We start from the raw sequence: 141,733 nt of genomic DNA, 5'->3' as shown, positions 1-141,733 counted from the left end.
TTCTGCACAAAATTCATAAAATTCATAATTCAACTTGGTGAGATAAGCAGTTTTTGACCACATGGCTATATCTTTTAAACCTGTGGCTGCATTTGAGTGATTTTGACATATTTTGTGCAGAATAGTGTCCCATTCAACATAATTCAGCAGCAACAAGCAACTTGAAGGAATTCATAATTTTTTTTACAATTTATAACATAAATGCTCCAACTCGGTGAGCTCAGTATTTTTTGACCACATGGCTATAGTTTTTGAACCTGGAGTAGGATTTGAGTGGCTTTGACATATTTTGTACAGAATCATGTCCCATTCGACATATTTCAGAGGCAACAAGCAGCTTGAAGGAATTCATAAGTTTTTACAATTTGTATCATAAATGCTTCAACTCATTGAGATAAGTACTTTTTCACAAAATGGCTGTATCTTTTAACCTGTGGCTGCATTTGAGTGATCTTGATATACATTGTGCAGAATCGTGTCCCATTCAACATATTTCAGCAGCAACAAGCAGCTTGAAGGAATTCAACATTTTTTTAACATTTTGTAAAATAAATGCTTCAACTCGGCATGAGAAGTACTTCTTTATTCACATGGCTTTATCAGTTAAACATATGGCTGCATTTGAGTGATTTTGACATGGAATTTATAGAATATTCTCTGTTAATACAACTTTTGAATAGTGTACTGATAGTAATTGCTAAGTACTGCTACTAGACTAATACAGTGATAATAATAGGCCCAGCTTTTACAAATACTTTAAAGTAAAATAAAATACAATTAACAAACAAATAAACTATGATTTAGAATTTTTATTACATAATACACCATGTTATTTCATTTCCTAGAGAATAAAAAAGTTGCAAGTGCATTTTGTAATAATCTTCTCAATATGTAATAACGTATTACATAATGCGGCAAAATTTATCACAAAATGCGTTGGGGCAGTTTATTACAAAATCCGGCAGTTTATTTCAAAATGCGTCTTTATTACAAAATGAAAAGAAAAAGTTATTAAATTTTGAACCTTTAGTACAAAATGCACTGTTATTACAAAATTTGGCTTAACATACCTCCACCTCTCTAGATTTTCCTCTACCTGATCACAACATACTTCTCTGCAACTCCAGACTTCCTCATACAGTACCAGAGCTCCTCTCTTGGCACCCTGTCATATGCTTTTTCTAGGTCTACAAAATCGCAATGCAACTCCCTCTGACCTTTGTACTTTTCTATTAGCATTCTCTACGCAAATACTGCATCTGTAGTACTCTTCCCAGCAAGAAGCCATACTGCTGTTCACAAATGCTGACTTCTGCTCTCAGTCTAGTTTCCACTACTCTTTCCCATAACTTCATTGTATGGCTCATCAACTTTATCCCTCTATAGTTGCCACAATTCTGCACATCCCCTTTATTCTTAAAAAATAGGCACCATCACACTTTGTCTCCATTCTTCAGGCATCTTCTCACTCTCTAAGATCCTGTTGAATAATCTAGGTAGAAAATCTACCGCTGCCTCTCCTAGACACTTCCACACCTCCACAGGTATATCATCAGGACCAACTGCTTTTCCACTCTTCATCCTCTTCAATTCCTTCCTTACTTCACTTTTACTAATTTGTGCTACTTTGTGGTCTACAATAGTCACCTCTTCTACCCTTCCCTCTCTTTCATTTTCCACATTCATCAGCTCTTCAAAGTACTCTTTCCATCTTCCCATCACTCTTCTAGCGTCTGTCAATACATTTCCCTCTCTGTCCTTAATCGCCCGGACCGGTTGTACATCCTTTCCATCTTTATCTCTCTGTTTCGCCAACCTGTACACATCATTCTCACCCTCCTTACTATCCAACCGAGCATACAAGGCATCGTACGCTCTTTGTTTTGCCTTTGGTACCTCTATCTTTACCTTTCGCCACATCTCCCTGAACTCCTGTCTGTTCTCTTCAGTCCTCTCAGTATCCCACTTCTTCTTTGCTGACCGCTTTCTCTTTATATACTCCTGCACTTCCTCATTCCACCACCAAGTCTCCTTATCTACTTTCCTTCCAGATGACACACCAAGTACTCTTCTACCTGTCTCCCTGATAACACTAGCTGTAGTTGTCCAATCATCTGGAAGCTCACCCTGACCACCCAGATCCTTTCTCAACTCCTCCCTGAAAACCATGCAACACTCCTCCCTTTTCAGTTTCTACCACTTTGTCCTCTGCTCTGCCTTTGTCCTCTTCATCTTCCTTGTCACCAGAGTCATCCTACAAACCACCATCCTATGTTGTCTAGCTACACTCTCACCTACAACTACTTTGCAGTCACTGATCTCTTTCAGGTTACCTCGTATAGACGAGGTAACTACATCTTGTATAGACTTTAAGACGACATCTTGTATAGACAAGATGTAGTCTACCTGCGTGCTCCTACCTCCGCTCTTATAAGTTACCCTATGTTCCTGTTTTTTCTGGAAAAAGGTGTTCACTACAGCCATTTCCATCCTTTTTGCAAAATCTACCACCATCTGTCCCTCTGCATTCCTATTGTCAGGATCTCCTCTCGGCTGCCGAGAGGAGACACGGCTGGGATTAATTTGCAATTGGCGCCAGCTGCTGCAGCTGCCGCTAATCAAGATCCCTATAAAGGGCAGCGGCACACCCTGCCTGGTGCTGGAGGATTGTGGATGTCCCTGACCCCTGTCACGCTGAACCCCTGTTACACTGGACCCTGACCCAGCCTGAGGTCTGTCCTGTTGAGACCCAGTCCTTCCTGCCTGGGGCCTGTCCTGCCTGGGGCCCGTCCTGGTGAGACCCAGCCCTGTGCAACTCTGTCTCAGGGCCAGGGGCTTACCAGCGACACCCTACCTGCCGTTCAATCCAAATAAAGTGCTTTCAACCCAGATTCCTGCTCTGAGGTGTGGTTCCCTGCCAGAGTCCACCCAATCCATGACACCTATCCTGTATACTAAATCTGCCCATCACTTCTTCATCCCCTCTATTGCCTTCACCAGCATGTCCATTGAAGTCTGCACCAATTACCTCTCTCTCATGTCTGGGAAAATTCTGCATCACTTCATCTAACTCATTCCAGAACTTCTCCTTCTCTTCAGATTCACATCCCACCTGCGGGGCATAGCCACTAACAACATTGAGCATCACACCTTCGATTTCCAGTTTCAGACTCAAAAGTCTGACATTCTTTTCACCTCTAGGACATTCCTAACAAACTCTTCAAGATAACTTCTACTCCATTTCTCTTCTTTTCAGTACCATTATAGTATAACTTTAAGCCTGCTCCTAAGCTTCTAGCCTTACTACCTTTCCACCGGGTCTCCTGGACACACAGTATATCCACCTTCCTTCTCTGCATCATGTCGACCAACTCTCTACCTTTTCCTGTCATAGTCCCTACTCTCAGTCCCAGGCTCTTTCCTTTCCTTTCTCTGCTTCCGATCACGCACTCTTCTTGTTCTTCGACCCACAGTAGCCCAAGTTCCATTAGTACCCTGTAGGTCATCAGTACCAATGGCGGTCATTGTTAACCCGGTCCGCAACCGATCCGGTATGGTATAGTTTTGGTTGTCTCGCATGTTTAGTTTTGGCAAAAGTTTTACGCCGGATGCCCTTCCTAACGCAACCCTCTGTATTTATCTTTGGACCGGCACAGGGAGACACTGCTCCGTGCCCCCCCTAGGCAGGCTTGGAGAGACACGGGCCAGTGCCGCCCTAAGGCTGCATTTGAAGCACGTTACAAATTGTAAAAAACTTATGAATTCCTTCAAGCTGGTGGCTGCTGCTGAAATATGTTGAATGGGACATGATTCTTCACGATATATGTTAAAGTCACTGAAATCCACCCAAAGGTTTAAAAGATAAAACCATTTGGTCAAAAAAGTGCTTATCTCACCGAGTTGAAGCATTTATGTTCCAAAAGGAAAAAAAAAGTATGAATTCCTTCAAGCTGCTTGTTTCTGCTGAAATATGTTGAATGGGACATGATTCTGTACAATATATGTCAAAATCACTCAAATGCAGCCACAGGTTTAAAAGATATAGCCATTTGGTCGAAAAGTGCTTATCTCACCGAGTTGAAGCATTTATGTTAGAAATTGTAAGAAAAAACCTCTTGAATTTCTTCAAGCTGGTGTTTGCTGCTATAATATGTTGAATTGGAAATGATTCTGCACAGTACTGCAGACGCAGTATTTACGTTGAGAATGCTAATAAAGAAGTACAGTGAAAGCCAGAGGGAGCTGCATTGTGTTTTTGTAGACATAGAAAAAGCATATGACAGGGTGCCAAGAGAGGAGCTCTGGTATTGTATGAAGAAGTCTGGAGTGGTAGAGAAGTATGTTAAACTGGTGCAGGACATGTATGCTAGCTGTGAAGCATTGGTACGGTGCGCTTTAAGGGTAACAGAGAAGTTCAAGGTGGAGGTGGGACTCCATCAGGGATCAGCTCTGAGCCCCTTCTTGTTCCCAATGGTGATGGACAGGCTGACAGATGAGGTGAGACAGGAATCCCCATGGACCATGATGTTTGCAGATGTCATTGTGATTTGTAGTGAGGGCAGACAACAGGTAGAGGAAAATCTAGAGCTGGAGGTATGCTCTGGAAAGGAGAGGAATGAAATTTGGTCGCTGCAAGACGGAGTATATGTGTGTGAGTGAGATAAACTCGGGTGGAATGGTGAGGCTGCAGGAGGTGGAGATCAAGAAGCTGGAGGATTTCAGGTACTTGGGGTCAACAGTCCAGAGTAACGAAGAGTGTGGAAAAGAGGTGAAGAGACGGGTCCAAGCAGGTTGGAATGGGTGGAGAAAAGTGTCAGGGGTATTATGTGATAGGAGACTATTGGCCAGAATGAAAGGAAAGGTGCACAAGACAGTGGTGAGACCAGTGATGCTGTATGGCCTAGAAACTGTAACAATGACCAAAAGACAGCAGGCAGAACTAGAGGTTGCAGAGATGAAGATGTTGAGGTTCTCTTTGGGAGTTACCAGGTACGATAAGATCAGAAATGAGTCTGTCAGAGGAACAGCACATGGTGGTTGTTTGGAGAGAAGGTCAGAGAAGCCAGACTGAGATGGTTCAGTCATGTACAGAGGAGGGATAGAGAATATATTGGTAGACGGAGGCTTGAATTGGAGCTGCCAGGCAAGAGGTCTCGAGGAAGACCAAAGAGAAGATTTATGGACGTAGTGAGAGAGGATATGAAGGTAGTTGGTGTGAGAGAGGAGGATACAGAGAATAGGGTTGGATGGAGAAAGTTGACTCGCTGTGGCGACCCCTGAAGGGAAAAGCCAAAAGAAGAAGAAGAAGAAGAAGTAACATAAATGCTTCAACTTGGTGAGATAAGGAGTTTTTGACCACATGGCTATATCTTTAAAAACCTGTGGCTGGATTTGAGCGATTCGACATGTATTGTGCAGAATCATGTCCTGTTCAACATATTTCAGTAGCATCCAGCAGCTTGACAGAATTCATGAGATTTTTCAATTTGTGCAAGTGCTTCAGCTCAGTGAGATAAGCACTTTTTGACCACATGGCTATATCTTCTAAACCTGTGCCTATGGTTAAAAAGTGCTTATCTCACCGAGTCGAAGCATTTATGATACAAATTGTAGAAACTTATGAATTCTTTCAAGCTGATGGCTGCTGCTGAAATATGTTTAATTGGACATGTTTCTGCACAATGTACATCAAAATTACTCAAATCCAGCCCCAGGTTTAAAAGATACGGCCATGTGGTCAAAAAATGCTTATCTAACCGAGTTGAAGCATTTTTTGTTCCTTATTGTAAAAAAAAATAATGAATTCCTTCAAGCTGGTGGTTGCTGCTGAAAAATGTTTAATGGGACACGATTCTGCACAACATATGTCAAAATCACTCAAATCCAGCCACAAGCTTAAAAGATATAGCCATTTGGTCAAAATATGCTTATCACACTGAGTTGAAGCATTTATTTTACAAATTGTAAAAAACTTATGAATTCCTTCAAGCTGCTTGTTGCTGCTGAAATATATTGAATGGGACATGATTCTGCACAATATATGTAAAAATCACTGAAATCCAGCCACAGGTTTAAAAGATATAGCCATGTTGTCAAAAAGTGCTTCTCTCACAGAGTAGAAGCTTTTATGTTACAAATTATGAAAAAACTTATAAATTCTTTCAAGCCGGTAGCTGCTGCTGACATATGTTGAATAGGACATGATTTTGCACAATGTATGTCAAAATTACTCAAATCCAGGCCAAGGTTTAAAATATATAGCCTTGTGGTCAAAAATTGCTTATCTCACATCAGCATTGTATCAGCATCAGCATTTCTGACACAAATTAGAAATAACTTATTATCAATGTCAGCAGGCAGTATCCAACAATCATTGGGTGTTTCAAACACTGCAACACCCTCCTAATTGGTTTTTCAGCATTAGTTGCCAAAATCCCTGCCCATCAACTCCTTCTGGGCCATCGCTAAACTCTTTTCTCCTGCTCCATGACCAACAGGAGGCTCTGTCTGCTGTCTCCCGACTTATTGCGAGCAGCTGTCTTTCTCCCCTTCCCATCCCCCCAATTGCTGTCCACAGTCTCCACGCTGGCTTGCCAGGGAATCATCTTACATCCAACCTCGACTGGGAAGAGCCATGCCTGCTATCCTTTCCCCCTGCAGTCATGCAAGAGATTGTGGCATTTGGCATTCTTTCTCTCAATTCCTTTTCTGCCCATGCGGCTGTCAGTTCAATGACGATGAGGATGATTTCCTTTTCCTCTTCAGACCACATTACTGCGTTTGGCCTCATGTTTGTGGCTGGTGTCCCCCCCTTACAAACTTGATTGATGGTATTGCTCTCCCATGGCATTTCTTTTGTCTCTCCTGCTCCAGGGTGTCAGCAAGTGTCATGAGCACCTTGTCATGGCGCAACCTGGAGAAGAAAGCAGAAGTAGACACAATTTCTTAAGTATTCCAAAATCATTTTCAATATGGTCCAAATCGCTTCAACTTGTTGAGAGTAACACTTTTGGCACAGCATGGCTATATTTGTTAAACCTGTGGCTGAATTTCACTGATTTTGACATATATTGTGTAGAATCATGTTCTATTAAACATATTTCAACACCAGAAACCAGCTCTTAAAAATTCCAAAGTAATGTATAATTTGGTCCAAGACACTTCACCTTGGTGAGATAAACATTTTTGAAAACCATGACTATATCTTTTAACCCTGGGACTGAGTATCGGGGATTTTGACATGTATCGTGTACAATCACTTCCCATCCAACATATTTAAGCACCAGAAAAACGGCACCATATCTTAAAATTCCGGAGTTGTTTACAACTTGGTCCAAAACGCTTCAACTTGTTGAGACAAACACTTTTGGCTCACCATGGCTAAATGTTTTAACCTGCTGGATATCAGGCTGGATATCCGGGATTTTGGTATATATTGTGTAGAAGCAGATCCTAACCAAAATATTTCAGGACGAGAAACCAGCTCTCAAGAATGCCATAGTTAATTGCAATTAAATGCCTCACCTTGGTCAGATAAACATGTATGGACAACCATGGCTATGCTGACCCAGAGATATGTGCTGACCCAGAGATAGTGGAGAAAGAACTGGGGGAAAGTGGAAAGAAAACGTACGGGTAGAAAACAACGCAAACGTGTAAGACCCTGTCACGCCTCATAGGAATATTCATGTAACAACTGTATGTAACAGCCGGGCAGGATAAGAAGGGTGCTTTTTGCTGAGTGTTCCAAGCATAAGACCTGTTTACTGCAGGCGCTAGGGAAATAGCATAAGCCCGGGATACTAAATGATTTTGTATCAGGGACTTTTGAAGAAGCTTTGCTTAATATATACGTGTATATGAATTGATTGATCTTGTTGCGAATTGTCTTACTCCAGTCAGATTCCCACAACTTCAGTTTGGCACCCAACGTAAGGCTGGAGGGGCGTAGACGAGACGAGGACAACAACCGGGAAAAAGACCAAGAAAACAACGAGGCTTTGAAGGAATCGGGACCTGCACGAGGGGAGAATGGTGCCCTTCTGTGTCTGCAGCTGCATGACTGAAAGGTAAGGAGAAAAAACCTGTTGTTCATATTGAACCGAATTTAGCAAAATTGAATATATCAAATAGAGACACAGAATCATACTATTCCCTGACTGTGTACAATTTGAATTAAGAGAAAGCAGTGTATGAGGTTAAATCCCAGGATTGGGTCAGAGGCCCGTATTAACCCGTTGTAGACTGACGTTGGTGTTGGACGCAGCCCCACATTGTAAGGTTTCCGTAAACCTAAGGGAGAAAGAGTTTACCCTAAAACGGAAATAAATAAATAATATAGGCATGAAGCCATACTGCTGTTCACAAATGCTGACTTCTGCTCTCCGTCTAGTTTCCACTACTCTTTCCCATACCTTTATTGAATGGCTCATCAACTTTATCCCTCTATAGTTGCCACAATTCTGCACATCCCCTTTATTCTTAAAAATAGGCACCATCACACTTTGTCTCCATTCTTCAGGCATCTTCTCACTCTCTAAGATCCTGTTGAATAATCGAGTCAGAAAATCTACCGCTGCCTCTCCTGTTGTACATCCTTTCCATCTTTATCTCTCTGTTTCGCCAACCTGTATAGATCATTCTCACCCTCCTTACTGTCCAACCGGGCACACAAGTCATCGTACGCTCTTTGTTTTGCCTTTGTTACCTCTATCTTTACCTTTCGCCACATCTCCCTGAACTCCTGTCTGTTCTCTTCAGTCCTCTCAGTATCCCACTTCTTCTCTGCTAACCGCTTTCTCTGTATATACTCCTGCACTTCCTCATTCCACCACCAAGTCTCCTTATCTACTTTCCTTCCAGAGGACACACCAAGTACTCTTCTTCCTGTCTCCCTGATAACACTAGCTGTTGTTGTCCAATCATCTGGAAGCTCACCCTGACCACCCAGATCCTTTCTCAACTCCTCCCTGAAAACCATGCAACACTCCTCCCTTTTCAGTTTCCACCACTTTGTCCTCTGCTCTGCCTTTGTCTTCTTCATCTTCCTTGTCACCAGAGTCATCCTACAAACCACCATCCTATGCTGTCTGGCTACACTCTCACCTACAACTACTTTGCAGTCACTGATCTCTTTCAGGTTACCTCGTCTATACAAGATGTAGTCTACCTGCGTGCTCCTACCTCCGCTCTTTTAAGTTACCCTATGTTCCTGTTTTTTCTGGAAAAAGGTGTTCACTACAGCCATTTCCATCCTTTTCGCAAAATCTACCACCATCTGTCCCTCTGCATTCCTATCCGGGATACTAAATCTGCCCATCACTTCTTCATCCCCTCTATTGCTTTCACCAGCATGTCCATTGAAGTCCGCACCAATTACCACTCTCTCATTTCTGGGAATATTCTGCATCACTTCATCTAACTCATTACAGAACCTCTCCTACTCTTCAGATTCACATCCCACCTGTGGTACATAGCCACTAACAACATTGAGCATCACACCTTCAATTTCCAGTTTCAGACTCAAAAGTCTATCTGACATTCTTTTCACCTCTAGGACATTCCTAACAAACTCCTCCTTCAAGATAACCTCTACGCCATTTCTCCTCTTGTCAGTACCATAATAGTACAACTTAAAGCCTGCTTCTAGCCTTACTTTCTTTCCACCTGGTCTCCTGGACACACAGTATATCCACCCTCTTTCTCTGCATCATGTCGACCAACTCTTTACCTTTTCCTGTCATAGTCCCAATATTCAAAGTCCCTACTCTCAGTCCTAGGCTCTTTCCTTTCCTCCTCTCTCTCTGCTTCCAACACGCACTCCTCCTCTTCTTCTTGTTCTAGTTCTTCGACCTACAGTAGCCCAATTTCCATTAGTACCCTGTAGGTCATCAGTACCAATGGCGGTCGTTGTTAACGACCACAACCGATCCGGTATGATATGGTAATGGTTGACTTGCATGTTTGGTTTTGGCAAAAGTTTTACGCCGGATACCCTTCCTGACGCAACCCTCAGCATTTATGCGGGCTTTGGACCGGCACAGGCAGACACTGCTCCGTGCCTCCCCAAGGCAGGCTTGGGGAGACACGGGCCAGTGCCGCCCTGAGGCTGCATTAAATGAATAATATACATATATATATATATATATATATGTATATACATATAATACATAGAATAAATAATAAAAATAGTCACGGAATCAGGTTAGAGTCCTGCAATAAATAGACAGGTTCGAGTCCCGCACTCAATAAACGGGTTAGAGTTCCGAAAGGATTGATTATTAGCGAACGTGAATAAAATAATAGGAAATAAAATAATACAAGATGAATAAATAAATGATTAATATATGATATGTAATTACAAAAAAAAGTTATACATATATATCAAACACTGAAGAAGGGCGAATTTGAAAAATAGTGTGAGGAGTACGGTAGTTGTGGTGGTTTAACATTAGAACAGATGCGAGACACGTAAGAGACAATGGAAGAACAGATATTGTCATCTGTCCATTTTAGTGGCCTCCACCACAGGACTGGACTTTGTTGTCCCGGTGTGTTGTTTGGATGGGGTCCGGGAGGGACATCAGGGCTGTAGGGAGCTGATTGAGCGGTGGGTGTTTTGTTGGAGGTCGGGAAATGCACTTGCGAGTGTTCCCGACCCGGATAGATGACGCTCTGGGGGTGTTGTTCGCCCTCCCTAGACATCCGCTGAGGCCCGTCCCGTCGTAAGTGCAGATGAGGAAGATTCTGCCCCGCTCTGAGGGACAATGGGCGATTTTTGCCACTATCTCGATGGTCAAGGTAACTTCCCAAAGAGGTGTTGTTTTTCACAATCTTTGGAAGTGGCCCAAGGCCCATCTTGGACTGGGCCTTAGGACACATCATCGATAGTGCGTGGGGTTTGTTAGTGGAAAAATACAGAGTTGGGTGTACTTTTGTTATCACATGATGCGTTCCCGCACATCCGAATTTTGACAGTTTTTGCAAGTACACTTGGTAACACAAGAATCCTGAATAAAATTAAGGAGCTGCTGAAAAGGGGGGCAAACAAGAGCGAAGATAATGTGACAACATCTACCCTGCCCTCCTACTGGGGGGGGAAGGAAGACTACCTCTTCACCCTTTGCTCCGCCTCCCCTGTATGGGGGTAGGGAAGAGGGAGCGGCATTCAAGGCACCAGTACTGCGGGTAGCAGGCGAACTAGCCATGGATGTTTAAGACCCTGAAGGACGAATGGAAGAAAAACAACTGAGAATGATAAGAGCACTCCTCCAAGCAGGAACCAAGGAACGCCGTGATCAAGTGGGGGAATATCACCTGAGCAAGCATGAATACTTCAACCACTAGAGGCGGGCGTAGGGACATTGGAACCCCAATGGGGGCAGTGGCGAGTATTCGAGAACTGGAACAGAAAGCAGGAGAGCTGAAGAGATTGAGTGTGCAGGCAGTGGAACTTGTGAAGCAACTTGATGATCAAGAAGAGGAGGACGAGGAACCAGTAAGGGAATGTGCCGATTGGAAATGGAAAGACGACTATGGGAAGAAGGGGAGAATATACGTCGGGAGAATAAACAACAAAGGAAATTAGAAGATGAACGACGCAGATGAACAAAAGAGGGAACCAGTAGAAGGGATAAGGGAGCCAGAGGAGGATGGCCTGGTTTCCAAAATATCAACACCGAGCGACAGCAGCACAGCTCCAGAAAGTGAGGAGGGAGGTGACACTGATTGTGACACTGAAACACTGATAAGTTTCGCTGGACAAAACACCCAAGAAATAGCACAGGCATTGCAACCTCAGAGGGGGAAATCAGCCAAAACAACAGGTGTCTGCCAGGAGGCAGTGGTGACCAGAAGCAAGACAGCCTTTGGGAGCGGGCAGTACCCCTTAAGGGAAACCCTTGCTGGACAGCTGGTAGGATGTCACCCCCTACTGGTGAGGGACCTGGAACTGATAACTGACAAGCGACCCCCTCTATCGGGGGGTGGTTGAGTGTGGTTGAGTAGATATAACGCTCTAATGTCTGTACAAAACTCGGCCCAAGGAGATTTTACGTCAGACCCTCGGGCAGTGCTGCTCTGCAGGAGAAGCACAAACCATAGAGGTGGCAGCGCGGACAAGCAGGCTCCTGTCCGGCGCACGTCTGGGACAGGTGTGCCAGCAGTTATTCAGAGTCATAAGGGACACCCAAATACGTGAGATGGCGCACCGGCGTTTGACCCATGGACTGATGAAGTCGACCCTGGCAAATTCATCTTGACCTGTGAGCAGGCCTGGATGGACAGAACTGGCCGACACCAAGCGAGAGACGAAGGATCTGAGCTGTTGTTGAAAACTACAATAGTGGCAGCACTCCCAAAAGAAGTACAGGAGGCCCTGGCCAACAACCCTGACCAGTATACGGGAACGGGGTCGCACTTCAAAAGACACATAATGCATCACCTCAAGAAACACATATTGAAGAAAAACAAAGAACAAGGAGATACCAAGGACTTGACACTTCAGCTCCTTAAACTGCTGAGGCCCTAGCCAAAAAGATTAATAATAAACAAGAAAAGAAGAAAAAAGGAGAAGGGTGTATAATGTGACAGGGACCGGTTACCAAGGGGACCTCGGAATGGGGGCAGAGAGCGTACAGCAGTTATCCTGGACCCCCAGGAAGAGGAGGATTCAGTGCTCCACGCTGAAGAGGATGGCTGCCAGGAGCGTGTTTCACATGTGGAGATTAGACACACTGGTCAAGAGAGTTCCCACTTAACCCGATGGGACAAGCCCAGCATCAAGGACCACCTGAGCCCCCGAAGGAACACTCTGGCGGACGAACAGGCAAGAAATGGAGGGAAAACCCCACCCCCATGGCAGTCCCACCCCCAAGGTCAATACTGGCAAGCTGACTGGGAGGAACAGGAATCGCATCCAGAGTGACCATCTTATGTTCCCCTGATGGGTTAAAAGAGATTTTCCCAAACGAACATTCAGTGCCCTGTGGACAAACATTGAGGATACACGGGCCGTACCTGATGTCCCCAGTAAACCCCCCAACGGCTGACATCAACTGGATGAAATTTGAACTTGGAGGAGGAGTGAAAGCAGTCTTCCAATTATGGAGGGAGTAGCTCAAAACTCTGCCCCCCTACTGCGCTCCAGTCGACCCCCTTCACTGTACACTCTATTATGAATGGGAAGGCAATGATGTCCATCGGACGAGTTCCAATGAACAGAAGGTGAGGAATGGAATTTACCATCCAAAAACATATATGTACGACAGGAAGGCGTAGCAGCTATCTGCAGGTTAACGAGCGACTAGCTCCCATGGTACATGAGTGACTCCTCCCTTCCTCATGTGTCTTTGGCCTTGGCCCCTGGTCATGAAGCATGTGAACTTGGACCAGTGGTAAAGAAACTCCAAAATACCACAGATTGGGAAAATGCCGAAATCCCCAACATCCATTATTCGCCATCTACCAAAACATATCGTATTCTGACGGAACTAATTACCAACCGAGCTGTGTTAGAGCATCTCACATTGACACGAGAACATGGTAGAGAACAGACTGACCACGACAAAGCTGGTGAAATTTTGGCAACGGTCCTGGAGGGGCTGTGGTCGATGGGACCCTTTGCGTTGGGTTCTGCGCAGATGTAGACCCAATCAGGTTACAAGTGGATGAATCGCATCCAATCTATCGTAAGCAATACCCATGGCCAACAGCCGCCGACTAAGGAACAGAAGAGACATTGCTCTCTTTATGGGACGCAGGCGTTAACGAACCGTCCACTCTTGCCCCAAGGACACAAATGCAGCCCAGGTATTTTTAACATTATACTGAGAAAACAATTGGAATCCCTCTCTCTACCCCCAGATTGCACTTTAGTTCAATACGTAGAGGATCTGCTCATAGCAATCGTGACTGCTCTGCCCTGCTCGCAGTCAGGCAAGCTGTGTCCGCTAGGACAGGTTTCTCCCCCAATGAGTTGTTGACAGGTCGGCTAATGCCCTCCCTTGTACCGACCTCTGAAGTACCAATCCCCAATCTGTTATATTAAACATACTGGACACCACTACACTCACTAGTTTCTTGTGTGCCCCAACAGGTTGCTGATCGAGCTGCACCAACGGAAGCCAAAGGCCCTCCAACTTGGGACCAAGTGTTCCTTAAATCACTGTCCAGGAAGTGGCAGGAACAGGCCCGTTCACCGTCACAGCTCGAACCGACAGGGCTATCCAGCTCAAAGAGAAAGGAGCATTGAAGTGGTATCATTCGTCCCCATCTCCCATGGCCTTTTGTGGAAGATTGGGGTTCCCACAATTCAAGAGGGGGAGGTGTGTTACAGGCTGTATCATAGGCTATGCAATAGTATGTGAATCCCCCACAGACAACAGGTACAACGACCACAAATCTTGTCCACACGTGGAGGAGTACAATAACCGTCACCTGTCAACAAGAAAAAGCCAATGCGGGCACAGGAGTAGTGTTTTGTATCCCTGTAGGAAGTCAGAGCAACTCAGCATGCATACATTACTCGACGTTTAGCTCCATGGGGTTATGGGGAGTCGGGAAGTAGCTACGGGAGCGGGTATGCTTGGTATGCTACTATAGGCAACTTGTATGCTCAGTTCGATAGTAAGGAGGGTGAGAATGATCTATACAGGTTGGCGAAACAGAGATAATGATGGAAAGGATGTACAACAGGTCCGGGTGATTAAGGACAGAGAGGGAAATGTATTGGCAGACGCTAGAAGAGTGATGGGAAGCTGGAAAGAGTACTTTGAAGAGCTGATGAATGGGGAAAATGGAAGAGAGGCAGAGGTGACTATTGTAGACCACAAAGAAGCACAAATTAGTAAAAGTGAAGTAAGGAAGGCATTGAAGAGGATGAAGAGTGGAAAAGCAGTTGGTCCTGATGATATACCTGTGGAAGTGTGGAAGTGTCTAGGAGAGGCAGCCGTAGATTTTCTCACTCGATTATTCAACAGGATCTTAGAGAGTGAGAAGATGCCTGAAGAATGGAGATGAAGCATGATGGTGCTCATTTTTAAGAATAATTGGGATGTGCCGAATTGCGGCAAGTATAGAGGGATAAAGTTGATGAGCCATACAATGAAGTTATGGGAAAGAGTACTGGAAACTAGACGGAGAGTAGAAGTCAGCACTTGTGAACAGTTGGCTTCATACCTTGAGAGAGTACTACAGATGCCGTATTTGCGTTGAGAATGCTAATAGAGAAGTACAGAGAAGGCTAGAGGGAGCTGCATTGTGTTTTTGTAGACCTAGAAAAAGCATGTGAGAGGGGCTCTGGTAATATATGAGGAAGTCTGGAGTGGCAGAGAAGTATGTTTAACTGGTGCAGGACATGTATGCTAGCTGTGAGACAGTGGTGCGGTGTGCTGTAGGGGTAAAAGAAGTTCAAGGTGGAGGTGGGACTCCATCAGGGATTAGCTCTGAGCCCCTTCTTGTTGCAATGGTGATGGACAGGCTGACAGATGAGGTTAGCCAGGAATCTCCATGGAGCATGATGTTTGCAGATGACATTGTGATCTATAGTGTGATCGGAAAACAGGTAGAGGAAATTCTCGAGAGGTGGGGAAGGGGGAACGGTGAGGCTACAGGGAGTGGAGGTCAAGAAGCTGGAGGATTTCAGGTACTTGGGGTCAACAATCCAGAGCAACGGAGGGTGTGGAAAAGAGGTGAAGAGACAGGTCCAAGCAGGTTAGAATGGGTGAAGAAAAGTGTCAGGGGTACTATGTGGTAGAAGACTATTGGCCAGAATAAAAGGAAAAGTGTACAAGACAATGGTGAGACCAGCAATGATGTATGGACTAGAAACTGTTACAATGACCAAAAGACAGGAGGCTAAACTAGAGGTTACAGAGATGAAGATGTTGAGGTGCTCTTTGGGAGTGACCAGGATGGATAGGATCAGAAATGAGTCTATCAGAGGAACAGCACATGTTAGATGTTTTGGAGAGGAGGTCAGAGAAGCCAGACTGAGATGGTTTGGTCATGTACAAAGGAGGAATAGAGAATATATTGGTAGACAGATGATGAAATTGGAGCTGCCAGGCAAGAGGTCTCGAGGAAGACCAAAGAGAAGATTTATGGACAGAGTGAGAGAGGATATGAAGGTAGTTGGTGTGAGAGAGGAGGATACAGAGAATAGGGTTAGATGAAGAAAGTTGATTCATTGTGGTGACCCCTGACGGAAAAAGCTGAAACAAGAAGAAGAAGAAGTATTAATATATACATTACTACATACAGAAGTTGGGCAACCGAGGCTGGATTTGCGGCCATACATGAGCAACTTAAGGCCACGTCCCAAATGGCTTTTCAGAATCGCATTGCATTCAACATGTTATTGGCAGAAAAGTCAGGAGTATGCAGTATATTTGGTGACCAATGCTGTACATTCATTCCAAACAACACGGCAGCTGGTGGGAAACTGTTGGTGGCTTTGGACGGCTTGCGTATGCTCAATAAAAAGAGGAAGGACCACTCTGGAGTAGATACCAGTATGTGGGATGCGTGGCTTCACATTTTTGGAGAATACAGGCTCTGGTGGCCTCTATTCTAATTTCTCTAGCTATGTTACTTCATTGCTTACTTGCTGCGGATGCTGCTTTATTCTTTGCGCTCGCCAATTAATTGTTCACTTAATCAACAACGCTATAGAATCAGATTCCAAAGGGACAATATATGTTAATCCAAAGGGAAGGCAGCACTTACGAACCACAGCAAGAGGGGGTGATCCTGAACAGATATTCATGTACCACAGCTTAAAATGCGATGATTGTTATGGGACTGATGGGACTTGGCCTCTTTTGAGAGGCCAAGAGGGGGAATGAAGAAATCAATATACTTGCTTTGCTCATGAAGTAGTCGCAATTGTAAGGGCCTCCTTCTCCCAGGTCATCGCTGTAAGGGAGGGCAGGTTGCCTTCTTCTTTTTACAGATATCTGTGTGAGACGGGATGTGCTGACCCAGAGATAGTGGAGAAAGAACTGGGGGAAAGTGGAAAGAAGACGTACAAGTAGAAAACAACGTACACGTGGAAGACTTTGTCACGTCTCCTATGAATATTCATGTAACAACTGTATGTAACAGGGAAAGAAGGATGCTTTATGCTGGGTGTTCCAAGCATAATACCCGTTTACTGCAGGCGCTAGGGAAACAGCATAAGCCCAGGTACATGTATTAGATGATTTTGTATTAGTTGTCACAGTCTGCTCTCCCTCTCCCTTGCTCTGTTGCTCAGCCACACCCCTCATCAGCTTCACTGCTTTCACCTGCTGTTGTCACCTGCTCACCATCTCCAATCAAGCCAGCTTATATGCAGCCTCACTCCACTCACTCTTTGCCAGATGGTCTTCGCTCTCATGCCTGACTCTCCAGCGCTTATTTCCGGATTGCTCCCCTGGTATTGACTCGCCCCCAACCTCTGCTTCTCGTCTCATCCCTGACCTACTGCGTCAGCTTCACCCTGTCAGCTCCTCACCGCTGGTACTGTCAGCCTACCCGATCCAACTGCAGTCTTGTGGTACCATTCCTGCCTGCCACACGGGAGACCTGGGTTCAAATCCAGCCATACCCACTGACGCATCTGTGTGCCTGCTGAAATAAAACTGTTTCACTGCAAACCTGATTCATTTGTGCTGCAATTGGGTTCATCCTACACCCGTTGCAGTACAATCTGGTCAGCTATGGACCCAGCACACAATCCCACACCACTTAGTCACCTCGAGACTATTGAGGGCGTCCTGCAGCAACATGAAGCCATGATGACTGCTTCTGCTGCTGAGGCGCAGGGACAGGCGCTAGCAGCATTAGCGAGCAGCTCAACTTTCCCAGCTTTCCTTTTCCACTGGATCTGCCTCCTCCTCTGAAGCATCAGCTCCTGCACCTATACCAGCCTCTTCTCCGCCCAGAGACGCTCCTGTAACCCGGAGCGTTAGAAGGGCGATCGAGAGACTTGTGGGCCCTTCATCACCAACTGCTCTCTTCTGTTCACCCAGCAACCCCACACCTTTGCCACTGAACCAAAGAAGGTTGCTTTTGTCATCAACCACCTGACGGGCAGAGCTCGGCTATGGGGAACAGCTGAGTGGGGGAGGCAGTCTCCAGCCTGTGCTTCCTTCAACCTGTTTGCTGCTGAGCTTTGCAAGGTTTTCGGCTTTGAGAAGTGGGGTTCTGTGTCTGCAAGGGGACTGATGGGACTGAGACAAGGGGAAAGAACAGTAGCAGATTACTCCATTGAGTTCCGCACGAGGGCCAGCCATAGCAGTTGGAACAGCTCACCCCTCTGTGATGCCTTCCTCCATGGCTTGGCTGACTACATTAAAGATGAGCTGGTTTCACATGACACCCCCATCACCTTGGACGGGGTGATTGATTTAGCCATCCGAATCGATCTTCGAATCCAGGCTCGTCGATGAGAGAAGCAGCAAGGGGGAACCCAACGTTTTCTTCCACCCCACTCCCATGGGGGTGTTTCTACAAGCAACTCCACCTCAATGGGTCAGTAGTCTGGGGATCCCGAACCCATGCAGCTGGGTCGCACCTCCCTCTCACTGGAAGAGAAGGAGCGCCGCCCTAAGTCCAACCTCTGCCTCTATTGTGGGGTAGCTGGACACTATATCTGCAGCTGTCCAGCAAAAGCCAGAGCTCACCAGTAGCCGGGGAGACCCAGGTGAGCTCAACTGCCCTGCCACCTCCCCAAAGCTTGAGACCTTCATTCCAAGGCCGCCTCCTCCTTCCAGATGGGCCCCACACCTTGGCCATCTTCATTGACTCTGGGGCTGATGCCTGTATCATTGATGAGGAGGTGGTCCTGCAGCTGGGGCTCGAGCAGGTTCCTTTGCCTCACCCGGTTCCTGCTAGAGCCTTAGATGGACACATCTTGGGCACCGTCACACATCAGACCTCTCCTGTTCACCTGCTGCTCTCTGGTAATCATCACGAAACAGTCCAGTTTCACATTCTGAGCTCCTCCTGTCAGCCTCTAATCCTGGGATATCCATGGCTACGTCTTCACAACCCTCACACTGACTGGGCCACTGGGGCCATTCTGGAATGGAGCTCCTCCTGTCATCAGAGGTGCCTACAGCAAGCCTCAGCTCCGCTTCACTCCTCCAGCTCCAGCCTTTCGCCTGACCTCATCGGGGTGCCACCAGTGTACCATGATTTCCGCCAGGTCTTCAGCAAGGCCAGAGCTACGTCTCTTCCCCCAAACCGCCCCGACGATTGCGCCATAGATCTCCTGCCTGGTACGTCACCTCCCAAGGGGCGCCTGTACTCCCTGTCAGAGCCCAAGAGAAGAGCCATGGAAATGTACATCAATGACTCTCTGGCTGCAGGCATCATTCGTCCGTCTTCGTCTCCTGCAGGAGCAGGGTTTTTCTTTGTTGAGAAGAAGGACAAGACATTGAGACCCTGCATAGACTACCGAGGACTAAATGAGATCACAGTAAAGAACCGTTACCCACTGCCACTCATCTCCACTGCCTTCGAACTGCTCCAGGGGGCCACCATTTTCTCCAAGCTTGACCTGCGCAACGCCTACCACCTCGTCCGAATCAGAGAAGGCGATGAGTGGAAGACGGCATTCAACACCCCTACCGGACATTATGAGTATCTCGTAATGCCATTTGGCCTCACCAATGCCCCTGCCATCTTCCAAGCATTGATAAACGATGTGCTCCGCGACATGCTCAACCGATATGTCTTTGTGTATCTAGATGATATACTCATCTTGTCCCGGTCCAAAGAGCAACACGGTCACCATGTTCAGTCTGTCCTCCAGCGCCTCCTAGAGAACTCCCTATATGTAAAAGCTGAAAAGTGCGAGTTCCATGTCTCTTCAGTGTCTTTTCTGGGTAACATTGTGGCACAAGGCAACATCCAGATGGACCCAGCCAAGGTCTCAGCTGTCACCTCCTGGCCCGTTCCTGAAAACCGCAAACAGCTTCAGCGTTTCTTGGGGTTCGCCAATTTCTACCTGCGCTTCATCCGTAATTACAGTTCTGTGGCAGCCCCTCTCACCGCCCTGACCTCCTCCAAGGTGCCTTTCCAGTGGTCACCTCCGGCTGTAGCGGCCTTCCAGACCCTCAAGGGTCAATTCACCTCGTCACCCATCCTCCAGGTGCCTGACTCTGAACGACAGTTTGTGGTCAAGGTGGATGCCTCAGATGTTGGGGTAGGGGCCGTTTTGTCTCAGCGCTCTGGCACTGACCAAAAACTCCATCCCTGTGCCTTCTTCTCTCGACCCCTGTCCTCTGCTGAGAAGAATTACGACATTGGTAACAGAGAACTGTTGGCAGTCAAGATGGCCCTAGAAGAGTGGCGCCATTGGTTGGAGGGCACCAAGGAGCCCTTTCTTGTGTGGACTGACCACAAGAATTTGGAGTATATACGCTACGCAAAGAGACTGAACTCTCGCCAGGGCCGCTGGTCCCTATCCTTAGCCCATTTTAACTTCGTCCTCTCTTACCGTCCTGGATCCCGCAGTGCTAAGCCTGACACCCTTTCCCGTCAGTTCCTGAGGACAGAGGATTCTGGTTACTGACCTGAGCCCATCCTCCCCACATCCTGCCTTGTTGCCACGTTGATCTGGGACATAGAGGAAAGGGTGAGAGCAGCCACAGATCGACAGCCGGGTCCCAGCTCCTGCCCGTCGAACTGCCTTTTCGTCCCTCCAGCCTTGAGATCGGAGGTGCTACAGTGGGCCCACTCCTCCAAGCTCTCCTGCATTCGGCATATCAACCCCCACTGTTCCCTGCCCAAGAGAAGGAGATTTCCTGCCCATCTGTCCAAACCTTCATCTGTCGCTGCCGCAGAACATGGCTCCAAGCTCGCTCCACCCTCCTTCGTTCTGTGGGTCCCTATGCTGCCACTGCCAACCGCCGCCGTACTGCTGCACCTACCTACCGAGCTGGTCAGCAAGTGTGGCTCTCCGGCCGAGACTTACCTCTCCGAGTGGAGTCCAACAAGATGGCACCCAAGTTCATTGGGCCTTTCGCCATCCAGAAGGTCATCAATCCAGTGGCTGTCCGTTTGAAGCTCCCGCGTTCCATGAGAGTTCACCCTACCTTCCATGTGTCCAAGATTAAGCCGGTCCACAACAGTCCATTGGTTCTTGCGGCACCACCACCTTTCCCTCCACAAATGGTCGATGGTGGGCCAGTGTATAGAGTGCGTCGTCTGATTCGCTCCTGTCGGCGGGGTAGAGGTCTCCATTACCTTGTGGACTGGCAGGGGTACGGTCCTGAAGAGAGGTCCTGGGTTCCTGCTCGCCATATTTTGGACCCCAGTCTCATGGCCGAATTTCATCGGCAACACCCCGACCAGCCAGCCAATGGGTCTGCTCGTCAGGGACCCGCATCTTGCCCCATCTTGCCCGCCTGTCCAGGATGATGAGGCCCATTCCGTTGGGGAGATGTCGGACATCACCAACTTGGTGAGATAAACACTTTTGGACAACTATGTCTATATATTTAAAATCTTAACAAGAATTCAGTGATTTTGACATATATTGTGAGGAATTACGCTCTATCCAACATATTTCAGCACCAGACAACAGCTCTTAAGAATTCCAAAGTAATTTATAACTTTGTCCAAAATGCTTCAACTAGTTAAGATAAACACTTTTGGATCTCCATGGCAGTGTCTTTTAAACCTGTGAAATCCTCACCCTGTATCTGAGGGAGAGTCCAGCCACCCTGCGGAGGAAACTGATTTCGGCCACTTTATCCATGATTTCGTCACAACCCAGAGCTCCTTACCATAATTGAGGCTGGGAATGTCGATCAATAATTTAGAGCTTCCCCCTCTGGCTCAGCTCCCTCTTCACAACTACCTCCCCGAGATATTTGAACTCCTCCACCTGGGGCAGGACCTCTTCCCCAACCCGGAATGGGCATTCCATTTGTTTCCAGTTGAGCACCATGGTCTCGGATTTGGAGGTGCTGATCCTCATCCGCTTCACACTCAGCTGTGAACTGCCCTATAGAGAGCTGGACATCATGGCTTGATGAAGCCATGAATCCTGCGGCTGCCAAACTGAATCCCCTCGACACCCTGGCTGTGTCAAGAAATTCTGTCCATAAAAGTTTTGAACAGAATTGGTGACAAAGGGCAGCCCTGGCGGAGTCCAACTGTCATTGGGAACGGGTCCGTCTTACAACCGGCAATGCAGACCAAGGTCTGACATCAATCATACAGGGCCCATATGACAGGGTTTGTTTGTACCCCAATCATAGTCCCAGAGCACCCCCCACAAACGATTTCCCACGGGACACTGTTGAATGCCTTCTACAGATCCACAAAACCAGGTAGACTGGACCTCTCCGGGAGTGCATCATACACTGACCTTAGCATGAATGATATGTGGAAAAGCTCCAGTCTTCATAGATCCCCCCATGTGATCTTCCACTTGGGTAGGGTCCCATTTAGTGCATGGTCCGTGGGATGCTAGCTCCACGGCCCTTGCACTTCATCCTTCCTCCTCCAAGTTTTGTATTTCCTCCTGAATCATGTCCCTTTTCTCCTTAGATCCTGCCTTCCCCCATTGCTGGGCATGGGAAGTTCAAGATCATGACATATATTGTGTAGAATCACGTCCTATTCAACATATTTCAGCACCAGGCACCAGCTCTCAAGAATTCCAACGTTATTTACAAGTTGGTCCAAAATGTTTCAACTTGATGAGATAAACACATCTGGCCCTCCATGGCTGTATCTTCTAAACTTGAAGTGGATTCCAGTGAATTTGATATATATCGTGTAGAATCACATCCTATTCAACATGTTTCAGCATCAGACATAAGCTCTTAAGAATTCAAACGTTATTTACAAGTTGGTCCATACTGCTTCAACTTGCCGAGATAAACACTTTTGGCCCAACACGGCTATATCTTCTAAACTTGCAGCTGGATTTCGGTGATTTCGACATATTCTGTAGAATCACATTCTACCCCTTACCCTAAACCCCTACCAGTTTACATTCCAGACCAAACACACCACAGACGATGAAATCTGCTCAGCTCTCAACCCAGTCCTCATCCACCTGGACACCAAAGACACTTATGTTTAATACTATAATCTTGCAACAGCTGATCACCAAACTAGAATAGCTGGCGCTCAGTACCCCCCTCTGCAACTGGCTGCTGGACTTCCTCTGTGAGCGGCCACAAGTAGTACAAGTCGGCAACTACATCTTGAGCATCATCACACTGAGCACAGGGGGTCCCCAGGGCTGCGTGGTCAATCCTCTGCCCTGGTGACTCACGACTGCAAACCTACCCACAGCACTTATCACATAGTGAGGTTTGCAAACGACACAACTCTGGTGTGTCTCCTCACTGAGGATGACGAGACCCAGTAAAGGAAGGAGGTCAACCTTCTAACAATGTGGCGCAGAGACAATGACCTCCTGCTGAACGCCAGCAAAATTCAGGAGATTGTCAACTTCTGGAGAGGCCACACCAAGTATCCCCCGCTGACCATTAGAGGCGATTCCATGGAGAGAGTGAGCAGCACCAAATTTCTAGGGTTGCACATCAGTGAGGACCTCTACTGGAGGTCCACCAACACCATATAATTGGTGAGGAAGGTACATCGGCATCTCTACTTCCTTCTCAAACTTAAGCAAGCAAAAGCCCCCACATCCATCATGCACACCTTCTACTGAGGCACCACCGCGAGCATCCTGACTAGCTGTATCAATGTATGAGGCAGGAGCTGCACAGACTACAACAGAAAAGCTCTGCAGCACATTGTGAGCAAAGCTCGAACGATCATCTTTGCCCCACTCCCTCCGGAAAAGACATACACACAACCTGCTTTACCCGTAAACCATCCTCGATTGTGAGCGACACTGGCCACCTCGCACACAGCCTGTTCAGGTTCCTGCCTTCAGGGAGGAGGTACCAGAGCCTCTGTGCCCGCTCCACCAAACTCACCAAAAGCTTCATACACCTGGTTGTCAGGATGCTGAACTCTCTTCCCACTATCCCACTCCCTACAGTCTACCCGGCCCTAATATGCTGAACTCTGTCTCTCTTCATTCTTCACCCCCACGCCCCCTGAACTGCCCTCACACACCCCAGATACAGATTTCTCACCCCACTCTGTACTGGACTGAGATAACATATCGAAACATTGCCACTTCTTTCCTCTTTTTTTTCACTACTGCTACTTTGCACTGAGAAACCCATTATGCTGCTATTGCACAATATTCCATTACGGTACCACGTACTGACCTTTGGACCAAACTGCAAAAAAAACCTCTGCTGTTACTCTTTCATGCCATCAAATATCATTCTGTATCTGCATGTTATACTTCATACCTCAGTTTGTTTACTGTTCAATGTAACATTGCACTTTACTACTAACTTGCACTCAATTATTATTATTATATTTAATTTCACATCCCTGCAGGATTATGAGAAATGTATTCTTGATTCCTCTGTATGTCCAGTACCTGCAGAGAAACTGATAATAATGCTGACTTGATGTTCTATCACATCCTATTCCACATATTTCAGCACCAAACACCATCTCTTGAGCTTTCTTGAGAACAAAAACTGTGACTCCTCTGTGAGCTCCAAACAATCTATTCAATGGTCACTCAGCCTCGTCAGCCCCTCTGCCAGAGAAATGACAAAGATTTATGGATCAGCCTGGAGCTTTTTAATTCATAGAAACCCAATCAGGCATCTTAGCTTCTTTACATCAACTACTTTTTAACAGATATTCATACATATCTGTCTGAAATGTCCTGTTTGGACTGTAAACATATACTGTGGGGAGAACAAGTATTTGATACACTGCTGATTTTTCAGCTTTTCCCAGTTGCAAGCATGTAGAGGTCTTTATTTTTTTATCCTAGGTACTCTTCAACTGTGAGTGACAGAGTCTAAAAAAAATCCAGAAAAACACAATGTATGGTTTTTAAGTAATTGACTTGTATTTTACTGCATGACATAAGTATTTGATACATCAGAAAAACAGAACTTAATATTTGGGTCAGGAACTTTTTTTTCAATTGCAGACATCAGACGTTTCCTGCAGTTCTTGACCAGGCTTGCAAACACCGCAGCGGGGCCACTCTTCTGTACAGATCTTCTCCAGATCTTTCAGATTTCAGGGCAGTCACTGGACAATATTGACTTTCAACTCCCTCCTAAGATTTGTTTTTGGGTCCAAGTCTGGAGACTGGCTAGCCCACTCCAGGACCTTGAAATGCTTCTACAGAGCCATAGTTGCCCTGGCTGTGTGTTTTGGGTTGTGGTCATGCTGGAAGACCCAGCCACGATCCGTCTTCAAAGTTCTTACTGAGGGAAGGAGGTTGCTGGCAAAAATCTTGTGATACATGGCCCCATCCATCCTCCCCTCAATACGGTGAAGTCGTCCTGTCCCCTTTGTAGAAAGGCATCCCCAAAGAATGATGTTTCCACCTCCAAGCTTTACGGTTGGGATGGTGCTCTTAGGGTTGTACTCATCCCTCTTCTTCCACCAAACACAGCAAGTGGTAGACCAAAAAGCTCTATTTTTGTCTATTTTTGCTACATGACTTTCTTCCATTCCTCCTCTGGATCATTCAGATAGTCATTGGCAAACTTCAGACGGGCCTGGATATGTGCTGTGTCGTGCAAGGGGACGTTGCGTACTGTTAGAGAGTAATTCTAATTCGGGCTAGTCTAAGTTGAAGCCTGTAAAGAGGAGACCGAGGTTATCACAAGAAATAACACAGACAAGTGACTATTCTTTTGAGCTCTGCAGAGGGGGAGACTCAGCGCGCACTTTGGAGGCAAGATCCAGAGAATCCCACAGAGTTCCTCCTTGCTCGGCCTTTTATTGTGTGAAAGTGTATTTGTGTTGTTGACAAGATCATATAGCGAGAAAACTCTAACACATTCACTGCAGGATTTTAATCCATTACATTGTGGTGTGTTACTAATGGTTTTCTTTAAGGCTGTGGTCCCAGCTCTCTTCAGGTCATTGACCATGTCCAGCCGAGTAGGTCTGGGCTGATCCCTCACCTTCTCATGATCATTGATTCCCCACAATGTGATATCTTGAATGGAGCCCCAGACCGAGGGAGATTGACATCATCTTGAACCTCTTCCTTTTTCTAATAATTGTGCCAACAGTTGTTGCCTTCTCACCAAGCTGCTTGTGTATTGCTCTGTAGTCCATCCCTGCCTTTGGCATGTCAACAATTGGGCGCCCAGCCTTGGACAGGTCTCCTGTCAGGAGATCAGGAATAAAAATTGTGACCATTGTGGAGAGGTTGAAGTTTGTTTGATTTGATCGTGTGGACAGGTGTCTTTTATATGGATAACAAGTTCAAACTGGTGCAGTTGATACAAGTAATGAGTAGAGAACAGGAGGGCTTCCTAAAGAAGAACTAATAGGTCTGTGAGAGCTGCAAGTGTTACTGGTTGGTAGGTGATTAAATGCTTATGCCATGCAATAAAAAGCAAATTAATTACTTAAAACTCACATAATGTGTTTTTCTGGATTTTTTTCTGGGTTTTTGTGGATTTTTTACTTTAGATTCCACTCTCCTGGCGGTTATGCAGACAAGATGCCCCCCCCCATCTCCGCCCACCTGTGAACTTTTTCTCTGTATCAGAACTCTCTGAGGTTGTCTCCACAGCAACGACCGTGGCAGTAAAGGCAGTAAAGAATATTGGGTGGGACTGAATGAAGATTGGCTCCTAAAGACCTTCCACCAGACTATGATAGCAAGTGTGCTCTTCTTTGCTTGTTGTGTTCTGTTGGGGCGGTGCCAAGACTCACTAGGTCAACTGACTCAACAGGCTGGTGAAGAAAGCCTGCTCTGTGGTGGGACTAAACTTGGACAGCCTGGAAATGGTGGCTAAGGGGAGGGTAAAGGACAAACTGCGCAATCCTGGACAATCCGTCTTACTCCTTGCACAACGTGTTGTAGATGATGGGCAGGTAATTGAACGAGTGGATCATCCCACTCCAGTGCAGAACCAAACACTTCAGATGCTCCTTTGAGCCCACGACTATCAGACTGTACAACAGCACTCCGGACAGCACACAACTCTGACAAAGTTGTGTCCTTTTTAATGTCTGTATTTATTATCGATATTGTTTAATGTCTTTTGATGCCTGCCCTGCAGCTGCGACACCCAAATCTTCCCGATGGGGATCAATAGAACATTATCTTATCTCAGGGGTCAGGAACCTTTATGACAGGAGAGCCATAAAAGCCAAATATTTCCAAATATATATCATTGAGAGCCATGTAGTATTTTTAACATATCATAAATTAAATATGTCTTACTTTTAATGCGACCTCTGGTGCTGCATAGATTTATTCGAAGTGCCACTTCATATTTGACCGTTTCATCAGTGCAATTTTATTATTGCATATTAGTCATACCACAGATCCAAATACAAATTCCTCTGTCCAGGCAGCCTGGAATGCACGGTAATCATCGTTTTATTTTTATTTTCGCCATCTTTTCCGTTACAAGGGTTGGAGCGGACAAACTAGTTGTCCATCTGATAAAAATCAATTTCTTCGCCTTTACAATCACCCCGACGTGCTCGGAAGCTTTTGGTTCCCGGCCCTGACCGACGGGTGACCCGTGGAATCTATCTTCAAAACTAATTTTCGTTTACTTTAAAATGACACAGTATTATGAAGAAATATCACAAGTATTTTAAAATCAGTTCCAAACTGATTTTTGTCTTTTAACTCAAAATTGTCTGGGAGCCATATGCCGTCAGCGGAAGAGCCATACATGGCTCGCCAGCCATAGGTTCCCGACTGCTGTCTTATTTTATCTCAAAAGGTTGGCAGGCATTGCTGTTCCAAGTCCAGGTAGGAGGCAGATGGTTCCCTGCACAATCAGTGAGGAAATTGCACTCAGCCGTTGGAATGCCAGGAAGGAGAGAAAGACAGCGGCTTGCAGGATGAGGGAGGCAGTAGAGCAAACATTTTGTTGGTTATGGAGCAGGAGAAAGGACTTAAGATGGAAGCCAGGAGGATAATATGGGCATTTATTTGGCCACAACAGCTGACCCATCATTGAGAGAGTGTTGGAGCTTGGGGTCAAAATGCCCAATGCTAAGGCACCATTAACTAACAGTGGATGAAGAAGAGGAGGCATCTTTAAACTGCAATTATATCCATGGTTTCTGCTCATAATGGAGGTCCAAGTGTGCCATCTGCCCTTCAATGGGAAATTCAACTGTCAATTTTCCTGGAATTTTGGTCAGGCACCTTCTCCAATCCGTTTGTAATTTTAGGGCAGTGAATCCACCTATTGTTATTTGATTTGTATTGAGAGCCTACCAATACTACCAAGGAGTCACTCAAAATACGGACAGCGTCTTTTTTAAGTAGTCCTATTAAACAGCAAGAATATTACAGACTAAAGGACAGACTCTGTGACTGGGCCATTGTCGGCGAAGCTGGCATAGGCCCAGTTCCTCTGGTCATCCAGGTCAGGTTTGGTAAGTTGAAAGAGAGGGTGAGTAGGAGTACCTTTCTTTTGATGACACAACGTTTCTCCTGAGCCTTAGTCCAATTGAACCATAAGGATTTTTTGTTTAACATAAGCTGTACACGTAGGTGTTCAGATTTTAACCCAGGTATGTCCCCAGAGGTTCTGCCTGTGTTCCATCTAGCAACACCTAAATTAACACATTGCACTGCAAAACACCTCTCTCATTAACATGAGCCAATTCAAGGTAGACAGGCCCCCAAAGCCTAGGCAGTTATATACTGGAAATACCCCACAGTCCTCTCAGATGAGAGGTGTAATGTCTAGTCCAGTTGCCACAATAAGATTTGACAAGGATTAACCATGACCTGGATGACTGAGGACCTCAATGGACAAAATGCAAATCCTTTCAGCAATATACAATGGAGTAGACTACAAAGGTCATAATGAGTTCATACTGAGTTTTTTGCAAGTATGTTAACTTGTTGAGTTCGATGCCAACATGTTCAAAAACAATCCTGGATGGGGACATGTTTACCACTGGTTACATCACCTTTCCGTCTCACATTCAATTAATTTTTGTCAACAAAGGAGACTAATTTTCCAAGCTTTGTAGGTGTAATACTTTTCCATTCTTGCTTTATGAAAGACTTGGTTATTCAAAATTCCCAAGCCTAGATTATATCTGAATTTCACAGGGTCTCACACATTTTCAAATGTCGACAGGTCAGGACCGCAGCCAGGCCATTCTCGTACCTGCTAGAAGTGATCAGGGAGGATGTGGCTCAGCCTGGTCTTGCTGAAACATACAGGGATGTCCCTGAATAAGTTGTTGCTTGGATGGCAGCGTGTACCCCTCAGCATTAATGTCGCCATCACAGATGTGCAAATAATCTATACCATGGGCCCAAATAAAAAACCCCACATGGCATTAGAGATAATGGTTTTCAAACTTGGTGCTTATCAGACCACAGCTCTTTCCACTTTGCATCGGCCCATCTTGGATGGGCTTGGTCCCAGCTATTGAGAATTGTTGACATGGTAGTTTTAATTTGAACTGGTAGATGTCACAACTGTGTTAACGTACTGTTTTGCAGTTCCTTGGCCCACCTGGCCAGATTCTTTACAGAATGTTGGTATGTAGTGAAGTTAAGGGCTCAGAGGTCATAAGTGTTCAAATATTAGTGTTCAGCCTTGCCACATAAATGTAGATTCCTCCAGTTTCATTGAATCTTTTGATAATACGGACTTTAGTTTACAAAATCACTTGTTACTTTCAATAATGTATTGAAATGGATCATACCCAATCATGCCACTTCAGTATTCCTCTTCCCAAATATAAAGCCACATTCAGTGCCATTTATATACATATTTATACATACAGACATTATTTCTCTCTTGCCAGGTTAAGTCGTTCAGGAGTAACATCTCCCTCAGCACAAGGCCTAAATGTATCTAGCTGATGCCCCTCCCGAGCGTCATGCACAAGATGCTTCAGTACAACAAAATGACTAGGACTCCCTTGTGAACCTTTCTGTATTTGAGCCATCTTTTTCTGAAGTGGAACAAAGTTCGTGTTAGAAGAGCAAGTGATGGTGGATGAAGACATAAAAATTGTTGAACCTTTGATAGTGAGAAGGATGTTTTAAATGAAAATACCAATGGCATTGCCTTGTAGACTTTTGATGGTAAAGCCAACATGTAAACAGAGATATTTAAAGCAACTCTGACAAACTTTGGTAAAGCAACTATAGTCTGTTTGATGTAATTCTGCAAACTCAAACAAGGGAAACCCTACACCTAACGTTAACATACATCGAGGGAATGAGTTAACATCTGACCAGGAAATTGCCAACGTAACAGGATCTAAATGGACACCTGCCAGAGTTGAAACTAGAAACTGCAGTCAGGCTAATTAAATGTAACCATTGAACTAATTAAAAAAAAAAAATTAAAAAGGTTCTGTCATATTTTTATGTAAAAATGTGAACAATTCCACATGAAAAAGAAAAATAAGGTTTAACCTTTAAAATTATATTTCAGCGGGATCTGTTCGAAAGCATCCTTTCAAAAAGACAAACATCTTAGGCAACCCTATAAAAGGCTTCAAATGGAAAACAGTCTGGGTGAACATAGGTCTTGACTCTTCAGAGTTCCACTAGCTTTATTGGTCAGCAACGGACACTGACCATCACATGGCTAGGTCTGAAGTAGGGAATCCATACAGTCAAACGGGACACATCAAGATGTCCATGCACAAAAACAAAAAAAAAAATGAACGTCTTCACATAAAGTGGGGGGGGGGGTCAGATGACATCACTCAAGTTCTTTAAACCGGGCAAACATGGCCTTCCGTACTGCTTGTTTGTAGGTGGTATGGTCCCATACCACATGCTCCTTTTTCTGCCGTTTCTGCTGAAAAACGTGGAATGAAAGCTTCAGTTTACCTTCAATAACCAATACAACGGATAGGTTGAGACACTGGGACATTTCACCTACCTGGACAGGCTCTGCACCTAAACCCGGCCTCTCGTTGCTGCTCTCCCTGAAAAAAAGGAGAACCTGGTATAATCCAAAGCATTACACAAAAACTACCTTTACATCCTACTTTTGTTTCTAATATTACCATTCAGTAACTTACCTGGAACACCCAGCCCAGGTGTGATGATGCTGCGGCTGCTGATGGTGGTGCTTCCTCCTTTTTTGTTCAGGTGACTTGGACACTTCTCTGACATTCAGCTGTGTGAGAACAGAAGCTACCTTTAGGATATTAGCTGAGAAAACAGACAATGCCCAGTGTTTTTGCTGCACTTTTCACTTACTTCTTTCTCCTGGTTCTCTAATGCCTCCAGTTCCTTCTTTGATCTCTTAATCTTCAAGTGAATCTCCATGTTTTGCTGTTGAGACAGGAATTGAATATTAGAGAACGTTGGAGTAGAATCACTTTACACTTCTGCTCACTGCAGTTACTTTGTGCAGGTCGGACAGTTGTTGGTGGCGGATCAGAGCGTCTTTGTTGGGAAATTGTCTTCTGCAGAGCAGACAGGCCATTTTCTTCCAGTCTGTCAGCTTGTCATCCTTGTCCACCACATGGCTGCCCTGGTTACTTTTTATCACTTCCTCCTTGTCCTCTTCGACCTCTTCGTCACTTCCTGCTGCATAGTCAGATGCCAGCAGACCCAGGGACCCCATTGGACGCTGGTGGAGCCAAACGGGCAAATGTTAAAAGAACAGAACCAGTAAATCAGGTATTGAAAATGAGAGTCCCTACCTTTGACTTTTCCTCCTTCTTCGGCGGAGCCAGGGGCTTCTTAAAGAGATCATCACCACCTGAATTCTGTGGGACAAAATGCATATTGGACAGGATGCCTTTTAAAAGATGCAAAGGCAAAAATTAGGAAGTTGGACTGATCAGGGGTCACTAACCTTCCTTTCAAAAATAGCAAAACCAGCATCAGCTGACTTTGACTGTCTCTTCTCATCATCCCCACCACTCTTCAGGAAAGGCGACGGGGAACGTACACTTTCTTTCTGGCGGTTCTGGATCTTCGCCCAGCGTTCCATATCTTTCATAATCTGCATGCAGCAACAACATTTCAGAACAACATTCATGGGTCATGTGTTTTTTGCAAGTGCTCCTGTAGAACCACAAATGAGGGGCTACCTTCACAGCAGCAAGACTTTTTGGCTTTTCATCTTTGTCTCTCTCTTTTTTAGCAAGGTCCTCATCTTCTCTCTTCTCAGAAGACATAGCAGAACTCTGGATAGAGTCCAAATTAGAGCTAGCAATAGGAACAGATGACTGTGCAGAATCTGTTGTGGTTAAAGGAGCTGATGGTTTCTTCATCTCCAGAGGAGCATCTGCAGCTGGGTTGGAAAGGATGGCTTGGTCTTCAGCAGTCATGTTCACAGCCTGGGTCTCTGCGGAGGTTCCTCCCGGTACTGGAATGTAAGTCTTTGACACAACATCCCAGTACATGTACTCCTGGTTTTGAGCATTGTAAAAGTACTGGAAGCAAAAATCATGGAAAACCAAAATGAAGATCTCAAAATGAAATGCAGGCAGTGAGTTTAGGATTTTCATTTGAGGAAAGAAAATCAAACGGAGTGCCAGTGATATTTTAGTGAATACAATGTTTATTACATCCAACTCCCCAGACAGGAAGAAAACGTAGAACTTTTCTCACAAAATGAAAACACACAGTCATCCATACTCACTCTAGAGTTGGGATCGTAGTACAGCGTTGTTTCAGGATCGTAGTAGAAGCCTGAGGTTGCATCATAAAGGTAGTTTGACATGTCTGGTGTCTCAGAGCCTGTAAGGGTTATGAGAAAATAATAAATTGGAAAGTATTAATACTTCAATAATAAACGCCAACTACCTAGAAACCTAACATTTTGAGACTATGCCAATTTGGCATATCCAGCATTGTCTAAATAAGGCCGTAATCACGTTTATTGTTCAAAATGTCTATTTAAGATGGTCTCTTCTGGCTTAACTCGCTCAAAATTTAAAATGTATTTACAGCTGTAATTTGACAAAGCACACCTTTAGGTGAACAGTGTCCTGATAGGGTGGACTGAACCTGCTTGGGTTTGAACAGTTCCCTCTACATGTACGTACTATATAAGTAGTTCTGTGAATCATCAAGGGAGGCAAGGATGCCAGCTGGTTCTGAAGAGACTCCAGCAGGCTGGTACAATGGATCCACAGGCTGAGTCTTATCATAGCCAATGTCCTGCAAGAGTACAAAGAAAAAGTACAAATGTGCGGCTGAAAGCCTAGTTAAAAACCAATGTTTTTTTTTTCTCTTCACAACCTACCTGATTAATGCTAGGATCTGACAGAGGTGGGTTATTGCTACCTGACATCAGATCACCTAAAAAAAAGAAAATATGCTGATTTTCAGATCCTGAAGTTCTAGGATTACGACAGTGACCAGTGCACAGCTATGACTGGACCAGAATGTTTCCCAGTACAGCTCACCTTGCATCCCACTAGGTGGCAGCAGAGGTGGGAAGTACATTGGCGGTTGTGAGAAAGGCTGCTGCTGAAAGGCCAGAGGTAAAAGAGGTCATCTAAGAGCACTGATCATTCCACTTTTTAAAATTCAAACAAATAAGACCCAATGTTCTACCCCAGTCATGCTGGCCTCAGGAGGGTAACCGAGGATGGAACTGTTAGGTTTGTCCAAATCTTTTCTAAAACTGGGAGGCAGGAAATAGTCAGTTGAAGGGAACTTTCTAGAAAATGTCACAATTAAAATCCTGGAAGAAAAAAAAGACTCACTTTTGGTTTTTCAGGGGTTTTGCTACCTCAGCATAAACTCTGACCCCATCAATGTACAGGGGGCGGGGTTTGGTGAGAAGCTCAACCAATCTTGTCACTTGCTACAAAATGAAGCAAATGGTGAGGAAAAACAAACCTTAAGACAAAAACATGTTGTAAATGTGAACGTAACAACATTTTTAGTACCTCGTGGGAGTCCATGTCAACAAAGCAGAAGCACTTTGCTCCAGGAGGCTTGGCCTTGACAAGACGGACATTCCTCTCATCCAGGTATGCAAAGGGATCCAAGGCTTTCAAAATAGTCTCTACTGTTGTGGTGGGCTTGACATTTTTAATGATCATGGCTGTGTAACAACACAAGGGAGATGTGGTTACTTATGGATTCAAGCTGGAAATATAAAAAATGCCCATGGAATTCATATTTGCCTACTTTTGCTGTCCTTGAAAACAGAGTCAGACTGGAGTGCATTATGATTTGGAAGGTTGCGGCTTCCCCAAAACTCTGCAGATGGCTCCATTTCCTGTTGCTGTAGCTGCTGGTCGACCTGCTGCTGCCAGGCCTCAGGAGTCAAGTCGGAACTGCGCTGCCACTGGGGGTTGGGGGAGGATTCCATTGGACCTTTTGGTTTGGACCCATTCAAGTTGGTATTCAATTCTTCAGATGGCTGCTCTAAGTTGGACAACTGGGACTCCTGGATTTGAGGCAGATTGTGATGGGACTCCTGGATGGAAGAGAAGCATGGAAAACAGGATAGGTCAGAGGAGGAAGTACACAGAGAAGTCATACCAGAGATTCTGAAATCGGCACCTTGCCCTAGACTGACCTCATGTAAAAGACACAATTTAAGATTGATAACATCAGTGATAAGCTTTCAGTTTCAACTTTCGTACTTTGCTATTTCAGAACAAATCATGCAGGATGCAAGTTTAAACAAAAAAAAGAGGGAGGGGCTAGATCTATAGCTTGCATCGGTCTTTATTTACTTATATAGGTTGAATGTTGAATGTTGTATACAATGCCTAGGAAACTTGTCAGAACACCAAACTATTTTACTTACATGAACACCTTCTTGATCCTCTGGCTGAGAGTACCTCACGGAAACTGTTCTAGAGCCAACTTTTAGGGATTCCTAAAAAAAAACGAACCAGTGAAATCAGTCAGTATTATGCAGCACCAGTGAATAATGTCTAAAATATCACTGACAGGTTTAGCACTCGTTTTCACAGCTGACAACACGGGGGTTCAGAGCCCACGTCAAGCATCATGCTTAATAAAATGGGCCATCCCCTCAGGACACTACATGGTTTAGGGGGAGCTGCAAATTGGGGCTGTAACTAGTGATTATTCTAAATTACTGGTCAATCACCATGATTTGGTTTAAAAAAGAAAAAAATAAATCCCCAAAACCCAAGGCTGCATCGCGAACGCAAGCTCGAAGAGGCAGGTTTCTACCGCACAACTGGGAAAGAAAAACAAAAAAAAAAAGATACAGCAAATCCTGGAGCAAGAGGCTTAGAGGTGCCAGGCAACTGGGTTTGAAGGTGAGGAATGAACTGATCACAGCGTCTGGTTCTCTTCCCATCGTTCACTAATGCTCTTTTATAGTAACCCCTGTATCTTCTTCACTGAGACCCCGTCACAGAACCATCTCCAATGAAATAGCCAAAATAAGTCACCATCAAGGTTTGAAAACCCAAAGATAAATAAATGAACCAACTTGACCACTACTAACCCCAGCCACTGTAAATGGGGAAATCTTAACATCCTGCATAGATTCAAAGTCAATGCCATGGTCTCTTTCAAGCAAAAGGATCCAAAAACAAAACCATGTGAAGCACAAGCTACTTTTCTTCCAAGGTAACCTGATGGTTGACAAGTCAGAAATTCTTTGCAGGAAATCAAAAAAAACTTCATCGGAAAAGGACCTCCTGCCATGATCAGTTGTTAGGGCTTGAAGCTGGCACGCAAGAGACAAATAATCAATGGCATGGATAATCCTCTGTGCATGTGTATGGTGACGGCAGAGGCAGGAGTCGTCGAGCCCACCTGCTAACCTTTAACATTTCAAACTGTAAATCTGCTTGTTGGTCTTCAGAAGATCTCCATCACCACTCTAAGCCGCGCGTTTGTGCAATCGCGCACTGCTCCAGCATTCTCCGCGCACAGCAAAGCTGGACTGTAAATAAAAGAAACACATTTATTAACAGTTCAGCTTGGATTTTCTTTCATGCGCAGCATATATTTGCTGTGCGCGGAGAAGGCTGGAGCAGTGCACAAATGTGCATCTGCGCGGCTTAGTGGGAACAGTGCCCATCACATTACCTTATTTGCAGATGTTATTATAAAACTCCTCACTTCCAGCTATGACTTTGGTGTTAAATGATTTGACATGAGGGGAAACATCTGCAAACACTTTCAGAACCATGGCCATCCATTTTGGCTGGTCTCTTAAACAGCTACACATTCACAGACAATGCCTTACACTGCTTTTGCATTCTCCTAAAGACGTGTAGTGTTAATTTGACATCTCTCTTACACTCCCCTTAGAGCAATCTTCTGAAACCTCTCAAAATGTGAATAGGAAACCAAATGAATCCTTAGAATTACAGCTAGAACAAAGAGTCCAATGCAGAAAATATTGGTTGAAGAAGCAACACCATTAGTAATGACAGGTGATTATTCTGCTAGTGCATAATGTAGTTGATCACATGGTGCAATTACAGACCAGGCGCACAACTAGTAACACGCTAAACTACCATATCACAAAATGTAAAACCACACCTCACAAACGATGAGGATTTTCCTTTCGCATGACAAATTAGGACAAGGACCAACAGTCCTGTGATATGCTGGAGATAGTTTCCCTTCGCGTGTCACCATGCAGACTTGAATCATAGTTCTCAAGAGCAAAATAAGACAGCTGGAATTCCAGAGGATAGAGAATCACTGAAAAGCTGAAGAGACCCTTCCAGACCACATACATCGCCAATTCCAACAACTGGAAATGCTTTGACCCAACAAGATCATTTTATCAACAGAAAAGTGGGAGGGCATCAGTAACAGTACCCCGCAACCTCTATTGCAGATTTTCACAAGAACAAATATGTAAATTAGCCGAACAAAAATGTTAAAAACAAATGTTTGAGGTAGATATTTCAAGCGATTAAGAGTTCATGTAGCCAATGGATTTCTGCAATGATCGGGATGGAACCACAATTTCACTCTGAACTCTAAAGACCACCAGAGTATCTCCAGGGAAGAACCAATTCCTGAAACAAACGCAATGCAAATCCACTGGTTCACCAAACGTGAGTGAGCACTTTGGATCCGATCACACTAAATGTTTTGAGTAAGGACAAATTACTGAGGTGTTCCTCTGGAGGAGCATCGCTGTACAAAGGTTTTATCCACTAATATTTATGGCAATGCTACCATTCTGCAGCTAAAACCCAAGAAAATCCAAACGTGGTTTTTGTGCACAAGAACATGTGATCTCATCCTACTCCTTGCAGACTCTTGCTGGAGCAGCATGGATACAAAAGTTTCTCAAATCATTCAAACATGAGCCGCGGTATCGTGGACAATAAGTATATGCAATGAGACAGACCTGAGCTCTGTACCGAGACCATAAATATAAAAATATACACATTTAAAATTATGTAACCGCACTTTGGTGTCAATCCTTGGACCTTTGTGAAGAAATCTTTTACAAAAGCAGTCATCAAACATGCCCTATCCCTGCCTCTCTGATAAATTAATGTGATTACCACTTCGCTTAAATGAAATGCTAGCCAATTCATTGTTCATTGATTGAAGAAGAAACTGGGAACATTTGAGAAAACTTGCTGAATACAAAGTTTCCTGTGACCATGACACTTTGACATCGACCGTGAGGTCTACATCCCGACCCCTACCCCTGAGCCAATCACAGGTTTGGCCGGCTAGTTTGCGACAAAAAGGGAGCCCTGTGTTTAACCAGGTAGATGTTTAAAAAAATAAACAAATAAATAAAATAATCAAGCCTAAGCAAGCCACCTAAAATACTATCTAGCTGACTGGATGCATATTTATGGGCCAGGTTGAGACAGCTGGAGTTAAGGTTAGCATCAAAGAGCCAATGAAGGACTTTCCCATCTCTTTAATCAATTGCCACCCCCTCTCTCCTTCCCCCATCGACTAAATGCCCTCTCAAGCCCTCATAATCCTGATGGAGAGGCGGCCTTCGTAGACTGACGAGGATAGGCCACCTTGTTGGACTCCATGAAGTGGACTGCATCCTCGAGGTTTAAAAACTCCACATAGGCGGTATCGTAGCTGTAACCTGGGGACAGCATTTGAAATACAGATTTTTTTGTTAGTCAAGTCCAGTAACGACAGTCACTCTAAAACAGAAGACAGCAGTTCGTGAATGCATCGAGATTGTTTTGCAGGCCTCGTTAAACCTTCACTGGCATACATACCCTCCTGAAGAAATGTTTTTTGCTTAGTTTTATAGCTATTATAGCTATAGCTACTTCTTCTTAGGACATCTTATCAGAAGTCATGTCAGACTTTGACTAACCAGGTTTTGACAGAAATATTCCAGACCACACAGCTGTGGGGCTCATTTCAGAACCATTGTTTTTTGTGCGTGTGTGTGTGTGTGTATGTGGTAGTAATAGCCGTATTCATAACGAATGTAAAAACGGACATTTAAAATTCATCTGGCCAGACGTTTGGATAAATTCAAACAACTAATAGGGTATGAAGATTGAGCTGCATTGAATGCATAAATGTGAAATGTATGAAAGTAAGCACTTAGTTTTATTTATCCACCAATGCATACAGCAAACCTCAGGGGAAGACAAACACACTAAAGGAGTCATTAAAATCTGTGGAATATATACAGCGCTAACAAGAACATCCCCATTCCCATGTGCTGACATTCTTTTGCCATCAGGAAACATTGATACAGTGTCTCTGAAGGACACATTCAGTAAGAAACTTGGCACCGATCTTTTGTGACAGTGGACATCAACCTCCAAAGCTACCGATGTTAAGACCTTGATAAATTCTCTAAGAGCTGACAATGAGCCACATCCTCAAACAAAACACCCCCCTCTTTTCTGCCTAACTGAGCACAATTACACAGCCCAAGAACCAAGAACAAGAACAAAAACAAAAGCAACCACAGGAACTTCGAAGAAACAATGCAGAGTTTTCGAGTATCGAGACAGCGAAATATCGGGGGACATGTTAGCGATCAACTGCCCCAAACAGCTATATAAGGGAACCACTGTTTTACCTGGTGTCACATTCTTCATCCTTATCCCCTGTACTGGAACACCATCACAGACTGCAAAGGCACCGAGTATCTGAGAGAAAGAAAAGATCAACACGGATTGATCTCTTGAAAAAAAAAACTGTTGGCTGGTGACCAAAGTACATGGGAGCAGCTCTCCTGTTACCTGCTCCATTGTGGCGGTCTTTGGAATACCACTTATGGATATTGTACTGGAGACTCTGTCCTCTACTGATGCATTCCTGTAGTCTTGATCCTTTGTTTGCAAAGGTTTGATTACAAGTTATTGGACAGTAAAGTACGGATATACTCAGAAATGTAGAGTGCAAATGTCTCAAACCTTACCTGGGAACCAGACTCACTAAATTTTGAAGGGATGATTGGTTTTGTGTCTTGGAGAAGTTTATCAGGTGTTGGGAGCTCCTCAGGCTTGTATTCAAAGGCTCTTCCTGATGCCGTCCTGTAGTCAATGTCCCTGTAGTCTTGGTCCTTTGACTGTCCGCTGCTGCTGCTGCTTTGGAAATCATGCTCTGTGGCCATCTTACTCCTGGCAGGCCCATTAAAACAATCCATACTTTCTTGAGAGGGACGGCTCTTCTCTTGATGATAAGCAGGCCTTTCATCGACATTTGACTTTTTCTGGTTATGCTTCAAGTCCTTTTCTCCAAGCCATTGCTTACTCTCGTTTTCTCGGATAAGAGGCGAGAGGGGTGAAACTTCTGAGTGTCGACAGTCCTGGGGAGTTTTGCTGCAAAGTGGCGGTCGAGCCAAAGAGGACAGGTTGTCACTGAGAGGAAAGCCAGTCTCTTTGCTCGCAAAGTCCAGAGAAGGTCTATCCCTTTCCTGAAACCGGGGGGGATCTCTTATGTTTACGTCACTCACAAAACCCCCAGGAAAGCTAGGTTCTGCTGTAACTCCTGTGTCTTTGTTAACATGCAAGAACGGGGCTTTATCCTTTTGACGATTCTTCCACTCTTCTGCAAGAGTCATTTCTTCACCACTCCTATAATCCATAAGGGGACTATCACTTGCATTTGGAAACTCTCTTTCACTAAGGGGGTCTCCTACACCCATGAACTCTGATCTTTTGGGGCCACTAACATCTGATAGCATGTCAGACTTTGCCGTGACAACTGGAGGAACATCACTGTTTCCAAATCTTAAAGGCGAGCGCTCCCTACCTCTAAATTCAGACGATGGTCCATGATGACTCCTAAAATCCGTATCTGAATCAAATCCACCCCTTGGATTGAGAGGTGGTCCACCTCTTCTGTCAGAGTCCATCATTCTCCTTTCACGAGGGGCTAAGTCCACGTCATAGCGTTTGCTGTCCCCCATGCCCATTGGGGGTCTATTGCGCATTTCCCTAAATCCATCATTTCGCTCCACGGGAAATCCTCTCCTTCCATCCATGTTAGGATTGTTGAATCGTGGCATGTCGTAATGAAACGTGTCCCTTTCTCTCATGTCCATGAACCTGTTTTTTGGCGGCATACCTCTCCCTCCCATGTCCGCAGAGTTCCTTCCAGGTCCAGAGAACCCAGATAAATTAATCATATTCTCCCTGTTATCACCATCATACTGCCTTCGGAGGTTGAAGTCCTGCTCTTGTCCAGACCTGAAGAAATCCCGGTTTGGTTCTCGACCGCGAACATCATGGGTCTCAAAGTCCCGCCCTCTCATTGACGGGCCCTCCATCCGCCTCATGTCTAAAAGCGGTAGATCCAGAGGTCGTGGACCCACGTGGCCCATGGTACTCATATTCATCCCATCTCTTACTCTAAAATCAGCCATGTGACGATCTCTGCCCCCAAACATTTCTCCACAATGATCACCTCTGGAATATAAAACAATATTTAGTCAGGTCATTATTTTAAATCCAATACACAGTACAATAAGTTTGACTGCAAAAGGAATCAAAAGGCACCATGAAGTGCTGAGGTGATATGAAGACAAAAAAGGGATACATACATTTGTGAACAGTCACTGCATGGTTTACTAAATGTGTCACTCAAATAGTCTCACTTTCAGCACATACTGACCCCATGTGAAAATGTTCATGATTAATGACAGACTTGCATATTAAATCAGTTGAAGCAAGAACAGGTGATTAGATAATAAATAAATAAATGAATAAAACACACTGGACTACCTTGAGCAAAGCTACAAATGAGAACAAAAAACAATTTCCACAACACATAACTTGCAAATGGTTGTATGTCTCAATATGTGGCCCTGTGATGGACAAGTCCAGGATGAACCCCAGTGCAGGATAAGAAGTCTAAATAATGAATTATAACTTAGAATTGGTGAATTAACATACATTTAGAGACACTTAAGATATAATCAGGATTAGCAAGCAAGTTCTTATTGTGGCTGAACATTTCAAAAGGGCACTTTCACGATTGCCTGTATGTCCACACACGTCTGTGGGAGAAGGGGGAGGAAGAAGAAGAAAAAAAAAAAAATCACTGACTGCAAATTCAAGGCCATTTTGGCTTTCTTTTGGGGGGGGGGGGGGGGGGGTCATATTCAAATTCCAGCAAACTTATGGCAGTGTACTTCCACATGAAATGACCAACATAAGAATGTGCTGAAAAGTAGCTTAAAGCCTGGCTAAAACACAGGTAGATGGAGAAAGGTGTGGATGCAACGGGCTCACCTGAACGGCGCGCCCCCCCGCGGTCTCTGCCCCGGTCCGTTCCACATTGCGTGCCCTTGACAAAAGGTAAAGTCAGCGTGAGTCCCGGGCCGGTTCGGTTTTGATTGGGTTCAACAGAAGGCTGCAAACGTTGAAGACGCAGGTCCGCCGAGGGAAGGCCTGTTCGCAATAGCGACAGCTAGGCGCTGCTGCTACTGTGGTTTCAGTAATGGCCCCACAGATGACGATAAACGAGACCCGCATAAGAAATAAAGACGCACGCCATGACGGAAAAGACAGGCTGGGGGACTACTGACTGAAATCCTTGTATTTGAATCGGTTTCCCAGGGACCGCTCCCGGTTAGGCTCCTGGAGGAGCTAGCAAATCTACACTCCCTTGTTTACTTTTACGGCCGCGTTCGAAAAGTTAGCTTCGAACACAGAGCACTAGGCGCATCGTGGTCTGTCCACTTCAGATTCACGGCCCAGAGTTGGACCCGCTACCCACCCAGACCCTCGTCACGGCGCCCTGTGCGGATGCTGCTGGTCGTCAACGGATTCTCCAATGGCCGCCTCTCACCGCTGGAGGGACCGCTGCGACCTGCTAATTCTCACGTGACCAAAAGGTCGCGCTTGCGAGCTTAACATGCAGCCGGTCAGGATTTAACCTTGAATTTTGACATTTAAATTACACGATCTGACAGAAAATTTAGAGTGTTAGACAATCAGACGCCGGTGTCGTATCTGATAGGGTCTCGACGAAGTCAAAGCACCGGCGCCGTGCGGTCTTAGCGGTCCGCCGAGTTCCCTATCCGTTGTTTTATCGAGGCTTTTTCTTCTCCGTTGGTTCTTATTATGCAACGGTTGTCCGCCTGCTGCCACCTAGCGGCTTTATAAAGACCTAGATATCACTGGGCGGCCCGCTTTCAGTTCAACTAAAATCATTTGGAGAAATTGCCTAAGCATTAGAAAAGCAGTTTGTCCAAATCTGGAGACACAATCACACTTTATTAATGACAAAATACAGATGTGTCAATCTTTCTGAAGTGAATGCTCTCAGGTTCTTCAATGTTACAGTTTTAGAGGGAAGGCATCTTTTCCAATCACCCAAACTCTACACATGACTCCCCTATCTAGACACCTATCTTTGTGTCCTGCAGGGGAAATTGACTGATGTCTGTGTCTGCTTACTTTATGAATTTTATTCGTTTTATTTTTTTCTCTGAGACACACTGAACCTTTCTATTCATTCTATTCTTTGTGCTCATTAACTCTTTGGTTTCTCATTTCCTACCAGGATTCGTTACTTAAACCAGGGGCAGGCAAACTACAGCCAGCAGGCCACATCCAGCCCATTAGTCTTTTTAATCCGACCCGCCAAAGATTGGTACAGATTCATACTTGATGTGAATGATCGAAGGATTTGGATCAATGAATGTGGGAGCTCAAACAAGAGATTATTTTTTGGAGCTACTTGAGAACATTTCAGAATTTTCCTGCGCGGAATGACACAGATTGGCTTTTTGATTTACCCTTTACTGTGGACATGCTGATACAAATGACTGAGCTGATCGTGAAGCTACACAGGAAAATGGTTTGTGCTTGAAATGCAAGCAAACGTCAGAGCCTTTGCAACTTCTTCTTTCGGCTTTTCCATTTAGGGGTCGCCACAGATCATCAACCTTTTCCGTCTAACCCTATTCTCAGTATCCTCCTCTCTCACACAACTACTTTCATATACTCTCTCACTACCTCCATAAATCTTCTCTTTGGTCTTCCTCGACACCTTCTGCCCGGCAGCTCTAATCCCAGCATCCGTCAACCAATATATTCACTCTCCTTCCTCTATACATGACCGAACCATCTCAGTCTGGCTTCTATGACCTTCTCTCCAAAACGTCTAATATGTGCTGTTCCTGTGATAGACTCATTCCTGAGCCTATCCATCCTAATCACCCCCAAAGAGAACCTTAGCATTTTACTCTCTGCAAGCTCTAGCTCTGCCTTCTGTCTTTTTGTCATTGTAACTGTTTATAGGTCATACAGCGTAGCTGGTCTCACCACTGTCTTGTACACCTTTCCTTTCATTGTGGCTGATAGCCTTCTATCACATAGTACCCCTGACTGTCACGAACCGCAGGGGCGGACTCGAGCAGGGAACTACACCTCAGAGAAGGAATCTGGATGAAAGCGCTTTGAGTTGAAACGGCCAGTTGGGTGTCGTTGGTAAGCCCCTGGCCCCGAGACAGAGGTGCACAGGGCTGGGTCTCCCCCGGACGGGTTGCAGACGGGACAGGCCTCAGGCAGGGTGGCAGACAGGACGGGGTCAGAGGTTACACCGGCCGACTGGGTCCGGTCGTAACGAGGGAGGGGACAGCGGTTACACCTGGTGTCCGGTCGTGGCAGGGATCCGCAGTGGTATGAGAGCCACAATCCCCCAGCGCCAGGCAGCGTGTGGCGCTGCCCTTTATAGGGATCTTGATTAGCGGCATCTGCTGCAGCTGGCGCCGATTACAACTGGGATCAGGTGTGAAACCCTGACACTGACACTCTTCTCCACCCATTCCAACCTGCTTGAAACTGTCTCTTCGCCTCTTTTCCACACTCTCCGTTGCTCTGGACTGTTGACCCCAAGTACCTGAAATCCTCCAACTTCTTGATCTCCACTCCCTGTAGCCCCACCATTCCACTCAAGTTCCTCTCATTCACACACATATACTCTGACTTGCTGGACTAACTTTCATTCCTCTCCTTTCCAGCGCATACCCCCACCTCTCTAGATTTTCCTCAGCCTGTTCCCTGCTCTTACTACAGTTCATGATGTAATCTGCAAACATCATGATCATGGTCCATGGAGATTCATGTCTATCCTCATCTGTCAGCCGGTCCATCACCACTACAAACAAGAAGGGGCTCAGAACTGATCCCTGATGGAGTCCCACCTCAACCTTGAACTTCTCTTACTCCTACAGCACACTGCATCTGTAGTACTCTTTCTACGCATGAAGCCATTCTGCTGTTCACAAATGCTGACTTCTGCTCTCAGTCTAGTTTCCACTACACTTCCCATAACTTCACTGTATGACTCATCAACTTTATCCCTTTATAGTTGATGCAATTCTGCACATCTCCATTATCCTTAAAAATGGGCACCATCACATTTCATCTCCATTCTGCAGGCATCTTCTCACTCTCTAAGATCTTGTTGAATAATTTAGTCAGAAGCTCTAGCGCTGCCTCTCTTAGACAGTTCCACACCTCCACAGGTATATCATCAGGACCAAATGCCTTTTCACTCTTCATCCTCCTCACTTCACTTTTACTAATCTCTGCTACTTTGTGGTCTACAATAGTCACCTCTTCTACCCTTGCCTCCCTTTCATTTTCCACATTCAACGGCTCTTCAAAGTACTCTTTCCATCTTCCCATCACTCTCCAAGCATCTGTCAATACATTTCCCATTTCCCTTACATACAGGTCCCTATTCTGAATCACCCGGACCTGTTATACATCCTTTCCATCTTTATCTCTCTGTTTCGCCAACCTGTATAGACCATTCTTTCCCTCTTTACTTTCCAACCGAGTATACAAGTCATCGTGCTCCCTTTGTTTTGCCTTTGCTACATCTATCATTACCTAATGCTGTATCTCCCTGTACTCCTGTCTGTTCTCTTCAGTCCTCTCAGTGTCCCACTTCTTTGCTAACCGCTTTCTCTGTATATACTCCTGCACTTTCTCATTCCACCACCAAGTCCCTCTATCTACTTTCCTTCCAGATGACACACCAAGAACTCTCATAGCAAACAAAAGGACTGATTCTAGTCTGCGCAGTTTTCCAAGGGACAAGAAGAGAATAAACGATGGGAAATTGCTACTTTCTAAGGATCCACAGCTGTGTTCTCGCCTCTTCTTTCCAGAAGCATCTGATGCATTTGCTATAGCCAAATGCCATGCCAACAGTTTTCTTTCACAAGCATAAATAAGTTCCCATGGAAACAAGTGAAGCCCGCTTGAAGAAATGCCACAGGGAGGAGATGCTGGATGTTCTCCTGCAAGGATGTCAGCAACCCGCTACTGCAGAAGTACCATCTGATGGCCAAAGACTGGGCATTTCATTACATTACATTACAGTCATTTGGCAGACGCTTTTATCCAAAGCGACTTACACAAAGTGCAATTCAGTCACCGAAGATTCGAAGTGCCAGTAGACGGAAGTCAGAAGTGACCACTCAACCAAGTAGCCATCTCAGAACCATATACATACATACATACATACATTCATTTCATCCCTTTTTTTTTTTTGCCGGGGGGGTTTGGGGCTAAGTGCAATTAGTAGGGTAGTGCTTGGTGAAGAGGTATGTTTTCAGCTCACGGCGAAAGATGGGCAGCAACTCTGCTGTTCTGACCTTTTTCGGGAGTTCGTTCCATCACTGAGGAGCCAAGACCAAGAAGAGCCGAAACCAGTCCGATCGGCAGCCAGGGGCTCTGATTGATGGGGTGGACAGTCGCCCAGAGGTGGGAGATCGGAGGGGACGGCTAGGGACATGTGGCTTGACCATAACCTGGAGATAAGACGGGGCTGTCCCATTCACTGCCCGGTAGGCAAGCACGAGGGACTTAAACTTGATGCGGGCGGTTACTGGGAGCCAGTGTAGGAACATAAGAAGGGGAGTTGTGTGGGAGAATTTGGGACGATTGAACACCAGGTGGGCTGCCGCTTTCTGAATAAGCTCCAGAGGCCTGATGGTCACCGCTGGGGCACCGGCAAGGAGGGAGTTGCAGTAGTCCAAACGAGAGATCACTAGAGGCTGGATGAGTATCTGCGCCTTATCCTCCATGAGGAATCTGCAAATCTTCGTGATTTTGTGAACATGCAACTGCTGCGATGTTTGCTGAGAATGACGGTTGTCTAGGACCACACCAGAGTTTCTCGCAGTTGGGGTTGGCCTTACAACGGTGTTGTCGATGGTATTGGCCAGGTCTGTGCGGACAACCTTTCCCTGGGAGAGAGAGCAGTTCGGTCTTGTCTAGGTTGAGATTCAGGTGGTTAGTTGCCATCTAACCTGAGATGATGGACAGACAAGCTGCACCGTCACGATCACATCAGAAGTCCATAAGTCTACACTGAACAGCCAATGACAAAAAAGTGGAGCTCCTTACAACAGACACACACACACTCTCTGTTTGCATCACAACTCAATTGCTGCCCACACAACAGGGACTTTTGTCAACTCTTGCCTTTTCGCATCTTTCTTTACCTTCATTTTGAAGCTCATTTTGACTTCTGTCTTTAGTGTTATCCTTTTTGCTCTAGTCTCTCTTTGGTTCAAATGGGAAGGGTTACACAGATGACATGTTTTTAAACTGTATGGCTAAATGAATTGGACCAAGCCTAGGTCAACCCTGTGACATCACTACCCGGACAGCGTTGCAATGTAAGCAACAATGGGAGCCTATGAGTCAAAAGCTTTTTTTTAACAATTTTATGCAAATTAAGATATGTTGTAACATTTTGTTCTAATTTCAAGTAGCTGACATGAATATTGATCAAATAGGACAATTACGTCTTGGTAACCAAGGATCTCTTTAATATGCACGCTGAATCCTTTGTTGGTCACAATGAATCATTTGTGTGTATAAGCTAACTATATACAATTTCAGGGGTCATGGTGTCAGGGTTTCACACCTGATCCCGATTTGTAATCGGCGCCAGCTGCAGCAGATGCCGCTAATCAAGATCCCTATAAGGGGCAGCGGCACGCTGTGCCAGGGGATTGTGGCTCGCAGAGCCCTGCCACGACTGGACTGAATCCCTGCCTGCCTGACGCCTCTCCCTGGTCGCAGAGTGCCCAACGCCAAGCCTGCAACCCATCCCGTCTGCAACCCGTCCTGGTGAGACCCAGCCTCTGCAGTCCCGTCTGCAACCCGTCCTGGTGAGACCCAGCCTCTGCAGTCCTGCCTGCAACCCGTCCTGCCTACAACCAGTCCCGTCTGCGACCCATCCTGGTGAGACCCAGCTGCCGCGGTCCCCTCTGCGACCCATCCTGGTGAGACCCAGCTGCCGCGGTCCCCTCTGCGACCCATCCTGGTGAGACCCAGCTGCCGCGGTCCCCTCTGCAACCCGTCCTGGTGAGACCCAGCCTCCGCAGTCCTGCCCTGTCTGCAACGCATCCTGGTGAGACCCAGCCTCTGCGTTCCCGTCTGCGTCCCGTCTGCAACCCGTCCTGGTGAGACCCAGCCTCCACAGTCCTGCCCCGTCTGCAACCCGTCCTGGTGAGACCCAGCCTCCGCAGTCCCGTCAGCGTCCTGGTGAGACCCAGCCTACAGCCAGTCCCGCCTGCAACCCGTCCTGGGGAGACCCAGCCTCTGCAGTCCCGCCTGCAACCCGTCCTGGGGAGACCCAGCCTCTGCAGTCCCGCCTGCAACCCGTCCTGGGGAGACCCAGCCTCTGCAGTCCCGCCTGCAACCCGTCCTGTCTTCAACCCATCCTGCCATTTCAACGCAATAAAAGCGCTTTCAACCCATCCCTGCTCTGAAGTGTGGTTCCCCGCTCGAGTCCGCACCAGCGGCACGTGACACATTGAGGCTCTTGACTGTTAGTGTGACTTACTCACCATAGCCTGACCCTGTTAGGGTTCAACTCATTGCAGCATGCATAAGGGGATGCACGGCTGCCACAAATTAACAGCTATCAGTGAGGACATAAAAGCAGTGGCCAGTCTTAAACTTTTTTTGGTTTTTATTGCTGATGCTTTCTTGCCTGGTGTCATGGATTGGTCCTGGCTATCTAGTCCCAACTGAGCCAGAACCCTGTACGGGCCCTTGAGGGTTGTTTTGATTGTCGGTGCTTTCCTGTCTGTCGTCCCGGTTTATCCGGGCTCCTCGAGTTTTAGACACCAGTGTCCTCCACCTGGCTACCAGGTCTCAACCGGGTCAATGCCCTTCCAGGCCCTTGAGTACAGATTTAATTGGCTTTCCCGTCTGGCCTCGTTCCCATCCTCAAACTCACCCTGCTGTCCAATCCTTGGTGGATGCTGGTGATCACTGGGTACGACGCTACACCCCAGCAATAAGCTGTTTGCCTGCTAATGAGGCCAATTCCACAAGCACCAAATTATTAACCCTTTCAAGTAAAGTTCTGAAATGAATCCCTAGTCTTGCCTGCCTGTGGGTCCAAGCAGCAAGCTCTAACAGACCTGTGTTGAATATATTCTTAACTCATTGTCATTTCTCACTGTCAGGCCTCAGGGCCAGAGTTTCTGTGAGCCAGTCTTGGGGGGGGGCATGGGCCAGTGTCTTCCCTGAGCCGGTCCCAAGCCCAAATTAATGCAGAGGGTTGCGTCAGGAAGGGCAACCGATGTGAAACTTTTGTCAAAACCAAACATGTGAATCAAACCTAATAATCTCATACTGATCGGTCGAGGCCCGGGTTTACAGCGATCACCATCGTTATAGATGACCTACAGGGAGCCAATGGAAAATGGGATTCTGTGGGTCGAAGACGGAGAGGAGGAAGGGGTGTTCGTTAGAGAGAAGAGGCAAGAAAACAGCCTGGGACTGAGAAGGGACTTTGAATATTGGGACGATGACAGGAAAAGGTAGAGTTGGTTGACATGATACAGAGCAGGAAGGTGGATATACTGTGTGTCCAGGAGACTGGGTGGAAAGGTAGTAAGTCTAGGAGCTTATGAGCAGGTTTGAACTTGTACTATCATATTAACATCAGGAAGAGACACAGTAGCCATTATCTTGAAGGAGTTCGTTAGAATGTCAGATAGACTTATGAGTCTGAAACTGGAAATTGAAGGAGTGATGCTCAATGTTTTTAGTGGCTATGTCCCACAGTTGGGATGTGAGTTTGAGGGGAAGAAATTCTGCAATGAGTTAGATGAAGTGATGCAAATATCTCCCGAGGTGAGAGAGTGGTAACTGGTGCACAAGAAGTGATGGGCAGATTTGGTATACGGGATAGGGACACAGAGGGACAGATAGATTGCTTTGCAAAAAGCATGGAAATGGCTGGAATGAACACTTTTTTCCAGAAAAGACAGGAACATAGGGTCACTTATAAGAGCAGTGGTACGAGCACGCAGGTAGACTACATCATATATAGACAAGGTAACCTGAAAGAGATCAGTGCCGGCAGAGTAGTTGTAGGTGAGAGTGTAGCCAGACAGCATAGGATAGTGTTTTGTAGGATCACTCTGGCAGGAGAGTACTGTCATCTTGAGGGAAAGTAGATAGGGAGACTTGGTGGTGGAATGAGGAAGTGCAGGAGTATATACGGAGAAAGCAGTGGGATACTCAGAGGACTGAAGATAACAGACAGGAGCACAGGGAGATACAGCATTAGGTAATGATAGTTGTAGAAAAGGCAAAACAAAGGGCGTAGGTTGACTTGTATGCTCGACTGGACAGTAAGAAGGGAGAGAATGACCAATACAGGTTAGTGAAACAAAGAGATAAAGATGGAAAGGATGTACAACAGGTCCGGGCGATTAAGGATAGCGAAGGAAATGTATGACAGATGCGAGGAGGGTGATGGGACGATGGTAAGAGTGCTTTGAAGAGCTGAATGTGGAAAATGAAAGGGAGGCAAGGGTAGAATAGTTGACTATTGTAGACCACAAAGTAGCAGAGATTAGTAAAAGTGAAGTGAGGAGGATGAAGAGGGCAGTTGGTCCTGATGATATACCTGTGGAGATGTGGAAGTGTCTAGGAGAGGCATTTGTAGAAATTCTGGCTAGATTATTTAACAGGATCTTAGAGAATGAGAAGATGTCTGAGGAATGGAGAAGAAGTGGGATGGGCGGGGGTGCAGAATTGCAGCAACTATAGAGGGATAAAATTGATGAGCCATACAATGAATCTATGGGAAAGAGGTACTCATGGTGTTCAACCAGAAACGAGTGGAATGGCCACTCCAGGTTGGGGAGGAGGTCCTGCCACAAGTGGAGGAGTTCAAGTATCTCGGGGTCTTGTTCACAAGTGAGGGAAGGATGGAGCGGGAGATTGACAGGCGGATCAGTGCAGCCTCTGCAGTGACTCTGTACCAGTCTGTTGTGGTGAAGAGGGAGCTGAGCCAGAAGATGAAGCTCTCAATTTACCAGGCGATCTACGTTCCCACCCTCACCTATGGTCACAAGCTGTGGGTAGTGACCACAAGAATGAGATTGCAGATACAAGCGTCCGAAATAAGTTTTCTCCATCGGGTGGATAGACTCTCCCTTAGAGATAGGGTGAGAAGATCCGTCAGCTCGGAGTAGAGTTACTGCTCCTCCACATAGAGAATAGTCAGATGAGTTGGCTTAGACATCTGGTCAGGATACCTCTTGGATGCCTCCCGGGGGAGGTATTCCAGGCATGTCCATCAAGACCACAGGGAAGACCCAGGACATGCTGGAGAGACTATGTCTCAAGGCTGGCCTGAGAATGCCTTGAGGTCCCTCCAGAAGAGCTGGACCATTTGGCGGGGACAGGGAGGTCTGTGCTTCACTGCTCCAGCTGCTGCCCCCATAACTCGACTTCGGATAAGCAGGGAAAGATGGATGGATGGACTATAGAAAGTGTGTATTTGTAGGGGTTTGATGAATGTTGTCTGCAACAGCTTTTTATTCTTGAGTTAAGCCCCACTAAGGAGGTTCTTTTTCCAAGTCTTTCAACCGGAACAAAAATGACCATGAAGTAAACAAAGATGGATTCGGGGACAAACACTTTATTCTTGGGAGCTCCATTCAACACAGTGGATGTTTGAGAAAAATGGCACTGTTGTGGCAATATTAGTATTGCTCTTTTATTAATTTCACAAGCTTGTAGCAACCTTTTAGCTCGGCTACATTCACAGAGAAAAAAAAATAAACTCTATACATATATGATGAAAATATACATAGTGAAACCGAATTGGGCTTGATCTTCAAAATCTTAATTAACAGCAAGTGACACCACAAGAACAACAAAACACCAACACTGCACAGTCTAGTTTTCCTGGATCAAGAAAACAAGGTTGAAAAAAGCAGTTCAGGACAGAAAAATGAGAAGCTGGGAAAAGAAAACAGCTAAAACATTTCAAAACTCTAAGAAGCTTTTAAACTGTTTTCTCCTGAAACATTTTAGTTCGTTCCTGCAACAAACATTAAGGCACTTTAACAAATAAATAAATGAATAAAAGCAGTCTCTTTTTTCAAGAATGTCACATGGCTGAAGTTGGACTGCATTCAAGTCAAAACAGAATATAGCCAGAAGTTGTGACGTTGAATCCAAAGATCGGCCTTTTTTAACCTGATGTTTCTGTTCTCAAAATTCTTTGGATTTGATACCAATTTCAGCATATTTTTATTTCCCTTCATGCAAATACAGAAATGTTTGTACCAGACACACACCGTGCCCATCCCAATACTTGAAATTGGCTGAACTATGAAGAGAATATCTCCTGATTTGGTAAAGTACTTCAACAAGAGGACAATTTTAAACAAATATTTAAATGAAATGATCAGTTTACTTGATTTTTTGAAAATTACAGTGACATCATAAGACACGGATTCCAGATGTGGTGTTCTGTTGCTGATAAACAGACAGACTTCTCTGTACAATGAGACAAGAAATTGAATTAATCTAGTAAATTACACTGGGCACCGAAAGGTTTTCAGGGAGAGGACACAACAGTAGAGCTACTTCTGTTTCTACGTTTAAAGGGACGCATACACAAATTAACAGCAAAGTATAGAGAACACTATTCAACAAAACCATTGGCACAGGAGGCAGAGATGATGGAAAGTAACTCAGCATTACAAATGGTAATTATGGGAGAGACCACTTTGCACCTCATCATCGTGCCATATATTATCAGTACAGTGGTCCCTTAAGATATGAATTTATTTCATTCTAGAAGTGGGTTCATATGTTGATTTTTTTCGTATTTTCCCCATTTAAAACAACAGAAAAACAAATTAATTTTTCAACACTTCTCCTACCACCAAAGCTTACAAAATAAGGATATGTATATAGAAAAACCCTGAAAAAGAAGGATATTAATAATGTAAGGGACATCAAAAAGAAAAATCATTGTTATTGTAAACTTATAGTGTAATATGAATCCTTACCTCAGACATAGACAATTGCAGATGGCAGTGAGTGGTTACGATGGTGCGGGAGAGGCTATGAACCTGGACACTGAACAAAAAATGTACACTTACAATGAACTTAACATTACAATAAACTTATGGTGATTATTAAATTAAAATTAACTTAACATAAATCTTATATCAAAATTTTAGTTTTCCTCACCAGTTAATCTTTTTTTGATTCTTTTTCTCTGAATCACTGTCGCTAGATAACACTCTTTAATTAAAGAGACTCTGGCGATATAATAGTATTGCCCTTGGTACCTCTATAGATTCCTTTTGCTTAAGGATGGTACATATCGTGGATGCATTGTGATTCGCGTGTGATATCGGTCACATGTACACCATGTTCGTGCTTTGCTATTATTTCTTGCGAAATTTTTAAAGAAAGCATCTTCACTCTGGGTTCACCACCTGCCTTACCATTAGCTTTCTTAGGGCCCATGATGATTTTTAAAAAAATAAACAAAATAAGCATAAAGATATAAAATTATGCCACATGAGCTCGGAACGCGACACAAGATACGTGTACTGTATGAACCACCAGGATGAAGTGGCCAAGGGATGCAGGGAGCTTCAAGGCAATGTTCAAGGTGAAAGTAGTGAGCAATGCCAATGCCAATGCAGATGATGCGGGAGCGTCATGTAGTGTATTTGAGGTATGGAAGCTCACTTGGCGCATACCATGCGAATTTCAAATTTTGATTTTCGCTGTCTCATATTTGCATCATGAAATTTTTTTCGGGATTTCAACAATAACATTTCCTCAAATTGCACTTTGTATCTTAAGGTATCTGAAGTGATTCATATCTTAAGGGGCCACTGTTCAAATCACGCGCTTTGTGGTCGTCAAAGAGCACAATGGCTAGTCTGCATTTCTTTGTGACATCATTTGCAGGTTGTCACCTGTGGCTGCTCACTGTGTCTGCCTGCAGGGACAGCGGCCGTTTGTGTGTCTGTCACCCTTTCACTCAAAGCAGCTCTCATGCCGGCAGGGATGGCTTCGCTACTACTGCTGGCTGCAGAGGCCAGAGCACTGCCAGCTGTGCTGGGAGTTCCGACTGCACCAGAGGCTGGAGAATCCCCCTGCTCAGAGGCACGAAGTCTCTTCATCAGGGTTGTCACTCTCACAGCTTTCTGTGAAAGGTTGCCATAATTAGTGAGTGAATTATTAAATGATGCCATTGCCATACCTTATCAGTCATTCATCTGATACCAGAGAACATTCAGACTACATATGTGGGAATTTCCTGAAGACAATACTGGGCACATTTGTTCACAAGGACTGAATAGGGGACAAACAGAGAGCCAATCAAAACACACTAGCTGTTAGACAGTGAAGTATCTGGAAAATGTGAAGGAATACCTTCCACTTGGCTTTGGCAAAGTTTTTTTCTATTTGTGCACAAACCCCATCCTTGATGTTCTTGTCTGAAGCTGCATTTCCAGAAATCCTGAGGGAAAAGGGAAAACAGTTTATGAATCAGGGAATAATGGGGTTTGTAGAATTTACAGAATAAATACACAACATTAGTTGTGCTTCTATTATTTTGTACCATTCATGGGCAATTGCCTCCTGTGCAGTCAGCCGCTGGTCCTGGTCCACGTCCATCAATGATGCAACCAAGGTTTTAGCTGAAAATGACAAGAACAGTGAAGCTGCTTCTGTAACTTTAGGAATCCTGGAGCTGAAATCGAAATAATGAAATGACATCGAGGGGTGTTTTTCAGATCCAGGACAGTCGTCCTTACTCATCCCAGTAGAGGGTCCTGACAAGGGTGGGTATGTGGCTAATTATGCTATCACGTACCATAACCATGACTAGATGTCCCCACCTGCTTGGACCGCAGTCCTTTCAGCCATCCTACGATGGGATGTCTGAGTGAGTGAGTCATTGGTCTGCTGGTAAAAAGTTACAAGTGCAATTAAAATCTTTTACAAAATAGATAATTTTAAGGTCAATATTTTTTCTCTGTTTTTCATCTCCAAAGCTCTGCCTTTAGCATCTCAAAGACAGTATGTGCAAAATGACTGAATGAATGAATCAACAAATCAATCAATCAGCCATGTCCAAGGTAAGGTCTCTGATGTTTTCCTGGCATCTGATTGGCCCAAGTCTCCATCACCCTGAGAGCAGGATCCGAGAACTGGGTTCCCAATACATGACTCAAGTCTTCAGAGCAAACCATCTTCTCAGGGCCTACTCTCTAGTTGGATTTGGTGATCAGTGTGTCCTGACTTACCACAGACAGCTGATTGACATGTTCACACATTCAGGTTTATTCGAATAAACGCTTTCACAGTGGATCAGGAATGAAAGCAGCGCTGAAGTGTGATGCTACCAACATCATCATGTCAGGGTCTCACAGCTGGGTTCGATTCGTAATCGGCGCCAGCTGCAGCAGCGGCTGCTAATCAAGATCCCTATAGGCATAATTACCATTTGTAATGCTGAGTTACTTTCCATCATCTCTGCCTCCTGTGCCTAAAGGGCAGCGGCACGCTCTGCTGGGGGATTGCGGTTGCCCAAATGGCCCCTGTCACGACTGGACCTAGTCGTGGGCCATGATTGTCTGCGAGGCCTGCAAAGGCTCTTCTTCATCAGGAAGCTGCTCTTGAACATATACAGTGGCCCAATAGAGGGGATCCTCTGTCAGTGTGGTATGGGAGCTGCACAACTGAACAGGAAGTACTTGGTGAGGATAGCTCAGAGGATGGTAGGAAGTCCTCTCCCCAATTTTGACTTACTAGATCAGGAATGTCAAACTCAAATCCACAGTGGGCCAAAATTCAAATGTGGAACAAAGTTGCAGGCCAACATTGACATTTATTGAAAAGAAGTTTTGTAACATTTTGCTTAAAAACGGAACATGAAACAAGTAAAGCTTAATACGACACAATATATAATCATGAAACCAAACCTCTTTTCATCTCTTCTACTTTCTGGCGCCTTTGAGTCATGTCCAGTTACCTGTACTTGTCTTGGTGTTTTATTTCATAGTGTTGTATTTAGAGTGTTAGCTCCACATACAAGACAGACAGGCCTATCTTGTACATATGTAAATAGATATTCTGCCTCCCGCCTGTCCAGAGAACTCCTGTTTTCCGCCTTTATTGTCGCCATTTTTCGGAGGGGTAGCACGGTGCCAGTCTTAGTGTAAGGTCACTATGACCAAAGTCAACAGATGAGAGGGCATTTATGGGTCCTGTTGTAATTTTTGCGACGAAACACCAGTTCTGGGATTTGTAGTATTAGCGGTACATGTGCTGTAGGCTATAATACCGGAGGGCCAGCTCTAATAGTCATTTGGTATGGCTTCGCAGGCCAACTATAATTACACTGTGGGCCAAATTTGGTCAGAGGGCCAGAGTTTAACACCTAATGACTAAATGTTGGCTCAAAAAATGGATGGTCAGTGTCAGGGACCACCAGACTTTGGAACAACATCAGAGATCTCTGATGTTTGCTCTGCTACATGACCAACACCACAGAGGCAAATCAGTTTTAACACCCAGTGGTTGATCTGTCAGTCCATCCACCCCTTCCTCCCCCCATTGCAGTTATTGAGATTTATGGGTATCACCTGGTTCTTCAAGATCTTTCTCAGATCCTTCTTCATAATGATACCATCAGCACTAGACTGGTCAGTGTGTTTCACTGAGGCTGTAATTAGTCTAAGAAGAATCCACCAGAAAGGAAAGGCTGCTGTAACACGGGGTGGGGGTGGAGCCAAGCAAACTGGAGAGGCCTAAGGGTGTCTGTTTATCTTCCTTTAAATGGATCACTCTCTGCTCACCAGAATCTGAAATGTCGTCCCAGTATGGTGAGTCAAATTCATAGTCTCCAGACAAAATCATCAGGAAAAGGCTCTTGTCTCGATTATTAGGGTCATCTTCGTCAGCATCATCATAGAAAGGGGGGTTCCCAGACAAACTGTCAAGTCAAAGTGGATGATATGAGCATTAAATGATGATTGATGTTCAAACAAGTGGCAGATGAATCAATGAATTATTAACACTCACAGTATATACATGATGACCCCAATGGCCCAACAATCTACTGGCCTTCCATATCTTCGCCTGCCAACCACCTCAGGAGCTATGGAAAGGTTCAGTGGGTGCGGGTTGTTTCTGTTTCATGGCGGCACAAGGACGGGCTGACTTACCAAGATACTCTGGGGTTCCACACGGATCCTTCATGTGTCTGTTTTCCAGAATGGCCAACTGGAAATCACTGATGATAATTTTGGAGTGTTTCAATCGGTTGAAGTACACTAAGTTCTCCAGCTGGACAAGAAAAGAGCTGCACTCAACTGAGACTCACACACTTGGATGTATGTTCAGTTTTTCAGGGTCCTTATTCATACATGGATCACTGATGGTGACTCTAAAGGGTCTTGGTTTTCAGCAGAGACAAATACCTTAAGATTTCTGTGGACAATCTTCAGGGAGTGGAGGTAAGCGACAGCCTCCAACACCTGTCTCATTACGTTGCTGGTGTCCCTTTCAGAGTAGTATCCCTGATCTAAAATCCAGTCAAAGACCTCTCTGCCCGTGGCGCTGAGGAGATGGAAGACAAAGTCCTCAGCTGGCACTTCCCAATAAGGGGACATGTTCACGTTATCTGTGGAGGCACTTTGTTCAGAGGTGGCAGATATACTTACAGCTCCAGGAAGAGGAAGTATTCCTTCTTAGTTTCAAACATGTCAACCAGTTGGAGGATGTTGTGATGTTTTATCCTTTGAAAAGTGGAAAAAAGAAAAAGAGAGTCAAAGCAAAAAAACAGGAGAAAAGAAAGGAGGAGACAGTCCAGGAGCAGGCATCAGACTAGGTCCCTTCAGTGTCATTAAAAAGGCAGGAAAGCAATTCTCAGATCCAATGATGCACTGAACCAGCCTCCTCCTCCTCCTCCTCCTCCTCATCTTCCTCCTTCACCCATGTTATTATTCCTGAACACCCGTATGAACCCTGGAAGAGGGATGGAACCTTATCTTATTTTATTTTATCCTATCTTGGACTGCGTGACTTGGAGTAGGACTCTACAGGTGGTCCTTCCCTCGAGAAGGACGGATGAGTTTTCCCACTGAGCATCTTTGTGGTGAAAAACTTTGTGTTTGGGAACTTTCACTTCCTGTTTTTGGCAGGAAATGGTTATCTGATTGGTGACAAGGTGTCAGATCTTTCCAGTGTTTCTGTGAAAATGAAGTTAATGAAATCCTCATTAATTGACTTGGGAGGGAGGGCCTTTAAAACATCTGTTATGAAGAACAGCCTGACCTCTTCCTGCAGCCACTCAAAATCAAGAAACCCATTGGTTGCTTCTAATGTAAATAAATGTAATGTGAATCTGTCCACAAGGTGGAGGCGCCATCTGACATACAAACGCTACTTTGCAGTGCTCCTCACTCAAAAGAACCTGTCCATCTCCTGGACCTTAACACCTTTGTCAACACTGGCGCTGATGAGTCTGAAGCCTGGCCTGGTGCTCAAGTTAGGTTTGCTAATGAGTTCTGGTGGTCTGCGAGACCATGTCAGAATGTCCAGGTACAGGTAGTATAAATGGCCTTTTTTAAATCAAATAAGAATTAAAAAAAAGAAATGCAGCCTCTGAGAAGAGAACTGGAAGGAGAACAGATCTGGAGGGAGAATAGCTGATAGATCACCAGTCGGGTAGTCATCAGTAACAAAGTCAGGTGAGGAATTTATTGATGTTTTGCCGTATTTACTTATGATTACACAATAGCTGGCAGCATGATGGTGCAGTGGTTAGACCCTCCACCTCACAGCTAGAAGGTGCCTGGTTGGATTCCCACAGGGTGGCCTTTCAATGTGGAGTCTCCATGTTCTCCCCGTGTCTGGTGGGGGTCTTCCTGGTTCTCCCAGGTTCCTCCCACGGTCCAAAAACATGCAGGATGTTCATTGGAGACCCTACATTGTCCAGATGTGTGAATAAGAGGGTGAATAGTTGTATGTCTCAATATGTGTACTTGTGATGGACCAATCCAGGTTGAACCTGCCTCTCACCCGGTGACAGCAGGGATAGGCCCCAACACTGATCCCATTATAAGTATAGATGATGAATTAATAAATATGCAATAACATCACCATCCACGCCGGCCCCACAGCCAAGTCTGGGATCTGGCTGCTAACTACAGCTCCCATTTGGGCAGAGTCCAGCATCACAAATCACAAAGAGATAAGGAGATGAAATATGTCTTGGTGTGAGAAGATTTGGAATCATCTTTGAGGACAGCAGACAACTGGAGATTCAGCCTCACTTACATCTTTAAGATCAGTATCTCATTCTTCGCAGCTTTCCTCACTTTCCTTCCATCCTTTTTGTGGAACTTTTTACAGGTGTACATTTTCAAGGTGTGTCTGTCCTTCGCACGGAATATCTCACAAAACTCCTCTCTGTGGAAGAAAGAGAAGGAGAACCAGCGTGAATATTGTCTTTCACCTTGACATGGGAATATGTAATTGTACTCACGATTTGACGATCTGTCCCAGGTCATATTTGTCCGCCACCTCTGAGGGACTACTATAATCCTTCTTCTCACCCAGCATAAGACAACCAAAAGACATGGCAGCTCCTACCCAACCTGGGAAGATCTGACCACAACGACCTGTTGAAAGCAGGGAGACTTTCATTATTCATCAGCAGAAATGTCTGGTCTGTTCTGAAGACAAAGTGACGGGTAAAAATCACATTGTTAAATCAGATAAAAGTCAGTCTTGTGTAGAGAACCTGCGTGGTTTCTCCTGGCTTAGTCAGGTCTGTGTTGCAGCAGCAGCTTCTGCACTCTAATTTCCGCAGCACAAATATTTTCCACTCAATCCTTCTATCTGTCTTCACCTTGGGTAAATAGTTGGAGACAGTGAAAATTCCACGAAGATGTTCCCCTCCCAGCTGTGGAAAACACTGAATATCATATACTTTTCATTTATAGCACGTAAAGATGTACTGTTAGAGTCGAGGCTTTCTGACCGGCCAAAAACAAAGCATAGAATGGACAATCCTGCTGTAGATATGGGAACAAAACATCTGTGAAATGAATCGGTAAACACCTTGGATGGACCAGAGGCTCCGTCCCTGACGCATGAGAGTCAGGATGATCACACTTCATGCATTTAGCATGGCATCTGGCCGCCAGGACAGTCCAGGTATGTTGTCCATCAACACACTGCGAGTCACCACAGGGTAGAGAAGACTGTTTCAATTCCTAAGGACATCTGAAGTCAAACTAAGAACCTAGTCTGCAGTAGTGCAGAACCTCCACTTCACAGCAAAAAGGTCCCTGTTTGGAATCCCACAGATGGCCCTTCTGAGAGGAGTCTCCATGTTCTCCCTGTGTCTGTGTCGGAGTCCTCTCGGTTCTCCAAGTTCTTGACCACTAATAGGAGCTCAGACGTTTGAAGGTAATCTGTGATTTTAAGGTAAACATGCTTGAGGTCTTCCAAGCCTTAAACTAGAAATGGTTAGCACTCCACACTGTTGTAGTCCTGAGGATGAAGACATCTCGAACTTTCACCAAGAATCCACCAGGGGCTGAAAGATGGGAAGGAAACTTGTTTTATCCATGTGAGAGAACTGGTCTTACACAGTGACACTCATGAAGACAGCCAGGATGTTTAAGAAATATTCATACGCCCACATGTGAAGTCAGCTTCCCTGCTTCCTTTCTTTAACTGATTTAAATTTAAGTTGTACTATCATGGCACTGACAGGAAGAGAAATGGAGTAGCAGTTATCTTGAAGGAGGAGTTTATTAGGAATCTTCTGTAAGTGAAAAGAATGTCAGATACACTTTTGAGTCTGAAACTGGTAATTGAAGGTGTGATGTTCAATGTTGTTAGTGGCTATTCCCCACAGGTGGGATGTGAGTTAGAGGAGAAGGAAAAGTTCTGGAATGAGTTAGATCAAGTGATGCTGAATATAACCAGAGATGAGAGTGGTAATTGGTGCAGACTTAAATAGACATGTTGGTGCAGGCAATAGAGGTGATGAAGAAGTGATGGGCAAATTTGAAATCCAGTTTTGGTACTTTTTGAAAAAGTTTCTGAAACATCAAATAAACCATAGTACCATCAAGAAGGAAGCCCAAGCCCTGCTGTTAGCTTTACAACATTTCGAAGTGTACTTCGGTTCCACACTGCAGCACCTTTCACTGTGTTCACTGACCACAACCCTCGTCTCTTTTTCTCTAAAAGGAAGAGCGCCAACCAGCGCATCATGCATTGGTCACTTTATTTACAAGGCTTCAAACTAGAGATTAAGTACAAGAAAACTAGAGATTAAGTACAAGAGGGGTAGTGATAATATCCTGACTGACACGGTGTCACAATCATGCAGTGAATAATGCCTGTTTTTCAACAGCTGCTGATTTTTGGTGGTGGGAGTGTTACATCTCAAGGGGTCACTATTTGTTTTCGGGTGTCGTCTTTAGTGGCAATTATTTCCCTCTTTATATATTGCAGGTAGTTCTGAGCAGCTGAGAGTGTTTTGGTAATTGATTGCAGCTCCTTATTGGTCCTGGCCCTTTAATACAGGCCATGATGTCATTCCGGGGAGAGAGATGCTAGGAGCCAAACGCTTTATGCTTTCTATCGTGTTTTTTTTTTTTTTTTTTTTTTTTTTTTGGTACTTAATAAATATACGCTCTATCTAACTTGTGTCTGCATACTTTCATCCCCAACCTTTTGTTCTATCTCCCAGCCCTAGACATGGACCTAACAATAGGAATACAGAAGGACAGATGTTGGTAGACTTTGCTAAAAGGATGGCAATGGCTGTAGCGAACATCTTTTTCCAGAAAAGACAGGAACATAGGGTAACGTATAAGAGCAAAGATAGGAACATGCAAGTAGACTACATCTTGTATAGATGAGGTAACCTGAAAGAGATCAGTGACTGCAAAGGAGTTGTAGGCGAGAGTGTAACCCAACAGCATAGGATGGTGGTTTGTAGGATGACTGGTGACAAGGGAGATCAAGAGGACAAAAGCAGAGCAGAGAACAATTGGTGGAAGCTGAAAAGGGAGGAGTATAGTTTTCTGGGAGGAGTTGAGAAAGCCTCTAGTTGGTCAGGGAGAGCTTTCAAATGACTGGACAACTACAGCTAATGTGATCAGTGGGACAGGTAAGAGATTACTTTGTGTATCATCTGGAAGGAAAGTAGATAAAAAGACCTAGTGGTGGAATTGGGAAGTGCAGGGGTATATACAGAGCAAGCAGTTAGCAAAGAAGAAGTGGGATACTGAGGGGACTGAAAGAAACAGACAGAAGTAAATTGAGGTACAGCGTAAGGTAAAGACAGAGGTGGCAAAGGCAAAACGAAGTGCATACAAGGACTTGTATGCTCGGTTAGACGTTGAGGAGAGCAGCTATAGGGGTAATAGAGAACTTCAAAGTGGAGATGGGACTACATCAGGGATCAGCTCTGAGCCCCTTCTTGCTTGCAGTGGTGATGGACAGGCTGACAGATGAGGTTAGACAGGAATATCCATGGACCATGATGTCTGCAGATGACAATGTGATCTGCAGTGACAGCAGGGTACAGGCTGAGTAAAATTTTGAGAGTTGGAGGTATGCTCTGGAAAGGAGAGCAATGAAGATTAGCCGCAGCAAGACAGAATAATTTTGTGTAAATGAGAAGAACCTGGGTGGAACAGTGAGGCTACAGGGAAGGGAGATCGAGAAGTTGGAGGCTTTTAGGGTACTTAGGGTCAACAGTCCAGAGCAATGGAGATTGTTGAAAAGATGTAAACAAATGGGTTCATTGAGGCTGGAATGGGTGGCGAAAAGTGTCAGGGGTACTATGTGATAGAAGACTACCAGTCAGAATGAAAGGAAAGGTATGCAAGACAGTGGTCATGCTGTATGGTTTTGATAATGGCATTGAAGAGAAAGACAGGAGGCAGAGCTGGAGGTCGCAGAGATGAAAATGCTGAGGTTCACTTTGGGCGTGACAAGGAATGTATAGGTTCAAGAATGAGTCCATCATAGGAAGAAGCATATGTTAATGTTCTGGAGAGAAGGCCAGAGAAGCCAGACTTGGTCATGTGCAGAGGAGGAATATATTGGTAGATGGATGCTGGAATTGGAGCCGCAAGGCAGGAGGTCTAGAGGAAGACCAAAATAAAAGAGTTATCGATGTAGTTATAAAGGATATGAAGTTAGTTGGTGTGAGAAAGGAGGATACGGAGAATAGGGTAAGATGGAAAAGGTTGAGTCACTGTGTCAACCCCTGAAGGGAAAAGACGAAATGAAAAGGAAGAATTGATTTAAATTGATCAGTATTTAAAAAGACCTTCAACTTTCCTCCCTTGACCCACTACTCCTTACAAGGTTGTTACTGCCCTTATTTTCACATTTTCATATATTCACAGCACCGCTGCGGATTGCTCCAAGTGTCTGGAAACCCTCAGTGGAGGTCACAGACAAGTCTCACCTGAGGCCTCTTATCAGCACTGCAATACCTGCTCACTCTTTGTCTCCTGGTCTTTATTCACGTTGACAATGGCAACACACACACACTTCTTCTCAGAGTAACTGCTCCAAAGCCAACAGTACGTCAGGAATCAGTGTGGATGTAGAAGTACCTCAAAGGTTCAGGGGGAAAATGACGCTCTCACACCTCTAAAAATCACCAAAACCAAACTTAATTACAAAGATCTTCATTCCTGCAAGCTGAGAAAATGAAATTTAAGCCATGATCAATAAATCACAATATCTCACATTCCTTTTCATTCCTCTATATTCTCATCGTCATGGCAGTGGATATACCTGCAGAACAAATGGGGGAAAGTTAAAACATTCTGAAGTGACGTGTTTGAGCTCTTGGTCGAGAAGAAAAGCTGACAGAGACATTAATAAGCTGGATCTGGAGAGGAAAGCAGCTCCTTTTCTTTGCTCAAAATCTGTATAGATAAAACCGAAACTACATGCAGCACTGGAGGTAATCAGATTACATGTAGATCAAAACGAACCTGGCTCACGTCACTTATTATCATAAATATTATGTATACAATAGATAGTATAGATTTCATTGGTATCTCTAAATACTCACTGCAGACTCTGCAGAAGATCTGAACATGAAAAACAGTGATTGAAAGCATAGAATATGTTTATCTTTGTCTAATGATGGGCCAGACTTGATCTGTGTGCCTGCAGATCTACAATTTATATAAATATCTGTTTACACCTTACTTTCAAATACCAATTACATTGTAACTATTAAAGATATGGGCAGCAAAGTGAGAAATAAAGTATAGACTTACATACAAAGTTTGGCAATTAATTTTCACATTTCTAAAGAAACATCCTTCACATGTTGTCTGGCCAGCTTATGTCACAATAATGATAAATTCCCACAATGACTCTCTTCGAATAGCTGAAGGGATAAAACTATTTTCTTTTCAGCTCTCATTTATTTGTTCACTCCATCCCAGACAGGTATTATGCACAGCCTTATGCACAACAAAGAAAATTGAACTGTAGGGAGAACAAGGGACTCGAGGGACTTGTCTCTTACGAATGCACAAGTTTCCTCACTCAAATGCTGAAAACAAAACCCTGATCCATTTCTGTCCTGAAGGAAGGGGAGTCATTCATCGCCGTCCTTCAGCTCTGAGGGAATGCCCAGCAGTCACATTGTCCCCTAACAGTGACTCCTGACAACTGAACTCCACCCAGCCATGACGGGTTTAATTTTGAATTATTTATTTTCTTTGTCCTGAATCGGGGTGCATTTCTTTAACAGCGCAGTTGATTAGAGTGCACATCCATAGGTCACAGAAAACATTCCTGTGCAAAATTCCCTTCTGTTCATCTGTAAACTAAATCTAAATGGCCAAGAGTAAAACTGGGGGGAAATTCAGGAATTTATAATACTGTGGAACCTTGATGTCTGAGTGCATCAAGTTTGCATTGTGTTGCAAGCTGAGTTAGGAGCAAGCATGTTCAGTGTTTGATTCCGATAGGGCCGCCGCTGTCCATGAAGTGACTTTTAAGGAGATCCCTGGTTACCAAGATGGTATTGTCCAATTTGATGAATATCTGCATCATCTACATAAAAAGGACAATAAACTTTCTGAACACACTGTATCTGAGTGTGTATAAAATTGTAAAAAAGTGTTTCACTTGTAGACATTGTTGCTTACATCTGCACTGAGCTCAGTCCCATTCACCCTGCTGTGCAAAAACATGTCATCTGTGCAACTCTTCCAATTTGAACGTGAGAGAGACATAAGCAAGGAGAATAACGCTGAAGACAGACGTCAAAATTAACTTCAAAATGAGGATGAGCAAAGACACGAAGAAGCAAGGGTCAGCCACAGTCACCTGTGTGTGTGCAGCAACTGCGTATCTATGCCAACAGGGTCCATAGTATGGAGCTCCACTTTTTGTCAGTGGCTGTTCACCATAGATTTTTGGACAGCTGTGCTGACAGACCAGGTGATTCGTCGTCAGCTTCCGATGTGATCTTGATGGTGATGACTTTCGTCATCTACTTCTGCAGTAGGGGGTTGTTGACATCCTCACAGAAGAACATCCAGCATCTCCTGCCTGTGGCATTTCTTCGAGCGGCCTTCACTCCTTTCCTTTTTTTAAGCTTTTGATAAAAAACTGTAAGCATGACATTTGGCTTTAGTCTTCATTTAAAACTAGCAGCACCAGTGTGCTCTTTCAGCATCTTAGCTTGGTGAAATGTGTCAAATGCATCGGAAAAGAAGTGGTAAGAACATAGCTACGGGTCCTGAGGAATCTCTGTATGTCCACAAGCAATTTCCCACTAATTTCTTTTCTTCTTGTCCCTTGGAAAGCTGTGTAGACAAACATTGGTCCCTTTGTTTCCCTTAGATTGTGAATTGCACCAAGAAGAAGCACAATGTGTCATTATTACTGTATAATCTCTACTTATCGAGCAAAAGTTAACACTAGTGGTGAGCCAAAGTTAGCACAATGCAACCAGTTTACCTCATCAACCCAGCATGCATTGCACCAGGGGTCGGCAACCCACGACTCTTTGACCGCTCTGATATGGCTCCCTGTGACTTTTGAAAATAATAAATGAGTATTTAATTAAAATATATTTTATTCTAGTTTGTTCATTTTTAAAATGTAATGTTAAATTTGAACATTATGCCGATCTTGTAACATCTAAATAAAACGTGTTCAAATATTTTTGTCGCTCTTGATAAGCAACTGCATGCGCCAGTAAAAGTGTGACAACAGAGAGAGGATGGCATTTTTGGGTTGCTGCCAGTGGATAACTTAAGTTCAGCTTTAGAGGGACCCAAACAGACATCAAGTATTTTGCGTAAAAATAACCATTAGCCCAATATCTTTTTATCAGAGTTCAAAATTTTCTCTGCAGTTGTTCAGTGATTTAAAATATGCAACATATGTTGTTTATACATAGCATAAAAAAATCCCTGTGCGGAATTAATAAAGTATGAATTATGATCATTATTATGCATCTGTAGATTTTAGATTTTACCACAGGGTTATAAAAACTGTGATCAAGAATGAGTCCATCAGAGGGACAGCACATGTTAATGTTTTTGAGAGAAGGCCAGAGAAGCCAGACTGAGATGGTTATGTCATGTACGAAGAGGGATAGTGAATATATTGGTAGACGGATGCTGGAATTGGAGCTGCCAGGCAGGAGGTCTAGGGGCAGACTAAAGAGACGAGTTATGGATGTAGTAAGAGAGGATATGAAGGTAGTTAGTGTAAGAGAAGAGGATACAGAGAATAGGGTTAGATGGAGGAGGTTGATTTGCTGTGGCGGCCCCTGAAGGTAAAAGCCAAAAGGAAAAGAACTACAATTGTACTGTAAATTATTTTAGCGTGTATTATATTACTGAGCATGGAAGTAATGTGTAATACTGTGTAGTACTCTGTATTATTATACTGTGAATTACAGTATGGAGTATTATAGCAGGTGTGCTATGGAAAAATGCCCACTTTCACCTGATAAGTCAAAAAGTATTTATTCAGCGCAAATAATGTGTCTTTGTATGTCTATCTATGTGGGCAGCATGCAGTTACAGGAAAAACAATTAAATGCTCCTCCACTAGATGGCAACAGGTAGTGTTCTTTAGGACCCTCTGGTCCCGAAGAACATTACGACCCAGATGAATGTCCAAGTATGAGTAGTGGTCAGAAGAAAGTAAAAATGCTGAGCTCAAGACAATACAATGAAAGATATATGGCGTTTGGATTCACTTTTACAGATCCAACTCCAACTCCATTATGCCTGGTGTGCAAGAAAAGCTGTCCAATAGTGCCATGGTTCCAAGCAAACTTAAATGCCATCTTCAAACTAAACACCCTTCAATTCAAGATAAGTACACAGACTACTTTACTCATCTGCGTAAACAGTTTGAGAAACAGGAAGCATTGTTGAAGAAAATCACCAAGAGTGAGAAAGCTCTGAAAGCTAGCAACAAAGTTGCTGAACTCATCGTTAAATCCAAACAGCCACACACCATGACAGAGACATTAATACAACCTGTCTGCGAAATCATAGTAGAAGAAATACTCAGTTCTGGCACTGTAATAGAGATTGCCCAAGTCACCCTTCCAAATAATACCATTTCCGGACATATTGATGGCATCTCTTCAGACATTGAAAGGCATTCTGAAAAAGTTGCACTGGTAAATTTGCATTGCAACTCGACAAATCTACATATATTAGATATATTCGATTTCACACTAGGTAAATTGAGACTACAGTTTCATTCTTTTTCATTGTAATTGTTTTTGACATATTTATTTGGTGGTGTGTCATGTGATTTTTCTAAGATTAAATATGTGCCGTGGCTCAAAAAAGGTTGGGAAACATTGCTGTACTGTGTATTATAGGATTGTATCATATAACCGAGTATCATAGTGGTATATTATATATACTATTATACAGTGGTGGGCTGTGAGGGCCTGCAAGGCCTTCTCTGCTGGTCTTAAAAAATATCTGAATCACAAACGTTAATTAGAATTTGTCCATGAATACTTATTAAGTAATTCCAAATGGTCTGTTCACTTCCTTTCATAGCTTTTCTCCTAGTTGTGCCGCTTCCAGACATGCATTTTCATACTAAAGCATGTAACTAATCACATTTCAACCATATGTCACCCCGAGAGGATCGTTCACCCTCTCTGGACACCCGCTGAGACGCGTCCAGCGGATGCGCAGGTGAGGAGGTTCTGGCCCCGAGCCGAGGAGGCGCGGTCATTTCATACCGTCGCCTCAACGGTCGAGTTTATTTCCTAATAAGGACTTATTTTACACTTTCTTGGAATTTGGGCACTTGGGGTGCCGGGCTGCGCCCCGGACAAAGCCACGGGGTGCGCGATCGATTACGCGCGGGGGGTGTCAGTGGAGGAGGACATCCTTTGTCGTCACGTGATGCGCTCCCGTGAGCGAATTTTAACACTACGCGGGTTTTCTATCTGCGATGCATCTCTCTTTATACTGCATTTCTGCATAATAAGATTTTTTTTTTATGGCCATAAACTAATTAATGGGCGGGGGATTGATTCGGAACACTACTGAAGGCTTAGGTGTAAAATGCACGGCCCGCCACTGGTATTATAGTACTGCATGTCATAGTATTGTGTATTTTACTTCTGCCAGTGTATTATGTTCCTATGTATCACAGCACTGCGTATCATACTACCATAATTTCCAGACTATAAGCTGCTACTTTTTTCACAGCTTTGAACACTGCGGCTTAAACAATAATGCGGCTAATTTATGGATTTTTTTGGAAAATTCTGAGGGCATTCAGTTCCGACACTGAAAAATACGACTTTAATTACTTAAATGCGCAGAATGAGGAGAAACATAGCGATCAGCTGGAGTAGGACAAAGCGGGAATAGAAAATGAATGGATGGATGGACTATTCCTTGTGTTGTTTATTTTTAATCTTTTTCATCAGCCATGTTACAGGCACTGTTCGGAAAAAACGCATTTTCAGTACATATTTGTGGATGTTACCGGTATGTATTTATTGAAAAATTAAAAAAAAAAGTTTTTTGGTAAATATCTCATGTTACAATTATATATCTATTTTGTTGCAGCTTATATTCACGTGCGCTCAATATCCTGAAAATTACGGTACCGTGTATGATGGAACTGTGTATTTCAGTCATGTGTGTGACACCTTGCTGCCTGATACAGATTAGTTTACCTTCTGGTAAGAACAAGGTGGACAGGAGGACATCAGATCCTTGTAGGTGCGCACTGACTTGAACCCTTGAGCAAAATATGAATGTGGAGTTTTCTAAGGGCATATGGAGCAGAGAGGGATTAGTCTCAGGTTAAAAATAATGTTCTGGAGTGCAGTCCCTCAGTCAATGCTGCATCACGCAGAGGCTGCACACCAGATCTTCTGTCAGTGGAGGCCAAGTCCCTTCAAAGGGGCACCATGCTCGTGGGCAGATGGTCCAACACAGGAGCCAAACCCAGAAGACTCCACGTCACTTCCTGCTTAAGATCGCCTCCAGACAACCAGGAGATGAGTCTGTACTTTAATGCAGTCAGTTAGAGCATCAGATGTTGTTTGGTTTTTGTAATCTTTGGGGTAAACATTTAGCTCATGAGGTTGTTTTGTTGCCAAGGTTAACTGATTGGTAAGGTGTTCACTGGGCAGCACTGTATGCGCCGATCTCCACAGCTTAGGTCAATCTGGGAGCTGCTTCCAAACCTAACATTGATGTCCTAACAAACCTAACAATGATGTCCAGTACAAAGCATCAAATGAACATTCAAAAACTTTCTTGAAGAATAACTCCATGTTCATGGGGGGACTGAGAATATTCCTGTTGTCATAGAAACCAATCATCATTCCTGCTGAGTGGATTCAGAGCTCCAGCGTCAGACTGCAGCAGGGGTCTGAAGATCTCATCTGCGCCCAGAGCCACCCTCAAGAACAAAAGCACCTTCGCTGCTGGTGGAGAACCGAGGTTCTGCAGGAGCAGTGTGAGAACATTCTTGAGGAGAACTGTGAACGCACAGTTGTTACGAACCGTATTTAAGACTCAGGGGGTTGATGGACAAAGAATCGTTCTTAAGTTCAACCAGATGGAAGCCTAAAGTTGTCGTGCACGGCGCTGTGTGTCTCCAACAGACCCGGGGCAGGTGGAGTGGATGGAGTAAGTGGAGCTGATGGAGCGTTGACCGTTCAGGGGTCGGTGCGGACAGGAAAGTTTTACACAAAACCAACAGAATCCTCGCATCTCCATTACAAGCCTCCATCACACACACCTCCAAAAGACACTCTTCCAACCCTTACCTGCGCCCTAGCGCCCACTCACCTTCAGGGGCGTCAGCTGACGTCCGGCCCGCGGCGGTTCAATCGTCTGGTGTCAGAACTGGCAACCGGTGATCATTTCCGGCGGCTCCGCTCGCCTTCGGGTGAGTGGAGTGCGAGGAGACCGGAGACACGAGAGAGACTGGAGAAACCGGAGAAACCGGAGACCGGCGTGCGCAGGAGCAGCTGGGACGGGAGGGAGGCGCGCGCTCGCACAACGCCCCCCGCCTGTGGATGCGCGCTCCCGGCGCACCGACCGTTTCCAAGGCGGAGAGTGTCTGATGGCCTGGAAGGCTTTTCGCGCGTCGAGGGCGCACCGCTGCGCGCCTCCAGTCCACGTGCCACCGGAAGCGGGTGTCAGTCGGCGAGACCGACTTCCGGCCTGTTCAAACCACGATGTCAAACCTGCACTCTCAGTGTAGAACAGTTACCACGGTCCGAGTCTGGGTCCAGGTCGACGTCTGGACTCGGTCAGTTTCAATAAAGAAGCATCCAGAACAAGAGTCACACCTGCTGGTACCTTCTCAAATAGATGTTATTTCCCACACACACTCCCAAGTCAAAGTATTACAGTTTGTCATGGGGTCAATTGTCGATGCAAGCATCCATGATGGAGCTCAGGGGCTGAAGGTCCTCACAGGTCCAGCTGTCAGAAGAGACAGCAGCTTGCAGTCTTCATTGCTCCTCACCACTTAAACCCTATGATGTTCAGTCCACCCTTTGATTTCTTCTGTTCAGAGGCGAGTGAAGCACAGAGGAGGAGTCAGGTGGTCACTGCTGGATGACCACAGATTTTGGAGAACAGAATGTTAAGATTCTACACACAGCTCCAGTTGCGTGTTTGCTGCTCAGACTTTAAAACCCAGTGCAGCATCTCCTACTAGCAGAGATTTGCTGGGGTTCCACATAAACATGGCCAAGATGTCCTCCTCACAGGGATGGAAATGAAGGCCGTGATGTCCTCCTCACAGGGATGGAGATGGAGGCCGTAATGTCCTCCTCACAGGGATGGTGGTGGAGGCTGTGAAGCTCTCCTCCATGGAATGGAGGTGGAGGCCATAATGTCCCCTCATGGGGATGGAGGTGGAGTTATCAGATGTGCAGGGCAAAACCGTGTTCCCATCAGAATTCATTTTGTTTCAGCGGCTGAGGGGAGGAACATCTTTAAGGTGCAGAGAGGACCTGCAGGAGTTCCAGGTGGAAAGCAGACAAAGGCGTTAGGTTATATAATCAGCTCCTCCGAGGAGTGACAAACACTCCGCTGCATTTCCAATGATACCAACCTGGCCAGAGGGTGGATGTTCTTCTCCACCTGCTCATATCAGTGGATACAAAGGAATGGTCCTCAGTCCTGTTTTGATCAGACAGCCAGAGAACTGCTTCAAGGTAGAGATCATAACCATCTCAAGCAGATGCAGAGGAGCATCCAGATACCAGGAGGACAACCAACAAAGAAGAGAATGGACCACAGCTTATGAGAACAGATCCTGGTTGACCTGACAGATGTGACCCCAGGCTCACCCAGCTGATTGCTCAAAGTCCAGGTCTGGTTGCTGCCCAAGAGAGAAGCTGCACCGACATCTGCCATTTTGGTGATTCGTCACCATGGCAACCTGTTGGAAGGAGATTCATCTCTCTGTAAAAGAGCCCAGAGCTTGTTCTCAGCCGTGTTCTGCTGCATATTGATTGTATATCTACTAATGATGTCAATGTTAGTTGTTTCCGATAGCAGGACCATTGGTCCTAAAGACCAGTGGTCTTTGGCCTCAGGAGACACGAGGTTCTTCTTAAAAGAAGGTTCATCTGCACTATTTGGTTCTTGAGGACTTTGAGACTCCATTTTTACTCATCAGCTGAATTAGGGTCGTGGATGAAGGGGGATGTGTTGTTATCAATGATTCAATTGATGATTCCATCAGTGATCACTGTGTCAAGTTCTTTGAATCAAAGATGAATTAAAGATGAAAGATTCTTGGAGTGCTTTCTTTCCTTGATGGCTCATAGGTATATTGTTCTCATCAGTTTTTTAAAAGCTGGAGAAGAAAACACGTTTTTCATTTGAACGCTTATTTCGTGTTTTTTCCACCATTCTCTCCTTGTACGTGTGAGAGATGAGTCAACCAATACTTCAACTTTGTTGTCATAGAAACCAGAACCATGGGGTCCGTGACGGGTAACTTTGAAGGATGAAGAAATGATTCTCACAGCGTCAGAGGAGACCTTGACACATCTCCCAGCACTTTGTGAGGAAAATCAACGTGTTCTCACCTCCGATGCTGAGGAGCAGGCACAGAAGACAACATCAACGGCAGAACAGCAAGTCATTTATCTTGAAATGGAGGTTCTGTCTGTTGAAACCTATGGCTGATCACTGATACTCTCAATTATCAGCCATATAGACGATCGATTTATAAATGAACTGGACAAAGCCATTTGATGAGGCGTCATAGTCGAAGAACTCTTCAGAAGACCGGACCTCTCTCAGTTAATCGTGGATTTATGAGGTCAGAAGAGCCGTCAATACAAACAACATAAACAGACTTTGGAAGAGAAATGCCAAGCCTGCAATGCTACCCTCACACTTCAGGTGGACGTTTGGTGCTTTTGTGTGTTGCCATAGCAACCACAACACAAGGATGCTGTTGTCCGCAGCGCAGATTGGAGTGAGTCTGAGATTCCAGTGTGAATTTTGGAGCTCAGACAATATCAGTTGACATGACCTTTGACTCCCAGGAGCTGGAAGTGTGGCTGATCGAGAAGGTGGACATCCTATGAATCTGCTTCTGCAAATGTAAAACCACAGCCTGTGTGGTTTACTGGTGGAATAGCTGACGATCAGCTGAACACCATGGACTGACCGAGGCGGTCGAAGGTCCAATATCATGGAACAGCTTTTCAATTCAAATTGAAAGTCAAATTCATGGAAATTCAATTCATGTAGAGCATTGAAAACTCTGGAGACAAAAAAGAAGAAAACATGAAATTGAGTAGAACACTTGTAGAATGGATATTTACTACGGTCCTAAAAATAGTGGTGGCAGCAGGTCTTTCAGGTCCCACTCACTTCTGGAGCTTCAGGCAACACATAAGAACCAGCCTAGTGTTTCTTGGATCATCCTCTCATTGAGCCAAATATGGACTGAATAAGAAGTGACTTTTCTAGGACTCAAATCAGAGCCACATGTTTCAAGATCTTCCCATCAGAAGAGGTCAGAACTAACTAGTAACTAGTGTGCTGTCAGAAGGTCTCCTCTTGAAGGCAATGTGGATTATTCATAAATGATCACCCTTCAGATCTCCACACATGGACTCAGCCTGGTCCAGAGACCTGTCCAGGAGAAATATCCAATAATGAAACATGCAGAGAGCACAGTGCTAATTTCCAGCCGTGTCTCTCTGCCTTCCTACACACCTAGTATTAGATGGTGTTGTCATAGCAACAGGCTCACACACTGCAGCAGGACTTTTAGAATACAAACACAGATCAACAGTAGAGAAGACCTCGTTCATCCATGTTTCTGTCATCACACTGAAGATCTGGAGCTGGTAGAAAATCCCGATAACGACCGCTGTCAGTACGGACTGAAAGGATCAGAGCTTACATGTGTGCGCACACACACACACATGAGCCACTCTTCCTGAACCAACAGATGTTCAAAAATGTACTTTGCTTCCTATAATCTTCAGTCCAACACTTAACCAATCTCAACAGAATAAAAATCACCTCCTCAGCCTCCGCAGAGTGTGTTTGTTTGAGGTCCAGCATCCAGCCAGGTGTGTGTGAGTCCCAGGAGGCCTGTTGCCATCAAAGGCCCAGAGGTTCGTCCCGAAGTTGCTTTGTAGATATGAATCCAGTCAGAGGAGTGTACGCATTAACCCAACTATGTTCTCAGCAAGAACCTTTTCTTCATACACGCACACACGTTGGATCACACTTCTGACAGGCGCTGTGTGTTTGTGTCTTCCAACTTTATAACTCAGTGGTTTCCAATCTATGGCCCAGGGGGCGGATACAGCCCATCTCCACATTTTGCCCGGCCCCTGAACAATACCAGAGATGCATTATGATTTTATAATCATAATGAAAATAATAATAAAAATATAATCATAATGAAATCTACTGGGATAAAATCCGTTCTACAACAATACTGGTAGCGAAATGTGTTGTGTTGGTAGGTGTTGGTATCAGTTCGGTTTCATAGCCTGCTTGGTTTTTGGTTTTCACAGTAAATTTGAGAGAGCTGCAAACAGTTGTGTTGACAAGAAAGTTAATGTTCCTTGGTCTGTTTTTCTGTGAAAAACTTGAAAAGGGTTATTTGGTTATTATTCATTTCATAAATGATGTTATTTATTTCATTAATAATGTTACTATTTATTTTCAGATTTTTTTTTTCCTGTCAAGATCCCAGAAAGGGTTAATTTTGGTTATGTGTGGCTTTCTGGAAAACATAAAATGTTTTCGTTTCGACACCTCTACGATAGTCACACTTTTTGTTACAAACTGGCCCAGCCCCCTGTCAGAGAAGGGAAAAGTTATTTGGCCCTTGCAGGAAAAAGTTTGGGGACCCCTGGTATGACTTGAGCAACCTGACCAACTCCAGCAAACCTCATTGGTTCCCCTTGATACCACTGACCTTCTGAATGGAGATGTTTCCTGAATAAATAGATTTATCTTCCAAGCAACAAGCTTGTCACTTCAGACCAGAGTGTAACACAAATGCTCCTTACAGAGAACACAGCCAGAACGACTCTTAACAGAAACATCCAGCCCGGCAGGACTTTGTGCCTCTAAAGTTCCTTCATTGGTCTACAAAGCAGGAAGCCATCTGTGAAAAGCCAAGGAAACATCACACCTCTCTCCATCTACAGCCATCTGCAGCAGAACAATCAAGAGGAGGAAGCTTGCCGTGCAGTTCCAGGCATCTCCTGCTGCAGCAAAAGCTGAAGGACACAGGTTCAGCTGAGAGAGTCAAAGAAGCTTCTTCAACTCTCTCAGATGTTTGTGATTAAAGATTAATATGTAAAATGTTTAGACGACATGAAAGATGCTCAAAGCAGAAAACTCCAGGTTTGCTTCCCCAAGTGCTCACAGCAGGATCTGAGATGTCCACATGTGTTAGCAGGTCATCCTGGAGTCAGAAGGTGGCAGGATCTTCATCAGCAATTCAAAGGGATGCTTAGAGTCTTCAGGGTGGTGCTGAAAACATTTAGGTGAACCTTCTCAACCAGTTTGGACATCGATAAACCCAATCTGTGTACTCTCTGTCAACCCTTTGGACATTATCACTTTTTCTGACAAAGGAAACTTGTCCTGACCATAGGTCTACTTCAACTGAATAAACAGATCAAAGTGAGGGTTTTGAAATTCCATCTTTCAGCTGGAAACATTCGGAAACCCTGGTCTTTTCAGATGATCTGATTTCACAGTCAGACCTTCATCAGCATCAACCTACAGCATAACAGCAACTCTACTCCTGGTTCTAAAGCCTCCAACCACCACATCCAATGCAGGAGAACAGTCACACCTGGAACCTTCTCTCTGAAGTGGTCATCGGTTGATGTGGACCTTCTGAAGGAGCCACGGCTCCTCTAGTATTTCAAATGCCCAAACTCTGTCAGCTGATGATCTGAAATCTGGACAACACGTGCACAAGAAGGTCCCCTAGAAAATCACTTAGCACACACACACACACACACCGATGGTATAATGTCCTGACCACGGGATTGTAGCCACTGATATCAAGACAAGGAAGATCCTCATGCTTCATGGCGGTATCACCCAAAGTCCAGTGTCCTAAGGCTACACACTAAGAGGACAACAGGGTCTCTATCTAGGGGGAAACAACAGTCCTCCAGGAGAACATCAGCAAGATGTTCCACAGTGATGACCTGCTGAGTGACGGCCTCAAGCAGCAGAAGCCCAGTAAAGAGGAACCACATGGGCTGTTATGGAAAGATAACCCACTGCATGAATACCTTTGAGGCTGATAGAGGCTAAGCTTATGTACAGCAAAGGTGTTGATCATGGCACAACGGCTAGCCTTGAACACAAGATGGATGTAGGCAAGGTTCCACCGCACCAGGTAAGATTCCAGGTGCAGGCTGGGCAAGGATGCCCCTGTGACAATCCAGTTCTAACGGCAGTGAGATACTGGCAGGGAAAGCTGTCACGGGCCAGGCGGACTCAGGCAGGGAACCACACCACCAGGGCTGGAATCAGATCAGATCTCTTTATTTCTACGACAAGATGAGGGGGAGATGGTGGGCCGAGCAACAGGATTAGGTCAAGAGTCACGGGCAGAGTCACGAGCAGAGTCACGGGCAGAGTCATGAGCAGAGTCACGGGTAGAGCTTGAGGTGGACAAGCAGCAGAAGACAGCCATATTGGTGGATGTCGTGATCCTGAGTGACATTAACATCAGGAAGAAAGAAACACCAGGGTCTCGAGGAGGAGTTGGAGAAGATGTGGAGTATGAAGGCAACACGTTGTTCCAGTAGTGATGGGGTCACTTGGAGTAACCTCATCACTGGCAGGATGGCTCCAGCAGATTCCAGGATGAGGATCTAGGATGCTGCACAGAACCCTAAAACTCTCAGGCATCCAGTAGGAGACCCAAGATTGAAGGAGACACAGTGCCACCAAGATGTGGCCAGAAGGGGATTTTTCTTCGGACCCTTGGTTTGGTACCCTCACATTTCAAATCCTGCAGCACCTGAACACCATCTACGACACCCACCCTCCTCTACCTGAAGGACTGAGGTGCAAAAAATATCTATTTTTAGACATATAAATTATTCATGCTGAGCAAGATGCTCAAAACACAGACTAGGCAGAAACATGCAGCTTTCACTTCGGCTGATCTGGAACAGCTGCGACCTCCTACAGCGTCAGCTCCTCATCCCATCTACCAGGCAGAAGACAAAGATCACCATTTCCACTACAAATCAGGCTTTCTACCAGCTTCCCTGATCTTCATTCCTGCTGCAGAAGGAAAACATTGCCAGCTTTTAAGTTCAGTTGAGTGAAAGTTGAGATCCTCGCTGATCTCAGCAGGTTCCTTCTTGTTCCTGGGTTGCATCCATTCAGTGTTGAAGCCCAAACATTTCCATCACATGGCAATCTGTGTTACTGTTTATGTGGAAGCCTCCCAACCTCCAGGAGAGCATGGATGCTTCTCTTTCAGTCCCCCAAGAAATCAAGAATAAGGCAGTAAAGAAAAGTTTGAAGTAGCGCAGTGCCTCCGCTATTTCACGGTAAAAACAAAACAAAACAAAACACTGCATCGAGAACTGGTTGAAGTATTGTTGCACAAATTCGATGATGAAACTACATTTTGACCACTGGTTTAAAAATATCAGTCTGTTCTGTGGAACGGGTGGCCGGCAAGCCCATGTCAGGATAAAGACCTCAGCTGCTGGGACCCAAACATTGAGCCGCAGGTCTGCAGCCGTGAAGGAACACAGTGCCACCTGCTGTTAGTGGCAGGACACCACCTAGATTCCCAGCTGCTTTTGGTGAAGAAAAGTCAGAAAGGTCTTTTGGGGATTCAGAAACTGGAGGATTCTAGGAGGAGGTGTGTCCAGTTCTGTGTCCAGTACTCTCTACATGGCAGAAGAATAAAAAGGCAGTTTTTATGATGTTCCTCCGAGACCCTGAGCTCTGACAGGTATAAATACTGACAAGCACATTTCATTGTTCAACAGTTAAAATGCCAGACGGCTGGTAACATATGAAGATCATCCTACATTCACTTTGTCTCGGTCACACGGGCAACAAAATAAACCAGGGTTGGTTGGACGCTGTTTTGTTGCGGTGTCACATGATTCACAAGGAGCCCCTTCATCTCAGCTCCAGCAGGTGCTGCAGTCAGTGTCTCTCAAAGCACCTACAAGCTCAGGTCTCTTAGAGGTGATGGACATCTCTCACACACTGGTCAATCCAGGCCCGGGTGTCCACTCAGTGTAGGCTTTGGGCACAGTCACACCTTTCAGGGCTTCAGACACCTATCTGTCTGCACCAGTCTCCTCCTCAAGGTCCGAGGCTCCAGCCTCCTCTTCGGACCCAGCCAGAGAAGGATATGGCCTCGGCGGGTCCAGGTTGACGTAGGTGATGTTCAGATTGATGTAGTGCTCCCCCTCCAGGGAGAACAGGATCTGCTGGACGTCTGTGGCCAGTCTCTGGAAGCTGGGTCTGCGCTCAGGCTTGGGGTCCCAACATGCATGCATTATGGAGAAGCTGTGGAGAGAGGAAACAACCAGCTATGAGAAAGTGAATGAAGGTCATTATGACAGTGACCAAGGGTACAAAACAATCATCTCATCTTGATTTGAAGACATTTGGATGTTCCTCTTTGGGATTGAGGAGGATTGAGATGATCGGGAATGAGTCCATCAACAAACATTAGAATTTCTTGAGTTAAAGTCAGACTGAGATAGTTTGGACATGGACAGGGGAGGGATGGTGAAGATCTCGGTAGAAAGATGTTGAGGTTGGAGCTGCCGGGCAGGAGGTCAGGAGGAAAACCAAAGAGGAGGTTCATGGTTTGAGGGGAAGGGAAAAGGAAGTTAGTTGGTGTGAAAGAACAGGGTTGGAAGGAGGCAAGTGATTGGCTGTGGAAACCCCTGAAGAAAGCAGCCCAACGGCGTTATTGACGTATTGAAGTTGAACCAACTCTTCTCTTACAGATTATCTGGGCAATACTGAGGCTGCGGAAGGCGCCGACCCTTCAGTAAGTAGTGTGTGATATCATAGGGGTCCACATCTGGATATGGGCTGGCACCTCTGGTCAACAGCTCCCACAGCAGGACACCATAAGACCACTGTGAAACATATGGGAACAGAGACAGAATCCTGACATGTCTGAGAGGGGGCCTGTCGGATGCCAGTCCAGCTGGGAGGCAGCGCAGGCAGCTCCACTCAGCATCTTCAGGACTCATCATCAACATTAGATGAACCATTTCTCTCCTCACTGGCATATGAGCTCATGTGAACATGTGTACTCAGATGAAATCAAGAAAAAAGAAAAACACAAACATCCGCTGTCCAGTTAGGGATGGGTGCCGGATCACAAGTATCGACTAAACCACCACACACCTTAACCATATGCTCAAATGCCCTTGTGGTTTGCATATGTGGCAAAAACAAATAGACAGCAAAAGCCTTGCTGAACATAGCGGCACTATTGGAAATCCAGTGGCCTCCAGCCCTGTAGCGGTACATTTTAAAGAAGGTAGACATAATGTCCACCTTAAAGTACCTCGGCATTGAGGCAGTAAAATGTCCTCGCAAAGGGGGGGACTGAACTCCATCCTTTTGAAACATGAACTGTTTTGGATATGCACACTGGGAACACTAACCCCACTAGGTTTAAATCAGGGTTTTGATATTAGACGTTGTCTATAGGGTTATTCTTTTGTTGTCTATTTGGGTTGTCCTTGCCATGTTCTGCTTGTCCAATCCCTCTCCTTTATATAGTCTGTATATGTACCATATGCTCAAATCCTCTGATCAAGAATGTTCAGTTCCACCTCTGTACATATGTACATCTGTTTCTAAAATAAATTAAATATCTAACAAGAGGAGCAAAAAAGGAGGGAATCACATGATAATTTCCTTTAAAAATAGCGCCACAGTAACATGTTTGTTCAACATTTTCTTTAATCTGTACAAAATAAATCATCTTTTTTTAATTTTGGAGCATTTTTTTCAAACCTTTGTTTACTCAGGTGAACTCACCACATCAGACTTTATGGTGAATTTCTGTGTCTGAAGACTTTCGATGGCCATCCACTTAACAGGAAGCTTTGCCCTTTTATGGTCTTGGATGCTATAGTACTCCTTATCATAGATATCCCTCGCCATTCCAAAGTCAGCAACTTTGACAGTGAAACTTTCATCCAACCTGAAAAGAAATAACATCCGAGCAAATGTATCAATCGTAGTCAGTCAGAGGGAACACACCGGGCCTCATCAGAGCCTCAAGGAACCAAACCTCCTGGCTGAGGAACCAGAAGTGTTCTCATCTTTCATCTCACCAATTTTAGCCCCAAATATACCCCTACTGCTTGTCAATGCAGCCTGCTCCATCTTGCTCCATCAACACTCCTAGAACGCAGAGTTCCTTGTGGTTCATGGAGCTCTTCTTCAGTGGGACCATCTTCAGATCTCCATCCAGTGGGTTGACATCCTCCCTTTGTTTAAGAACGGGCTTCAAACCTTCTTGTCTGAGACAGCTAATAATTAGCTTTTGCCTAGCCCCTCGTTATGCTGCCATAGGCTTCCTCTGCTCATGGTGATCAAATGATGCACATTAAATTATGCACTTCTCTCCCTCCTCTCACATATGCACTCACATCCCTTCATCAGTGCCTAATCGGAACCTCTATCTTCTCCTGTTTCCATTTCCTGGGCTCTTATTGGTCAAGTTCTCAGTGGGCCTTGCTTGATCCACTGCACTGTCTCCCCATGCGTTCACCATTGTTATTTCTTTGATGAATATGAAAGCTGTTATTGTAACATTTCAGCTATTAGCATGTGGCTGTTAGTGGTATTAGTGTTAATACAGCATTAGTGCCTCTCAGCCCTCACACCCCCTCTGTCTCTATCACTCTTTCTATCTCTGTCATTCTCTCTCTCTTTCTACCCCAACCAGTCAAGGCAGAAGGCCGCCCACATTGAGCTGGGATCTGTCCGAGGTTCCTGACCAGAAAAGGCAGTATTTCCTCTTTGCTGCCACCAAATGCTCGTTCCTGAGGGAATGTTGTGTTTCTGTAGATCATCTTAAAGAGTGAGGTCCAGATCTGCTGTACATGGGAAGTGTCCTCAGACACCTAGGCTGGGATTTTGAGCTGTAGAAATAAGATCTGACTTGTCTTGTTGAAAGTACTTTATAATTGTGGAAGCAAAGATTGAATTTTGATGAAGACATAAACAAAAAGCTTGTTTTTATGCAGCAGTAACTAAAGATGGAGACACCACACAAACAGCCCTGGTTTTCTGTAAAAATGTTACAACTTCATAGAACCATCAGTAGCTCTAAGATGTCCAACGAGCTCTGATGACGCAGATAGTCCAAATCCATGGCGGGCATCTGCCTTTCTTACAACATCTGGAGTCTCTTGTAGTCTTAGAGTATATAAATAAACAGGTGCTGCACTCAGAGACAATTGGGTTTTCTCGTTATTAAAACACAAGCTGAGCAGGGACCTGTTCCGCTAATGGTTCCAGACCTGCTGCGTTCAGCGGAAGCTAGAAACGTCAGGAAGGATTCACTCACATGCAGTTGCGTGCAGCCAGATCTCTGTGAACAAACTTCTTCTGGGTCAAATATTCCATCCCTTTTGCAACCTGCAGCCCGAAGCCGATCAGGTCTTTGACCGTTGGGTTCTGTGAAGAAGCGCAGCATTGACCAACTCCAGCTCCATGTCTGAGACGCTCACCTGCCAGATGTTTTGACTCACCCTCTGCTCACAGCGGACGAAGTGGCGCACATCCCCATGCTTCATGTAAGGAAGGACCACCAATGGAAGCCCTTCTTTGGGTAGCATGATGCCAAGCAGGGCCAGCACATTGGGGTGATGGAAACCCTTCATGATGATGCCCTCTCTCAGAAACTGGTCCACCTCCTGCAAATCTGTTATCCCTGTAGACACACATGCTCTGAAGATGAGCACTGTGATGGCATCTTTGCATTTCAAAGGTACCTCTACATACTGTTGAGGGATTTGACAGCACAGTGGATCTCCTGCTTGCTGCCGTCGGTCAGGTATCCGTGATAAACCGTTCCAAAGTGGCCTGTTTGGATGGAAGTTAAATGATTGGGAAGATCAGTTTGTGACCACAGGATTTCGGAAAAGCTAAAAGGCTAACCTTTGCCAATAATCTGGCTATCCTCAATTCTGAGCATCTCAGCAGGGATCAGAACGTCTTTGACCTCCTCTAGGAGATTGGAGCTGAGGCTGACCATCGAGATGTTGTCCAAGCGCATCAGAGGAACGGACTGCTGGTCATGATTGGCTGCATACAACAAGCCCTGGAAGGAGATTCCTCCTGAAGCAGAGGTCTGGCTGGGCAGATCCACTGCAGGAGACAACATACCTTGACTGTGCAACAGAGCCCATTGTCTCTCTCTCACACACACACACACGCACGCACGCACACACGCACGCACGCACACACACACACACACACTCACGCGTCAGAAGAAAGACTGACTTGGCTCTCACCCCGTCTGTAGTCACCTGTAGGAGAAACGTCCATCCCGTTGGCCACACGATTGGTGGACAGCAGTCTGGATAAACGGTTTTCTATGACAGCTGGAAATATGAGGGTCATTGAGAAGAGAACATTCAGGAAAACATCTCCGTTGGTCTGTGAGGCCTGAGAAGATCCAAGGACAGCTGCAGACAGTCCACTACAGTCACAGGAAACACATCTCTTCACACACGTACCTCTTTTTTTCCTCCTTACATGCACCATCACAAAGAATGCTAGGAAAGCTCCGAGAAGGGAGGCTCCAACGATGCCCACCACAATGCCCACAATCAAAGCGGTGTTACTGCTGTCCTGCAGGGCCACGATCCCCACCTTGTGAATCTCCCCGTTCACACACACCTACAGGGCCAGGAGACAACTCATCTTAGATCCCAAGCAATTATGGTCTGGAGAACTGACGACCTTAAGGTGGACCCTCTGACCTCGACGGGCAAACCTTCACGGGGGAGGACCAGGCCCTTGGGAATCCTGCAGGTCACTTCATTCGACAGAACCCGGGCGTTGCAATCCACCCCCCCAATGGTCATGGTGATCGTCATGCATGAGATCACGGTGTTGAGATTGTCATGCTTTTATGTTTGTGAGAGACAAAAAAATATAAGAAGATCTTTGTGATGATAAAGAACAACCATTGGTTGTTGCTAATCCAACCTAGAGACCCATCCAACCACTAGTGAGGAGAACATACATGCAGTGAAACCTCTGTCTCTCCTGGTTTCAAAAGCAAAATATTGTCCTCATGTTCGAAGGGGATGAGTTTGGGGTGGGGGTGGTAGTCGAAGCTGCCCCTCCAAAGCTTCCTGGCTCCGTCCATGTGAATGTAGATCTCCCCTTTGTCGGATATTTTCTCCAAAGTGTCGCCTGGCATGGGAGGGGCCTGACATTCCATGTGCGTGGCGTTCACTGCACCGCCGCACACCTGAGGGGAAGACCGAAGATCTTGGACTGACAAACAACTATTTATGATCAGTTCAAAAAAACGCCTTTTTTAGTTTTCTTCTCTGCATCTACAGGGGTAAGCGTTGTGTCAGAGGTCTTCTAACATCTAATTGGGTTCACAGAAAAGACTCACCAGCTCTCGAGGGTTCGTGGGGGCACTTTTAGGCACGTATTGGACCACAGTCTTCTGGGCAGAGTCCAGATGCTGACCCTCTATGATCAGCTTGGAGCCACTGCAGAACAGATTAGAACTTTGAGACCTTCAATACATCCATTCATTCATCCAGTCATATCACATCAATGGCACTGTGCTCCTCTACCTTCTGAAGCTGCAGAGTGGATACACAGATGTTATGCTGGGATCTTCTCTGTATGAAAACATCTTCGTCGTGCTCACTTCCAACCTGTCAATCACAACTTTCACAGGGACGTCCCCTACACCCGCCGCAGGCGCTGTGAGGCAGACAATGGAGGACAGAATCCTGCCTCCCTGCATCACACTGAGCAGAGTAGAGGAAGTAAACAAGCTTCTGAACATAGTAGTCCAACAGATCCATGGAGCTTCATGAGATGATCATGAGGGACGATCCTCACCTCTGAAGGTCACACCTCACATCCGCGAGGAAAACCTCTCTGTGATTTCCTGAATTCAGAAAGTTTCCCGTCAGGGTCACCAAAGTTCCACCGAAAACCGGCCCGAAGTCCGGACTGACCCCTGAGATGCTGGGCTCCTGAGGAGACAAAATTGTTCCTCAGAACTTGTTTTTATCTTCTCGAGGGTTACAATCACAGAAACATCAATGTTCTCACCACAAAAGAGAAGCCAGTCATCTGAGCTCTGCCATCTATGGAGTAGTACCTCTCCATGTCCTCCTCGTGCACTTCCAGTGTGACCATGAGCTTCTCCTTTGGCCTATTGTCCTTTATCTTGCACACCAGCCTGCATGAACAATACAGCAGTGATGTGTCCGTGGAGGTATTCCAGGTTCAGGGTTACAGGAAGCTGAAGCGGGTTCAAGTCTGGATGGAAATAACCTGATTTATCACCGTTTTTCATCAAGGTTCGATCTAGGAGAAGTTTTTGAAAAAAATCTGCCTTCCCCGACGCACCACTCACTCTGGGTGGATGTCAGTGTGGTCGGGTGCTTATACCTCTGTTCCCCCTGCAAGAAGGTTCCCTGGTTCTCTCCCTGTCCTCCTGACCTGGGTTCTACCCATTTTCTCCTGCCTGGGTTCTCTTCATGTTCTCCATCTTCAGTCCAAACCCAGTCAGTCGTTACAGTGAAGGCCCTGAATGGTCCATAGGTGTGACTGTGACGATGAATGAGAGCCAGCAGGGCCTTGATGTTCATCCACACAGGTTTGAGCCTGAAGGTTTCCGATGCAGATCCAGTTAGAGGAGGTGAAGCAGAGCTCATCTTCATGGAAGCTGCCTGGAAACCATTGCCAAGTCCCTCTGTGCTGCTGAGGTCCAGCCTTGGCTTTCCAGCTGAACTTCCTGCTCCGCAGACATCTCAGTATGAAGACAAAGCCCTGGTTAAAGGCTAAGGCCTCCAGGACCCTCCATCAGAAGCTGAAGGGCCGAGTCTAACGGGGCGATCCAGGTTTCTAGTCTCATACCCTGCCCTCCATCAGGTACCTTCATGCTCAGCTCCTATGGAGCTTCTCCAGCCATTACTGGAGTAAGGTACACCTTTGGCGGCTGCACCAGGAACAAAACTTCCATCAATTTACCACAGTTCATTTCTGCTTCATCAGCTGACCATGGTTGCCTTTTATTAGCTGGTCTATTTTGCACTATTATAAACTGCCAGATTACCATAATTTCTGGACTGTAAGCTGATAAGTCGCCACTTTTTTCACACGCTTTGAACACTGGGGCTTAAACAATGATGCTTCTAATTTACGGATTTTTGGGGGGGCTAATGAGCTTCATGCCACCAAAACACTTAGCCTCATCACATTGGACCAATGAAATACAGTGCAATTCTGAACCCATTCAATCCCGACACTGAAAAAGACGATTCTAATGGTTTTAGTGCATAGGAGGAAGACGAAGATAGCAATTAGATGGGATAGAACAAAGCAGGGATAAAAAATGGATGGATGGATGGATGGATGGATGGCAGGATGGACGGATGGACGGATGGATGGATGGACGGATGGATGGATGGACGGATGGATGGATGGATGGATGGACTTTTCCTTGCGTTACTTATTATTAATCTTTTTCATCAACATTGTTACAGGCACTGTTCGGAAAAAAAAAACATTTCCAGTACGTATTTGTGGATGTTACTGGAACATGTGTCGTGTGGGTCTGTGGGACCCGTTTTCAATTTTGTGTGTGTGTGTGTGTGTGTGTGTGTGAGAGTGAGTGTGTGTGTGTGTGTGTGTGTGTGCCCACAGACCCCCACACAACACACACACAAGGGTTAATTAAAAGACAAAAAAAGGTTTCTGTGTAAATATCTCATGCTATAATGTGGACACCTGCGGTTTAAAGACAAGTGTGGCCTATAAATGTATATATGCATGAATATATTTATTTGTTTATTTCTTAGCCGGTGCGGCTTATATTCAGGTGCACTCAATAGTCTGGAAAAAACAGTAATGTCACCGGTACAAACATGCTGGAAATTAACTCCTGGCTTTGGACAGAAGAGTACAGGACTCTGAACTCCAAAGGAAGGTCTCTGTTATGTGTACGTGTACATTTGTTGTGCACAAAAAGCTAAAAGGGAGTGAAAGAGCACAGGAAATTAGTTGGTCTGAGAGGAGAAGAGGCAGATCAGGGTTAGATGTAGGATGATAACTGGCAGAAGCCCCTGAAATGAGGAACCCAAAGAAGAAGAAGCAACTTACACTTGTATCCTGGTTTTGTCAGGCAGGATCGTGCACAAAGTGTCGTTGCCCACAGTGACCATGTGTGTGCTGCTGCTGATGGGCGGCTGCAGAGTCGACCGGAACTCCCAGCCACAAAGCATCAGCTCAGTTTCACCACCAGCGGGCGCTGTTTTGGGGAAAAACTGTAGAGAAAACATCAACAATCCAGAGATGAGACCAGCTTTTCAGATGGTCCTGAGATCCTCGCCGTCATTCCTGAGGTCAAACCTCCTACCTCGGTTATGACTGGGGGGCAAGAGTTTCTCTTCCACTGGGAAGTGCACTCGTTTCTCCTGGAACAGACCCCTGAGCACCAGCCACAGCTCATGAAGTTCGGAGCCATTAAACAAATTGGGCAGGTTCGGAAATGCGCACAGCCTGGTCCTGCAGAGGGTACCTTAAACATCTGAACCAGAGAGAGGGAGAGGAGAAGGATCACTGCCAAGTGACTGTGAGGAGAGCAGAGAGACCGCTCAGGTTCCCTGTTCAAATCAAACACCACAAATGCACCTGGTTTCCAGCTGCAAACAGCAGCCAGTCCTGGTCGTAGATGGCGGCTGTCCGGGAGACTGCCGTCTCTCCCAGGGAGTAGTTGGCAAAGACGATGGGAATGGTTGTCGTCAGGGTGACCTGAGCCAGAGAAGACATGGGAGGAAGGTGAACATCTTCTGAGACCATACACACACTACATGCAAGCAGTAAGTGACTGTTAGTTCTATAAGCTCCAAGATCATTGCAGCAGCAATTAATGACAATCTCCATCCAGCAGTGGTTGCTACCTGCAGAATCCTTCCATCGGAGGTGCCGAAGTGGCCCACAGTGTCTTTTCCCACTATGGTGACCAGGATTGAGGTGAAGAGCACATCTGTCATCCACCGGTTGAAAATGTCCTGTCTGTGGTGAGGCTTGGAAACCAGTGTTGGTTTGTCACTGCAGCTGCCGCTGCCCGCAAAGCTCTGCAAGAACAGGAGAACAGGAGGAGGCGGGTCAGCAGGACAAGGCATTGCTCCACCGCCGTTCTCACCACAGTGGTTCCCTTTCAGAGGAGTCAGAGGAGAGGGCATCAATCAGACGAGCTGAGAGGAAGCCAGGCCAAAAGGCAATTCATGAGCAGATTGTAAGTGTTTGCAGGTGCTTAGCAGAGCAGATAGAACAGTGTTATTACACACCTAGATATGGAATAACTCATTCCACTACAGTGAGATCCACATGTCCCCACACGCCTTCACCCCTCCATAAACCCTCATCCCTCCATCCACCTTCCATACAGAGGAGCATCAGAAACACAACAACCAGCCCAGGGAAACACATTCTTCTTGCTTAATATTAACCTTCATGTCCCTAACTCAGCTCCGTTCTGCTCTTCAACAAACTTCCTGCTCAGCAGAGATAGACTCCACGCCCCTCCCCTTAGATTCTACCTTCTCATGAGCATAGTTTGCTGGCAGACATTCCAGATGGAGTACAAATAGAGCTCCAGGGACAAAGTTTGAGCTCCATAAAAGGCAGAGGCCACACCCTCTGTCTAGCCCAGGGCTTCTGTGCTCAGCTTGATACACCTGAAATTAAATGTGATCGCTCTAGTAGTTTAGCACTTTGACCTTGTGTTTGGGGAGCAGGTATTCTCAACCAAATAGTTCTTGTTTGACTTCATAGCAGGCATCTGAACAGCAAACAGTTTCCATCCTGGCTAGAAGGTCTGAAAGCAGGGTGACGTCATACATGACTCAGCCACCACTCCCAGCTCTCTCACCTGGCTGCACTCTTGCACACACCTTGGGAAAATACACACACTTGGCCGCTTGTGAGGGTGTTTACAAACACTATCAGCCCAATGAGCCACTGTGTGCCCAGTGCAGCTCACTTCCTGTCCATGCACGAGTGACCCTTGCCCTCTACCCCGCGTCCCAGCAGCTGCAGAGAAGGTGACTCACCTCATGGGGGCAGCTCTCAAAGGGCTGGAAGTGGCGGAGTCCTCTTGAGAGCTGTTCAGGGCCGGGCCTGCAGCAGGCCTCCACGCCTTTGTCGATCGCGGCGTTGATTTTAGTCAAGGGAAAGGCACACAGGGCAGAGGTCCTCTGAGGTTCTCCGTGCTCATTCACCTTTGCAAACACGCCGTAAAGGATGTCCTCCGTCTGCTCCACCCCCAGCTCACTGGCCAGCTCTTTGCCAGCATGGCCGAGGTGAGCTGCCATCAGGCCGTTGTACACAATGTCCCGGAAGGCCTCCCTCTTCCTCCTACGTTTGGAATTGTGTCTGCACTCCAGGACCAACTCCCTGTACATCCACACCTCTGGAATGAGCACTGGCAGGCGTCCAAGGCGCGTCTGCAAGGCAGAGGTATTGGAGGAGGGGTTTTCTCTCTGCAGTGACAGGAAGTAGACGTGCTCCCTGGTGGAGAAGCTGTAGATGTAATCGATGGCGTAGGAGTCTTGTAGTTGGGGGAGGACTGTCAGACTACTGATCTCCATGAAACCATCTTCAGTTGAAAGAGGCCTCAACACTGATATGGACCTCCGTGGAAACCTCTGCGTCACTTTTCGATTGACAGATGCTGCTACGTAGAAAAAGGACGTGGCTCCTTGTTCAACGATGAGAACTTTGGTGCCGAGCGGACTGGCCACACAGTCCGGGCAGTGGAGCTCAGAGTTCTGCTCCTTTCTGTAGAGACACTGAGGGCTTTGCGGCCTGAGGCTCGTATCGATGAAGTAACAGATGCCATGCTGCGTACTTCCACAGATGTATAGATAAGGCAGAGAAGGTCCAGCGGGATCCATCAGTAGAACCTCATTGTCTGTGTCCACCGAGTCGCCGAGTTCCATCTCCATAGCGCACAGTGCACATGTTTCACAGTCAGGACTCCCAACAGGTCCAGTCCTCACCTCCCAGATCTTCGACAGGTTGACATCAACAGCCTCAACTATATTCTGAGAGCCAACGTACACCTCTTGCCCATCCAGGTTCACAGCCACGTTCTGAATGGGGCTTTCTGTTTGGAAGTAGGGGATGGAGTACTTCACAGTGAAGTCCACCAGCTTGCGAGTGGAAGAAGGACATGTCTGCAGACCTGCTGCAGTTGGTGTTAGCATCCATACATAGAGTGTCAGCAAAGCAGCCCACGTGACCATCTCAAGGAAACAGTCCGCTGAGATTGTGTGCTACCGAGAAGAAACGTGGATTGTCAAGGACATTCTGGAGACCCGGCAGGTTCTCTGTGAGGAAGACAAACACATTTTGAGGTTCTGCAACACATCGGTGTGATGGTGTCACTGTCTATGGGCACATTCCTGGGGAAGGCTTAAAATAGGTAGACATTGTGGTAGATCTGGACATAAGGCTGTGGAAGATGTGAATGGGATGGGTGTAGTCAGTCCACTGACAACAAGACCTAACTTGCATAAGCAAGTTGCTGTGCAGGTCTAGTGATACCCCCCCCAAGGCACTCAGAATACAGCAGGTAGAATATACCAACCTCAAATTCCAAAGGAACTGTTAGTGACAACATGTAGCCGAAAAAAAATACGTCAGTACCTGTAGATCCTGAGCAGAAGTTATCAGGGGAACACCGGGGTTTTTATAAAACAATGAAAAACACCTTCACCCAGAAACCTGGGGCGAGCTGTTCAGAGGATGCGCTGGATCACTGCGGGATTTTGCCGTTCTTTCGCCGCCATTCCGTGGCATTTGCTTTCCCTCCCGTGAAGTGGACTCGGTCTCGGACACTGACCTTCCCGACAGCGGTGCTGCTTCCCGATAGACGCACTGAGCGGGGCGGCTGCAGCGCCGGGAACACCGTGACGGCTGCGTAAAGTTCCCCGGTCTGCAGCCGCACACCGGAAACGGACTCGCCTTCAGTGTAAAAGCGAGGAGCGTTCACGGGCTCCTCCGGATTCCACGTGAACTTTCTTCGCGGGTAACAGAGAGGTTTGGGGTGGGGGTGAGGACATCAGGTCTCCACAATGCTGGTCACATCAACCGCCTGTCCTCTCCGTGATCGGTTTGACTTTGACATTCATTCTGAAATCTACAATACCGGAAGTGCTCTTGCCATTACAGTCACTGAACACGTCCCACAACATATAAGGAAGTTAATAAAAGTTGCGAAACTTGACCGCCGTCACGTCGCTTCTTTAAACGTACCGGGGCTGGTCGTCAGACCTTTGGATCACTGGAAAGTTCTCCTCAGCTGACCAGAACACTTGTCAGTGTGTGGAAACAAGCTAAAGACGAGAATATGCTCACCTCCACTGTGACACGACGTAATGGGAGGAATGAAACTATCCCCCTTCACATTGAAGGCCCAAAGCACGAGGCAGCCTAAGGAAAACTATAGGAAGGTCCAGGCTGAATCTGATACATCTAGATACCAGATAATCATCCTTGACAATAAGCCAGCTATTTCGAAGTAGCCACGGTTTCCTGAATGAACCATGGAGTTAAATATCCACCATTGAGATTCCAAAGGTCACTTGTCAGATTGTTCCGGTTCCAGTTTTCTGCCAAACGATAATCTTCATCATTTCAGACTTCACTCAGTCATGTGAGCTGCTCTCATCTGTCCACGATACACAGATAACAGTCCACTGCACTGCAACAAAAATGTTGCATAGAAACACCTGGTCTGTTTTGACCTTGTCAAGATGCTGCTCTCGAATCCTGCTGACCTGCGATGGTTAGATTCCCAAAGATCTCCTCAAAGATGCAACCATCTATTTCCTTTAACAGTCATGGAAAGGCCTCTCAAAAGAAAACCAAACATCACTGACCCAACCAGACGAGTTGGCCTGATAGAAAATGACAACACAAGGTAAACAAAATGGATCCTTTATATGTCAATAAATAACAGATGAAGTGGTTAATAATCCACCAGCAATCACCGACTGCACCAGTGTGTGTCTGAGAGGTGTTCAAGAAGTCCACATTGCATGGGAAATTAGATAGCATTGACCGATTTACACACACGCTCACACACCCAATGCGCTAATGAGGCCATCGGGAGCAGCTCAGGGTCAGATGTCCACACAGGGCACTTCAGCATGCAGACAGGAGGTTTCGCACCGCCAACCCTCTGATTGGATAGATGCCTGTGCTCCCAGTGGAGCCCAGGCTACGACTATTAGTGATGGAATCCGGGGTTATGAGCCTATGTGCAGTCCCTTTCACCTCTCAGTTCCCCATTATCTCCATATGATCCATTATCTCCTCATTGTTTCCAAGTCCAGAAATCTATGTCTCACCTCTCCTTGCAAGTTCCTGAGTCTCCCATGACTCCTATCGTTCCCAGGTTCAGAAATCGACGTCTCACCTTTCTTTGCAAGTTCCTGTGACTCCAGAAACTTCTTTGTAAATAAACACCTTACCTCCTCAAAGTGTTATTGCATTTGGGTCAAAATGGCCAGAGTGTCCTGTCAACACTCTGTTTTTTGCAACCGTGACAGTTAAAAAAACTAAACTTGTGACCCTTTGTCACAGTGTGAATTTATAATAAAGTAGTCTGAAAGTGACATGCCAAGTAAATTGTTCATTCATTCCTTGTTGTCCCCCATTACCCACCATTCCCAAAGACCCTTGTCTTTCTCTTCATTTATGCAACTTAAGATTATATACATTTTTTTTAGGTTTCTTTTTCTTAAAACTTATTATCTGGTTTAATTGCCTGCTATAGGGTGCCATATTTTTACTGCTCATCCTGCTTTCAGGGTGACTGAAATGCTCGAGCCCATCCCACCTGTGATTGGCTGAGAGGCAGGGTTCACATATCACAGGGATACATAAAGGAGATACAACCATTCACCCTCTCATCCATGAACTACTGAGAGTAAGTTAAAGATGGGAGATCTTATTTATAGTTATTGTAAGGAAAGGTTTGGTGTCCTTGAGAAAAGGGAGAAACCAGAGGGTGAGGTTGTCTGATCCAGGTGTCATCAAGATATAGAGTTATCCAGGAGAGAAGACAATTTAAGAGGGGATGGAGGAAAGCTACAGAGGATAAGAAGGAAGGCATCGATTGTTTGCACGATTGGCAGTGCTAAGAAGAAGAGGGAACTTTGGGAAAAGGAAAGCGCAAGCTAGCATAGCATTTTATAAAGTTTGATAAGTTTTTGTTTGGTAAGGAATTGAATGGGAGTCTTGTGGTGCAGAAGGTTGAGAAGTATTAGATTGCAAAGGTTAGATTGCATTGCTTCAATAGTGGGCCCATGGGAACATGCTTGTGGTGTATCATTAGCGCTATGGTGTAGATGTTTTTTGCACCGAGCATGCGCACACACAGCACAGAGCAGGAAATAGGAAGTTCAGTGAACAAACTTTCAAGAAACACCCTGAAAAATTATTTAACAGGGGTGATAAGAAAGGCGGTGAGAGACAGAGATAATGAGACAAATGAAAATCACCCCGAAAGCAAAGAGGAGGAAATATGACAACGTGTATGTAGCACTTGGCTTCACTGTGACTATGGTGGGAGACAAGGAAAGACCAGTGTGTTTACTGTGTCTAAAAATGTTGTCAGCAAACAGCATGATGCATCACTTAAAGACATTACACCCCTATTACACTGAAAAGGTGCTTGAGTATATTTCAACGAAAACATGCCGAATATTGCCAACAATCATCCCGCTTTGTGAAAGCCACTTCAGTAAACCAGTGAGCACTGTTATGTTTAAGTTATTTAGCATTAACTTTGTTGCAAGTTGATCTATATTTCTTTATTATTTCTTTAATGGTTATAAGATACAATGTTATGCAGAGGTGAAAATATATCAATTGTATAGACAAATGATGCAATTTATAGTTGCGGTGGAGAGTGGGGGGCATTAAATGTTTTCTTCTTCCTGGGGGGTAACAGAAAATAATTAGGAAGCACTGGGTTAGAAAGATAGCATCCCCCCTGTAGCCTATCGGTCTACTTACATGTTGAAAGGAAGGTTTTCTTTAGCGTTGTGGCGCAGAGGCTCTCTAGTTACCGAGAAAATAAAAGACTAATTGATACTTTGGTGGAAAAGGCTGGAATTCCCGGCTTCTTCAGGTGGTTAGAGCACACTAGCATGATTTGACTGCACCTCCCTCTGATTAGAACCTACTTGGATGATATGATGACTTTGCCTCCACCCGTACCATATTTGAGCAGGCTGTTAAATTGTTATCTGCAGTGGGCTAGGATGAAAGTTAAACCAAGCAAATCTAGGAGTATTTCAATCATTAAAAGGAAGGTAGTAGATAAGAAGTTCGTGGAGAGTCTGGGTTGATGGTTTGACATAAGTCTCAGTGATAAGTGACAATTAGAGGAGTTGGGCCAGGAAATCATTCAAGGCATTTTGAGCATAGATGAGTCAGGATTCCTGGGAGAGCTAAAGTTGTGGTATTGAAGTTTGAGTAGTTGGCTTTGAGTGGTGCTGTTGACAGTGGGATGGTAGAAAAGCAAGACAGGATAATTAATAGAAAACCATTGTGGAACAAAGCACCAGTAGCAGAGAAGAGGAAAATCGCAGTTAGATCAATATATGAATACATTATTGGTCCCCAAGGGGAAAATTGCTTTTTGTAAAAAGCAGCTCTTGCTCACAGAGTCAAGTGAAGAAGAAACAAAATAGAACTGTGTATAAAAATAAAGAATAAAATAGCAAAGAATTTCAATAAAAAAACAGTCAAGATCAGAATAGATAAATGAAATAAAGTTAAAGGTATGTAAAAATATGTAGAACATATATGCATGTGTATTTACATGTATATGATTACATGCAGTATTTATGTGTATACATCAGGATTATTGTACAGGAAACTGTCATTGCACAGAGGACAACAGAACTATTGCGCATATGGAGAAATATTACACATGATAACCCCACCGACAGCCAGCTGGCACTGAGTGTCTGACACTCAGAATCAGGAATTAAACAGTCTGATGGCTGCCTGCAGGAATGATTTCCTATGCCACTCGGTGGAGTTTCATGGTGGAATCAGTCTGATGCTGAAAGAACTTCTGCACCTGACCAGCACGGAGTGGATTCGTCGCACTGTCCAAGATGACCTTCACCTCATGAAGCATTGTCCTATCTGATACCACCCTCAGAGAATCCAGCTCCACCATAACGTCACTAAGGCAGTGTTACAGGTAAACTTAACTTCATCCTGTGGCTCAACAACTGTATCCCTCTACAGTTGCCACAATTCTGCACATCACCCTAATTCTTAAAAATGGGTACCATCACACTTCGTCTCCATTCTTCAGGCATCTTCTCACTCTTTAAGATCCAGTTGAATAATCTAGTCAGAAACTCTACCGCTGCCTCTCTTAGACACTTCCACATCTCCACAGGTATATCATCTGGATCAACTGCCTTTCCACTCTTGTGGTCTACAATAGTCATGTCTTCTACCCTTCCCTCTCTTTGATTTTCCTCATTCATCAACTCTTCCCATCTTCCCATCACTCCTCTAACATCTGTCAATATATTTCCCTCTCCAACCTTAATCACCTGGACCTGCTGTACATCCTTTCCATCTCTATCTCTCTGTTTCTCCAACCTGTATAGATCATTCTCTCCCTCCTGACTGTCCAACCGAGCATACAAGTCATCGTATGCCCTTGCTTTTGCCTTTGCCACCCCTACCTTTACTTTGTGCTGCATCTCCTTGTACTCCCATCTGTTCTCTCCTGTCCCCTCAGTGTCCCACTTTTTCTTTCTCTTCCTGTATGTACCATGATAGTACAACTTAAAGCCTGCTCCCAAGCTTCAAGCATTATTACTTTTCCACCGGGTCTCGTGGACACACAGTATATCCACCTTCCTTCTCTGCATTTTGTCAACCAACTCTACCTTTTCCTATCATAGTCTCAATATTCAAAGTCCCTACTCTCATTCCTAGTCTCTTGCCTTTCCTCTTCTCTCTCTGCTTCCAAACACGTCTTCCTCCTCTCCCTCTACAACCCACAGTAGCCCCATTTACCATGGCACCCTGTAGGTCATCGGTACCAATGGTGATTGTTGTTAACCCAGGCCTTGACCAATCCGGTATGAGATTATTAGGTTTGATTCACATTTTTAGTTTTGACAAAAGTTTTGCGCCAGATGCCCTTCCTTACGCGACTATCTGCATTTATCCGGCCTTGGGATTGGCTCAGGGAGACACTGGCCTGTGCCCCCCCGAGGCCAGCTCAGTGAGACACTGGCCCGTGCCGCCCTGAGGCAGCATTATTACTGACATTTCCTACAGCCAAGGTATTATGGAGAGGTGATTTTAATACAGTGTTGGATGACTTCATGGACAGATGGCCTCCAAAAAACAAAGTCATGAATGAATTAAATAACATCCATAGTAAAATGGACCTCATTGATATCTGGAGATATAAAAACCCAAACAAAAACATATATTCCTGGTCAAACAAGGATGGATCACAGCAATCTTGGTTAGACTTCTGGTTAATCTCCTCAGTTAATCTCCTTGAAAACAGAGTGGAATCAGTTCTAATAGAGCCTGTGGTGCTTACAGACCACTGAGCTGTTATGATTAAGGTCAATTTGGCTTCATTCAAATGTAGCTCCAATAGAGATTATTACAGATTAAATAAAACACAATTACAAAATAAACAATTTAAAAAAGAAATCCAAAATATCATTGATACTGTCAGGATCTCCTCTTGGCAGCAAACAAAATAATGAGAAAATTTACATCCTTCTAACCTGGAATGGGAAGATTTGACAGCAAGATGCATTGAAGAAATTGGGGGTAATGTATATGCCCGGTCGCAGCAGAAGACAAAAGAATTTGACTTTTTTTCACTAGCACTGGACGAGAGCACGGCTGTGCAGCTGCTAATTTTTATTCGTGGAGTTAGCGCACTTCGAAAATGTGCGAGGATCTGGCAGCCCTCCAAAGTCTCAAAGGGACTACGACGGGGGGGGAATATTTTTGGCAAAGTATGCCAAACCATGGAAGAGTTGAACCTGGACTGGTCAAAGCTTGTTAGCCTCACAAATGACGGAGCTCCTAGTATGGTGGGTGCGTCTCGCAGTCTAATTGGGCTGAATCGGGCTGGTCTGATCGCAATGAACATATATTGGTAAGCTTACTTTTCTGACTTGAATGGGCCATTCTGAGTACAAACAAATATAATCATAATGAAATCTACAGGGAAAAATCCATTCTACAACCATACTGGTAGTGAAATGTGTTGTGTTGGTACCAGTTCGGTTTCATAGCCTGCTTGCTTTCTGCTTTTCACAGTGAATTTGATATGAGAGAGCTGCAAACTGTTGTGTCTACAAGAAAGTTAATGTTCCTTGGTCTTTTTTCTGTGAAAAACTTGAAATGGGTTATTTGGTTATTATTTACTTAAAAAATAGTGTTATTTATTTAATAAATAATGTTATTTATTTTCTGATTTTTTTTTCCTGTCAAGATCCCAGAAAGGGTTCATTTTTGGATATGTGTGGCTTTCTGGAAAACAATAAATGTTTGCTTTTAGACACCTCTGCCATCATCACACTTTTTGTTACAAACTGGCCCAGCACCCCAGTTTGGGGACCCCTGGTGTAGAGGATGGGGCTGAAGACACATCCCTGAGGAGTGCCTGTTTTCATGACGGCTGAGGTCCTATTATCTACCCTGACAGACTGGGGTCTGCCAGTCACAGAGGGTTGGGTGCAGGCCAAGGGTGGACATTTTGTTGGTTTGTAGGGTATGATGGTGTTGAATGTAGGAATCTTTGTTTTCTAGGTGGGGTAGGGAATAGTGGAATGTTGCAGCTACGGTGTCTGAGGTGGACCTGTTGGGCCATTATGCAAATTGCAGGGGTCTAGAGTTTCTGGGATGCTGTTCTGAATGCTGGCCAACACCCCTCTCGAAGCACTTCATGATGATCAGAGTGAGTGCTACTGGCCTGTAGTCATTTAGGCAGGTGGGTGGGCTGGCTGACATTACATTACATTACAGTCATTTGGCAGACGCTTTTATCCAAAGCGACTTACATTGACTTACATGGAGAACATCAGACAGCTCATTCACACAAGCTCTGAGGGCCCGCCCTGGGATGGAAGCCAGACTATTTTCTCTGGCTGCCAATAGTTGATTCTTCTTAGCGCTCAGCATACCTGGTTTGATGATACTGTTGAGAGAGGGGGAGGGCAAGTTCCCATCGTGTGAGTGACTCACATCTGTGTTGTGGTTGGGGTTCTTGAAGCGGGCGTAGGAGATGTTGAGATTGAAATAGGGTGTTTGTGGATCCAGAGTTTCTCTGGACCCTGGATTCTCTGGACCCACGTGATTTCTCTGGTTATGGTGTTTAACTGTTTCAGTCTCTGTCTGCACAGAAGGAGAGAGATGTGCTCTGACTGTCCAAAGTAGGGGTGAGGTGCAGGCCTGTACCCGTCATGGACATTGCTGTGCATGTGGTCCAGAGTGTTCTTGACCCGGGTGGGAATGTCCATGTGTAGGTGATACGTGGGATGCACAGGCTGCAGCGGTAGAAGTCATCAACTGTGATGAGAACGGCATCAGGGTGCGCTATCTGCAGCGCACTGATGATGTAATGGAGCTTGCCCAGCGCTGCTGTGGAGTTAGCCTGCAGAGGAATGTAAACAGCAGCTAAAATCACGCCAGTGAATTCCCTCGGCATAGGGACGGCATTTAAGTGGCAAAATCTTGGCGAACAGTGCTTGCTCACAGCCCGCATGTCTCCACACCACACATTGTTCACGATCATACACAAACCTCCCCTTTTAACCTTATTGGAGGCTGCGGTGTACAGAGGGTCTGCAGCTGAACGGTGGATTCCAGGACTTTGTCCGATAGCCAGGTCTCAGTGAAGATCGTACCACTCCTTGATTTCCGGTTAGGTTGTGCTTCTGGTCTTCAGGTCGTCCAGTTTGTTCTCCAGGGACTGCACGTTAGCTTGCAAGAGTCTAGGTAGCAGTGGGCGTCTCGCTTATCTGGAGTCGGGTCATGGGGGCAGCAGCCAAAGCAGTAAGGCCAAGACCCCCACTCCCCCGCCACATGGTCCGGCTCCTCTAGGGGGACCCTGAGGTGATCCCAAGCCAGCTTGAAGACATAGTCTCTCCGGCGTGTCCTGGGTCTTCCCTGGACATGCCCGGAATACCTCCCCTGGAGAGCGTCTAGGAAGCATCCTGACCAGATGTCCAAGCCACCTCATCTGACTCCTCTCTATGCGGTGGAGCAGCGTCTCTACTCCGAACTCCTCCCAAATTTCTCGCACTACCTCTAAGGTGGTCTCTTGACCTCTTGACCATAGGTGAAGGTGGGTAAATGGTGGGTACAATGGTGAGACCATCGGGGAATATAGGTAAAACACAGATTGACCAGGAAATTGAGAGCTTTGCCTTTTGGCTCAGCTCCTTCATCACCATGATAAACCAGTATAGAGTCTGCATCGCCACAGACCCGCACCAGTCCTTCCCTCACTTGTGAAAAAGACCACAAGATATTTTGTACTGCTACACTTGGGCCAAAACTTCTTCCCTGACCCAGATTGGGCATTCCAGCCATTTCCGACTGAGTACCATGGTCTCAGATTTGGAGGTTCTGATCCTCATCCTACCTGCTTCACACTCGGCTGCGAACCGCTCCAGTGAAAGATGGAGATCATGGCCTGATGAAGCCGAGAGAACCACATCATCTGCAAATAGCAGAGACTCAATCCTGCGGCCACCACACCGTTTCCCCTTGACACCTTGGCTGTGCCTAGAAATTCTGTAAAAGTTATCAACAGAATCGGTGACAAAGGGCAGCCCCAGCGGAGTCTAACTCTCACTGGAAACAGGTCCAACTTACAACAATGCGGACCAAGCTCTGGCACAATCATACAGGGATTGAACAGCCCACACAGCAGGGTTCGGTGTCCCATACTCCCCGAGCACCCCCCACGGGAATTCCCACAGGACACAGTCAAATGCCTTCTCCAGGCCCAAAAAACGCATGTAGACTGGTCGGGGCAAACTCCCATGCTCCCTCGAGGACCCTACCAAGGGTATAAAGCTGGTCTGCTGTTCCATGACCGGGACAAAAACCACACTGCTCCTCCTGTATCCAAGGTTCAACGACCCGGTGGACCCTCTTCTCCAGCACTGCTGAATAGACCTTTCTTGGAAGACTGAGGATTGTGATCCCCCTGTAGTCGGACCACACACTCCAATCCCCTTTTTAAAAAAGGGGATCACAACCTGTCCTTCCTGACCTGCGGCACTGTCTCAACACACCTGTAATCACACTGTGGCCTAAGGTGTGTTGGTGCCAAGTGGACACCTTTATGCCTGAACATTGTGTTCATTAAGAACAATCTATGACGAGCACAGAAGTCCAATAACAAACCACCACTCAGCTTCAGATCGGGGGGGCCATTCCTTCCGATCATGCTCTTCTAAGTCTCACTGTCGTTGTCAACATGAGCATTGAAGTCTCCCAGTCTAACCAGGGATTCGCCAGTAGGAGCGCTTTATAGCAGCACCTCTGGCGACCCCAAGAAGGGTGGGTATATTAAACTGTTTTTGGGTGCATAGCCACAAACAACAGTCAGAACCCGTCCCTCCACCTGAAGGCTACCCTCTGATCCACCGGGTTGAAACCCAACGTGCAGGCACCAAGAAGGGGGTCAATCAATATGCCCACACCCGCTCAGTGCCTCTCACCGGGGGTACCTCCAGAATAAAAAAGAGTCAGCCCCTCCATATCTGGTATATCTAATATATCTAGTCGGACTCTCTGACTCGCGCATCTCTGGCTCTTTCCCCACCAGGGAGGTGACATTCCATGTTCCAAGAGCCAGCTTCTATAGCCGAGGATCAGACCGCCAAGATCCCCCGCTCTGGCTACCGCCTGGCTCACACTCCACCAAGCCCCCTTGGCCTTTCCTGTGGGTGGTGAGCCCAGGGGAAGAGGGGCCCATGTTGTTTTCTTCAGGCTGTGCCAGGCCGAGCCCCATGGGTAAAGATCCGGCCAGTAGGCGCTCGCTGCCGAGCCCCATCCCCAGGCCTGGCTCCAGGGGGTGCCCCAGTGACCCGCGTCCGGGCAGGGAAAAACTGGGTCCAATGATTTTCTTCTTCATAGGGTTATTTTGATCTGCACTTTGTCTGGTCCATCATCTGGGACCTGTTTGCCTTGGCTGACCCTTCCAGGGGCATAAATTCCCCAACACATATATATAGTATTTATATATACCCTGCTCACAAAAATTAAAGGAGCACTTTAAAGAAACACATTAGATACATCAGATCTCAATATGAAGTTGGATATCTATACAAATAATGACAGGGCAGTGTCTTAGGAACAAAAGGATGCCAAGTCTTTTAATGGAAATAAAAGTTTTCAGCCTACAGAGGGCTCAATTGTGTAGACACCATAAAATCAAAGTTAAATGAAGATGTGGCAGGCTAGTCCATTTTTTGCAAAACTTTCAAAAATTTCTGCAACTCAAAATGCTTTTCAGTATCTTGTGTGGCCCCCACGAGCTTGTATGCATGCTTGGCAACGTCGCAGCATGCTCCTAATGAGATGACGGATGGTGTCTTGTGGCATTTCTTCCCAGATCTGTGTGAGGGCATCCCTGAGCTGTTGTACAGTCTGAGGAGCAACCTGGCGGCGCCTAATGGACCGAAACATAATGTCTCAGAGATGTTCTATTGGGTTTAATTCAGGGGATCGTGAAGGCTATTCAATTGTTTCAATTCCTTCATCCTCCAGGTACTGCCTGCATACTCTTGCCACGTGAGGCCGGGCATTGTCGTGCATTAGGAGGAAACCAGGACCTACTGCACCAGCGTAGGGTCTGACAATGGGTTCAAGGATTTCATCTCGGTACCTTATGGCAGTCAGAGCACCATTTCCTAGGCAGCAGAGGTCCGTGCATCCCTCCATGGATATGCCTCCCCAGACCATCACTGACCCACCACCAAACCTGTCATGTTGAACAACGTTGCAGGCAGCATAACGTTCTCCTTGTCTTCTCCAGACTCTTTCACGTCTATCACAGGTGCTCAGGGTGAACCTGCTCTCATCTGTGAAAAGTACAGGGCGCCAGTGGTGGACTTTAATTGTGGTGTTCTTGAGCAAATGCTAGTCGAGCTCCACGGTGCTGGGCAGTGAGCACAGGGCCCACTACAGGACGTCGGGCCCTCAGGCCACCTTCATGAAGTCCGTTCCTGACTGTTTGGGTAGACACATTCACACCAGTGGCCCTCTGGAGGTCATTCTGTAGGGCACGAGCAGTGCTCAGCCTGTTCCGCCTTGCACAAAGGAGCAGGTATCGGTCCTGCTGAGGGGTTGAGGACCTTCTACGGCCCCTGTCCAGCTCTCCGAGAATAACCACCAGTCTCCTGAAATCTCCTCCATGTTCTGGAGATTGTGCTGGGAGACACATTAAACCTTCTTGCTGCAGCACGTGTGGATGTGCCATCCTGGAGAAGTTGGACAACCTGTGCAACTTCTGTAGGGTTAAGGACTCGCCTCATACTGCCAGTAGAGATAATTACGCAAGCCAAAATCAGCACGAGTGGAAAACCAGCCAAAAAAGATCAAGAGGGAGAAACTTGAAATTACCTCCACATGTAAAACCAGTCCTGTTTTGAGGGTTTTCTAATTGTTGCCACAGAAGTGCACCTGTTGTTAATTCCATGAACACCAATACAGCTGAAATTGATTCACGAGGCCCTCAGCTGCTTAACCAACCAGAAAATTATCAGACAGTTTTAATTCAATTCATGCCAGGCCCAATAAAAAAAGTGTTCCTTTAATTTTTGTGAGCAGTGTATATATATATACATACATATATATACCATATAAATGTAGCGAGTCACAAATGTTGGCGTTTATGTTGATGCTTTTTTTCTGTGTGATTTTGGGGTTGCTGGGAATAATGTGAGTGTGGTTTGGGGTGCAATAAATTTTGGGGGGCTTTAGGTGGAATTGAGCGGGAACAGACAGTTGTAATGCAGTCTTGTGTGGCGTGGCTGTGACCAACGGCACCTATTACTCATTAAAAGGTCATTTACCGCCACCTGGGTGGTGTTTCCCTGACTAAAAACATTAGTATATACAGTGTGTATATAGTGTTACCCCTGGCTAAGCATATTTGCTGCGTATATATTTTGTTATATTTGTAAATACAATGTTAGTGCAGCCTCTTGATAACCCCAATGACATGCTTCAGATTGTTCTTGGCTGTGGTAGGTAGTTGGTGATTGTATATCGTTTGCTAACTTGTTAGCTCGCTGGCAGCTGGTTTGTATTATTGCTTGTTAGCGTCTTTATAATATGAATTGGGCTTCTAGATCTAGCTGACCTTGGATTTTGTCACTAGGGATAGTAACATCATGTCCTGTCTATTAATGAATCCACTTCTAAACAAAGTATGGTCTCCAATGAACCTCCTGCAAGTTTTTGGGACTATAGGAGGAACCCCACTGAAACACAGGGAGAACTTGGAGACTCCACACAGAAAGGCCCCCTGTGGAAATCCAACTGGGGACCTTCTAGCTGTGAGCACTAACTATGCAAAAAATCATTCATGTTTAACACACCCCCCCTCCACCACATAATGAAAAAATGACCTTTTCTATCGTGTGAGCATCGTCTTCTTATTTCCTATTGTGAAGATTGAGATGTTCTCGGTTGATTTCTGTTGAGTCTACTTAGCGCTTTCCACTGTTTGAATAAAGTTTATTTAAAAGAAGTGACTTATCATTCCGTCTTACCTCTGGGGTGCCCCTGGTTGTAAGCCCCCCCACTCAGAGTCAAGTAGTTATCAAAAGGAATCCTACATCTTTTCTAGTGAGTTTCAGTGAAAAAAAGGACACAACAAACATAAAATTATTCTGTAAAAGGTTTTCTCTTCAATACTTATGATCACATTTTAAGGCGCTAAATCAAATGTCAGAATGATGATTGGTGGAGCTGCATGGTTAGAAAGATCAGACTCTGTAGCTCCAATGGAACACAAGCACTCCAGCAAAAGAGACCTAAAGCTGATGAATGTGTAAATAAGCCACTGCATGTCACCTGTACTCATTTATATATATACTAGAACTCTTACCAACCTCCTGACCAGGAGTTAACAGCCATGTCCAAGACCATCAGATGCCCCTGACTGTGCATTTCTCTTGCACTTCATATCCGACACAGCCAGTACAGTGTTAAATATTTACTTAAATGTTTACATCCAACCAGCACTTTCAGCATCTGCACATTCTGTACTGGCCTTATTATTATCATTATTTATTGTTCTACTTTTGCTAACTTACCTATTTCTCTTCTAGCACCCCATCAAACTATCTGGCCTCACTGTCGCAAAGTATTTAATTGTCCAGGGAAACATGTTTCCTCGCTGTGTGCGTGACAATAAACACTTAGAATCCTTTGATTCCTCAAGGCAACAGAAAAAACATGCTAATAATCGGTGAATTAATTCAATCAAGTGTCTCATTGGTTTGACAGGATGTCCAGGTTTCATTTTGTTTCTCCTCGCCGGTCAAACGTCTGCTTGAAGCGGGTCTTCAAATATGTTAGCGACAAACTCTTGGAAACGTTTAGCATACTGCTCTGGATGGACAATTGAGATGTCTGCCCCCGGCTGCAAAACACACGCACACACACACACAATGTTTACACCATGCAGACATTGAAGTGAAATGATTTGTCATTGTGGCGCTGATTCTTCACCCCGTGTTTGACAGCCTTGGTGGTGTGGGCAGCTTTCTTCTTGGCGTCGTACTGGGTTAGCACGTCGATGAGGCCCATGAAATACACCTCTCTCTGGGGTGAACCTGCATGGGAGAGGCAGTGATTATTTAAAGTTGGTGAAACTCGTTAGTGTTGGTTAGTTCCTCTGCTCCAGAAAACTACTTTGAAATTGTCGTTAGACCTGAAGAGGCTTCAAATAGAGGTGTTTGTTGAACCTTTAATGTCCACACTCACCAACAGAACTCTGGATGGCATATACATCCACGTAAGGGTCGAACTCCCCGGGACCCATGGGTTTGAAGGAGTTCATGTATCCGGCGATGCCCTCGGATGAGGTGGCGCTGGGAGCTGGAAGCACCGGGCTCTCATCCTCCTCTTTCTCCTCGCAGGGTGACTCCATCTCCTCCTCCTCCCTCTCAGCCCGCTCCACATCATGGATCCCCAGCAATAGGCTGTAGTCCAAGATCCGCAGGCCAACCAGGAACTGCACACAGCAGACACATGCCCACTCGTCACCTTGAAGACACAGCAGTGTGTACGTCACTCAGCCTCCTTACCTGGGTGTCTCTCTGGAGCTTCTCCATGATCCGCTGCTTCTCCTCACCACAAATGTAGACTTTTTGCATGTTGTTTCTGTCCACGTCTTTATAAATGTACAAATCCTTCACCTGAAAATACAAAGCATCCATAGCCTCTAGATATATAGAGATAGTAGTTTCTCATTTATTGTAAAGATTATGATCCAGGACCATGATAAACAAAAATCCGTTAAGTAGCGACCATATTTTTATGTTAGTATTTATCCATCCATCCATCTTCTCCCGCTTATCTGGTGTCGGGTCACGGGGGCAGCAGCCAGAGCAGTGAGGCCTCTCTCTCCCCTGCCACATGGTCCAGCGCCTCTGGGGGGACCCTGAGGTGTTCCCAGGCCAGCCTCCAGCATGTCCTGGGTCTTTGCCGCGGTCTCCTCCCAGATGTACATGCCTGGAATACCTACCCCGGGAGGTGTCCAGGAGACATCCCGACCAGATTCCCAAGCCACCTCATCTGACTCCTCTCTATGCAGAGGAGTTCCTCCCGGATGACTCACCCTATCTCTAAGGGAGAGTCCAGCCAGCCTGCGGAGGAAACTCAATTTCGACTGGGAAATTGAAAGCTTCATCTTTTGGCTCAGCTCCTTCTTCACCATAACAGACTGGTACAGAGTCCACATTGCTGCAGATGCTGCACCAACCTACCTGTCGGATAGGGTTAGCGGCACCCTGCTCCAACTGTACACACTGTTGACAGAGCACTGCTTCCCCATCCTGAGCCACCGGATGGTGGACCAGAATCTCCTCGACCCCCACCGGAAGTCGTTCTCCATGGTCTCCCCGAACTCCTTCCACGCCCGAGTTTTTGCCTGGGCAACCAGTGAAGCCGCATGCCACTTGGCTTACCGGTACCTGTCAGCTGCCTACGGAGCCCCACAGGCCAAAAATTCCAAGTAGGACTCCTTCCGTTTGACGGCATCCTCACTGCCAGAGTTAACCAGTGTGTTTGAGGTTTGCCGCCCCGACAAGCACTGACCACCTTCCGACCGCAGAGCAGGTCTGCCGCCTCAACGATGGAAGCACGGAACAAGGTCCATTCAGACTCAATGTCTCCCGCCGTACTCGGGGTGTGGTTGTAGTTCTGCCGGAGGCGGGAGTTGAAACTCCATCTGACAGGGGACTCCGCCAGATGTTCCCTGATGGTGATCTATTGACAGCTCTGCTCCTCTCTTCACCCAAATATCCAGGACATGTGGCTTCAAGTCCGACGATACGACCACAAGGTCAATCAAAGAACTGTGGCCTCAGGTGTGTTGGTGCCAAGTGCACATATGGACACCTTTAAGGCTGAAAACACCTTGAGATCAGGGGGGCCATTCCTCCCAATCATGCTCTTCCGAGTCATTGCCCACATGAGCGTTGAAGTGACAAGGAAGTCCCCGGTAGGAGTGCTCTCTAGCAGCACCTCGAGGGACCCCAAGAAGGGTGGGTAAACTAAACTGTTGTTGGGTGCATAGCCACAAACAACAGTCAGAACCCATTCCTCCACCTGAAGGCAGAGGGAGGCTACCCTCTCGTCCACTAGATTGAACCCCAACGTGAAGGTGCCAAGATGGGGGTCAATCAATATGCCCACACCTGCCCGGCGCCTCTCACCAGGGGCAACTCCAGAATAAAGAAAAAGAGTCCAGCGCCTCTTGAGAGGCCTGGTTCCAGACCCCACGCCGTGGGTCAAGGTGAGTCTGAATATATCTAGTCGGAATCTCTCAGCCTGGCGCACCAGCTCGGGCTCCTTGCCCACCAGGGAGGTGACATTCCATGTCCCAAGAGCCAGCTCCTGTAGCCGAGGATCAGACCGCCAAGCTCCCCTGCTCCGGCTACCACCTGGCTCACACTGCACCCAACCCCCTTGGCCTTTCTGTGGGTGGTGAGCCCAGGGAAAGAGGGACCCATGTCGTTCCTTCAGGCTGTGCCCGGTCGAGCCCCATGGTAAAGACCCAGCCACAAGGCACTCACCCCTGAGCCCCATCCCTCGGCCTGGCTCCAGGGCTGGCCCAAGTGACCCGCATCCGGGCAAGGGAAAACTGGGTCCGATGATTTTCTTCTTCATGGGCGTCTTCTAAGCCACACTTTTTTTCTTCCACTACTCTTATACTGTCAGGATCTCCTCTCGGCAGCCGAGAGGAGACATGACTAGGCTCAATTCGTAATCTGCGCCAGCTGCAGCAGCGGCCGCTAATTAAGAGCCCTATAAAGGGCAGCGGCACGCTCTGCCTGGCGCCGGGGGATTGTCCCTGACCACTGTGGATCCCTACCACGACCAGACCCCTACCCTACCCTGCCACGACCGAACCCCTACCCTGCCTTGACCCCGTTCGAGATCCTGCCTTGACCCTGTCCGAGATCCAGCCCTGACCCGGTCCGAGATCCTGCCGTCACCCCGCCCAGGGCCCGTCCTGCCTTCACCCCCCCCGGGGCCCGTCCTGTTGAGACCTAGCCCTGTGCGACTCTGTCCCGGGGCCAGGGAATCACCCTACCAGCCTGTCTACCCAAATAAAGCGCTTTAACCCTGATTCCTACCTCAAGGTGTGGTTCCCTGCCCGAGTCCGCCCCCGCGCCCCGTTACATATACACAGACTACAGTAGCAAAGCTTCTCTACTGCTTTGACATGTCAAGAAGTTTCACTTTTTTCTACAATGGTTAGCATCTTCCTCTGCCATTTAGGTTTAGTGCCAGATAACTTGAAAGCCGCAGAACATTTGGGCATCATAGTAAGGGTGGGAATAATTGGGTAACATGCTGAATGCACGCTATGCGCAGGAGATGCAGAGAGTGAGGCTGTGGTTGCTGAGCAAATCAGAGCCCAAGACACAGAACAACATACTATGGTTGGTCTTCGCCCGAGAGTTTTAAAATAATCAAAATAAGAAATATGAAAAAATACATTTAGACCTCAAAAGCTGGGGTATAGAAAAAAATGTGGAATCCACGATACAGTGAGGCCATGAAAGGTGAACCACAATTTGGTGAGGAACTACTGTATATATATATTAACACCGAGATATTAGACAGAAGGACCTACAGTCTCTCCTAAAGTTATCCAGAGAGGTGTGGACAGTGTTTGACCCGGGAATCTCTGTTGCTTCCTCCATTCACATTTGTTTCAGTGCATGAGAGGCAACAAACACCTGAGCAGTAGTTAAGGGTTCCAGAGCTAATTTTTTCCAGGAACCGCAGCCCAGGCAAACCAGCAGCAACTATCAGCTCTGTCAGGTGCTTCATCAGATTTCATCAGATAACTTATAAGAGCGGAGGTAGGAGCATGCAGGTAGACTACATCTTGTATAGACGAGGTAACCTGAAAGAGATCAGTGACTGTAAAGTAGTTGTAGGTGACAGTGTAGCCAGACAGCATGGGATGGTGGTTTGTAGGATGACTCTGGTGACAAGGAAGATGAAGAGGACAAAGGCAGAGCAGAGGACAAAGTGGTGGAAGCTGAAAAGGGAAGAGTGTTGCATGGTTTTCAGGGAGGAGTTGAGAAGGGTCTGGGTGGTCAGGGTGAGCTTCCTGATAATTGGACAACTACAGCTATTGTTATCAGGGAGACAGGTAGAAGAGTACTCCACCGACTCACTCACTTCTCTCCAATAACTACAGCAGATCTCACCAAAATACTCACCACCATGAAACCATCCACCTCCCCCCTGGATCCCATGCCTTCAAATCTTGTCATAGCCTGCCTCACCCCCCTTGCCCCACTCATCACCGATACCATTAACGCCTCCCTCACCTCTGGAACAGTCCCCACATCACTTAAGCTTGCTGCCATCACCCCTCTCCTTAAAAAACCTGGCCTCGACCCCGACGACCCCAACAACTTCCGACCCATCTCCAACCTCACATTCCTCTCAAAAGCACTGGAAAGAGCTGTCACAGCACAATTAAATCAACACCTCTTCACACATGACCTGTATTAAACTTTCCAATCCGGCTTCAGAAACCAACACACCACTGAAACAGCTCTCATCAAAGTAACAAATGACCTCCTTCTCTCCTCTGACTCCGGATCCCTCACCATCCTCCTCCTCCTTGATCTCAGCGCTGCCTTCGATACAGTCAACCATCAAATCCTCCTCAACCGTCTGGAATCATTAGGCATCACCGACACCGCCCTCTCCTGGTTCCACTCTTACCTCTCCGGCAGATCTCACTACATCAACATAAACAACCATACATCTTCCACCACCCCCGTCTGACACGGAGTTCCACAAGGTTCAGTTCTTGGCCCCGTACTTTTCACCCTCTACATACTGCCACTTGGACACATCATCCGCCGCCATGGACTCCATTTTCACTGCTATGCTGATGACACTCAGCTCTACATAAACACCAAAACAATCACTCCCAAAATCCTTTCCTCCCTCACCAACTGCATCACAGACATAAAAACCTGGATGAGCCAAAATTTCCTCAAACTCAACAGCAACAAAACAGAAATTATCATATTCGGCCCAAAATCCTTGCTCAATTCCTGTCACAATCTCGCACTCTCCATTGATGGTCACTCTGTTACCCCCTCCCCCCTGGTAAGAAATCTTGGAATCTACATGGACCCTGCACTCTCTTTTAGGCCACGCATAAACCACATCACCAAAACATCTTTTTTCCACCTCCGAAACATAGCACGCCTCCGACCCACTCTTTCACCCTCTGCTGCTGAAACACTCATCCATGCATTTATCACCTCCAGACTCGACTACTGCAATAGTATCCTATATGGCCTCCCCTCTAATGACCTTCAAAAACTGCAATACGTCCAAAACTCTGCTGCCCGACTACTTACCCGCTCCCCTTCCAGAGAACACATCACCCCCATCCTTCGTCAACTTCACTGGCTGCCCATCAAACAACGCATCCACTTCAAGATCCTCCTCACCACCTACAAAGCCCTCAACAACCTCGCCCCCCCATATCTCACCGACCTTCTACGTCGCCACTCTCCAGCGCGTCGTCTTCGCTCCTCGGATGAAAACCTCCTAACTCCAATCTGTAAGTCCAAGTACCGCACCCTGGGAGACAGAGCCTTCGCCATCGCCGCCCCCACCCTCTGGAACTCCCTCCCCCCAGCCATCCGAGTCAAACTCATTTTCTTCCTTCAAAAACAACCTCAAGACCCACCTCTTCCAAACCACCTTCAACACCTACAGCTCTTCCCATTAACAATGTTTATGTTCTATGTTTTTTCTGTCGTCAACTTGTAAAGCGTCTTTGTGTACCGTGAAGAGCGCTATACAAATCGTATGTATTATTATTATTATTATTACTTGGTGTGTCATCTGGAGGGAAAGGATTTCAGGTACTTAGGGTCAACAGTCCAGAGCAACAGAGAGTGTGGAAAAGAGGTGAAGAGACGGGTCCAAGCAGGTTGGAATGGGTGGAGAAAAGTGTCAGGGGTATTATGTGATAGAAGACTATCGGCCAGAATAAAAGGAAAGGTGTACAAGACAGTTGTGAGACCAGCGATGATGTATGGACTAGAAACTGTTTCAATTACCAAAAGACAGCAGGGAGAACTAGAGGTTGCAGAGATGAAGATGTTGAGGTTCTCTTTGGGAGTGACCAGGATGGATAGGATCAGGAATGAGTCTATCAGAGGAACAGCACATGTTTTGGAGAGAAGGTCAGAGAAGCCAGACTGAGATGGTTGGTCATGTACAGAGGAGGGATAGTGAATATATTGATAGACGGATGCTGGAATTGGAGCTGCCAGGCAAGAGGTCTCGAGGAAGACCAAAGAGAAGATTTATGGACGTAGTGAGAGAGGATATGAAGGCAGCTGGTGTGAGAGAGGAGGATACAGAGAATAGGGATAGATGGAGAAAGTTGACTCGCTGTGGCGACCCCTGACGGGAAAAGCCGAAAGAAGAAGAAGAAGAAGATGCTTCATCAGATTTAATGCAATACATTAGGATATTGAATATGCAGCATGATATCAAATGCAGAACATTGTGAATGACATCTCATGTATAACACAAGCAAACCTACAAAGGTCAGCACCATTGTGAGGTTCCCTGCTGAGGTGCATGGAGACAATTGTTTGGCCAAAATTGCATGGTGACCATTGCATGGTGAACATTGCATGGTGACCATTGCATGGTGAACACTGCATTGTGACCATTACATGGTAACCATTGCATTGTGAATGTTGCATGGGGACCATTAAATGATGACCATTGGATAGCGAACATTGCATGGTAACCATTGAATGGGGAACATTGCATGGTGACCTTTACATAGTGAACATTGCATGGTGAACACTGCACGGTGAACATTACATGGTGACCATCACGTGGTAACCACTGCATTGTGGACATTGCATGGTGACCATTACATGGTAGCCATCACATGGTGACAATTGCATGGCAAACCCTGCATGGTGACCATTACATGGTAACCATTGCATGGTGAACACAACATGGTGGCCATGACATGGTAACAATGCCTTGGTAACTATTGCATGGTGAACATTGCACGTAGACCATTGCATGGTAACCACTGAATGGTGAACATTACATGGTAACCACTAAATGGTGAACATTGCATGCTAACCATCACATGGTGATCATTGCATGGAAAACCCTGCATGGTGACCATCACATGGTGACCATTGCAAGGTGAACATTGCATGGTGACCATTACATGGTAACCACTGCATTGTAAACGATGCATTGTGATCATTACGTTGTAACCATTGCATGGTGAACGTTGCATGGTGACCATTGCATGACAAACATTGTGAAATAGAGTCACAAACATGCACCTGAAAGCTAAAACAAGCAATGCACTGCAACACTCTGCAATTAAACTGATGAATCTCTGGATCTAATCAATTGACCTACTATCATGATCGAAGCCTCTGGTCAAGACAGGCGGCTCACCTTGAGGTCGTACTTCCTGTGCACATTCATTCTGTGGCTGAACATGTTCCTCATCACCAGCAGGTAGGTGTCCTCGCTTTCCACTGTGACTCTGTACATCGCCAGGAACTGAGGCAGCAGTGTGCTGCCGTGACAGGTGACCACGTGCTGAGAGACAGGGGATAACTTAGAAGTCAGACATGAAGTGTTGAGCATGGGGTCAGGAGGCAATGCTCACGGCCAAATGAGACCATGTAAGACCAAGACAGAAAGCAGTGAGCTTCTGGGAAAGAAGCAAACTCAGGAGATGAGAGGATTCCGTCCAGTCATTTGTCGCCGGTATAGTTTATGCTTGAAGAGTCCATGTGGACAACGAGGTTAGGAAAATTACACCTGCCTGAGGCCCATCTTTCTGATCCACCTGCTCAAAGACGAAGCTTCTTCACATGTTCCTCATAAATGACATGGCTTTGTTTCAGGTATTAGATGAGATTTCACACTCAGGGGTGTGTGGATGTTTTAGTGTTGAGTAGTCCTTATTGACCAGCATGGGGCAACAAACAGCCCTTGGAGGAACAGGTGAGACTTCATACGCAGGGAGTATAATTATATTCAGCAAATAAATATATATATATATATATATATATATATATATATACATACAGTGGCCCCTTAAGATACAAATCATTTTATAGCACGAAACTAGAAAATCTAAATTCACCAAGCGAGCGCAATGCCGCCCGTCTTCTGAATTGGTGCTGCTTGCTGCTCTCACCTTGAGGAACGCCTTGCATCCTCCAACATCCCTCAGCCACTTCATCCAGGTAGTTCGTACAGCACACATATTGTGCTCCTATCCCCTGTGGGGCATAATTTTGTATAGTTGTGCTTCTTTTGTGTATTTTTTTGATAATCATCATGGGCTCAAAGAAAGCAAGTGGTAAGGCAAGTGGTGAACCCAGAGAGAAGATGCTTTCTATGGAAATTAAACACGAAATAATAGCAAATCACGCACATAGTGTACGTGTAACTGAAATTGCACGTGAATATAATCTCAACGCATCCACAATATGTACCATCCTAAAGCAAAAGGAATTCATAAAGGCTATGAAGCCTTCCAGGGGCATTACTATTATAACATATATATAGTTAAGTTAGGGCGGCACGGTGGAGCAGTGGTTAGCGCTTCGGCCTCACAGCATCAAGGACCCTGGTCCGATTCCGACGGGGAGACTTTTCTGTGTGGAGTTTGCATGTTCTTCCCGTGTTGTTCCCCATGTTCTTCCAAAAACATGCAGGTTAGTTGGAAAAAATTGGGAAAATTGCCCCATATGATTGAGTGAGTGAATGAATGGTTGATTGTCTATATATGTGGTCCTGTGATTTACTGGCGATCAGCCCAGGGTGAACCCCACCTCTTGCTGATGACAGCTGGGATAGGCTCCAGCATTCCCCGTGACCCTGAGTGCAGGATAAGTGGAAGAAGATGGACTGAGGGATGTTAAGTTAATTTTAATTTGATAATCATAAGTGTATTATAATGTCAAGTTCATCTTAGGTGTACCCTGTACGTTTTTCACTCAGTGTCTATGTTTGTAGCCTCTCTCGCACCCTCGTAACCACTCACTGCCATCTGCAGTCATCTGTGTCTGAGGTAAAGATTCATATTACAACACCATAAGTTTACAAAAACCATGATTTCTCTTTTTACTGTCCTTTACATTGTTAATATCCTTCTTTTTCAGGGTTTTTGGATATAAATATCCTAATTTTGTGAGTTTTGGGGGGGGTGGAAGATATTCCTTTTTTTTTTCAGTTATTTAAAATGGGGAAAATTAGAAAAAAAATCAACATACAAACCCACTTCTGGAAAGAATTATATTCATATCTCAAGGGACCACTGTATGTCCTTAACATCTATGTCATTATAATATGGAATCATGTATGAGGAATGGAGAAGAACAGCTTTTAAAGAAAGAATTACGTGCAAACATCAATGATAAATCAACTGAACTGTTCATAGATCCATGAATGTCTGTTGGTCTTTCATTATCAACCCTCAGGGCATTGGGTCACATTGACTTCGCCAATACTCGTACAGATCCTTTTTCTACTCTCACACCTCGTTACCAGCATCTGCAGAGGAAACATTCCAGGTACCACTTGCTGTTCCTCAACCAAGAAGAACTTCCCTGCAGACTCCTCATCCATAAGCTAGAGCAGCTTTATGGCTCTGACTTACAAAGCTCCAACCAAGGAAAAGCTACATGTGTCTGGGGCTTTGGACACCTGATGCCCTTCGGAGCCAACGGTTTCAGAACCACAACCTTTGGCTTCACTTCCACAGGCTTTTGGTTGGAAATCAGATAAAGTCCACACCTGACTGTGATCTAACAAACACTCCGAACAATCCAGCGTAGGATATTAAAGGCGGCACACAAAAAATAAAAGGTTATTTCTAGCAAAATAAAATAAATCCAACCTTTTTTGAGCCATGGCGCATATGTTACATAAGAGAAATCACACAGCACGTCACCAAATAAATATATAAAAACGCTTTTAATGAAACAGAATGAAACTGTAGTCTTGGGCTGTTTCTTTAACAGCTCCAGGGACGAAAATCTCTTCTATGATGACTTTGCAGCGTGTATTATTAATGTCTCTGCCACAATATGTAGCTGATTGGATTTAGCGATGAGTTCGGTACCCTTTCAGAGCTTTCTCAATCGTCTTGGTGGTTTTCTTCAGCAGCGCTGCCTGTTTCTTAGTCTGTTTACGCAGATGAATAAAATAGTCTTATCTTGAAGAGAAGGGTGTTTAGTTTGAAGATGGTGTTTAAGTTTACTTGGCACAGTTGGATAGCTTTTCCCTGCACACCAGGCATAACGGTGTCGGCTCGGTTGGTTCCCCAGTAAAAGTTAATCCAAATGTAATATAACTTTCATTGTATTGTCTTGAGCTCACCTCTTTTACTTTCTTCGACCACTACTCATACTTGGGCCTTCATCTGGGTCAGAATGCTCTTCAGGACTAAAAGGTCCTGATTGAATGCTTTTTCTTTTAAAATATTTATCCGTCGCGTATCACCGTTGTTGTCTCACTCAAAGCATCTCTAATTACTTTGCTGTGTGAGCAGCAGCATGTGGATACACAAGTTAATTCACTACCAGTGGCCATCAAGTGGAAGAGTATTTGATTGTTCTGCCTCTTCCTATGTGCTGTCAACATAGATAGACGTACAAAGACACATTATTAGCATTGAATAAATAATTCGTGGACCAATCAGGTGAAAGTGGGTATTTTTACATGGCACACCTGACGATCTTTTTACATGGCACACTAATGTGCCGTGGCACAGTGGTTAGGAAACACTGACATAAAGGAAGGATGGAAGTCCATAATCTGAATTGAAACTGTGTTTGTTTTTTTTTTTGTTTTCCCTGACATTTCTGGTCAGTAACATGGATTGTAATGTACTGGCTGTGATTTTAAAACCAATGCCTTCATAGATCCACTTGCTTCAGAAAAGATTCTTTAATTGTGATGAAACCGATGTTCTCACATCTGTTCCTCCATCAGGAGTTCATTACCTGGTGATACTCCGAGAGAATGTTGTGCATGTCCTCCACCTCATCGCTGGAGATTTCTTTCACCACCAAGGTGCGGTCGTAAGACATGAACAGCGGCCCAAATTCTGCTTTGATAAGGGGGCTGTGGGCCAGCGACACCTGTGGAAGAGCACCGCACTTTGCTTAACAACAGGACCATGCTACAGACAAAGTTTACCGTTGAGAAACTATCGCCCTGCGTTCATTCAGCATTAAAATAACTAGACGTCAAATATATAGTGCTGAAAAAGAAGGGTATCAATAATGTAAAGGCCATCAAAAAGAAAAATCATGGTTATTGTAAACTTGTTTTCTTTGGCCCCATGTTGATTATTAAAAAAATACACAAAATAAGCACAAAGATAAAACAAGAGATAGGAACAAGGGATGTTGGAAGCTGTGAGGGCATTCTTCAAGGTGAGCGCAGCGAGCAGTGCCAATTCAGAAGATGTGGCACCGTCATGAAGTGTATTTGAATAGCTGGAGCTCACTTGGCGCATAAATTTTGAATTTTGATTTTCTCGCTCTGGTATTGGTATTATCAAATTTTTTCTGTATTTCAAGAATAGAATTAGCTCAAATCGCGCTTAATTCATATATAAAGTGATTCATATCTTAATGGGGTATTGTACATCTAACTGGGTTTTTCCTAATAATTATTCACTATGAATACATTTTACTGAGAACATTTCAACTATCATCTACACCACCTATCCTGCACTCAGGGTCTGAGTGCAGAGCCTAACGTTGAGACACATACGGAGACATTACAACCAATCACAATCTCATTCACACAATCTCCTGAAGAGCATCCTGCATGTTTTTGGACTGTGTGAGGAACCCAGAGAACCCAGAGGAAGCTCACATAGGGAGAACATAAAGACGCCACTCGATCTGTGGTGCGGTTTGGTACCTGGTAGTCATGGTCGTCGATGCCGAAGCGTTCCCGTAGATTCCTGAAGACCTGCGGACAGTACTCCTTGAACTTGAACTGGCCTGGGAGGTTCTCCCTGAGGAACAACAGTACTCATAAGTGGACCTTGACCCATGGGCTGAACTTCCTCTTCATGTGCAGGTCATGTGACCAGAATGTTAACGAGATAAATTGAGACATGTTGCAGCTACCAACATCTACCAGATCATTTCGGGAGCTCAAGACAGCATCTCATGTTCTCTCCTCCTGCATCACCTGGTTCAGCCCATTTCTTCTACTCACTGTGAAGTCATCACCATCATGGTCAACTGGTGTTTTACACATCAAGCAGACCTGGTTGCAGCACATCTTCTTGTTGTTCCTGAGCCTTTGCAGCAGCTGCATTCCAGGCTGGATTAAGGGATTAACAAAGGTTTTCCACACTGTGTACGCTCAGCGACAACCCTGCTGAGGAATGTTACTGCCTCGAACAGCTAAGCGCTGTACTACCTCCTCAGGGAGGTGTTGATATTGATGTTTTGTTAGTGTCAGTAAAAGTTACGTGACATAAAAACTCTTTTCACAGCCTTTTCAGCTTGTTTACTTTGTGAGTGAGTGAGTGAGTGAGTGAGTGAGTGAGTGAGTGAGTGAGTGAGTGAGTGAGTGAGTGAGTGAGTGAGAGTTTGTGTTTACTTGTTGAAGAGGTGGTTACAGACTTTGGTCTTGGTGCTGGCCCTGAAGTCGTCCGGAAGCAGCATGACTGGCACTGGCACCTGGCTCAGGTCACTGATCTGACACACACACACTGTTAGAAATGTTTACTCAAACAGAACCTGCTCACAGACACACACATGCACCCACCGAGTGATTGACACCCCACATCAGGACGCTGCGCACCGGGTCGCTGGCGCGGAGAAGCTCCACCTTCTGCTGCACGAAAGTCTTCTTCTTGGTCTTGCAGCGAGTGGCCGCGGGCCTGGGGGGGTAGTCGGGGGCCCCGGTGGAAGACATCACGCTGCGGCCGTGGGTTTCCGCTCGGAGACGTCCGGCAGTCTGGCCGCCGCGGGCTTTGCTCCGTGGCGACTCACCCATCACCCACAAGGGGGCGCTACTGAGCTGATCTGCGTCAGAAATGGATGAGCGTGCGGGCGGAAATACGTGTGTGTGTGTGTGTGTGTGTGTGTGTGTGTGTGTGTGTGTGTGTGTGTGTGTGTGTGTGTGTGTGTGTTTGTTGTTTGTCAATTACGGTCAATTAATCAATTAGTGCACTTTCCCCAACCTTTTTTGTACCAAGAACCAGTTTTATGCATGAAAATGTTTCCGCAGACCGGTTAGAGGCCAGGGGTTCAAATCATAAAAACTTTCGTCAGTTCACAATATTTAATCTGAATACAACGGTAACTCTTTATATTAGGTAATTACAATGTTAAGTGCGGCAGAAAGGCGATAAGATCTGGAAGGTCTACTGAAAAAACATTAATTTGTGCCAAGAGAGATTTTCTTTGTGGACCAGTACCAAATTATCTATGTACCAGTACCAGTCCAGGAACCAGGGGTTGGGGACCCCTGAATTAGTGTGTCCGGACACTTGAATGAGAAGATGAATGGATCTGTGTCTCTATATGTGGCCCTGTGAATGGTCCAGGGTGAACCTACTCTCGACCAATCACTGCTGGGATAGGTTCCAGCCAATAAAGTAATGGGCTGAACCAGGTGGCCCTGCTTACAGCATGGCTGTAACAATAATGAATAATCAATGAATAATTAATCAATCAGACGGAGGAAAATCTCACCCAGTGTGATAAATAACTTTATTGTGTATCATCTGCTGCATTTTCTTTTCCACCGACCCTTAACACAAGGAGTATTTAGAACACATTCGACCTGAAATGTTCATAAATAGTGACAAATGGCATCCCTTTCCAAAGCTTCTAGAGGTTCTCCGGTGAGTGTTGATCAGCTGCTTTTCCATGAATGTTCTTAAAGCTGCTCAGGGGAGAGCACTAACACAGGCCTTTAGAAAAATAAGAACAATAATCAAAAACATTATAAATAATGTAATTCTCAGAGAATCATAAATAATGTGACAGAAAATTTACAGACAACCAGGCTCCTGGAACACTGACCACCTTCGAGTGGAGAAGCACAACAGGCTGCTCAGAGAAGAACCGCTCAGAGTCATACAGGAAGTAGGTTTTGTCTCAACGGGCTCACCCGGTTCACTGAGGAGCTGATTTGACAGGATGCCCTTAAACGCATTTCTGATAGCTGTAGTGTCATGAATTGATCAGCAGGTGACGCAAGGGGCAAAGTTACAGCTGAGCCGCTGTGGGTGGTTGACAGTCGGAGGCCCCCCTGCTCAAAGTTGGGGACCCTCATCTCCACCTCATGCTTCTGCAGAATTCGGTTGATGCTCAGATCCTCAGCAACCAGAACCTTGCTTCTGTTTGGGACGTGACACAGCCGGCATGCCGTTCTCGTCCACGCACCAGCACCGCCCACGCTTCTTTCCCCGGGACGACCAGCACTGCGCCAAGAAACAAAACAAAAACAGGATGGAGGCTGGGGTCAGAAATGCAACCCCCCCACGGGGGTAAGGGGTGGAGGGTGGAGGGTGGGGAGCTGTGGGTCAGAGCTCTGTCATCTTTCGTCCTCCAAAACACACCCTCACCTGTTTCCTCCTGAAGAAGCCACGCTGGTCACAGTTGGGCATGTAAATGTCCTGACCGGACTGGAACAAATGGGCGTCCAGGCCTCTGATAAGTGTCGTGAGAAGTTTTCGACATGGCGCCTGCAAGAGAAGAGGTTTGTGAACATCCAGATCCTCCCCTCCTCTCCCATAAGTGACTCACTGTGAGGAATATTGTTCTTTACCTCGTCTGGATTCTCGGTTGGGGCTGCATCTGGAGACAGGAGACCACAAAAGCACATAGACGATATTTTTTATTATTCTTTAAATCTCATATCATGGAAAACAACAACAAGTTAGGACTGGTTTTGTTGTGCCAATTCATCCATCTACCCTTCTTTCCCTCCATCCATCTATCCCTTCTTTTCCGTGGCCACATCATTATCACCCTGCGACACAATGCAGCTTGACTTAAGTATTCAACTTTATCATGTTTCTCCGTGCAGAACCAAAGCCAACATGTTCCCATATTTGACCGAACATCTGAGATCCCCTGCTGTCTCCTGAAACAAGAACCTTTCGTTTCCACCCGGGAGGCAGGTACCGTTCGCCTCCCTGCCAAACACACCTGGCAGATACAAGTCAAGTCAAGTTCATATCTATGTCTCCTGCCGTGTTCCGTGAAAAGAGAGAAGGGAAAACAGGATGTGACCCGTCAGGGGAAAGGAGAGGAGAGAGATGAAGACCTTGGTGGAGGGAGGAATGTCTCCAGACTCCTCTTCCCAGCACGGGGCAGGAACCTCACCTCCTGTCTGGATCTGCTCAGTGGAGCTGATGTTGGTGCCGTTGCTGCAGACGCCACGGCCCTCCAGCAGGGTGCGGAGGGGCTTGGGGTCGTCCTCCAGAGGCGCGCAGCGTAGACCACGGGCGCAGCTCAGAGTGTAGACCCCGCAGGGCTCCCCGGCGGCTAGCGCCGTCACATTGGAAGTCTCCAACAGCAGACTTTGTGTGGGCTTCACCTTGCATGAGGAGCATCCTCTGGACGGCTGCCTGGGGTCGGACAGCACCGACTGCAGGACAAGCAGCAGCAGGACGATCACACCCACAAACATCTTGGAAGCTGTCCCCAAATCAAACAGATCTTGGCTCGTCTGCGGTGTCAACCTCTTCTATTTCCTGCAGCGGTCTGTCGGAGGACACAGGGATTCGCTCGGGCAGAGGAACAGCGCTAATGAGGCTGACAGACGCTGCTGGCTGTGGCTTTTAAACAGCGGGGGAAAGGTATGGGAGGCCACGTGATGGAGAACGATACTTAGTTATCATTTCCACACAGCTGAGCACACCCCGTTTGTCCTCATTGGTGACACACACAGACACACACTATCGTGGGTCATCTTGAAGGATAGTAATGTTTTCTGCCATAAAGCACCAATTATAACAGATATTGTTCCAGCCTCTCCAGCTTTTCAACAAATCATGAAAAAGGGAATGATGGCAATGTTTCTCCAGGTGTTGTGCAACCATGAGCCGCTGAGACCAGAACAATCGGCGGAAATCATTAAAATGGAGCGATAAATCAACAGCCATGTTGGGACATTTGCCCCACCACCACCAGCGAGGGCGGAGTGGAAATTTACTCAAATCCGATGAGGTAAGAGGTAATGGTGTGAGCGCAGGTGATGAGTTCATGGCGGTGCCCGTTGTAATTTCCGCGGACTACAGGGATTCGGGAATACTGGACTTTAACAATAATCTGAAATGTAGTAGACAATAGGTTTGGATAAATATGCCTAGGAGGTGGGGGGATTACACGCAGCTTCTTGGAATAATACAAACAAAGAGAAATAAATGCAGGACTTATTTACTACATTCATCCAAGCCTCCACTTGTATATGATGTATTGTCACTTCTTCAAAAAAAAATTAATCTGTCGGCTATAATTGCAGGAGAAAGATTTGGAGGAAATGGTGGCGGTGCTGAAGGAGTGCCACTTAAGGTTGGATGACTAACACATTAATAGCCACCAGTTGCAAAGTTCCACCCTGCAGATTCCTGTGTGTGTGAGTCACCGACAGATTGGCACAGAAGGTCTGAAGAATCCAGTGTTCATCCAGGAGAAACATCATGACGGCCTCACCATAGTGTGGGACAGGAGAGCGGATACTTGAAGTGACAATGAGTCCAGGAAACACATACAGGTATAAGGATTCATTTTTATTTTCTGTTGTAAGAAACAGAAGTAAAGGTAGGTCAAGGGGTGCAATGAATGCCTCTCTTTCCAAACCAATCCACTATTTTGTGTTTCAAAGTGCACCAATACACTATTTTGTGGGTGTAGGCGCGTGCGTGTGTGGGGGGGGGGCAAACAGCGTCTGCAGAGCTTCAGCAGAGCGCTCCAACGCAAAAACACGTCATGAACTGCACTTATGGGATTTCTCTCCAGAACACGCGAACGCCTCATTTCCGGGCCGTGGGCGGGACTTCCGCCCGCAGGTCATGTGACCGCAGCTCCGCCCCCCCAACCCCCCACCCCCTCCAGACCGGGAAGCCGCCGACGAGCGAACTTCGAGTCGCAACTTGTCGCAACATTAAGGAAACGGCTCGGGGACACACGGCGATTCTATCGCGATACGGCGGCGACCCGGAGCTCGCCAGCGGTTCGGGGGACACGGTGAAGCGTTTGCTGCAGCTCGTAAATCACTGAAGCGGCGGAAGCAACGGTGTCGGGTGTGTTCCACCGCGTCCACGCACCGAACGAAACTCTCGTCCGGCTTTTGCCCGACGAACTGCCGGTCACTTTGCGGACCCCGTGAACCGAGATCCCCAGATCTGGTTCGTGAGTTCAGTCCCCGAGGAGGTGAACATCCGGAGGGCGCATTTCCCGACGCAGAGGTGTGACCGTGAAGGGGCCCGGAAGAGCCAGACAGAAAAGGTGCAATCCCAGAGTCCCCCCCCTCCCCGCCCCCGCATCGATTGCGTAATCCGCCGGTGAAGGTGCGTGATTATGATGATGAGGAAAATTAGGATCCTTTCCGTCTGTCACCAGGCGTTCCGTTCCGGTTCCGGTTCCGCCTCTTACTCTTCCTGCTCCCAACCTGCAGGTTCTCTATGTTTGTCTTGATATTGCTTTTTTTTTATGTCATTCTCAGAGGCATTTAAATTATATCTCATACCTTATACCTTTAAGGAGATGGACTTTAAAACAAACCATCTCCAAGGTGACTTTCCTACCTGTTAAAAATAAATATATCCCCGCTCGACTCGCCTACAAATGTCAAGCACCTCCAGGACACATAAAGAACTCAAAATGCTGGCAGACGATCCAGAATATATATAAATTGTCAACTAATTAATTCAGCTAAACCTGTAATTACCTGATAATGTGATCATGAAGAAGCCTGATGAAATTCATACTAAATCCAGTTCTTGAGGTCATTGTTCTCCACAGCTGTTAACTGGCTGTAAACACCCCCCCCACCCCACCCCTCTTCTGTAGACTGTAATGATCTTCCAACATGGACGACATCAACCTCCACTATCGTTTCCTTAACTGGAGGCGAAGGATCCGTGAAGTGCGGGCAGTGCGCTCCCGGGAACGGCTGAAATGTATGCTGCGGGATGGGGACGTCATCAGGTAGTCAGAAGACCAGATATTGTGTTCTTGTCTCCATCCGTCCATCATGACATTCTGCGGATCCGTCTCCTCTGCTTTGGATTCTTAAGGTACAACGGGAACTCCGATGAGGTTGGCTGTTTCGTGGCCGCCAGGCCGCTGTCGAGGAAGAATCGTTACTTTGAGGTAAGTGCCCGCTCACAAAGGTCTGCTTCACGGAGTGAGGTCAGGGGGGGGGGTTTCTCGGGTTCTCAAGGTTCCTCCCACAGTCCAAAAACATGAGGAGGTTCAGTTTAGACCCTGCATTGTTCAGACGTGTGAATGAGAGGACGAATGGTTGTATTGTCTCTATAGGACATGTGGGTGATCAAGTGAATGGTTTTATGTCTCTGTGGCCCCGTGATCAAATCGGGGTTGAACCCTCTCCTTCAATCACAGAAGGGATAGCCACCACCCTGTGTGTAGGATAAGAGGCAAAGAATAAAAAAATTCTTAAAATCGGTGTTAAATTTGCAGAAAAAGTGGAAAAAAATTCAACAGATAACTAGTGGGCAAGGATTCAAAACCTTGAAACCTGATTTTTTAAATAATGTATTTAATCAATTATATCAGTGATTACATGTATATCAATGTGTGTGTATATATATACATATATAAATGTGTGTGTGTGTATGTGTATACTGTAATTTTTCGGACTATTGAGTACACCTAAATACAAGCCACACCAGCTAAAAATAACTAAATAAATACATGTGTCTACATTGTAACATGAGACATTCACATAGAAAGATGTTACACAGATATTTTTTTTTTTAACTTTTAATATACATACTTATAATATCCACAAATATGTTCTGGAAATACTTTTTTCTGAAAAGTGTCTGGAACAAGGCTGATGAAAAGAATCAATATTAAATAACACAAGGAAAAGTCCATCCATCCATTTTGTATCCCTGCTTTGTCATACTCTAGCTGATCAGTATCTTCATCTTCCTCCTGCGCACTAAAACCATTAATGTTGTCTTCTTCAGTGTCAGAATTGAACGGCCTCAGAATTTTACGGAAAAAAATCCATAAATTAGCTGCATCATTGTTTAAGCTGCAGTGTTCACAGCGTGTGCAAAAAGAAACAACTTATAGTCCCCTCACAGCCCAACCCTGTGGGGGTCCGGCAATTCTACACAGACTTATAGTCTATAGTGATGAGGTTTTTATTTGGACTGTGACACACTTTTATTTACATCACCCTGTATCAGTAGCTGGAAGTTCCTTCACTGGACCTCGAAGTGCTCCTTGTTGCCTTGATGTGGGGGCTGATGTGGCTGAACACAGTTGTGTTGCAGCTTTTTGTTTGTTTGCCATAAGTATTTCTCTTCCCGAGTTGTTCCTCCTGTCAAGGCTGCGTCTTCCAGCCCATCTAATGATTATTGAGCTGAACAGGTCCAGACCCGTCTGCAGCCACCTGACAGACGACAGGCTTCAGTCTGTCTTTTTTTTTTTTTCTTCTTTTTAATCTCAGCGGACAAATTGGTTGCTGGGGGGACAGCATTGGAAAATAAACGCGTCTGTTTTGTTTATCTCGCCCGTCTTTCGTGCACGTACAACATCAGGACGGTGATTAGCAACCTCTGCTCAGACTTGCCCGCATCCGCACTTACTGACAAAGTAACCAAGCATCTCAACCTCTGTACTTACATGTGTTTCACCCCTGTGACACACACACACACACACACACACACACACACACACACACACACACACACACGCGCGCGCACACACCCCGAAGAATTGCACTCCAGGAGTGAGGAAGCCTCCTTCTCCTAGTGGATATAGGAGGACGAAAACTGACGGCTGTGTTTGGTTGATAACTGACAGAAGACAGAAAGTTTTGTCCTCTAATGTTGGAACTGGTTGTAGAAGGGGATTGGTTCTTCCTCTCCAGCACTGAGGTCGTGAGAAAGAACTCCAGCCCCCCACTCCTTCCCATGGACGTGGCAGCAGCGCTCTGAGCATACTGGCCCAGGCCGGGCTCCCCCAGGGAGGGAGTCAGACGGTCAGCATTCAGTTGCGATAACAATAGCGGCTGACCAGCTCTTCACCTCTGCCACCTGACCCTCATGGATACAGCAAGGAGAGGGATAAAGTGCACACAGGTGCCACACAGGAAACAACGTTAAAAGTTAGAGAATGGGGAAGGGGGCGGGGCTGAGACCGGTGTGAATCACACAGCAATGCCTTCACCAGATGTCAGCCCTGAGGAACACCCAGGGGGGTTGGACAGAACTTTCTCCATGTGACTGAATGTCCTCTGGGAAAGAAGGACCTCAGACCCCCCCCCCCCCCCCCCCCCCCCCCCCCCCCGCTGATGATCCAGAAGATCTCATCCAAGGTGCATGCTGAGGTCACGTGACGTAAAAAGGTACAAACGGTATCAGCATTAGAGCTAATGGTGGGTAATAATTCATGCAGTGAGGTCCCATATTTATAAGAAGAAACAACATTTAGGAGGAGCCAGTGCACCACAGTTCAGCGGGTGGCGGCTCTTCACATCTGGGATGTTAGGCAAGGGTTAATCTCTGTTTCCTGTTGTATCAAAGCAAACACTCGCATTCACTTTCCGGGGAAAAGCGACCACAGATTAAACGGAGCCATCTGGCTTTGAGCAGGCAGCCATGGCTGCAAGTCCCTGCATGAATGGTCTTCCTCCACAGGGTCGGGCTGCGAGGGGAGGAAGGACACCAGAGAACGATCCAGGCCGTCCATGTCACGAGTCAACTTAAATATGCATAAAATATGTGAATTTACCTCAAATTAATTTAATATGACATCTTCGTGCTTGGCCTTTGAGAACCAAGCTGTGGGAGTTTGGGAGCTCAGCCTCCCACTGCGCAATGAAACCCCTCTTAGGTTAGCATTCCTGCTCGCAGGGTCAGAACAGTCAGCGGCTGCGAGTGTCTGACACACACACGCACATCTGCAGACACTCTCAGTACCATGAAAACTGAATCCGAAAGATGTGCCTTTGCTTGCCATTGAGGCCGGCATTGGAAGCCGGTCTTCCATGCCAGCAGACGGTAGAAGAGTAGCAGCAGAAGTACAGGTTCTCATGGCTCGATCTGACTTTTAATGTCACAATGACAAAAAACACTGCTGACGACCATCTCTTGTTGATGTGACCTGCAGGTGACCATCTTGGATACTGGAGTGAGAGGGATGATAGCTGTGGGTTTAGCACCTCACTTCTACAAACTGGACCACCAGCCGGGCTGGCTCCCCCACTCAGTGGCCTTCCACGCAGATGACGGCAAGTATGTGGCTGTGGTTGTCTCCGACCTGAGCATTTGTAACGGCTGTGACCCCAGGGCAGCAGCAGTGCTTGGTTTCATGTAGGCGTGTTATTTAAAAATGCCGTACTCATAGTGCTCGGGTTAACTACGACTGCCATCGGTACCGATGACCTACAGGGTGCCTTTGGAAACTGGGCTACTGTAGGTCAAAGAAGGAGAGGAGGAAGGCATGTTCAGAAGCAGAGAGAGAAGAAGAAAGACAAGGGTCTGGGTCTGAGAGTAGGGACATTGAATATCGGAATTATGACAGGAAACGGTAGGGAGGCGGTCGACATGATGCCAAGAAGTCAGGTAGATATACTGTGTGTCCAGGAGACCTGGTGGAAAGGTAATAAGGCTAGAAGCTTAGGAGCAGGCTTCAAGTTGTACTGTCATGGCACTGACAGAGAGAGAAATGGAGTAGGATTTATCTTGAAGGAGGAGTTTGTTTGGAATGTTCTGGAGGTGAAAAGAATGTCAGATAGACTTATGAGTCTGAAACTGAAGGTGTGATGCTCAATGTTGATAGTGGCTAGGTCCCACAGGTGGGAAGTTTGAGGAGGAGTAGTAGTTCTGGAATGAGTTAGATAAAGTGATGCAGAATATCTCCAGAGATGATAGAGTGGTAATTGGTGCAGACTTCAATGGGCACATTGGTGCAGGTAATAGAGGGGATGAAGAACTGATGAGCAGATTTGGTATACATGATAGGAACGCAGAGGGACAGATGGTGATAGAATTTGCAACAAGGATGGAAATAGCTGTAGTGACCTCTTTTTTCCAGAAAAGACAGGAACATAAGGTATCTTGTAGGATTATGCAAGTAGACTACATCTTTTATAGACGAGGTAATGTGAAAGAGATATGCAAAGTAGTTGTAGGTGAGAGTATCGCCAGAAAGCATTGGATGGTGGTTTGTAGGATGACTGGTGACAAGGAAGATCAAGTGGACAAAGGTAGAGCAGAGGACAAAGTGGTGGAAGCTGAAAAGGGAGGAGTAGTGTATGGTTTTCAGGGAGGAGTTGAGAAGGGCTCTGGGTGGTCAGGGTGAGCTTCGAGATGATTGGACAACAACAGCTAGTGTTATCAGGGAGACAAGTAGAAGAGTACTTGGTGTGTCATCTGGAGGGAAAGTAGATATGGACACTTGGTGGTGGAATTAGGAAGTGCAGGAGTATATACAGAGAAAGCAGTTAGCAAAGAAAAATTGGGACTCTGAGAGGACTGAAGAGAACAGACTGGAGGACAGGGAGATACAGCATAAGGTAAAGATAGAGGCAAAACAAAGGGCGTACGATGACTTGTATTCTCGGTTGGACTGTAAGGAGGGAGAGAATGATCTATAAAAATTGATAAAACAGCTAAAGATGGAGAGGATGTACAACATGTGATTAAGGATAGAGAAATGTATTGACAGATGCTAGAAGAGTGATGGGGAGATGGAAAAAGTACTTTGAAGAACTGATGAATGAGGAAAATGAAAGAGAGGCAAGGGTAGAAGAGGTGACAATTATGGACCAGCAGAGATAAGTAAAAGTGAAGTGAGGAAGGCATTGAAGAGGATGAACAGTTGAAAGGCAGTTGGTCCTGATGATATACCTGTGGAGGTGTGGAAATGTCTAGGAGAGGGAGCAGTAGAGTTTCTGACTAGAGTGAGAAGATGCCTGAAGAATGGAGACTAAGTGTGATGGTGCCCATTTTTAAGAATAAGAGGGATGTGCAGAATTGTGGCAACTATTGAGGTACACAGTTTTTGAGCCATACAATGAAGTTATGGTAAAGAGTAGGTGAAACTAGACTAAGAGCAGAAGTGAGCATTTGTGAACAGCAGTAGGTCTTCATGCCTTGAAAGAGTACCACAGATGCAGCATTTGCTTTGAGAATGCTAATACAGAGAAGGCCCGAGGGAGCTGCATTGTGTTTTTGTAGACCTAGAAAAGGCATCTGACAGGGTGCCAAGAGAGGAACTTTGGTATTGTATGAGGAAATCTGGAGTGGAACAGAAGTGTGATACACTGGTGCAGGACATGTATGCTTGCTGTGAGACAGTGGTGAGGTGTGCTGTAGGTGTAACAGAGAAGTTCAAGGTGGAGGTGGGACTCCATCAGGGATCAGTTCTGAGCCCGTTCCTGTTTGCAGTGGTGATGGACCGGCTGACAGATGAGGTGAGACAGGAATCTCCATGGACCATGATGTTTGCAGATGACATTGTGATCTGTGAGCGCAGAGAATAGGTTGAGAAAATTCTAGAGATGTGGAAGCATGCACTGGAAAGGAGAGAAATGAAGGTTAGCAAGCAGCAAGACAGAGTATATGTGTGTGAATGAGAAGAACCTGGGTGGAACGGTGAAGCTTTCATGCACTTGGGGTCAAGAGTCAAGAGCAGCAGAGAGTGTGGAAAAGATGTGAAGAGACAGGTTCAAGCAGGTTGGAATGGGTGGAGAATAGTGTCAGGTGTACTATGTGATAGAAGACAATCAGCCAGAATGAAAGGAAAGGTTTACAAGACAGTGTTGCTAGCGATGCTGTTTGGGCTAGAAACAGTTCCAATGACGAAAAGACAGGAGGCGGAGCTAGAGGTTGCAGAGATGAAGATGTTAAGGTTCTCTTTGGGAGTGACCAGGATGGATAGGATCAGGAATGAGTCTATCAGAGGAACAGTACATGTTAGATGTTTTGGAGAGAAGATCAGAGAAGCCAGACTGAGATGGTTTGGTCATGTACAGAGGAGGGATAGTGAATATATTGGTAGACGGATGCTGGAATTGGAGCTGCCAGGCAGGAGGTCTCGAGGAAGACCAAGGAGAAGATTTATGGACAATAGTGAGAGAGGAATATGAACGTAGTTGGTGTGAGAGGAGGATACAGAGAATAGGATTAGATAGAGTAGGTTTATTCACTGTGGCGACCCCTGAAGGGAAAAGCCAAAAGGTGAAGTGGAAGATACATAATCACATCCCATCATTTACCCTGAAGAAGCTCTCACTCCACCATAGACTTCTTGGTGTGACTCTGGCCTGCATTGTGGAGAGGAAATGAAGAGGCCTTATGAATCGGCTACTCCGTTCTCATGAATCACAACCAGCTTCAGTTCAAACACGAGAAGTAATGTGGCTGTTACAGCCACTCCTGTGCATTCACATCTTCTTCATTACCTCAGGGAAGCAGGAGCATGCAGGCATCCTCAGGTGTCTCATGTTCCTAAAGGGTCATGACTAGCAGAGTAAATGTCAGCATTAAGTTAATTTAAGTCAGAATGAACGTGGAAGTGCTCACGGTGCGTTTACTGCCCACTCACATCTCGATTGTGGAGTGGGCAGACCCCGGGATCAGACCCCGTCAGCTGGGGTCTGATCCCAGAGCTGGAGCAGCTCACCAGCTGTGGTTTTGTCTCGCAGACTTTACAACGGAAACACCGTAGGACAGCAGTTCGGTCCCAAGTGCAGCCGCGGTGACCGAATTGGCTGTGGGATTTCCATGGACGGCGAGGACGGACAGCTAAGCGTCTTCTTCACCAAGAATGGCAAGGAGGTACACGCTGCTTTCCCACTCCACTTTGGAAGCATCTGTTTGTTCAGTCGTTCCCATTCGACCCAGACGAGCACATGTCTCCCAGGTGGGCAGTGTGGACGTCCCTGCATCCCACGAGGGCCTCCACCCAGCTGTGGGGATGCACTCGCTCGGGGAGGAGGTTCTGCTGAACCTGCACGCCGATTGGGGTGTTGAGGAGGATGACGGCCAGATGATCGTGGACAGCCATGAGGACGACTGGGGCCGCCTCCACGACATCAAGGTGACGGGCATGGTGAGTCAGTGAACCATACACACCCATATCCACACACACCCAGTGTCCACGCACATGCACGCCCTCACAAACATCTAAGGATGAGGTGGATCAGTGGATCTGCATCAGATCACTAGACGTTTGAGAGCAAAACCCATCTGTTGATGACTGATGAACAACAAACGGTCTCCTCCTTCAAACACACACACACAAACACACCCGTGACCCGACAGGGCGCCGTGTCTGTGCTTGACTCACACTGATGTTCGCACAACGTGAGACAAAAACAAGAAGGTGGGAGGACCGGATTGCCCCGGAGGTGAATAACCTGCATGTCACCAGGAGGCCTGACGTGCCGAGGTGCTCCTGCTTGGAATCCCTGGACCGCAGTCTGCGGGGGATTCCAATGACGGCTCTGGAATCCGCTAATGACTGCCAGGTTGTTGTGTTTCGATTGAAACCACCCGTCTCTCCACCAGCAGGTCACAACAGAAGACTGTGAGTCACCTTGAGGCCCTTGCTGTGACCCTGAACGCAGCACAGGTTTCAGCACCACGCTGCGTCAGTGTCTCTGGAATCGGGCCGCTTTTGACTTTTAAGCTATTTAGAGTATCTCCCTGATGGGAGACATGGGAGGAATGGACTCCACGGGCGGAGTTGTTTGTTTTTGATGCAGGGCTTTGCTCCAACGGTAGGTCTTGAAGCGGATCTCTCTGAGGCTCCTCTCTCTGTGGCGAAGAAAACAGGGGTTCTGAAGCCATGGCTTAGACCCAGACTTGCAGAGGTTTGAGGAGCTCATAGAGATTTGAGTCCCTCTGGAGACTCTTCACAACACTGTCTCAGACGCTGATAGAAAAGGCGGAGTGTTTGGTCAGCACTTCTTTTCAAAGTAAAGATGTTGGAGACACAATGGAGCAGAGGTTAGTGCTTCCACCTCACAGCTAGAAGGTCTCTGGTTGGATTCCTACAAGGGGGGCTTTCTGTTTTGCGTCTCCATGTTCTCCCCATGTCTGTGTTGGGTTCTTCTGACAGTCTCAAAACCTGCAGGAGTGCATTGGAGACCCTAAATTGTCCAGACATGTGAATGAGAGGGTGAATGGTTTTATATTTTTCGAAGTGTGCGTGCGGGCGCGCGTGCGTTTGTGTGTGTGTGTGTTTGTTGCTGGTGTCGATGTGTGTTGAATACCTGTGTTTCCCTCACAGCTGCTGGAGTACGTGGGAAAAGGGAAGAGCATCGTGGACGTGGGTCTGGCTCAGGCTCTGCGGCCTCTGGACACACGCGCACACTACTACGAGCTGGAGATCATGGACGCTGGAGAGAAGTGCTACATTGCCCTGGGGCTGGCGCGCAGGGTAACCATCTGTCTGAGCCGCTGTGCTGGTTACTGTAACCTCACACACACACATACACATACACACAGTCACACTCATATGACACAAGTCCCATGCTGGTGTTCATCTGGTCACTCAAGCAGGATGTCACAGTGACATCCAGAACAGCTGCTTCCTTCTTGTCCTTCCCACCGGGTGAAAGGTGTTATCTAACCATGGGTTGCCATGGTGGTGTGAAAATTGTCTGGTCTGAGAGCAGGTTTGTAGATGGTGACCCAACACCGTGTTCGTCCCATCAGATGGAAACCAAACCGACCGGGCCGGACAGTGTGCAAAACGGCGTCTGACTGGCCCTGCTGATTGTTTTCCAGGAATTGTTCTCTCTGGAGTTACAATCACAGCCACCGGTCTTTCCAACATCAATCTGCTGCAGGATGTGTGATTGAACGCCAAAAATAAGAAAGGGTTCCGCAGCTGGCCCCCCTAGCAGATCAGCACTCCTTCTGTGACCTCCAGCTGAAGGTCTTCTCACTCCAAGTCTTGAACTTTGCTCTGGTCCTGTTTGTTTTTCCTTTTCCTTCCAGCCTCAACCTGTCGCATATCACGGGACTCGCTCACCGCCTCAGGCTCTGTCCCAGGCCGCCTGAACATCCTAGGCTCTGGTTGCCTTGGTAACCTTCCCACTTATTTCTCATGGCTTTTCATTAGTCTGTTTTGGTTTCTTCACCTTTATTCACGTCAGCCATGTTTCCTAACCGCCTGCATGCTTCCTGTGCTCTGCTCGCTGAGCTCCGTCGCAGGCCACGACCTCTGGTGACCCCAGGTGATCCCTGGTCTCTGTCAGAGAGCAGCGTCTGTCCATCCAGGTCCCGCAGAGCCAGCAGAAGCCCCATTAACCCCATTGGGTTTTTCTTTTGCCATTCTCACCCACTGGGGATCAGAGCTGGGGGGGGGATGTCATCCGTCCATCCATTCATCATGTCGTAGATTTGAAGACGTCCTGTTGTTGTTGAGTCCCAAGCCTGTCGATCATTTCCTGTCTCCCAGGACTATCCCAAGAACAGACACCCAGGCTGGAGCCGTGGGTCCATTGCTTACCATGCAGGTGAGGCTGTCAGTTTACAACGCTAGAGCGTGTGTGTTCCAGCCCCCTCGCCGCTGATCACATGGCAATGTCGTCCTCTAAATGGCTGGGGTGTCTATCCTCAGACGACGGGAAGCTGTTCCAGGGCAGCGGGGTCGGCGACGCCTTCGGGCCACGCTGCTTTGAAGGAGATATAATGGGCTGTGGGATCATGTTCCCACGCAACTACAGCCTAGACGCTAGAGGTGAGAGTCGCCGCACTCACAGTGGAACCTGAATGAGTCCTCTGTCTATCCTGTAATCACTACCTCTATCCGTCCAGATGGCGAAGACGACTGGGACCTTGAGGTGTTTCCAAAACCTGGTGAGGTTCAGAATGACTTGTACGCAGGCATTGAAGATGAGGAGAATGTAGGAGAAGAACTGGAGGGAACAAAGGTCATGGTGAGCTTTCTGCTGGAGACTCCTGAGGTCTTCTCAAGATGGTCTGACAAACCCTTCTCACCTCTGTGCCGCCCTCTTGTGGACAAACAGGTATTCTTCACCCGGAATGGGAAAGTGGTGGGCCGGAGGGAGGTGGTCCTGCCGGTCGGAGGCCTTTACCCCACCATAGGCATGATGAGCACTGGGGAGAAGGTCAGGGTGGAGCTGCACCCTCTGAGCGGCTGAGCCTTGGGAAATCTAATCGCAAATCCAGAGAGCCGGATCTGGAAGATGTAGTCTCTTCATCTCTGACACCCTCCGGCTCCGAAGCTGACCTCATGTTTGCATGAGTTTCAAATGTAAAAAAGTGCTTTATAACAGGCAGGAGGCATCAGGGAGTCTTGGGGGTAAAACACTATTTTCTGTAAAAGCATCTACATTAACGAATGTAAAAGTACAAAGATGACAGGTGGCCCTGAGGAGTGCTGTCCTTACAGACTGTCCACACATGCCTTCACACCGGGGGTTTGTCGCTGGGGATCGGGTAGTCTTCTCCAAATGCATATGGAAAGGATCTCAAGGCTTCGCTTCTGTTTCTTTTAGACTTGATATACCCGCTGAAAAAGTACGGCAAGAACAAAATCGCATCGGAGGACAAACAGACTCGATCAACTGCAGAGACGACTTTGTTTCATTTATAATATTGCCCCCTCCCACGTGGTATCACACCCGAGGCCAAAGTGCCGCTGCTTCTCGTTTTAAAACCAAGCCAAAGATACCAAGCACCTTCTGGAGGACCTGGAGCTCTGCAGGGAAGAAGCACACTGGACATGGACTTTGAGGGACCTAGTTGAAGACCCCAAGGCTGTGACCCCTCCCAGTGAGGATAACTGGTGACTAATAGTAGCTCAGATTTATGATAATTTATTAATTTTGTGTTGACAGTACAGCCATAACTAAGATTTGCTGCTCAGGTATTTTTGAATATCCAGATAGATTTATTTTTCCTCTGTAATTTGATGGTTGGTTTAATCGGACACAAGCTGCCTTTTTGCCTGTAATGCATTTTATTTCCTTTTTTTCATTTGTTTTCTGGGAATTGAAAAAAGGACTCTTCTCTGGTTTTTACACTTTTTGAGTTCCTGGTTATTTATAATCTGTTTATCTTTGACCTTTTTCACATTGATGGGTACAAAACACTTAGTATATACAGTTCGTGCCAAATTCACCCGTTCACACACGAATAAACTAGTAATAACGAAATAAGCAACTGTAAATGTTTTCATGTTTCATAGGCAAATGTGTTTTTAATGGTGTCATACTTTGTAAATATTTCTAAATGCAATATAACATTAATGACAAGTCAGTCAGATGACGAGTCTTAAGGGAAAATTAAAAGTGTCCAGGTTTCCCCTGGGGTGCATCTGAGTGCAGGTCCACGTTAGATGGAGGTTCATTTTCTTTGGCTGCCCCTGGAGGGAGTAGCAATAAGGAGAAGATACAGTGTCCAGATATACCTTACAGTGTGTCTGACTGCACAACCATATTGACACCCCCTGATACTGTAAGGTGGAATTAATAATTCATTCATGCCGTCACGAAGTGTCTACTAGCTATTGAGTATTTCACAGACCGAACATGAAGAAAGTACTTTCAGCACCTTTGTAGAGCATTTACTGAAAGATGCGTATGTTGCGTACTCATATACTTCTTTGCGATCCGTCCATCAGACGCTGTCAGCCGTGATGTTGGTGCAGGAACCAACTCATTTTCCTCACTGCGGTACATGAAGCTGTCCATGTTGAAGCAGGGTCACAATTTGCCTTGGATTTTTAAGTCTCCTGAAGTGTATCCTCTTCCAGCGTTTTAACTCTGTGGTTGTAAAACCTAACATTGAATCCAATAGTCAGCTGTTTTTTTGGATTGTCAGGCAGGTCAAACATCTGCGGTGAAAAACGGGTCAAACACTGGAAAAAAAAGGGCTGAAGTAACACATGCATCCACATTGAATGAATGAAGCAGTGAATATGAAGGTGTGATTCATACATCCACCACTAAGGTGTACGATCAATTGCCTTAATGACGATTTCGAGAAACCTTGGGGGTAAATGAGAAACCTCAGCCTCTTAAACCGAATTTTCATCCAATCTGAAATGCTGACAGTGATGTAGCTACTGCTATTTTACACAATAAAAATAATCATTTAATCCCTGTTACTTGTCTGTTTAGCACCGTTAAACCAAAGCAAATTAGTTGTAGTTGTAAAATTACTTGGTGAATAGATCCATTCTGATTCCGGTCAACAATTACACTTCAGTATCCAAATGCAATACATATTTCAACCCTGTAAAAAGTCATAACACATGGCAGGTTGTTATTACATAATTCTCAGATCCCTGTTTTAGATCACAAATATGTGTGCCAGTACACAGTAATTTCCTTGATTATTTGAAAATACTGTTCCGTGAACAATTAGACAGTAAAGCAATATGTGTTTTAATTTCACATCATTTAATTTTCACGTAATGTGGCATGGCCAATCCATGCTGGGGGGTCAGCAATTATATGTTTGCTTGTCCTGAATGGATGTCCTCTGAAATACATTCGAAAATGGGAACTTTTTCGGTGTGTGTGTGTAAAAAAATGAATTCTCGTTTAGAGTGTAATTCAGACTAAAACATTTTTTGGACGGATGAGTTTTCTGAGTGTGTAACTTTTTAAAAATAGCCTCCTGACTCAGATCCAGGTTTGCTGAGTTTGCTGGCTTCCTGGTGCTCCAGCCTGCCTTGCACTTTTTTCTTTTCTATCAAACTGCCATTCCGTCATGCACGTTTGTGCAAAGCATTTCAAAGTCCTCACATTAACAGACACCTTTGCTTGACTTTGACTATGTCCCTTTATTTCCTTTTGGTATGAATGCCCATTTAAAGCAAGGGAGGGTGTGCACTGCAGACCTGGGGTCAGAAGATGGTGCAGAGTATTTAGTATATGTTCTATGAAGGTGGCCTGGGGTTAGAGGAGTTAGAAACCCCCGGAGAAAAGCGTTGTGCACTCCTTAGCAACCATACATAAATACCTACAACCTCAGGTGAGGGAGTAAAGAGTTACGAGGACGAAGGGTGTGGAGAACGTGGGCAGAGCTTCGTGCACAGATGTAAAATACGATCTTGGAATCTGGTATTTTTTGCCTGATTGTTTGGTTGGACTCTGATGTGCATATCCAGATGCTTGAGCAGGGCGCTACAGAAAGATGTGTCACTGGATGATGTTATAGCCTTCACCAGCTGCTCCACTGAGGCAAACTCCATGAAGATCCCCTTGATCACAGCCTTGATCATGTTCTCCATACTGTCTAGGGACTGCAGAGCATCATGGGGAAAGATGATCTCCACCAGAGCCTTTTCAGTCACTCGTTTGATGACCTTGAAGATGTCGATCATGTGAAGAGACTTGCTGTACTTTGGTGGGAGGTTGAAGACCAGCCTCATGACTACAGTACGTATTATATCACTCGCCAGGTCCCTGGTCAGTTTACTGCATTTAAAACCAGTAGGCGCCTCAGGGGATGTTGGCCTTCTGGTTTCCAAGACATCAGAAGATATTTTTGGAAACTGTTGTTTGTTGGTGTCAAGGTCTTCTTGGGAATCCAACTTTTTAGGTGAAATCAAATTTTCGGGGGACTTGGGTCTGATTGTTCTCAGGTCGTCAGGTAGGGTTAAACCAGAGCCCTGGGGGTCAAGCAAGTTAGAAAACTCTGTGGATTTGACGTTGCTCCTCTCCAAGGCCTCAATGTCAGTAAAGGTTTGGAAGATCTCTGGTTTGATGACGCTCAAGTTTTCTGGTAACTTCAAGCCCTCACCAGGCTGTCGTATAGCACTGCTTGCTGAATGTCTGGCTATTTTAATGTCTCCAAAAAGGATAGCAGCTTTCTGGTAAGGCCTGCTGGTTTCCAAGCCTTCAGGGCAGGGAAGCATTTTGGGGGACCCTGCTTTAATGGTTTCCAAATATTTGTTCCAGTCTGATACGTCAATAGATTCCTTTTCTTCAACCAATGTCGACATTGTATGGGACATGGAAGTACTAGCATCCAGGCATTCGGTGGAAGTAAACATTTGGGGAAACACTTTTTTGAAGATGTTGATATCTGTCAGCAAATTTGTATCGTCGATGGGCATTGGCCTATTTGTGTTTGCTGACAGCCTAGGTATTTTATTGTCTTCGAACAATATGGTTTCCGAGTCTTCAGGCAAGGCAGAGAGTTTGGGAGAATCTGCTTGACTAGTTTTGGAGTCACCCAACAGAGTTAGACCTGCGAGTGAGGCAAGAGCTTTAATGGAGGGTGAATGTTCAGGTGACCCAGCTCTTTGGGATTCCATGACTGCAGATGCAAGCAAATTTAAATCTTTATACCCAGCAAGGCCTGCTGACTGCATGTTCATTATAATGTCTTTAAACAAAGAAGAAGATGACCTACCGGTTTCCAAATTTTCATGGGAAACATAGGACTTGGATGACCCTAGTTGGATTGTTTTCATTTCCTCCAGCCATTTCAACACTTCAGCACTTTCCCGGTCTTCAAGTAAGCTGGATATTCTAGCAGATATCGACCTGCTGATTTCTAAGCCTTCTGAAGATGCTGAATTTGCTCCAGTGGTGCTTGGACTAGCATCCTGAACAAATCTAGAGTAACCTGTGGGGGACTTAGGACTGGTAGTCCCCAAGACTTGCAGGGGGGTAAAGAGTCTGCGACCCTCTTGTCTGATGGGGAGGGGAGTCATATTTGGTTGACGCTCATGTATGGTTGGATCTGCAACAGAATGCAAAATCTCATGTGAGGCTGAATATGCAGGCACACCAGTTGTAATGGTTTCTGGGCATACACCGTGTGGGAAGGATTTGGGAGAGCCCCTTTTGATGGGGTGTGAGTCTTGTGGCCATCTCAGACCTTCTGTAGTGTCCTGGATGTCAACAAAAGTAGACATTTTATGAGATTTTGGTCTCTGAATTGCCAGTCCCTCTGGGGAGATAAAAGTTCTGTGAGCTTTCTGTCTGATGGTGTTCAAATCTCCTGCCAAAATGACACCTTCATTGGACATAGATGCAACATTACTTGTACAAGTCTTCACAAAGCAAGTGCCTTCAAGTAATGTTGATGCAACAGATGACGGAGGCCGCGTTGTTGGAAACTCATGCACAGCAGTGTTCAAGTCCTCTGGCAAAGTTAAAACTGAAATGGAATGTACATCTTCTGTTGAGGTTGAATATTTTGGGGACTCCAGCCTGATGCTTTCCAATCCTTGAGGGGAGACAAAAGTTTCAGGAGTCTCTTGTTTGATGGTTCCAAAAACATCCGTAACGTTAAAAAGTTCACTGGAATCTGGGTGAGTGCCCTCTGTCGAGCATGTCATCATTTTCCTGCCCTCCACAAACATTGAAACTTCAGGGGGCTCAGTTCTGATGGTTTGTGACACTTGCCTAGCATGGCTTACTTTTTCCCTGCTCATGTGGCTGTGTTCAAACGAGATAGAAGCTTTACCTGACTCAAACCTGCTAGTTTTGGAAGATTCATCCTTGATGGAACTGGACTTGATGTTTAAGTCTTCCAGCCAAGTCAAACTTTGATTGGAGTCCTGGTCTTCAGTCAAAGTACAACTTTCATGAGAAGAGTAGATGATTGTTTCCGAGTTTTTACCAGAAGCTTGTTCCACGGCAGTAGAGTCCACTGCCAAATGATAGCCATCAGTGTACATTAGCATTCCAGCAATGTTAGGTTCTTCTAGTAAAGTAGAACCTTTAGAGGAGTATGGCCCACTAGTTTCTAAACTCTGTCTAGATTTAGGAGAATCCTGTTTCAGCTTGTTCAAATCATCTGGCCAGCATGAGCCATCACTGGAGTTGTGGTCTTCAAGCGAAGACTCTTCAGGCAGGTTTATACCCTCACTGGAATTTATCACAGAATTGCTCGTTGACTGCCTGCTCATTTTACTGTCTTCATGTGAAGCAGAAGTTTCAGTGGAGTCAGACCTGCTGGTGTCTGAGTCCTCTGGAGAAGACAACAGTATGGGAGACTCTGCTTTGGTGTTCCGCTCTTCTTGCAGGGTGCGATGGATGATGCTGATGTCCATGGGTAAATCCAGACCTTCTGGGAAGCCCCTGTCTTTAAGGAAGGTCAAAGCATCAGCGGACCTTGAACTACTGGTGTCAAAGGCATCAGTGGAGGTGCAAGTTTTGAGGGATTCCTTCTTCATGGCATGCATATCTTTAATTAAATTCAAAGCTTCAAAGTAGTCCAGATCATCTATGGAGGATGGTTCAGCGCGCTCTGGCCTGGTGGTGCTCAGGGTGTTTCCTGACAGCCTCTGTCCAGCTTGATCTTGAGGAGGAACTGGGCGTTCAACCTTGTTATGGAACTCTGCCCAATTTTCAATGAATGTAATTAAATTCTGTGCAGTATCTCTGAAGGTATCTTCCAGTTCCCCCTTCCCCTTGTCCTCGTGCTCTCTCAGGAGGTTTTCCAGGAATTTCTTATCACTGTAAAACGCTCCCAGCCATTTCCTCTCCTCCTTTTTCTTAAAGATGTCCAGCGTCTGCTTTTTATTTTTTGACATTTTTATTTCTCCTGTATCCTCTCTAAAGCAATGCGCACATCTGCTACTGTCTTAGTGGAGTATTAAAAGCAGACCCTTATACATCTTTGCCAAATTCCAATTCATGTCACACAAACGACTACGAGTCCCCTATATGACATCATCACAGAGCATTTTATTCATGTATTCATTTATTCACCTCTGTTACCAAGTCCTGCCCCTTAGTTACAGGTACTGTCCTTTTCAAGCTGTTTTCTTTAGAGTTTAAAAGAATGGGATGTAATGTTCTGCGGGAGTCAGATGTGTGAACTAGTATCATGCAGGTCCAATTTGTCAGGTTGTGAATTAGCTTTGCGCTAACTGTGAGGCATGCCCAGAGATCCCATTGGGGATGTGGTGGGTGGATTTAAATGGCTGCACTGGCCCTGCGTGATGTCATGTGACAGCCATGTGACATCATATCTGCCATTTCACAGCGTGCAGTACCAACTTCACAGTGTAGATGCTAGCATGGCAGGTAGATATTTCAGGATTTCTACAACAGCTTCAATGCAATTCATAGATGTAGAACATAATGGTGGCGGTTAATGCCACACTGGGCAACATCACAGAAGGTATCTCTCCACAGCCCGCCACTGACTTACCTTGCTCTTGGTGACATCGTAGCTCCTCCTGTTAGATAACAGCCTCGACTGACCTCCTGGCACCTTCCGTCAATGATTCTTCCCTCTCGCAGGGTTTGTTTCATTCTGTGTGCGGAGATGGGGGTTGAGGCATTGGTTGATTTCCCTGCCCCTTGTGTCTGCCAGGCACAAAGGAGGTGAGGGGTCGATCAAAGGGTGTGTCTGTGATTTTATGTAACAAGAGAATTACTCCTTACTTTTTCTGGACTTTCAGAGTCCAAGGACTAGATTCATGGCTGTTGTCACGCTGATGTCGGACTACACCAACAGGTCTTGTTCTCCATGCAGCGCTGTGCCAGTGTTTTATATATCTATTTATTTTTTTAAAATTTGCAGAGATCATTTAGATCTGAATGGAAAAACATCAATTATCATGTTCTTGAACACATACTTTTTCACGTTTCTCGCAGTTTGATCTCTGGCATCAGGCTAAGTGCCAGTGCTGACCTTTACTCTGGTTGACACCCTACTACAGGGACACAGTTCAGTCACTTGTCCACAGAGAAGCCCATAGCTATAGGCTGCAGGTATAGTCTTCCCAAGACTGGTTTCTGTGAGAGGAGCTCCACAAACTCAAGAGGAGGGCCTTTTTGTAGAGTTGTACTGAGAACACGTTCCCCTCCTCTTGCCTCAGCAGCAGACCTCATGTGGCGGAGCTCCTCCCTGAGGCCCTGAGCTACACCAGGGGTTTCACATTTGAAGTCTTTCAGCCTTGTCTGATTTTGATGATCTGACCTTTAAGCTCCCTGACAATTCTCAATTACTGAGAACCTCAGTAACTTACCATAACTTTCTGGTGCCTCATCTGAAAGTCCTGCAGTTTAACAGTGAGGGTCAGATTCTCTTTCCGCAGCAGGTTTGTTCCTTCCAGTCTTTCCCTGGCGCTTTTCAAGCATATAGTTAAAAGTCGGTTAGCTTTCTTTTCCTGCATCATACAAGTTTGTTGCTTGACTATGCCTGCCTATAACTCTTTGGAAATCTCAACATGTCATTTGCTCATGGAGGCCTTCACCTCAGAATCCAAGTTCCATCAGTTTCATCAGAATCCATCAGTCTGTGTTGCCATGTTCTCATCTCTGGATCAGGTGTCTTTCTAGGGGGTATTTCCTCAAAATACCTTTCTCTGTCTTTTCCACTTACTAATTTTGAGTCACAAATCTCACCCTCTCAAACTTTGTCAGAAGCTGTGATGGGCTGAGCATCACAGTGACACGCCATGATCACATCAATCTGATTGGGCAGCTATGATGCAGTAATCGACAGGGGTGGCATATTAGCTCCACAGACTCTTAAGGATTGGGATCGCGGAGCCCCTGGACAGGTTCTGGGGGCCGGTAGAGGACTGACTCACTCAGAAGGTTTTAAGGTATCACTTTAAGAATAATATAAGGTAAGATGTCAGCATATCTTTAAATACATATTTGTGTTAACGGATATTTGTTCCCCTTCTATGGTGAGTGGATGAATCTGCAAAAAAAAAGAAAGCAATCAAATCAAACCCTATGCTGAGTGTATGGGGTCACCCTCCTCCAAATCCTAGCATGATTGCCCCCTTATCTGATGTTCTGTGACCCTGTAAAATGTCCTCCCTCTGGCTGTTGCCTCGGCACCCCTCACCATGGTTAGATCCTGTTCAGGCCCGGGTCGAATTATTGAAACACAATCTTCTCTATGATCGCATCAAGTTCTTTCTCCTTTGGGGTCTAGCATGTACTTCTTACGATGATGGAGTCTGGTGCCCAATCGATGGCCTTTCAAACACTTTTATTGTGAAAGCTCTCCCATCTGGTTGACATGTTGCTTGTTTACCCATCAAGAGAAGCACTTCATCATTCTCATAATTTTCAGATTGGTAGTGTAAAGTGGCCCCATGACTCCCACCTTCTAAGGACCACTAGCTTGCTCTTGGACAGCCAGCAAACCTTCGGTGTCAATCAGCTCCTTCCAAATGGCGAACAACACAGAATTTGGACATCAAGATGTCTAACTCCAAAGAGTTAGCTTTGAATCCATGGACTCTACTCCTTAGAAGGTTAAAACATGTATCTTGACTGCACCCTCTAAACATAAATAAAGTTCACGATCTGAGAGTTTCAGGTCTGAGACATTGCAGCCTGTTTTGGGTAGATGGCAGAGGGAAGCTTAAGTGAAATTGAAAACACAAGACCAGTCAGAGGGCAGAAGAAATGGAACTGAAAATATGGTAGAGATGTTCATCTGTTACTTTAATTTTGGTCTCAGATTTACTCCTACCTCCAATGCGTATTCCAATGAGAAATACATTTTATTAGCTGATTATCAGGTTTCCTGTCAGCATTTTAAAAATGCACCTGATTTCACACAGTTCTTGTTTAAAAATGAGATCTTTCTCCTAGATGTT

General features: G+C 45.8%; 6 protein-coding genes and 2 long non-coding RNA genes across 22 annotated transcripts; 2 read left to right on the top strand and 6 right to left on the bottom strand.

The window, feature by feature from the left end:
• Positions 1-5,839: 5,839 nt before the first annotated feature.
• LOC147222098 (uncharacterized) lies at positions 5,840-8,783 on the bottom strand. Its single transcript, XR_015107807.1, has 3 exons — positions 8,708-8,783; positions 7,894-8,062; positions 5,840-6,913 (listed from the first exon to the last, which is right to left on the bottom strand). It is a non-coding gene; the product is annotated as an uncharacterized LOC147222098 (long non-coding RNA).
• A 19,238-nt stretch (positions 8,784-28,021) lies between these two features.
• On the bottom strand, positions 28,022-42,497 carry rbm6 (RNA binding motif protein 6). 4 transcript variants are annotated; one of them, XM_086168374.1, is made up of 22 exons: positions 41,716-42,497; positions 39,399-40,890; positions 39,220-39,309; positions 39,057-39,126; positions 38,020-38,093; positions 34,830-34,901; positions 34,202-34,493; positions 33,958-34,115; positions 33,772-33,872; positions 33,620-33,689; positions 33,469-33,532; positions 33,306-33,361; positions 33,106-33,220; positions 32,700-32,797; positions 32,146-32,490; positions 31,908-32,057; positions 31,753-31,818; positions 31,452-31,679; positions 31,304-31,378; positions 31,123-31,220; positions 30,981-31,026; positions 28,022-30,896 (listed from the first exon to the last, which is right to left on the bottom strand). In XM_086168374.1, exons 1-22 carry the CDS (start codon positions 41,760-41,762, stop codon positions 30,798-30,800), a joined length of 3,906 nt encoding a protein of 1,301 aa, XP_086024500.1. In that variant the 5' UTR covers positions 41,763-42,497; the 3' UTR covers positions 28,022-30,797. The 4 variants fall into 4 exon arrangements, with proteins under 4 accessions (XP_086024500.1, XP_086024502.1, XP_086024501.1 ...); XM_086168376.1 differs by having other exon boundaries at positions 28,022-30,893; XM_086168375.1 differs by having other exon boundaries at positions 33,469-33,529.
• Positions 41,558-48,217, top strand: LOC147222096 (uncharacterized). Its single transcript, XR_015107774.1, has 2 exons — positions 41,558-41,781; positions 47,539-48,217. It is a non-coding gene; the product is annotated as an uncharacterized LOC147222096 (long non-coding RNA).
• Positions 48,218-51,401: 3,184 nt separating this feature from the next.
• LOC147222095 (caM kinase-like vesicle-associated protein) lies at positions 51,402-70,380 on the bottom strand. Of its 4 annotated transcripts, none has more exons than XR_015107804.1 (12): positions 70,140-70,380; positions 59,306-59,441; positions 59,098-59,229; positions 57,480-57,554; positions 57,237-57,375; positions 56,982-57,102; positions 56,839-56,914; positions 56,613-56,749; positions 54,371-54,449; positions 54,181-54,268; positions 52,794-53,951; positions 51,402-52,705 (listed from the first exon to the last, which is right to left on the bottom strand). XR_015107804.1 is itself a non-coding variant. In XM_086168734.1 (12 exons), exons 3-12 carry the CDS (start codon positions 59,398-59,400, stop codon positions 53,703-53,705), a joined length of 1,191 nt encoding a protein of 396 aa, XP_086024860.1. In that variant the 5' UTR covers positions 59,401-59,441; positions 59,564-59,725; positions 70,140-70,380; the 3' UTR covers positions 51,402-53,702. The 4 variants fall into 4 exon arrangements, 3 of the variants coding, with proteins under 3 accessions (XP_086024860.1, XP_086024861.1, XP_086024862.1); XM_086168734.1 differs by adding an exon at positions 59,564-59,725 and having other exon boundaries at positions 51,402-53,951; XM_086168735.1 differs by having other exon boundaries at positions 51,402-53,951.
• A 3,430-nt stretch (positions 70,381-73,810) lies between these two features.
• LOC147222094 (macrophage-stimulating protein receptor-like) lies at positions 73,811-90,614 on the bottom strand. Of its 5 annotated transcripts, none has more exons than XM_086168714.1 (21): positions 90,477-90,614; positions 88,169-89,446; positions 87,014-87,190; positions 86,745-86,864; positions 86,470-86,640; positions 86,214-86,377; positions 84,159-84,288; positions 83,943-84,079; positions 83,669-83,848; positions 83,482-83,581; positions 83,098-83,328; positions 82,832-82,978; positions 82,586-82,748; positions 82,361-82,450; positions 82,005-82,214; positions 81,849-81,929; positions 81,596-81,777; positions 81,412-81,521; positions 79,872-80,037; positions 78,819-78,955; positions 73,811-78,371 (listed from the first exon to the last, which is right to left on the bottom strand). In XM_086168714.1, exons 2-21 carry the CDS (start codon positions 89,360-89,362, stop codon positions 78,140-78,142), a joined length of 4,122 nt encoding a protein of 1,373 aa, XP_086024840.1. In that variant the 5' UTR covers positions 89,363-89,446; positions 90,477-90,614; the 3' UTR covers positions 73,811-78,139. The 5 variants fall into 5 exon arrangements, with proteins under 5 accessions (XP_086024840.1, XP_086024839.1, XP_086024842.1 ...); XM_086168713.1 differs by lacking the exon at positions 90,477-90,614 and adding an exon at positions 89,766-89,982; XM_086168716.1 differs by lacking the exon at positions 90,477-90,614 and adding an exon at positions 89,766-89,982 and having other exon boundaries at positions 82,376-82,450.
• Positions 90,615-103,071: 12,457 nt separating this feature from the next.
• LOC147222093 (phosphatidylinositol 5-phosphate 4-kinase type-2 gamma-like) lies at positions 103,072-116,970 on the bottom strand. 3 transcript variants are annotated; one of them, XM_086168665.1, is made up of 9 exons: positions 116,754-116,970; positions 116,586-116,683; positions 115,893-115,989; positions 114,962-115,099; positions 111,393-111,539; positions 104,477-104,587; positions 104,154-104,403; positions 103,899-104,002; positions 103,072-103,809 (listed from the first exon to the last, which is right to left on the bottom strand). In XM_086168665.1, the coding sequence occupies exons 1-9, from the start codon at positions 116,901-116,903 to the stop codon at positions 103,708-103,710; spliced, it is 1,197 nt and encodes a 398-aa protein (XP_086024791.1). In that variant the 5' UTR covers positions 116,904-116,970; the 3' UTR covers positions 103,072-103,707. The 3 variants fall into 3 exon arrangements, with proteins under 3 accessions (XP_086024791.1, XP_086024792.1, XP_086024793.1); XM_086168666.1 differs by having other exon boundaries at positions 116,586-116,678; positions 116,754-116,885; XM_086168667.1 differs by having other exon boundaries at positions 116,586-116,678; positions 116,790-116,814.
• A 698-nt stretch (positions 116,971-117,668) lies between these two features.
• Positions 117,669-119,789, bottom strand: LOC147222092 (insulin-like growth factor-binding protein 6). The gene is made up of 4 exons (XM_086168668.1): positions 119,327-119,789; positions 118,767-118,795; positions 118,564-118,683; positions 117,669-118,419 (listed from the first exon to the last, which is right to left on the bottom strand). Exons 1-4 carry the CDS (start codon positions 119,631-119,633, stop codon positions 118,315-118,317), a joined length of 561 nt encoding a protein of 186 aa, XP_086024794.1. The 5' UTR covers positions 119,634-119,789; the 3' UTR covers positions 117,669-118,314.
• Positions 119,790-120,506: 717 nt separating this feature from the next.
• LOC147222091 (SPRY domain-containing protein 3-like) lies at positions 120,507-134,456 on the top strand. Of its 3 annotated transcripts, none has more exons than XM_086168663.1 (11): positions 120,507-120,719; positions 122,018-122,155; positions 122,245-122,320; positions 125,318-125,442; positions 128,859-128,991; positions 129,077-129,265; positions 130,448-130,597; positions 131,624-131,681; positions 131,786-131,905; positions 131,983-132,104; positions 132,195-134,456. In XM_086168663.1, exons 2-11 carry the CDS (start codon positions 122,037-122,039, stop codon positions 132,327-132,329), a joined length of 1,227 nt encoding a protein of 408 aa, XP_086024789.1. In that variant the 5' UTR covers positions 120,507-120,719; positions 122,018-122,036; the 3' UTR covers positions 132,330-134,456. The 3 variants fall into 3 exon arrangements, with proteins under 3 accessions (XP_086024789.1, XP_086024788.1, XP_086024787.1); XM_086168662.1 differs by lacking the exon at positions 120,507-120,719 and adding an exon at positions 121,068-121,515; XM_086168661.1 differs by lacking the exon at positions 120,507-120,719 and adding an exon at positions 121,068-121,453 and having other exon boundaries at positions 132,195-134,455.
• The last annotated feature ends 7,277 nt before the right edge of the window (positions 134,457-141,733 follow it).

Source organism: Fistularia commersonii, chromosome 21 (genome assembly GCF_037954325.1).
Source record: "Fistularia commersonii isolate RoL2024-O1a breed Wild chromosome 21, RoL_Fcom_v1.0, whole genome shotgun sequence".
Taxonomy (NCBI): Eukaryota; Metazoa; Chordata; class Actinopteri; order Syngnathiformes; family Fistulariidae; genus Fistularia; species Fistularia commersonii.
Note: the sequence above shows the minus strand (reverse complement) of the source record. Positions and strands in the feature narration are given on the sequence as shown.

Bases quoted from the DNA above. Each gene is read 5' to 3' on its own strand.
- rbm6 (XM_086168374.1), bottom strand. From the start codon at position 41,762: ATGTGGAACGGACCGGGGCAGAGACCGCGGGGGGGCGCGCCGTTCAG. The intron at 39,310-39,398 runs GTAAGGTTTGAG...TTGCAAACAAAG, and splicing joins TTAGTGAGTCTGGTTCCCAG to GATCAAGACTACAGGAATGC. The intron at 38,094-39,056 runs GTAAAACAGTGG...TGCTGTCCCCAG, and splicing joins GATGAAGAATGTGACACCAG to GTTACAGCTACGATACCGCC.
- LOC147222091 (XM_086168663.1), top strand. From the start codon at position 122,037: ATGGACGACATCAACCTCCACTATCGTTTCCTTAACTGGAGGCGAAGG. The intron at 122,156-122,244 runs GTAGTCAGAAGA...TGGATTCTTAAG, and splicing joins CGGGATGGGGACGTCATCAG to GTACAACGGGAACTCCGATG. The intron at 132,105-132,194 runs GTGAGCTTTCTG...GTGGACAAACAG, and splicing joins TGGAGGGAACAAAGGTCATG to GTATTCTTCACCCGGAATGG.
- LOC147222095 (XM_086168734.1), bottom strand. From the start codon at position 59,400: ATGTCTTTTGGTTGTCTTATGCTGGGTGAGAAGAAGGATTATAGTAGT. The intron at 56,750-56,838 runs GTGAGTGTTAAT...TTGACTTGACAG, and splicing joins GGGGTCATCATGTATATACT to TTTGTCTGGGAACCCCCCTT. The intron at 53,952-54,180 runs GTATTCCTTCAC...AACCTTTCACAG, and splicing joins TTGCCAAAGCCAAGTGGAAG to AAAGCTGTGAGAGTGACAAC.
- LOC147222093 (XM_086168665.1), bottom strand. From the start codon at position 116,903: ATGTCTTCCACCGGGGCCCCCGACTACCCCCCCAGGCCCGCGGCCACT. The intron at 116,684-116,753 runs GTGGGTGCATGT...TGTGTGTGTCAG, and splicing joins TGTGGGGTGTCAATCACTCG to ATCAGTGACCTGAGCCAGGT. The intron at 103,810-103,898 runs GTGAAGAATCAG...TGTGTTTTGCAG, and splicing joins CCAAGGCTGTCAAACACGGG to CCGGGGGCAGACATCTCAAT.
- LOC147222092 (XM_086168668.1), bottom strand. From the start codon at position 119,633: ATGTTTGTGGGTGTGATCGTCCTGCTGCTGCTTGTCCTGCAGTCGGTG. The intron at 118,684-118,766 runs GTAAAGAACAAT...CTTCTCTTGCAG, and splicing joins CAACCGAGAATCCAGACGAG to GCGCCATGTCGAAAACTTCT. The intron at 118,420-118,563 runs GTGAGGGTGTGT...TTCTTGGCGCAG, and splicing joins GCTTCTTCAGGAGGAAACAG to TGCTGGTCGTCCCGGGGAAA.
- LOC147222094 (XM_086168714.1), bottom strand. From the start codon at position 89,362: ATGGTCACGTGGGCTGCTTTGCTGACACTCTATGTATGGATGCTAACA. The intron at 86,641-86,744 runs GTGCATTTGTGG...TCTCTGGTTCAG, and splicing joins TGTTTGCAGCTGGAAACCAG to ATGTTTAAGGTACCCTCTGC. The intron at 82,979-83,097 runs GTATGTTCTCCT...CAAACATAAAAG, and splicing joins AGACAGAGGTTTCACTGCAT to CATGACAATCTCAACACCGT.